General features: G+C 36.2%; 5 protein-coding genes and 1 pseudogene across 5 annotated transcripts in view; 4 read left to right on the forward strand and 2 right to left on the reverse strand.

The window, feature by feature from the left end:
- The first annotated feature begins 2286 nt into the window (after positions 1–2286).
- Positions 2287–9265, forward strand: LOC140164364 (uncharacterized). Its single transcript, XM_072187641.1, has 5 exons — positions 2287–2444; positions 3952–4200; positions 5767–5997; positions 6328–6451; positions 6984–9265. Exons 1-5 carry the CDS (start codon positions 2384–2386, stop codon positions 7246–7248), a joined length of 930 nt encoding a protein of 309 aa, XP_072043742.1. The 5' UTR covers positions 2287–2383; the 3' UTR covers positions 7249–9265.
- Positions 9266–14310: 5045 nt separating this feature from the next.
- On the forward strand, positions 14311–40965 carry LOC140164366 (acyl carrier protein, mitochondrial-like). The gene is made up of 5 exons (XM_072187643.1): positions 14311–14504; positions 30366–30491; positions 35246–35342; positions 36333–36464; positions 38447–40965. Exons 1-4 carry the CDS (start codon positions 14331–14333, stop codon positions 36422–36424), a joined length of 489 nt encoding a protein of 162 aa, XP_072043744.1. The 5' UTR covers positions 14311–14330; the 3' UTR covers positions 36425–36464; positions 38447–40965.
- On the reverse strand, positions 40691–57918 carry LOC140164365 (endoplasmic reticulum chaperone BiP-like). The gene is given in 11 exon segments (XM_072187642.1): positions 40691–44387; positions 44390–44730; positions 45090–45257; positions 45932–46169; positions 47906–48141; positions 49265–49419; positions 51464–51606; positions 54023–54127; positions 55717–55948; positions 56341–56461; positions 57752–57918. Coding segments are annotated over 10 exon segments (1911 nt in total). The 5' UTR covers positions 56457–56461; positions 57752–57918; the 3' UTR covers positions 40691–44210.
- Positions 57919–59780: 1862 nt separating this feature from the next.
- LOC140163487 (SNW domain-containing protein 1 pseudogene) lies at positions 59781–61259 on the forward strand (annotated as a pseudogene).
- An 11986-nt stretch (positions 61260–73245) lies between these two features.
- On the reverse strand, positions 73246–83180 carry LOC140164367 (endoplasmic reticulum chaperone BiP-like). Its single transcript, XM_072187644.1, has 10 exons — positions 83015–83180; positions 80738–80861; positions 80266–80500; positions 80015–80119; positions 79376–79518; positions 78971–79125; positions 78406–78641; positions 77829–78066; positions 77278–77445; positions 73246–75938 (listed from the first exon to the last, which is right to left on the reverse strand). Exons 4-10 carry the CDS (start codon positions 80033–80035, stop codon positions 75433–75435), a joined length of 1467 nt encoding a protein of 488 aa, XP_072043745.1. The 5' UTR covers positions 80036–80119; positions 80266–80500; positions 80738–80861; positions 83015–83180; the 3' UTR covers positions 73246–75432.
- A 10081-nt stretch (positions 83181–93261) lies between these two features.
- LOC140163932 (uncharacterized) overlaps positions 93262–144179 on the forward strand; it is a 51919-nt gene continuing 1001 nt past the window's right edge. Inside the window, exons 1-9 of the mRNA XM_072187235.1 lie at positions 93262–93302; positions 96685–96785; positions 101170–101289; positions 102607–102708; positions 126793–126930; positions 127069–127187; positions 141586–141718; positions 143212–143346; positions 143945–144085. Of these exons, the coding sequence (XP_072043336.1) occupies positions 102646–102708; positions 126793–126930; positions 127069–127187; positions 141586–141718; positions 143212–143346; positions 143945–144085 (729 nt within the window). The 5' untranslated portion in view covers positions 93262–93302; positions 96685–96785; positions 101170–101289; positions 102607–102645. The remainder of the gene's footprint in view (positions 93303–96684; positions 96786–101169; positions 101290–102606; positions 102709–126792; positions 126931–127068; positions 127188–141585; positions 141719–143211; positions 143347–143944; positions 144086–144179) is intronic.

Here is a 144179-nt window from a genome sequence, read left to right on the forward strand (position 1 = left end):
ACTCCCCAGCACCGATATCTTCATGGCAGAAATCGCCATGGTAGGTTGAATCCACCGCCACGCATGGCCATTTTGTTCCGACCTGTTTAATAGTTTTGACGCATAATGGGCCGAAGGACATCTGACTAAGGCTACTGACCATAGCCCGGTGACTGACCTCGAGCATAGATTATCAAAAATATATGGTGTGAGTTAGCATGGTACGCCATAGGTCACTGCTTTTAGACTACCTCCACGATTGACCTATACACTGCGCTATATAATTCTGCACATATAAAATCAGAATTATTGTCAGTTTTTGAGTTCAAGACGCAAGCTTCTTTCTCAAGACGCTAGCTAACGACGATCATATCTGTTCAACATGTATATTCAAGTGCAAGGAACCACATCTGGCTTCTTTATAAGAAATCATTTACGGGAGATATTCATCATTTTCTACCCCGGTATCCAAAGATTTTGGTCTGAAAATCAACATCGTGCATAGCACATTCACGTGTATCGATCCCGTGTACTTATTTTAGTATCTCTGCTGTACCAAGTAATATTAGCCAGGCGATGTCGGTGTGTGTGGTGTCATTTATGATTTGAATATTCTTGCCCATATGACTTTTTCGGTCATTAAGAAAAGGGTTGAAGTTATGGCATTTTATCGTAGAATTAGGGTTTGGAATAATGCTAGGATTAGGGTTACTTAGGCTATACGTTAGAGTTTAGGGTTAGGGTAAGGGTTGTGGTTTATAAATAAGTTATTGGGTTGTGGGACTAATGACCCTTCGGACTATCTACCCGTATAAAACCCATATTGCCATAACGCACGGGTGAAAATACTGTAAAAGTGCTAAAGCAAATGAGGTAATAACCAAATATTACTCTTTAGAAATCCCCGATCTATACTGCGCCTTTTGTTTTTATTTCAGAAAATATTCAAAAACACTCTGGCCCTATTCAGTGTACGAGATTTACACATGTGCCTTTTAAAGGACATCCCATATCGTATATTATGTACGGGTTGTGGGATAGGCTTTTACGACGGGAATTCATAGCAATTAGTGGGTTTTTAGCGGGTTCGTCGTCGGACAAGTTTAGAACTGGCAAGCTTTCGTCAGGAGTAGCTCTAACTTCTTCAGGACAAAGTACCTAAGAATGAGACATGTAGGCCGCCCTTGCCTACTGATGGCTCTAAAAAGAGCCGTTCACTGAAGACTGACCCTTGTCAACAGAAAACAAGCAGACCTCGCTTATCTGCTAATTTTAAAGATTTGGTGGCTCTGAAAAGAGCCGTTAATGTCCGGGGTTCGCTCTTGAGTGACCGTCATGATGGAGCACTTGGCCGGATTGAAACACAAGCCTCAACTTGTCATTGTTCAAACTTGTAGATTGGCCAATAGATCGATAAATGAGAGGAACATCTATGGTCCAAGAACCATCCCTTGTGGTATATTTTCATTTGGAATTGTATTGATTGAATAGTTAAAAAAAAAACAGTGTGTGTGGTTTCACCTCCATTCGTTCGAGTCGCTTGTCATATGACGTTGCATGGCAAGGTTGAACAAAGGGGCACTGTTTATTGACCCCCGCATTGAACCATGTGAGGGACACTCCATATTATTAACACTATTATAAATAAATAAATAAATAAATAAATAAATATATTCTGTTTACGGTCGTTTCTCAAATCCTAACATAACATCTCTAAATCCTACATTTTATACTATTGCCCTAATTACAACCTTAATAAAACCCTAATTCTAATATAGTTTTTTATCCAATTTCGGCACTATAGTTTCAGATCAATGATTGTTTTCGCCGATATTTTGTAAAATTTCACAATAAAAATTATTCAGGATAGTTAACAAAAATAACAAAACAATGACACCAGGAAGAACATATACATGTATACATACTTTCGGTGTGTTATTATTTATATTATTCGACGATCGTATACGTAAAGTAAAGCCGACAGATATCCTTTGTGCTCCCTGTCACTAATCAAATTATGTGAGGTTAATAGCTACGAAAAATGCCGACGATAGAAATGAAGTCAGAAGTCCTACTCTGTATTTTCCCTTAGATCTGCATGAGTAATTCTATGTTATGCTGAATTTGTTCTCAAAATAGCTGCGAGACGAGCGACACATTTTTGGACCAATCAATGTACTAAAAAGACAAAAAGCGCGTTACCTTATTGGGCATACTAATTCACAATCGCTCAGCGATTGAGTATAAACCCAGTTTTTAATACCGTAATAATGATATTGGACGGTGTTTTGGTAAAATAAGATTTTCTAGTGTTTCCTGCTACGCAGTAATATATCTGGGATATGAAGATTTATGATAGAAGTACGTTTTAATATCATACTTTGACACATTGTGATATGCAAGGATGTCAGAACAACTAAGTTTGATGCTATGTTGGATTATTTTCTGCGACTTTGGAATATTTGGTAAGAACAGTATGGAAACTTTGTATAATCTAAATCTGATACATTCATGTTGCTTTTCTGTTGTTATGTATATATTATTTTGTTATTATGTATTATATGTTATAACCAATTACCAATTTTGTTTCATTTCGTGTTTAGAAAATATATATCATAAGCTTTAAAATAGTATAGCATTTGACTTCAAACGATATCCAGAAGCGGAGTTATGGTTTGTTGAACTTTGCTCCTTCAACAAAATGGTATACCTTTTTCGGTTCAACATGACAATGTGTCTCTTTTTCCACATTGCTGGTAATAAATACCAAACAGTCATAATTGGCGGTCATTTCAAATCATCCCCAAGTCAACGAGGCTCAGGAATGTCCTCTCATTTTTAATTGCTGGTTATACATACCTTGACAAAATACAATGCTTTGTAACCCACCACTTGAACAGGATTTAGCCAAAGCAAACAAAGACTAGAGATATTTAAGAATTCTATAGGCATAGGTAGAAGTTATTGATTAGTTTAAAAGCTGTTAAAATGAGATACATGTAACTTGAGGTACCTATGAAATCGACCTTCATGCACATTTTACACTGTAACTCAGAATACAATTTAGGTTATTTATGGCACATTCGTGGTGTACGGTCACATATTATAGACAAAAATATGAAATTTTGAAACAACAACCAAAATCAGAAAGACAGTTCAAAATCAAAAGAATTTATTTCAAAAATTGTCATGATATAATTGAAACATGCCAAACCAGTCAAAATGTTTAAAAAAACTGTTTGGATTTTGTGTATATCTTTATTGCACTTTTGTTTCATTGGATGTATGGTTTGACATTTCTAGTCAAGTTTCTATATACTAAATGTCTGTATATAACAATAGAGGTTATCCACTTTATTCATGCGTGACTTCTAACAAAAGGCGCTGATACCCGTAGTATTCCTCATTCAAACCAATTCAATGCACGACCTCGGAGTTACCTTTATGACTTTGGCGGGTTATTTTGAAGCAGTCATGGTTGCACATGCGGGTACTTCTTTTGAAAGTCCTAAACAAGGTATAGCAGTCGCTGATAGGATATGCAGCTTATAGAGCATGGATAACCTATATTACGCTCACATTTTACAGTGCTATAATAGACCATGCATTATCTAGACCATTTTGAATTTTTTTTTGATGTTCAAACATTTTGGTTCTTGTAAATAGAGAGTGCTGAGAATATTTAGCACGCCAAGAGGGAGGGGTGTAAGCAATTGGGCAGTCCGAAGGGGTGGGGTGGTAAGCAATTTTGGCACGACTTTCGTTAGGTTTAATGACCAATAATTATTGCACAGCCCTATAAACATGATGAATATGGTACTACTCATCACCCGGGGTTATGCACACCTATATTTGTAAATGTGTCGCCATTATATCTCTTTAATTTATGGAGATAAATGGGGACTTAATTGTCTAGGTTAGCAGGTCTCATTTGGTTCTGAAGAATATCATTTCCACTTTCTCAAATTTTAGATGGTTGTGGTCAATCCGGAGAAGTTCTATCCATCAGATGTCCTTCTCACCTTACAACAGAAGCAGACCCTGGCGGTGGCTTTCGTATGTTGACGTTTCCTGACCCTGTTGTCCTCTCAGGAACAAATGTAACATTTACCCGACACCCGGATTTGACATATTTTCCAATAGGTCAGACGAATCTGACGTTCACAGCATCTGATTCCAGTGGTCAGGAGGAGATATGCAGCTTTCATGTTACTGTTACTGGTAAGAATACTGGTTCTGTTTACTGGTAGAAAAACGGGGAGAAGAGAACATCGAGCGGTAATCCATTTGTTATGGTTCTCTCATATGTTCCTATAGTGAGTATAGCTATACACAGCAAAAACACTGTTTAAAATGTCGCTGTTTAAAACGATGTTGTTCAAACTTTGAACAACATTGTTTAAAAGACAGTCCTTGAATGTTAAACAGTGTGTGTTTAATTCATGAATAATACCAAAAAGGAACTTTTAAACAACGTTGTTTAAAAAGATCGAATTTAGCAAAAGAGGGGTTTCCTTCCTTGAAATCAGGGTCAGATTCATCATCATGGCGGATGACTATATGTGATTGACTGAGGCTCCAAAAGTGGGAAATGCCAGACCTAATTGATACATTCAGAGGTAAGTGTTTGGTTTAAATATTGTTTGATGTGATAGAGTATTATATTACACAGTTGTGTAGTTGTACATGCTAAATGATGCAAGCTGTGCAGTAATATGCAGCTGTGACAAGTACAGAGTGAGTGTAAGCTAGTGTAAGCTTAACCACATCAAACAATATTTAAACCAAACACTTACCTCTGAATGTATCACATTCACACTGCTCATGCACAGATGCATGGGGCTGATGTGCATGTTTTACAGTTAATTCTTCTTGCCCATTCTCCCAAGTAAATTGATTTCAACAAACAAAAATGTTTAAAACATTTAAACAACAAGTTTAAACAACTATGTATGTTTTAAACAATTGTTTTAAACAACAGCCATAAACAGCTTTAAACAACTGTTTGTTTTAAACATTTGTTGTTTAAAATACTTTAAACAACTAAAGTTAAACAACCCAGATGTTTAAAACTGTTGTTTAAAAAATTGTTTAAAATTTTAAACAATTGGATGTTTAAAGTTTAAACAACCCAAGGTTGTTTAAACTTTGAACAGAAGTTGTTAGAGTGATCGACGTAAACAGTGTTGTTTAAAAATTTTAAACAGTTGTTTAAAATATTTTTTACTGTGTAGTATACAAAGTCAATTTGGTCTCAATTTTACTTTTATCCTATCTATGATATACCTAAATGAAAAAATATCAACATGTAGGTTCCTGCAGTGGGGTAGCGTGGATCATCATGGGGGAGGGGGGCATGATTGGGGTGGGGCGCACAGGGTCTGATTTGGGGAACAGGCCATTTTTCGGTAATTTTCCTATGAGATTTTCTAAATTTTCTGATCGATTATGCACGTCAGATGAGTGATTCTAAATACTTTTTCGTTATCCCAATTTGAGTGTTTCAGTCTGTGTGTTTCAGTCTCCGTGTCCTCAATGATTCATATTATGGTACCTTCTGAGTGCGTGAGTCTCATTTACAGTAAAAGAAGAAAGATATAAGTAGACATTTTTGCATAGACGGTTAATATTTCCAACTGCAACTGTCTCTGAAACCGTAAACTTGACAATACTGGTCTAATTATACAGGTCCTATTGTTTCCGGGACATGTAGTTAGAAATATTGACCGCCTTTTTTTTTTTTTTTTTTCCTAACACCAACTAAGAGCTTTTCGCTTCCATTTACAGCACGCACAACAGAATCGGCTTCAATTCTGGCAACAACTTCTTCCTCTTCTACAACAGCTTCATACACTTCACGCTCCCTTGTAACTACTTTTACAATGACAAATGTGCCAACGACATCAACAAACCGGCCAACTTCTATATCAAAAGAAGCTGCAATAAGAAGCTCTACATCTTTGGACACTGTGGAGTTAACATCTTCTCCTGACATTTCATCCTCATTAACAACATCCAGTAAGCTCAAAACCTGTTTCCAGAAGAGAATCAACCAAAAAATTACTAGAATGTACATTAACACCAAAAAAAAAAAAAAAAAAAAAACAGTTTTACGGGCCCGACTAACCCAGATTTTGTGTCCGAGGGTTCTCTTTTAGGTGTATGAAGTTAAAATCAGCAGTTGTTTGGCCGAAGTAGATTAATGTTGACTGAAATTTTTGAAAAAGTTAGAAAATTATTATTATCATCATTATTATTATTATTATTATTATTATTATTATTATTATTATTATTATTATTATTATTATTATTATTATTATTATTATTATTATTATTATTATTATGCAGCATCAGATGACATTGGAACTGCTTCACCATATTTACTAATATCAATCCTTTTGAGTGGGGTGGTTGTTGTTCTCTGCATTTTTTTGACATTAAGTTGTTGTTTGATTTACAAGTACCAAAAAAGGTGAGTTTTATTAGGGTGCTTTATGTTGGTTGTTTTGTTTTGTTTGTTTGTTTGTTTGTTTGTTTGTTTGTTTGTTTGTTTGTTTGTTTGTTTGTGTGTGTGTTAGAAAGAAAGAAGGACGGAAGGAAGGAAGAAATTAAGAAAGATATAAAAAGAAATTAAGAAAGAAAGACAGAAAGACAGAAAGAAAGAAAGACAGAAAGAAAGAAAGAAAGAAAGAAAGAAAGAAAGAAAGAAAGAAAGAAAGAAAGAAAGAAAGAAAGAAAGAAAAATGAAATAAATAAATAAAGAAAGAATGAAAGAAAGAATGAATGAAAGAAAGAAAGAACGAAAACAAGAAAGAAAGAAAGAAAGAAGGAAAGATAGAAAGAAAGAAAGAAAGAAAGAAAGAAAGAAAGAAAGAAAGAAAGAAAGAAAGAAAGAAAGAAAGAAAGAAAGAAAGAAAGATTAAACAATGAAAAAGTAAAATAAAAACAATGTTAGAAAAAAACCCAATTTCATTTCTACTCATTATACATTTTTATCTCATCAGAGAAAGGAACAATAATAATGGACAGGAACGTGTTACCAGAAATCCCTACGAAAACGAAAACGAAAACTGGCGGGAGCTAGCTCTGTATCAAGTGAAGGAACATGAAGAGAGAAACAGATCTTCTACAATGGATACAGATGAGGAGGACACATCGCAGCCACAATTCATAAGTGCACTAATAAGAATACCTTCAGTTAAAAGTACAGCTACTCTTCCAAGGATCCGTGAGACAGGAACATATGTGGTGGACTTTTCTGAAACTTGATCAATCAATATTCTATTTTTGTGTGAAATAGTGTGCTGGGTTCCTCAGGGTTCAATCTGCGAGTCTCTGCTATAACCGTTACAAATAACATCAGTGGCACAGTATACAGTTGATGCATATTATTATAAGAAAAGTTTGAAATACTTAGAACTTTCAAAACTTACAGTCTTATACACATAATGAAATATTTTCACTAACTTGCAGTCTTAAGCATACAATTCTATCAATGAATGCCGGGCCCGATACTTTGCGGGTATTTTTGTAAAAGAAAAAGGAATAAAAAAAATGGAGGAAAGAAAATTCATTTAATCAATTTCTCCGAGAGTATTATTAATGTGCACCACAAAACAAACGTGAGAAGAGACATACATGTTATTGAGAGATATCATTTGAGACATAAGCCTTAAGGGTAGACGAAGTATTGTTGGTCGAAGCAACCTAAAAATCGATTTCCATTATCTAGATCAATATATTATTGAAAAATAACACCTTGATGTTTTGCAAAAGTTCATTCTACAAATCGTATACTTTGCAAACTTGCTTAATATATTGTTTTTAATAAGTTATGTACGTTTTACAAAAGTGTTGTTGTTTCAGCCTAAGTTACAACGTAACTCAAGAACCGCAGCACCTATAAAAGTATAATTATCTGTGATATTTTAATTCTTCTACACGCTCGCTATGAATTGAGCAATGCAGTTTTTGCCAAAGCTCACTACCATTCGTGAGATGATGTGAACTACCAAATCACAACAGTTTAAAATAGTTTACCTTAATGTACGATTTCAGTCAAATTTTGATTTTGTTATTCTTTATTCAAAATGTTGAAATAATATTAGTAATAACTGACGGTAAGGGTTCATGTCCATTTTAGGTCGAAATAACAAGGTAAAGTGAAAGAAACCCCACTGGTAATTTTGGCCATTTAACACGCGGTTCTATGGGAGGACATATTATCATAATTTAAAACATATTATCATAATTTTTAAATTATGATAATATGTCGAACTTTGCTCTGTTGACCTACAAAGACAACAAATTTGGCTGGTTCCATTTATGTGCAAGTTGGGACATGTGTAAACATTACAAATATGCAAAAAAATCAGGTTTGAAAAAAAATTAACCAATATCATATTATAAGATCGTACATTATTGGCTTTAACCATAACGCCCGAAGGGCTTTTTGGCGACTGGAAGGGAAAGAAAGCGGAGAAACAAAGAGAGAAAACGAACTAAGAAGTTGTTGGCTCTGGGTGGGATCAAACCCGAGACCCTTCGCATGCCAAGCAATAGGCCGCCGACACTTAGCTAGCTACGGGTCTTACGGTGGCCAGGCCAGCAAATTCGCGGGCATATATCACCGTTAGGGAGATTGCGTCATCACATCCTGTGGGATGCACGCAAGCGCCGTGAAGTTGTTTGTAGTGTTTTGTAGTACTCGGTCTTGTTAGGGTTAACATAAGTTTCATAGTTTGAAATTAACTATAGCATGGCAATGGTGCCCCAATGAAGGGCCAATGTTTGAGTTCAATTGGCCCAACATTGGCTGACAGTATTGGGCCAATCATGTTTTGCTCATGGGCCCAAGGTTGGCTCAATATTGGGTTTGGGCCAATGTTGGCCCCAGCTTGGCCCAAACCTTGTCACAGTTATTGAACCAACATTGGGTCTGTACCTATTTCTCATTGGCAAACAATTGGCTGCCAATGTTTTAACCATATGTAATTTTAGTATTGGGCCAATATTGATGCAATGGATTACTTTAATTATTGGACATTATTGGCTCGGGAAAAGACGATATGTATCATCTCTTGCCCGCTTCGCGGTAAGAGAGGAACACTACGGCTCATTACGTGGTGTTGAATAGCCATCAAGAGTATTTGATAGCATGGTGACACGTACTTTAGAAATTACCTTTAAAAGTATGGTCTTACAATTGAAATTGCCGAAAATTCTTGTGTATTTTCTTTAAAATAAATAATCCGTGGTGTTAAATAGCGTTTGCCCTGCGTTTTATCATCCGTTGTTTTGTTTCCTATTATTTCAACTTAGTATAATATTTAGGATTTAAATAAGGTCTTCCAAACACTAGTACTCATCACAATAATTATTTGTTACCATATTGTTACCCAATTTGTTACCGAAATTGGTGTGATAACCTATATTGGCTGCCAACATGATGCCAATGTAAAATTGCCAATTGAAAGCCAAGATTGGCCCAATATTATATACTGATGTAATGCCAATCAAACGATATATAAAAGCCAACATTAAACCAATGATTGGTTTATAATTGGCCGAGATCAGCTGCCAATGAATGGTGAGCCAATATTGGCCCAATATTATATACTGATGTAATGCCAATGCAACTTTTTGCCAATATTGGCCCAATAAGTATATGTTATCTGGGATTGTGCTGTATTTGATTGCTATTATATATATTGATTGCTTAATATTTATTTCCAAAGAATTAAATTGTGACGGACTCGTCAAAATCGTGCTACGAATAAGGGGGTTGCACCAACCCCCTTAAAGGTTTTTCATCGGCATAAAAACGCGTCATTTACGCCCAAACGACTTGAGCTAGTCGTATAGATCCATTCTTTAAATTGTGTTCCTTTAAGCGTTAACATTTGTACCCCCAGCACCTTACCCGGGAACGGTCGAGCATCAAAAACGGCCTTAGTGGGGGTTGGAGAGGCTCACCATAGGTTTCTACAGTGAATCCACGATTTTCATATTTATCTTGTTAAAGTAGTCAAATGGATAACTTTTTACTTGATAGTTAGGTTGAAATTGTCAGTTCCTTTCATTTTTAGTAGATAATCCGGTGAAAATCTCATGTTCGTAAATTGTTTAGCTGAAAATCCAATTTCACGCATTTCCTACACCTCAATGGCAGCCATTAGATGGGTCCCCGTCGGCTCTATCTCACCTAAAATGTGAAATGATGCGGCCTTGGAGGGTATTTTAAACTGCATTCTATTGCCCGTGTTACACGTACACAAAAGAATGATGACAGTTTACAACACAAAATAATCTAACATCGAATTTTAAGCGGCTTTAATCCACCCAATTGGGCACTCACAACACCTGTGTGGTGCTTAACGAATGACAAATAAAAAGCATGCAAGGGCATGAATATTCATGTGTACGTGTGAGCATGAACAACCCATCAAAAATTCCCAAATTCACAAAAATCCATGCCCGTTGCTAGCGAAAAGAGGGCAAGCCATGTTTTTGGCATGTTCATTGCAAGATCTTGGCATGTTCATGGGCATGACTTAGTTTTTGCCTGGGATACACAGTAAAAAAATTTTGAACAACTGTTTAAATTTTTTAAACAACACTGTTTACGCCGGTCACTCTAACAACTTCTGTTCAAAGTTTAAACAACCTTGGGTTGTTTAAACTTTAAACATCCAATTGTTTAAAATTTTAAACAATTTTTTAAACAACAGTTTTTAAACATCTGGGTTGTTTAACCTTAGTTGTTTAAATGGCCATTTTGGGGCATTTTTGCTAATTTTCCAAGATTTTTCCTGTCATGATGCAGTCATGTCTACAGTAGAATTCATCTCGACCTTTGCAGGACTTAAACCCCATTAAAAGCTATTAAACCAAGATAACACTCATTGAAACAGCTCAACTGATTAAATCGGATCTTCTCTGGTTGTGCACATGTGTCTGTTTTACATGTGCGATATCGCAATAAAGCTGGTATTATAGCTTCAGTTGGGTAACCGATTATAAAGGAAACGGAAGGAAACAATGGTATGTGGACCTTTGTTCACGAAATGAGACAATGGCCTGCTTTTTGTTAACCAGCATTCTTGAAAATGAGCAACATAATGATTGTTGACTTAACACGGTTTGGAAATAATTTCTTCATATTTTTGGTGTTATTTGTCGTTTACATATCCTTCCTAAAACACAAAAGTGCGACCTCTCCAAACACCTAAATTAGCTAAAAATTTAGGACATGTTACAAAACTATATTTTCTAGAATTTCATAGAATACTTTAAATGTAGCTTGTACCGTTTTTTTTGTGGCATCCTTCAGAACGGAGCGGTCCGTTACCAATATAGCTCAATATTTTCGGTCAAATCTCCATTCAATTAACACGGGGAGTTGGCTAGCTATGAGCTAGCTATGCTTTGCCCTCACTCATATTCTACGAAAGTGCGACCCCTTCTGAACATCTAACCTAGCTGTAATTTTAGGTCATGTTAGAGAAATATATTTGCTAGAAGTTTGGAGAATGCTTTAAATATTGGCTGGTTATTTTTCACACAGTGATGTTAACTAGTCAAGTGCCCATTCTTCCAACATACATCATTAACGCGTCAATGGTGAGAGCACTGTGTATTGTGTATAGGAAAACGGACAGTAACTGCAGTATGTTTTTTATTCTCATGTTGATGAAATATGAAAAACCTCTAAGAAATGATATGAAGAGACTTATTGTATAATATGAATAACATTTAACATTACATAAAATTATACAAGACGACTTTTTCAAAAATAAATTTAGATGAAACGGTCTAAATTTTTTATGCGTTCATTGAATATGTAGCCTAAAGAGCAAAAAGGAAACAGACTTTCATTGATAAATGTGCGATTTTATAAATGAAAAGACATCATAATTTCGTTTTCTCTAATTAAAGTTAAATTAACCACGGTTCGCTCTCTTCACATCCCTTAAAGGATGACCCCGGCAATCACAACATTATGCCTTAGGCCTATATGTTAGAAAAATAATTATCAAGCACAAATCACACGGTTTTATTTAAAACAAACTCATATTGACCATAAAAATGAATAAAAAACAGCCGGCTCTCAACACGCGATATTCAAAATTCCCGCGCCGAAATTGTCCAGTGCAATGACGTCGTGGCTATTTGTGCTCAATTGTTGTCAGCCTTCATTGTATTACTGGAACGTCATTGCACTCGACAATCTCGGCGCCCGGGAATTTTGAATATCGCGTGTTGAAAGACAGCTGTTTTAATTCGTTTTTTTATGATCAATGATGGGTTTGTTTAAAATGTGGTTCGTGTTTGATAATTAGTTTTCTAACATATAAGGCATAATGTTGTGATTGCCGGAGTCATCCTTTAAAGACCCTTAAATTTCAAATGAAGGGTTACTCCATTTTGAAATCTACACCTCCCTGAGCGGGATATAAGCCCGGGGGCACTCGAATATGAAAGTGACGTACCGTACCTGTGCCCACCATCGTATAAACTATAGGGGTCTATCGGTGTAGAAAGTTTCTGAAAAAAGGGATCATTTAGTGTTGGCAAAGTCAAAATGGGGTGATTTTGTATGTGAGCGCCCAAAATTTCACATCATTGACAATCATTCAATCAAAAATAGCTTTTTACCCAATTTTACAGTACAAAATAGACAAAACTCGCGCATTTTGCTGAAAATGCACTCGTAGCGCGTTGAAATCTCAATTTTTTTCTTGAGGACTAATTGTTCAAAAAAGGGGGTCATTCAGTGCAGTGTAGGCTGCTGAAAAAACGGGGTCATTGGGTGTAAGATTTGCCAAAAATAACCGTAAAAAAACGGGGTCTTTTCATGGGCACATGACGTATATCAATATATGCCCCCCCCCCGATATAAGGTCGTGTCTCCCATATAAGGGGTGTATGGATTTCAACTTGAATAGTCCATTCCAATCTTGTTTTAATTCGTTGTCAAAGTGAGGTCATAATCGGATTAACTACCATAGCAATAGATAAATACAATTTTTACTATATCGCCCTTCACTACAAGTAGGCTGCACTCATCACCTGTGTATGTCTGCAATCATAGATTCATACAATACCGGGTCTTTTCAAAGATACTAATCTTACAAGTGCGAGTGATTCATCTCATTGCTAAGAATTCAAATATCACAGATAATTGTGTAGGTCCTATGGTCATTATGGTTCTTGAGTTATCTTTTATAGGACTGAAACAACAATACTTTTGTAAAACGTACATAACTCATTAACACAATAAATCAAGCAAGTTTTTTCAAAGTATATGATTTGTAGAATGAACATTTGCAAAACATCAAAGTGTCGTTTTCAATAATAGGCCTATATTGATTTATACAATGAAAATCGATTTTTTTTTTGGTTACTTTTCAGTGATTTGCTCATCCGGACGATCGTAAAAATCATAAAAATTCAGATTTTGGTACCTTTGTCATTGTCATAGACGTGCTAACATAGCCTGCTAGATGGTTCAGCTGAAAGCCGTGTATTTAAAAGGATTTAAGACAAAATAATGCAATCTACACGAATCTGTAATTTATTCATTGACAGTAGGCCTATATAAATTAATTTATTTGAATGGGGCTTCAACTTCAACTTTGTCAATACTGCTGTTTTAAGTGTTTTTCGTTTTGTTTTGGTTTTTGCTGTTTTTTGTTGTTGTTTTTTGCCAAATTTTTCATTTTATTAGTACCAAATGACAATTTGAATGACTTATCCTTTTAAGCAATTTATAAACAATTTGAATTTTTTTAATACTTGTGCTGGGATCACTGAATAGAACTTAGACCCCTACAATACATTCTGATGTGTAAATTTGCATAAAAGCGTTTCCGTACTGTTTTCCTATAAAGAATAAGCCGTTTTATAGCGTTTTATTTAAAAGGCGCCCCATGAATGTTGAAAGTCATGTAAAATCAGTCAGTTTTGGGTGATTTTAGGCTTAACCATTATAAGTCTCCCGCATAAATCTGATAGCCCTGAGCCCCCCCACCGGAGTCGCCCCCATCCTGGACACAGTGTGCATGGTTATAGGGGCGGGGTGATTATTTAATTTTGCGTTTGGTTATGACATTCCAATTTCATCTTCTATTTTTTATATATAATTATATTTTTGTTATTTTTATTTATTTATTTATTTATTTATTTTAGCTATTTTTCATAGCAGCTTGAACATGTTGAAAGTGGACCAGGCAGCTTTCTGGGACTTCGGCACTTTTGGTACACCGTATTTTATGGTTCCTTGTACTCTTCTCTTACGAACAATAAATCAAAGCATGATTAGAAACCAGCAAACTGTCATTTCTTACAAAATGGCCGCCTTCTGCAGATTCGGAACTGTTGCTGCTCTACGAAATATTTGCCGTTTGCAGCCAGCAAAACAAATTGTGAGCAAAGCCACGGCAACATCAATTCTCCAACAAAGTTGTGTTCTCTCAAAGGTGTGTCAGAGGCGAGAATTCTCCTCATTTCAGGATGTTTCAAGGGTAAGAAAAGGTGCAGCGACGGGAAGGTGCAAAATTCTGCAGTTTGTATAAAACACACACGCGCACAAGTTTGCATGCGCTCTCTGCTGGTTTAAGGAGGCACACAGGATCACTAATTATCCATTATTATTCACCTCATAACTCGAAAACTATTTATGTAAAGTATATAAAAGTATACATTCTTTGAACGGAAATGAGCTCATAAATCTATTTAAAATGTCAGTTTTGCCAACTTTGGGTCAAAAAGTACAATTTTCGAGAAAATCCCAAAAAACGGCTTTTTTGACCAAATATTTTTGGTCCGCCATAAAAAAATTATTTGAAAATCAAAAACTGTAAAACATGAATTTTATTTATTTAGACAAATACATCTAGAAAGTGTTTTTTTATGGCTCATTCTTGTATTATGGGGTCCAATGGTGTCCGGTTATGACCGACACATAATTTGCCCTGAATTTTGAAAACTGTAACAGGTATTTGGCCTATTTGTAATTTTTTATACAAAACAAGTGGGTTATTACTAAAAACTTTCAAAAAAGAAATTGTTAACAGCTATTTTTAATTTTTATTACATGTAAGGTCTCGAAAATCATGGACACCACTTGTGACCATGATTGGAGTGAGGGCGCTGTTCAGAGGAGTGGTTGTGCTCGAAAATCGGGAGAAAATATCATCCTAATTTCCCGATATTTGTGCTTGTCATCATCCATCCTACTTGTTATTGCTCGATATATTGTGCATTTGTGACATCTCGTGGCTAGTTATTTGTTCCGTGGAAGGTGTATTTTCTTCAGATTCAGCACTTTTCTACTTGGACTCTGATCAACATTTTCCAAGATGGCTGAACTGTATTTCACCATGGAGTAGGTTACAACGGGGCTAGGACTGGTATGTATTGAACAGGTAACGCTGGTGTGGCTACCGATCTCGTCAGTGTTTCCAGCACTACCAATCCACCATGAAGCTTACCATCACGTCAGCTACAGTGTATATCCTTTTGAAAGTGGTATTTTTGAGACCTAGTAATGACAGTGGTACTTTGTTATCTCGTGAACACTCTGTTAGGCTAGGAAATGTGTCCCCCCATGAATTGTTTATGAGAGATAAATTTTCTGTTTTCAGCATCATACTGGGCACAAATTACGCCCAATATTACCAGTATGCCAAACACATGTACAGATCATGGCACTCTGTTTCCTTTGAGGAAAGTGCAGTCTCAATGATCATTGCAAAGCAATGTATGTTACATGCTGCTCATTTACCACGCAGCCTTAGTGTTGTTAAAAGTTCTCCTCATTATATAAACACCAATGTGAAACTTGTGTCAGCTTACATTCATATATTACTCGTAATAAATGCTCATGACATTGAATCCAACCCTGGTCCATACAAACCGAAATTTCCATGCCATCTTTGCTCGAAAGCGGTTAAGTGGGGTCAACGTGGTGTACGCTGCGACAGCTGTTTTGGCTGGTACCATACAGAATGTATGGGAATGGGGACCCACACTTATGAAGATCTTGATGGAAGTCAGGTTGTATGGATCTGTCATTCATGTGGTATACCAAACCACTCTGATGGCCATCTCTTCAGCAGCTCCAGTTTTGAGTCATCAAATAGCTACAGTAGCCTGTCATCAATAAATGATGACGGTGAACTGCTGCTGGGACCACCCAACGCAACATCATCACCAATTGACAAACGCACTCACAAACCAAAGACAAAAAACTTTATCAAAAAAAGCTAAAACTGACAACCTGAGAATTTTGGTTATTAATTTCCAAAGTGTAAGAGCTAAAAGAGGTAGTTTGCATACTTGTGTGGACTCATACAGACCCCAAGTAATTATTGGTACAGAATCATGGCTCAACGAATCCATCTCCAACAACGAGGTTTTCCCCACGGATTTTACTGCTTATCGTAAGGATAGGAAAGGTGGATCCCTTAGAGGAGGGGTGATCGTCGCACAGCGAAATGACATCATTGGCACCCACCAAATCGAGATGGATACCGACTGTGAGATCATCTGGGTCCAAATCCAGCTCGCAGGATGTAAGAACATATTGATTGGTGCTTTTTATAGGCCCCCTAACCCGGCCGACCCCAACATCCTTGAAAAACTTAGATCGTCTCTTGCACGCATCAACATTAGCCAAGGGACCACAGTTTGCCTGGGAGGCGACTTTAATTTAGGCGGCATAGACTGGGAAAGTAACTCAGTCCCGACTGGTGTTAGAGATGTGGCCTTATGTGAGTTACTGCTTGATATAAAGAATCAATTTAACCTGGAGCAATTACAGAAAGAACCTACTAGAGACGGAAGAATACTTGATCTCTTCTTTACGTCCAACTCCACTCTGGTCAACAGTATTACCACCCTACCTGGAGTAAGTGATCACGATGGAATACCAATGATAGACATGCAAACAAAGCCAAAATACAATAAACAAAAACCAAGAAAACTATACCAATACCAAAAAGCCAACGTCAGTGGACTGATTGGATATGATCATCATGGATTTTTCAAAGGCGTTCGACACTGTCCCTCACAAACGCCTTCTCCATAAGTTAAAAACTTGTGGTATTACAGGTAGTGCACACACATGGATAAAGAACTTTCTAACTAAACGTACTCAGAGGGTTGTTGTCAATGGAGAACATTCCAAGTGGGTCCACGTCAAATCGGGAGTGCCCCAAGGCACCGTTGTGGGACCCTCTTGTTTTTGATCTATCTGAATGATCTCCCTGACAACATCTCCTCTGAAATCAGATTGTTCGCCGATGATTGCGTGTTATATCGGCCAATTAAAAACAACAATGATATCTCAGAATTACAGTCTGATCTTGATGCATTATCCACACTCATGGCAAATGCATTTTAACCCTGATAAGTGCTTTGTGCTTAAAATATCACACGCCAAGACACAATCTACTCATCAGTATAGACTTGGTCAATCAATCCTTAAAGAACTTAAATCCCACTCATATCTGGGTGTCAATATCTCTCATGACTTGAAATGGGGTACCCACATAAATTCTGCCATTTACAAAGCTAATAGAGTGTTAGGTGTTATCCGCAGGAATTTCCACTCCTGCCCCACTGATTTGAAATCTACTGCTTACAAAAGTCTTGTTAGACCGCACCTAGAGTACGCAGGAACGGTTTGGGATCCGTACACCGGTGATCTATGCAATAAACTTGAAGCTGTCCAACGACGGGCAGCGAGAGTCGTATGCAGAGATTATTCACCATACAGTAGCGTAACCAAGATGCTTACCAAACTAGAATGGGATAGTTTACAACTACGCAGGCAAGCATCTAGGCTAACCATGATGCACAAGATCGTGAATGATCGCGTGGCCATACCGGCGGCCGAAGTTCTTGCTGCCAGTCCAACGCCTCTTCTCGCCTCCAACACAGTAAAGCCTTTGTAAGACCACACGCTAAGAAAGACTGCTTCAATAAATCATTCTTCCCACGCACCATTGCAGAATGGAACTACATCCCAGAACATTTGATTAACATAGCCACAACGGACAATTTCAAGCAGCAAGTAACAGCACACTTAAGAGAAACACCACCAAAAGACTACTAGAAAGCTCCTCTGTACGCCCTCACTACCCTCTGCGGGTGACCTCATCAGGAGGAGTTGCAGAGTAACCAGTCAAAGTCAAAGTGACAAAAAAGATCATCTACATCTGGTTGCCTGTTAGTTTCATTTATATATGACCATTGCTTATTTTTTTTGGTCTTATTGAGTGAATAGGATGTATACTAAAATTGTATTATGAAAGAAATGTTAGCGACAAAACATCTGTTAACAAAGACAGCGCTTACGCAAAGTACATATTTTGGTGTCCGCGTTATGCATGACGTTATGACCGACATGTAAAAATGCAAAATGTGCTATATTTTTTGAAAATGGGGTAATTTGTAAACAAAAAATACTTCAAATGATATATTATGACATGTTTAAATATATGATTGACAAATGGAAATTGCAAAATAAGTTGAATTAAAGTTAAAGCTGGATATTGTACGACAAACTGGACACCGAGTTATGACCGACACATGAAAATGAATAATATGTCATAATTTTTAAAAATTGGGTATCTGATAAACAATGAATACTTAAAACAACAGTGTGATATGTTTAGATAAATTTGCAGGTCAAATACACTTTTCAAAGTATGACATAATTACAGATAACTTGTTATTGTCAGTCATAACTGGACACCAAATATTTTGGTGTCCAGTTATGCGCGACACCACTGGGCACCTTAAATTCTCTCATGTGCACAAAATTGATGTTATAGAAAGTCATCCACTTATCTATTATGCCACACTTGTGCTGGCCCCACATAAAATGGCAACTTTTAATCTAAACTGACAGAAATTGTACAAAACAGGCCCAATAATTAACTTTTGGGTCAATTTTTGACCATGTATTTTGACCAAAATGCAAATATGCTGTTTTGAAGGTTACAGCAACTTCTTATAATGTTATTTTATTTTTACATTATGGCCACGCGTTTTGAACTCGCCACCCAAAAATGGTGGTTTTGTTACGCTTTTCCAAATCGAGACTCGTTCAAATTGTTATATCTCTGCTTAAACAAAAGGTATTGTAGTGTGTTTGGTGTCATTTTGTAGCTAAATGAGTGACCAAACAGACCTCCAAAGGAGAATTGTTTATCAGCTAAGATAGTGGAGTTATAATTTTTTGAGTTCAGAATGGCCGAGGTGGTTGTTGTGGCGGTGGCGGTTGTGGTTGTGGTGGTGGCGGTATGTACAAAGTCTATGAGAAATATAGATTTTGTGTGTGCACGTTGAATCAACTGATCATATCTTGGCATCCATAATGGCTACAGGCATGGTTAAGAGCTCTTGTGAAAGGTTATTAATTATGCTAATTGTTTTTAATCATTTTGAACTCTTTATGATTGGTTTAGTCTATAAAATACAAACTTTTACGCACAAAACTACCCGCTTTCATATTAAACACTGTAGTAAGCAATGCGGATGTCTTCAAAATCTAAAGGTTGCTGTAAATATTTAATTACTTATCCTATCATAGTCAAAGTATACATTTTCTGAGAGGAAATTTGATGAGGAATCCAAATATGGACTTACTTTTTCTGTATGGGTTAGGGGTAAAATGTTTCAGTTCAAAATATGTTGAATTGTAAAAAAATGTGAACATATTTTGGGACACCCTGTATTCTGAGATTACCAAACAGCTGTGATTTTTTTTCTTCCCCAGTCAGTAGGATCCCCCTAACCTCTAACCAAATCAATGTTGTTTACTTTCAGTTTATAACTGCAAGTTAGTAATAAGCAATGCATTAAGTGACCCATTTTTTATTTGGAATTTTTTATTCCACCCTGTATAACTTCAAGGTCACCCTGTACAATGAGTTGAAATGTGTATATTTGAATTGCTTATGCCTTCAGCTTTTCAAAAATGTATACTTTTGGTAGTTTAGGGTTGATAGTTGTGTAGATATTCTAATTTGAAACTTGATTGGTGTAAAAATTCATAATATTTGTGATGTAACGCTAAGGGTGGCGAGTTCAAAACACACGGCCTTATAAAAGCTCCTAAACCACATTTAACTTGCAACTTTTTAGCCATTTTGGCATTTATATTTTTTGTTTAGCAGGGGTTAAAACATGTTTGGTGTCCGGTTATGCGCGACATTTTAGAGTGATTTCTCCACAGTTATGTGCTTCAGTACAGATTTCTGGGCAATCATCGCTGAAAATATTTTGCAGATTTTGAAAGAGTATATAATTCCACTCAATTTAAGCTAACTTTTGACATTAATATTCAATTTTGAAAATTTGACTGTATGTCACACCATTGGACCCCATAATACAAGAATGAGCCTTATATTTTCGAAATTTTGCTTAGTTTTTAAAATATAGGCAAAAAATCAGTAAAAACGTGTGACCCGTGTTCAAATTTTTGAATCATGGGTGATAAAAAAGTTCTAGGCCCGAATTAAAAAAATGAAAAAACACTATCTAGATTTTGGCCATATCTAAACATTTGACTTAAAAACTTCATTTAGACGCTATGGCGGACCAAAAATGGTTAAAAGTGGTCAAAAGTGAACTTGCCGAAAATCGCGATTTAGAAAAATACAGCCGATTTTAGGTCCATTTTTGAAGATTATTACATAAATATATAATCCGGTGACTTGTGACGTTTGGTCAAGTTAGAAAATGAGAAGGGGCGTCCAACTGCAGCAGATTAGCATTTTTTTGGTGATTTAGAAGGTAAAATATACAATATGACAAAATTATCCGTGCACATTCGGCAGATGTTTATCCACATGGACTAGCCATTTTATTTACTGCAGTCTTGTTTCCATGGTGCAGCCGAGTTTCCGGTAAGGCCGCGGTGTCGCGTCGGCGTTTGAGGAGCGACAGGGCGCGCGGAAAGACAGACAGGTTACGCGAATAAGTTGCACAGTGCATGGTCGTGTTACCCGCGAACGAAACCGTGATTATTTAAGCACAATTTTGTCCTGTTCCGTATAAAAAAAAGATCAAGCTCTGTATTAAAATTTGCGGACATCGGAACATTAAAAGTTAGAATAACTGACAAGAAATTATTATAGCTAGGCCTACACCACAGGAATCCCAAGTAAAATTTTAAAAGATTCTGATGTGTCGCATTACTCAATATTCCGTTTTTGTTAAGTTGTTTGTTAACTATCATATTTTATTTTTAATTTTTTACGGAATATCAAACACGTACAAAGTTGTAAAATATTTTGTACCGCATAAAAAGTGAATAAAATACAACAACAAAAATAAAAAAGTGTGTCTGTTGTTGTTTTCAATCAAATAAACGTGTAAAAAGTGGGGTAAAAGTTGTAATATGTCTTGAATAAACTTCTTGTAAAACGGACGAAAAGTAGGCCTATATAAATGTTAAACAGGCAAAACACGGAGAGGTCACAAGAAAACTGAAAAACACGGAAATTGACATAGCCTAACAAACCCGAATTTCAAAAGTAGAAAACGGAACACTTATGGCTTTAAATTGGATTGTGGTTTATGCAATAGGCCTACCGTATACACTGTGAAAAAAAAGTAACTCGTATTGGACAAACCACCTCGTTTTTAATTCCCTGTAACAATGAGGAATTATCTTTTGTCTCCCCTTTGTATTGGTTGCACCATCCACTTCAAAACGAGTAGCAATTCAAGACCATCTCTTGACATTCCACTTCAAAATGAGTACTAATATGAGAACTAATTCAAGATCTTTTAATTTGGCCACTATTTGTATGGAGCATTGTCTAGTTTATTGATTTGTTAATGCTGGGTGGCAAAACACTTCACATTGGGTGTATAAGTACTCGTTTTGTACCGGTACCTTGTTTTGCTACTTTGGGTGCAATAAGTACTTGTTTTGTACCTTGTTTTGCTACTTTGGGTGCAATAAGTATTCGTTTTATACCTTGTTTTGCTACTTGTATTGCCAGGATAACAAAGCTAATCCACCATTGTTCATGGGCACTTTAAAACGAGGTGGTTTGTCCAATACGAGTAGTTTCCTTTTTACAGTGATAGGCATAATGCTATAAAGAGCGTTTTAAAACACTGCATGAAAACATTCACGAAAAAAGCAGTGTACCTTTTAAAGTATGCAGAAAACATTATAAACGTGAAAGTTGAAAACCGGGCAAACATTGCAAATAAAAAGGCATTCGGCCAAAACATTCGCAAAAAGTGTTGTAAAACCAAAAGCTTTTATCGCAATCATAATCAATCAGGAGTAGAGAACGTTTGAAAACGAACCTTAAATCCGTGTTTTAATAACACTTTGAAACATTATTCAGGGCCTTAGGTATCTAATATAGGCCTAACAGTAGTAACTGCTTGCCTATTTTTTATGGTCTTCAAAATTAAGACGAGACTGAACGACCGCAGAGGCCCCCGAACCAAGGCTGGGACTGTAAACTAATATAATAGGCCTATATTCTTGTCCAACTACACCAACTTGGTAAATCAAATAATAACAATGAAATGAATGAATGAATGAATGAATGAATGAATGAATGAAATAAAACAAATTTTTAAAATAATAAGCCTAATGATGTACGGGCCAAGTCTAGCCTACTAGCAAAATATTTAGCTTTTTAGGGCCTACGTTTTCTATCGTATCTACCAGATTGCGTCATCATTACAGGGCTTCTTACGGGTAACTACTTCTTACAGATAAATTTCATCTTTTCAAGTTCAGAATGAAACTTGAAAAACAAAACAAAAACAAACAAAAAATTTACTATTATGTTCATATAAAAAAAAACCTATAATTTATACCACTATATCAGCACTTTTTTGGCGAAATTTATCGAGTAGGCCTACTGATTCTAGGATGGGGACGGTGGTGGTCTGTCGGCCCGCAGTTTCGCAATGCAATGGTGCAAGCTTTACGGAAGAGATCAATACAATAAAATATGGTAGTGATATTCAATCGCGATTGGCGACTCCAGCGCCTCAATCAGCAATCACCTCGCCCATCCAGTTTACCATGTGTGCGTGCGTGTCTTTGCTAGCTGTACGCCGCAGTACGCTGTAACGAGAACGCGATCTATTATGGAAAACAATGATTTATTTGCTTTTGCATTTTGACGAATTTTTAATAAAAAAGGGTCTTTAAAATAGCTTTTCTCTTGGTTCAAATGTTAAGATTTCTTTAAAATCTATTAATGACAAGATAAAATACGGTTTGAAGATGACATTAGTGATGAAAACTCAATTTTGGCCATGTAACACTTCAGTGATCCTGTGTGCATCCTTAAGTAGCGTTGTAAAGATAGGACACTGTGCTCTACTGTTTGGCTGAACATTACACGAGAACTCTAGCTTCGAATTTGCACACGATAGTTACGCATTCGATGCTAGAGTGCGTTGCTATCATTTTTCAGCCGGTGCAGCGGTGCAATTTTTTGCACCGGAGGAGGTTATTTTCCCTTAACCGTGTTAACCCAACCCCCATTATTTATTCTGTTAATGTTGAAATTTGGATGAAAGCTAATATTTCGATGAGTCAACTGTATCTTTTGAGCAAGATTTGCCTATTATCATGGACTGTCTAAAATTTTGCTGAAGTGTAATTTTAGCAACATTTTTGATGCAATCCCCTGTCGTGGATCGTGATCAGCTGTGACATGGTGATGTTTACTTCTGAGGGTCAAAACCACAAAAATTTAAAAACGAGAAAATCCTGTCACAACCATTCAAGTAAATATAGGTATGCCAGGTGAATTCAAATTTGCCATCAAACTCAACTGCATCATTTTATATATCAAATTAAAAGCTCTTGAGTAAAGAAAGCCAAAACTGAAGTGAAAACCTTTTTTCATAGCACTTTCCATAGCATCTTGTCAAAGATTGACTTCCATCAAAAAGATTTCAGCTAGCAAAATTCCCCACAAAAAGCATTTCGGTGGTGTTTAGGTCTTAGACCTCATGTTGATAGCAGCTTTTTTTAATGGAACTGCTATCAAAATCCCTCTAAATTTCCATGTGCGCGTGACTTATCACCATAAAAAATCATATATTTGGGTTTTAGTGAAGTATAGACAACATATTTATGTAGGTTTCCTTGACCGGCCAGCTCTTTTATATTTCTATGTTATATGTAGGCCTAATTGTGTTCTAGGCGATTTTTGGCTGACTAGCAAATGTGTTAACTAAGGTTTGCCTGGCATTATATCTACTAAATATATTGTACCAATGTGGATCGTAATATAAGAAAATGATCTTGGAATATCTTTAACACATGAAAATTTGATCATTCAAATCGTATTATTTTGGAAGTATCAATGTTTCGAAATTGGCCACACCACTCCACGCCATACATAAATTCTGCCAGTCACATTTCCCCAATATGAAATTTTTTAAAAGTAAAATTTTAATTTTAATTTTACTTCATTAAAGTTTGGCGGAGGCGGTTTTCGAACTCACGGCGGCGGACTGCTTTGGACACACTATGAACCCAGCGCCTTAGACCACTCGGCCACTTGTCTTGTTGGAATTCATTTGAAACTTATTTGAAGATATAATCGCAACTTCAACATAGGCCTACCACGTGACAAGCAAAGGCAGAAAACGCACCATATTTTGGAATTTTATTTCAAATAAAAACATTTATGTGTATTATTAGCGCTCAATTGTTGTTAACTGCGTGTTTTATACAAAAAAATCCAACGATAAGCATGATAACTGGGCGTCTATATGGACAATACATTATCGATTTTGACACGTGCTTGTGTCTTAGTACATTTCCATGGTCAGTAAAATACTATAGAGAAAAAACTACCATTTTCTTGTATACACGTTCGATGTTTTGATCAAGTATGTGAATATTCGACATTAGACCCAAAAATTTTTTTCAGGAAATAAAAGATTAGATTACCATAAAAACGAAACAGTAATCTTTTGCGGGTCTAATGTTATTTATACATAGAATTTTCAACGTATTTTCTATCCTTATTCTTGCTCAATTAAAAAAATATTTTGGCGTATATATGGCGTTATATATGATGTGCAGTTAATATTCATATTTTCTTTTATACAGAGGATGCTTCAGTTTTGACAGGAAAAATATTTTCTTGAAAACCCTCTCACTCGGTTATTTTTAAAAAGGTAACCACGCTTCCCTAGAATGTGCAATAAATTAGCATTAAAATTTTTCTTATTCTAACAGCAAGCATTTCTAGAATGTATTATGGCGAAATGTGGTGTAGAAATTGGCTGAGTGGTCAAAACCCCTATGACGTCGCAAATCATGAACTTCACATATTTGTGTAATGTGCTTAAATTGAACACAATGAATATGCCTTGAAATAGTATTAAAATGTATTTTTAATTTATAATGTAAACAAGAAAAAAAAGGAAAACACCATCCCTAAATTGTATTTAGGGATTTATTTACAATTGAAATTTGTCGCAATACTCCGTGTAACCTACGTTACATTGACATGTTATCTAACCCTTGATAACCTTTTTATCAATTTAGGTATCATGTTTTGCCTTTATAATATCATATTTAGCGTGGAAATAAAATTCATGACTGAAAACGTAATGTGGGTAATGGGTATCCATTTTAGAGAAAAGCAAGACAAAGTACCGTACCATGATCTATGACCGTATGGTTAAGGAAAGTACCGGTAACCTACGTTACCAATTTTCTGAAAATCAAACGGTAGAATATATACCTGGTAGGTAGTAAACATTAGCATGTGATACCCTGATAAAAGTGAAATAATTTTGTTGCACTGCTATCATTAACAGAACGTGTGGAAATTTTAGAAATGAAAATGAAATATCCGTTACTGAAACATACGTTACCAGTTTGTACGACCATGATTAAATTTAAGAAAATCACAACAGACTCCGCCTGCATGTAATTTTTAGTCCGTCTAACGCCCCCTTGCACAGCTAGTAATGCACCACATTTTTATTTTTTTGAGTTCTACATGTATGAGTATGTAAACGATTTGTAACATACGTTACGTAACATACGTTACCATTCTTAACAGTGACACAATGCAATATGAGGAACCATTATGGAAATTATTTGGTGGTATAATGTCAAACACAAAACAAGAAACTTTTTGATGGATCCAATACTTGCAAAAGATTCTCTCAAGTACCAGATAATAGTCTAAATTATGAAAGATGGATATTAGATTACTTATTCCACATCTCCTGTATTCAAATTCACACTCACTCCAGGATATACCAATGGTAAGGGTGAAAGTCTTTTGGGTTGAAAGAAGCAAGTTCAATCAACCATTTCAAATAGTGAAAACAGATCATTAGCACAGCAGTAAATTTCGCTAGTTTACTTGTAAGTGTCATATGATACCAATGATAAGGGTGAAATAAGTCTTTTGGGTTGAAAGAAGCAAGTTCAAACATCCATTTTAAATAGTGAAAACCGATCATTAGTAATGCGCTTCCATCCCTGACAAAAACAATGCTGAGTCTTACAAACCAAAGTAACATATATATGTTACAGCAGTAAATTTCGCTAGTTTTCTTGTAAGTGCCATAAATAAAAAAAGTTCACAATATTACCGTATATGCTCATATTTGTCTGGGTCAAAATTCGAAGTGTTATCTCTGATTTTATATGTGGCCGTGTGTTTTGAACTCGCCACCCTTAGCGTTACATCACAAATATTATGAATTTTTACACCAATCAAGTTTCAAATTAGAATATCTACACAACTATCAACCCTAAACTAGCAAAAGTATACATTTTTGAAAAGCTGAAGGCATAAGCAATTCAAATATACACATTTCAACTCATTGTACAGGGTGACCTTGAAGTTCTACAGGGTGGAATAAAAAAATTCCAAATAAAAAATGGGTCACTTAATGCATTGCTTATTACTAATTTGCAGTTATAAACTGAAAGTAAACAACATTGATTTGGTTAGAGGTTAGGGGGATCCTACTGACTGGGGAAGAAAAAAATCACAGCTGTTTGGTAATCTCAGAATACAGGGTGTCCCAAAATATGTTCAAATATTTTTACAATTCAACATATTTTGAACTGAAACATTTTACCCCTAACCCATACAGAAAAAGTAAGTCCATATTTAGATTCCTCATCAAATATCCTCTCAGAAAATGTATACTTTGACTATGATAGGATAAGTTATTAAATACATGTATTTACAGCAACTTTTAGATTTTGAAGACATCCGTATTGCTGACTACAGTGTTTAATATGAAAACGGGTAGTTTTGTATGTAAAGGTTTGTATTTTATAGACTAAACCAATCATAAAGAGTTCAAAATGTTTAAAAACAATTAGCATAATTAATAACCTTTCACAAGAGCTCTTAACCATGCCTGTAGCCCATATGGATGCAAAGATATGATCAGTTGATTCAACGTGCACACACAAAATCTATATTTCTCATAGACTATGTACATACCGCCACCACCACAACCGCCACCGCCACAACAACCACCTCGGCCATTCTGAACTCAAAAAATTATAACTCCACTATCTTAGCTGATAAACAATTCTCCTTTGGAGGTCTGTTAGGTCACTCATTTAGCTACAAAATGACACCAAAAACACTACAATACCTTTTGTTTAAGCAGAGATATAACAATTTGAACGAGTCTCGATTTGGAAAAGCGTAACAAAACCACCATTTTTGGGTGGCGAGTTCAAAACGCGTGGCCATGTGTAAACATGATTAGAATAACATTTTATTTTCCCCATTTTTGGAAATCCGAATTGCTCGTTTTTAGTGGTTTTGACCCCTGAACTTTACACTGTGTTATGCTTCAGCGAATCCGACTAGATTTTGAATGCAATGATCTCTAGCCTAGAATGTGAAGCTATCGGTGAGCAAATTCTTGGCTAGACTTCTCGAGCAAGCTGTACATGAACACGATCTTTTGTGAAGCTGAGTGTATGATGGGGTACTCAAAAACTACTCATCATAGACTATAGACTGAATCCTGCTTGTCGCATGCATGATGATGATCAATCAATGAATGATGTGTACGGATATGGTCAACCTCATGACCTACATGTAGTGCTAGTCTGAATAATATTCCCAGACCAACATACATTTACTGACTGTGACATGATCATGTTCTGGGTCTGATCTGTTTCCATTCAAAATCTTGATGACAAATTGGACACAAGAAGCACATGGTCCCAGCCCTGGTCATGAGGGTTGCCATAACTTTTTTAGTCTCCGGTAATAGCCGTGAAATGTCGCCCAAGAAATAGCCAAAATATTGCCCAAAATTTTTAAATTGATTTAGGGGGTTTCTAGTTCTACACCCCCTTTTTATTTTGGAAAATGCCGAAATAAATTACTAAAAAACTAACAAAAACTGAATTAAAAAAAAAAGAAAGTTGAAGATAAATTATATGTCGGCTGGAGGGGGTGTCTACACCCATTTTAATTTTGGTGAAATAGGCCAACTGAAACAGGCCTAGAAATCCATGGCAGTGCGGGCGAATCCATTTGGATTCTTGCAAGAGAATTTTGCAAGAATCCTTGATTCCTGCAAATCCACCTCCGGCTCCCACTGCACAATAATTGAAAAAAATACTGCCCTCATATGGTCTGATTTAGTCATCTAAGATGGCGGCTATTTTTGCTGTTGAAATGCATGCTCAAATCAGTATTATTGTATGAATTATGTGAATTATGGGGGTTCAGTTGCTTAAAAAATGAAGTATAAATAGTCAAACTGGGATTCAAACTTAGTACATATTTTTGTCTTTCTGTAAACTGCATTACGCGAATCCATATGGATTCGCCCGGTTGATGTTTTACGAGAATCTTTGCTCGAATCGATTGGCGGATTCGCGTCGGATTTCTGAGCCTGTGAAATAAAATTGTAGCAAAAAAAGTGGGTATTCGGTGAATCCAACAGACGAGGACACAAATCGCCCAGAGTTTAAGAATTACATCTTTAAATTGTAACAATGACAATAAATTTACAACAATTAGCCATGGATAAGAACATTCAAGATTGTATGTAGGCCTATATGAATATTTTTGTTCTTTTTAAAGTTAGGAGCCAGTCTTCCTTTTATGAACCCAACTGCGATACAAATAAAAAAATTTCTCTAAAAAAGTAATATTGGTACATATTAACACCAACAACTCACATGTAAAATATGAGCATACACAGCGGCCTCGTTCAGCTGAAAAAAATTCTTGAAATTTAGGCCTCTCTGAGCCTATGTATGACAAACTTTGTAGCTGGGCATTATAACATCTTGCGCCATCATCATCCCATTGACCTGCATTTTGCATTTTGCACCAAATGGTTCGGAACTTACGGTGCCACAAAAACCAAGAAAAATGTTGGATTAAGGAATTTCTTGAAACACCATGTTTTATGTCTAAATTTGACTACAACATGTAACTATGCTTCATTTATCAGCTATGGCACTTAGTGTATGGCGATGTATTTGCATTGACAATTATACATGGGTGATTGCTCACATACAATGAGAGAGAAACTGTTCTAGCATCAAATGTGTTGACAGTGGACATCCCTATTAAGAGACAAATTTACCTATGTTATAATAGGGTCCCGAGACATTCTAGCAAGTTTACGCATGACTTCAAATCCTTAAGCTATTTCATTGTATCAAGTCAGCGTCTATCAGTCACTTCAACATTAGTGGTACCCTTTAGAGCAAATTGAAAATACCCTGGGTGGGCGCTTATTGGGGTATGGGCGCTTATTGGAACGAATACTGTAATTTTAATATCTTGGCATGTAAGATATTTATTTATTTATTTCAACTTTCTTTATACAGGGTAGCTCCTTCAGTGTAAAAGCACTGCTATTCTTGGAGGCCCTGTAAATCGAGATGTGATGACGGTAGAACGTTTTAAATGACCCTCATAGCTTGGTTTAGTCAATAAAATACAAACTTTTTCATACTAAACTCCATTTTCATATAAATACTGCACATATAGTAATATGATATAATGGTAAAGAAATGTCTGCATTTTGGTCACTTTTTCATTGAAAAACAAATTATGGGGGCAGGGGGCCTAGAGTTGGGTGTTTATTATCAACAATACAGGATATGAGTATGTACAATGTATATGAACATCAGAATTCAGGATGTGTATTGTAAGTTACAGTACGAGGATGTTATCTGTGGTGCTATATAATACATGAAGAATTTTGAGTGACTTCGACTTGCCTTGTTTCGATACGGAAGTCTATTGAACTGACATGGATTAGCCCTCCCCCTATGTATTTTACAATGTATGCATTGACAGTATAATTAGAGATGTTTTCTTCTTTTTTGCTGTTTGCAGGTTTTCACACCAAGCAGCATAGTAGGAGTACGGCATTATGCAGAGTTACCAGACATGACCTTTGCACAGATACAAGAAAGAGTCCTGCTAGTTTTAAAACTATTTGACAAGGTTGATCCTGAAAAGGTTTGTATACCGATACAGTGTTAATGGGTTTGAAGTGACTGCATAGTGCATACAGGATATTTTGGGTGTAATTAATTTTTTCTGCCCTTAACAGTTTGTATTGTCTAAAATTATTCTAGGTTTCAAATGGTTAATGTGTAAGCTGTTTGAAACCCAGGGCCTTTTTTCACCTAATCCCACAAAGATATCAAACCCTGGGTGCCTCCACTGGGATGGGTGAGAGCAAGTAACATAGCGTACCCCTACTCAACAATCTGTGTGGTTAGGGTTAAAGGATATGGGTCAAAAATATTTTTGTGAGCTACGACGCTGAAATAAACAGTAAAAAGCGGAAACTGAAACATCTCTGTCTGTACATGTACATTTAGTATATTGCTGGGAAGTTTACCACTTGCATAGATTTATTTTTGACATGGGGGTGGGGTGGGGTGAAAAGTATAGTGAATCCAGCACCTTTTGGCAACAGAATAAGTTTATGGAAGAAATGTGTGCGAAGTGCACAAGGTCATGTTTTTTATACTGGGTACCTAAAAAGGGTGGCTCTGTTGCATTCTTACTCATCAAGACATGTTTACATGCATGTCATTTATTTATTTGATGTTTATTATGAGCTTGTTTAGTACTATTTTGTTCCTTAGACATTGGCCTTTCAATTTCTGAAAAATTCATGATTTTCATTTGTACTAATTACTGTAACTCGTTAAGTCTAATTAGTCAGGGGTGGCTCATGTGGCGGAGGATCACAATGCTGTACAATGGTGATTCTTCCGCCACATGATCTTCAATAAACATTATTGATGGATTGCTATTTTCTACTTGTTTCTGTACTTGATCTCGGCTAAATGATATCATGTTTAGCATTCATTGTCTCAGTATTTGTTAATTAGACAATTAAAATTTACTAATTACTTGTTGCTACACTAATAAAGTTCATTGACTTCTATGCATTTGAATAGGGATTTAATGCAGGGAACATTCAAAAGGGTGCTACGGGCAAACAAAACATTTTATTTATAACATTCGGCGAAACGCCAGGCTAAACCCAATATTGACAAGCAATAAATTGAAGGGATGCCTAAACATGAATAACATCAAAAACAAACATAGAGAATAAATAAAAACACAAAAAGGTACCAAAACATGCCAAACAGACAAAAGAAGCAAAAGGAAATAGCTGGGAAAATACACAAAGATACTGGCTAAAAGAGGTGGGATTGGACAGCCAATTTGAAGGCCTGAAGGATGTGGACTTGACGATGGCTTCCGGGAGGTAATTCCAAAGCGAGGGAGCATATGGATAAAATGATCTCTTAGAAAGAGTCAGGCGGCAAAAAGGGGGATCAACAGCACAGGAATTTAAGTGACACAGGGTAGGACGACGATGGGGTCTGAAGGGGTTTGGAGACGAGCACAGACTGTGGAAGATTTTATATAGATGACAAAGGGTGGCTACGTCACGGCGCTTAGAGAGGGTTGGTAAATCAGTCTCCTGGAGAAGCTCATCATGCGATAACTTCCATTGCTGAAGTATAACACGGCAGGCAAACCTCTGCGTGGACTCAACCCGATTTGTCAGTGTTTTGTTGAGAGGATGCCAGGTTGTACAGCCGTATTCGAGGATGGGACGAACTAAAGCAATGAATAAAGTCGGCGAGTATTGATAGGAGCGAGTGGAAGGACCTGTGGATGAAGCCCAAGATTTTGCGAGCCTTTTTACAAATGAGGTCAACATGGATGTTCCAGGAGAGATTATCAGTGAGGTGGATGTCAAGAAATTTAGCAGATGATACCCGCTCAATTATCTGATTGTTGAGAGTGAGGGTCACATCTGGGAATGGATCTTTCTTGGTAGAGATGATCATAAGCTTGGTTTTGGATGCATTTGCAGTGAGATGATTAAGAGTGAACCAGTTATGAATAGAATTAATATCAGACTGGAAGTCAACCAAGTCAGACGTATCGTTGATGGGCTTGAAGAGAGTGGTATCATCTGCATAGAGGACCAGGGAGCTATTTAAGGAAAACGTGGTAAGACACAGATCGTTGACATAAATGAGAAAAAGAAGAGGCCCCAGGACAGAACCCTGGGGAACACCAGAAAGGACAGGGACAGGATGGGAATCAACGCCACGGATGGCAACCAGCTGCGTTCTACAGGAAAGGTAAGACCTAAACCATGACAGCAACAGTCCGGCAACACCGGCGGCTCTAAGTTTGAGAAGCAGAGGGCGATGTGGCACACGGTCAAAAGCCTTGGACAGATCGAAAAGTGCCGTGGCGATGCTTCTGCGTCCTTCCAGGTGGCCATACCATTCATGGAGGGCAGTAGTGAGAGCATCCGTGGTAGAGGACTTAGGCAGAAACCCAAACTGTCTGTCAGTTAAGATATTGTTGGAGCTGAGATGATAGAGGACATGGCCATGGATGACCTTTTCAAGAAGTTTACTGCAGATGGGTTGAAGGGAGATGGGTCTATAATTGGAAGCAGCGTGAGGGTCGCCAGACTTAAAGACTGGAATGACTCTAGAAAGCTTCCAGGCATCTGGTATGCGGCCGGTAGTGATACTTAAACATGATAAAAGGCTCAAATTTCTTAAGCAGACCTTGGTTGTGATCCTCTTTACTTTAGTAAACTAAAAACTAGTAAAACATAGAAGGTTTGCGACAAATCTGAAAGAGCGCCCTCACACTCAATGTTGGTCCAAAAAGTCAATTTTTACAAAAACGCTTTGTCAAAATCTCTTTTAACTTTCAAAACTGGAAGGCCTAGAATGTACTCTTTAATTTGGTACCAAATTTGATGTTCTGAGATTTGAAATAAATAAGATTTAATTAATTAAGTAAGCGAAGATGCGGGTGGTGCAAAATTGGGATACGGCACCATGTAAAGTCTATGGAGAAGCGAGCACTCATCAGTTCATCATGGTTTTCTACATTACAACAATGAATGAAATCTTTAAATCTCTACTTTTATACTAAAGATCTATTTTTTTTGTAATTAATTAATGAATTTTAATTAATTAATTAATTAATTTTAATTAATTAATTAATTTTAATTAATTAATTAATATAATTGATTAATTAATTTTAAATTAACACGGATCTTGGGACACCGAAATCTGAAGACAACCATCTCAGTTTGTTTTTTTAACTGCCATAAATCAATTGTAATTGATTTTAACAGGCCTGTAGCTGTATTAAATAGCCATAAAATTAAATAATTTAATAAATTAATTATTAATTAATTATTTAATTAATTAGGCCTAATTAATAATAAATAATAAATAAATTAATTAATTAATTAATGCTACAGACCAAAATTTAATATTTGCTCAGCCTCGTTCATAATATTGGAATTTAAAAAATGGACATTTAAAATAAATATGCACACATTTATATTTTATAATTGCTCACAGCAGAGACTGTCTTTTGGAATTTGCAGGAGAGTGTTTAATAGCTCTTCTGGAGCCTTCAAGGAGAGAATGATCAACTAAAACAAGGAGAGCTAAAAATGACTCTCCTATATCAGATTTAAGGAGAGCAGAGTGATTGCTCTCGCTCTCCTCAGAAGGCAGCCCTGTCACTGCATGTGAGCTATTAAAGAGTGTCAAGAGTAATAAAAATTCAGGTGAATTTGGATAAAACAACACAGAGCCCTAAACATGCAACCTCTCTGGATAGTATAAAAGCAATAGAGCCTGAAAGTATTGCTAGAAAGAATCTGAAGTGAGTTAAACTTGTGGTTTTACACATGATACCTGTAGTTTTTACATGTTTGAAGTCAACACAAGAGATTAGTTCTTTTAATTTTTTAAACTGAACAAAATTTACGTCTTTTATGTCGGCATGTTTCGGTGTACTGTGTCATCACACCACAGAAAGTACCCTATTTAGGTGTAACCTTATCAAAGTAAACATTTTTAGGATGGTTGTTGCTTGCACTTTACAAATATATTAATGTTTTTAAGAATGCACTATGATTTTAGTATAAAGAGGCTCTTTTAGCAATTCAAGTATTATTTTTGTATTTTCCTCAAATTTTGATGGAAAAGTTTGTAACGTGTCATTCCGTGTATCAAAAAAGTACAAGTAGGGGTAACCCTATCAAAGTATACATTTTTGGGTGGGCTATTGCCTCTACTTTGCACCAATAAGGTTGTTTTTTAGATAGGTGCTAGGGTTTGGATGTTACATGTTTTTGAGGAGGTGCTACTTTTTGACAACTTTTTCATGCATATTTGGATTTTTACCTGATTTAGACTTACCCCTACTGAAAATTGGATGCCATTTTTGGAAAGATTGGACTTTTTCCATTCAGAAAATGTTTACTTTTGCTATGAAAGGATCTATAATTTGGAAGTTATGAATGTTTGAATACAAAATGATGCGCCATCCTAGAAATTTACTAACGAAACGCAAAGGACTACCACTTCAAGACACACGGCCATACATGTATGTTTAAAATGGTGCATTTGCTACACAGATGTCTCATGACATTTAAATGTACCGGTACTGTACTTTTGTCTAGTATTATTTTACATTCATTATAATACAGAACTGCTTTCATAAACGTGTGCTAGTATTACAATTATAGCAGTCAATTATTGTAAACTGTAAATTATACTATCTTGTGATTTATGTATTTGTGTTGTGTACTTACATGTATATTGTTTACATTGAATATACCCAATGTGAGGTGAATATCAATAAAAGATTCTGATTCAAAGAATTTATTTTCTTTTTCTTTTTTACAGCTAAATCCAGAAAATCTGACCATACATTTTAAGAACGATCTAATGTTGGATAGTTTGGACCAGGTGGAGATTATTATGAAAATGGAAGATGAATTTGGTAAGTTTGTTTTTAAACTTGAGTATGAAAAGCAAGTACCATAATCAAACATGCACATTTTTTTGATTTCCTGTTTTAACTAAGAGGTTTCCTGGTGGTTTTCCCATTGATAATGCAAAAAACCATGAACTTTTTATGCCAAGCTATCAAATTTTTTGTGCCAAGCTATTTATGCCAATTCGCCGTAGAATTACTCTTAAGAGTGCTTGATTTCAGGATGAACCCCATGACCTTGTGGTCCGCTAACGCAGTACCATACCATAAACAATGTCAGTATTCAGAGGCTGAGGCATTTTAAGTACTACTTGTAAGGTCAAGAGTGGTCAATCTTTCAGGAATTGAGGGTCATTTTCCAAAAGGATGTTGATGAACACATGCTTTTAAAAAGTCAACAGAATTACAGAAAGCTTTCAAGGTTTCATATAGAAAGCACAGCTGCCAACTGGATTGTCAGTATGCTTCTGTGCGATTTTTGCCCGAAATATGATGAACACATGCTTTTAAAAAAGTCAACAGAATTACAGAAAGCTTTCAAGGTTTCATATAGAAAGCACAGCTGCCAACTGGATTGTCAGTATGCTTCTGTGCGATTTTTGCCCGATATATGCTCCAGGAGCAGATGCTCCAGGAGCAGCTGCTCCAGCATGAAGCTGAATAATCTGGAGTGATATTCTAAGTCCAACATGCTCCAGGAGCATGTTTTGAATGCACACTGCTCCTGGAGTATTGTGCATTAAAATATTACTCCAGATTATTCATGCTCCAGGAGCATACTCCCAGAGCAGCTGAAAATCCAAAAGATGAAGAGCCAAAATCTCACCGAAGCTGTCAGTATTGTGCAATGATTTTCCTAAAATAAAGACATTTCCAATGCTAACACTGTTAGTACATGATTGTCAGTTCTGTTTCGAGGGGTGGTATATCTTTGAATTGTATGCATATTATATGGAGATGTACATGTATTAAATGACACTAACTTCTGTTTTGCAGGTTTTGAAATCCCCGATAACCATGCAGAGAAACTTATGACCCCAAAGGATCTGATAGAATACATAGCAGATGTTACAGAGGCCACTCAATAACTTAAATCCTGTGCTGTGTGATATACTTGTATGTTTTGAGGTAAGGCTGGTACACTCATATTTTAATCCTATCCCATACCAATGCTCACCTTTGTTCCATAACCATTAAGGTATAGGACATTTTTTGTTTTTACAATAGCCCCGGAATGAAATGTATTTTAAATTATGTTTGTACTCACTCAGGTAGCATTGTGTGTGAATTTTACATCCAAACTAAGTGCTATTCTTTTTTTATTGTCATTTTCCAAATTGGCCCAAAATGAGGGTTTTTCAATATTGCCTTCCATTTCTAATCGTCACCCCCATATGTAAAATAAAAAGGCCCATAAAAATTGAATAGCCTCTAGTTCAGATGTAAAATTCACACAAAATGCTTTTTGAGTGATTACAAAGATAATAAAATACTTTTCATTTGGGGGCTATGTGGAATTTTTTTATTGTATTGCTTGTACAATGACATAGTAGGTCCTTTCACAATAAAATGTCCATCTGAAACAAAGGTGTGCTGAACCCAAGACCTATTCAAACTAAGGAGACCCCTCTCCTAATTAGCACCCCCATAGGAAATATTTGAAATGACAACTGACTAAATAAATGTCTAAATAAATTCATTATTCACCTTCTGACTTACTTGGATTATGTCTGAATCAGACTTCCCTTCCGATAAACCAGTTTTGAATGTTTCTGCATGTATATTTTTCCAATTTTCATTTTCATTTCAACATCTCTACCTATACCGTTGTACAAGAGCCAACCATTGGTAATCCATACAGTAGTGTATGTTCGCGAACGCAAGTTATCGGAAGTGTGCTTATGCATTATGCATGAGCGCGTAAATTTTGTCATGCCTGGATATGTTTATTGCTGATATCAACAGAGAAATTGTCAATATTCTTGTAACGAATGTTCAATTTATATGGTGTAACATGATTGAATCCCTAATTTATCTTTTTAATAAGTGCCTGGGGTGCTAATAATTAGGTTGAATACGGAATTTAATTTAAATCATACCACTATTGAAGTCCGATGTATGTACTGTTTCCACCATGTCCATCTGAAACAAAGGTGTGCTGAACCCAAGACCTATTCAAACTAAGGAGACCCTCTCCTAATTAGCACCCCCATAGGAAATATTTGAAATGACAACTGACTAAATAAATGTCTAAATAAATTCATTATTCACCTTCTGACTTACTTGGATTATGTCTGAATCAGACTTCCTTCCGATAAACCAGTTTTGAATGTTTCTGCATGTATATTTTTCCAATTTTCATTTTCATTTCAACATCTCTACCTATACCGTTGTACAAGAGCCAACCATTGGTAATCCATACAGTAGTGTATGTTCGCGAACGCAAGTTATCGGAAGTGTGCTTATGCATTATGCATGAGCGCGTAAATTTTGTCATGCCTGGATATGTTTATTGCTGATATCAACAGAGAAATTGTCAATATTCTTGTAACGAATGTTCAATTTATATGGTGTAACATGATTGAATCCCTAATTTATCTTTTTAATAAGTGCCTGGGGTGCTAATAATTAGGTTGAATACGGAATTTAATTTAAATCATACCACTATTGAAGTCCGATGTATGTACTGTTTCCACCATGGTTGAATGACAGTGACCCTCACTCCCTAACTATAGTTCATGCTGCTTTCATCACATTTTGATTTACGCAATCCAAACTAGAATTCTGTGGTCGAAGACTTACAATTTGTTTAAAAAAGATATATTAGAAAATTAGAGTGCATAACCTGAAGTTAGCCTCAGTAAAAGTTTTTGAGCTTTATTGTCACAGCATACAGAAAACACCTTAAAATGCATGTTTTTGTTCTTATTTCCAAAACTTGGCCAAATATTTGCCAGATATTACAATTTGACTTCTATGTTTGTTCTAACTAAATGATTAAAATTAAGCTATGTTCCATTTCAAAAACGAAAGCGAAGATTTAATGTGATGATAAATATTGATATAAACATTTTTACTAACAAATACATTTTTCCCCTTTTTATTTGCAGATTGACTGTAATTTAGGTTTGTTTGCAAGCAACTATGAAAATGGATACTTGATGTACATATGCTAGCAGAAGTGGATAGGAATACTGATACATCAGTGTAAGTCGCAAGGATTTTGAAGACCTTGTGCATTTGCCCCCAACTTGACATTTACTTCATGTACGCAGTTATGCAAAATATGCACAGCCCTAGTGGACTCATTTCAATTTTTTTCAGTTTTAATAGTAAATATATTGAATACATTTTTGTGCAGCTTAAGAAATAAGGTCATTTGTTTAAATAACAGTTATTCTGTCACAATAATGAGCCGAGCTGAGTCAAGTACATACATCACAATGGACTACTTCATCTTGTGGAAATTAATAAAACGTTCACTAAGCCCAAGATCTCTGATGTATAAAGTGGTGACCACGTAATTCTGTTGTGATGGATGCAGAGGTCAAATGATACATGTTGACTGCAATGTGCACCTTCACGGTTTCTCTACCAGATTTGTACCTTCCTTCCCGAAAGGTAATATTGCATAACCAAGTAGATGGATTAACCTCTGAACTGTATCTATTGTTATGCAATATGCCTGTTACCTTGGGGGAAGGAATTTAGGTACAAATCGACATCTGGTAGAGAAACCCTAAAGGTGCGTATTGCTGCTTGAGCTCCATAAGTTTAACTGCCAAGGTTAAACAAAGTCAGTTAACCTTTTTGTGCTCCAAGCAACCTTAGCAGGTAATTTTGTGTGCTTCAAGCAGTTGATGTAGTACTTTAATTATTCATAACCTCAATATTTTCATATGTCAGTTTGCTCGAGCCCCAAACATGCTATTCATAACCTCCTTACATCATGGCTCGCTGTCATGGATTTCTGGCAACCAGCCAAGACTTTTTTCTTTGAAAATATGTTCAAACACATTAGCGAAAAAAAGTTCTACAGAAATGCAGATGGTTTCATATGAAGCAATAGTGTCAATCATTATAGAGTATATCACTGAATAACTGTATCAGGTTTGAAAATATACATAAATATTAAGATTGTTGAAAACTAAAACAAGATGGTGTGTTTGGTTTCAAGAATCTTCATATTTTAGTATCATAACTCATAAGGTATTATTTTGACGTTGCTGTTAACATTTGGTATCACAATTATGGACTGTATGGTTCTTGTCTCTATCGGCCAAAGACAATAGACTCAAAGAGAGCCAACTTAGAATATTGGTTTATCACACATGGAGACCAGTATCAAATAAAGCTCAATATCAAATAATAATTTGTCTCTTGAGCGTGCCGTTAAGTAAGACTTGTGTGCATAGTATCAGCACAACACACTTTTCGCACAACGTTAACAAGCATACACTTCAAATTAAAGTTTGTCGGGTGCATGGCAAAACAGTCCGTTCTCTTTGGTCTAATGTCTTTGACAGTCTTAAAAATGATCAATATACCTGCTAATATATTCATGCCAGTTTCCATGTTACTGTAACGATTTTGCTAAACCACCGACTGAGCAAGATCAATCATTGCTGTTAAACTTCAGATTGCAAGCACATTGTACTTCCTCATGATATAAATGATTTTGCAATGTCTTTGGAAATGTTAAGGCATGTCCTGGTTTACATTTAGCTTTTCTACTAAAAATTAAAGGTGTACAATGTGTAATAAATTTACCATGTGATTGTAGAATTTGTGGTCAGTTTCCACATTACAAAATGCAATGATAGGCATAAAATGCCTCAAAAGTGCTACAGTTAGTTTGTTAGGTCCATTATTAATAGTCGAAAATCAAACTAATTTTGGTCATACATGTACATTTGACCTGTGTCAATATGATTGAGTACCCGTCAGTTTACAGTGATTATTGTGCAGACAAGCACAAGACCATTGCTTCCAGATGGGAGTGATTCTGAAGGGCTTGAAAAAGTTTTGAAGCAGAAAATGATATGGTCGAAAAATGTGCTTGATTAGTTACTGAATATAGTTACTGAATTGCTTCACATTAATATTATTCAGGTTAATCACAGGTCACTTTGGTAAATAATAGGCATATATCGTGAGTGGTCAAACACATCACATGTTTTGAAAATATTGCATATGTGAGGGATTTGGAGCATAGCAGGGCTCAAATCGGGCATAGGACAGTTGTCCCCCAACTTAAAAGCATAAGCAAAGGAAATATTTGGTATTTGGTAAAAGGCCAAAGGTACTCTACATAAATGTGTGGAAGAAGCCCGGGGGAAGAAGTTCCTTTAAAAATAGCCTTGTAATGTATTTGACTATGAGCCCTGATTAGGAGTGCAGTGCATCATGGACCCAGCTTAGTTACCACATATTATAAATAATATTGAGCTACTGAATCTACACACGTCACACCAGGGTCAAATAAGTTCACCAATTTTAGGACCACTAGATGATATTTTATTTGAAACAGATCTATGTATTGCAAACTACTGAGTGTATTTTATTGCATGGATGATAAAATAGAACTTTTGAAAATAATAAATGATGTTACTTTTCCCAAACGAAAATATATACTTGTGTTTTGTAATATGTTTTGTTTTTTTTAGTTTTTGCATGTGAGACTTAAATTGCAACTAATAGAGGTTGCAATTTTTTTCGCAGAAAGCCCAACTTCTACGCGAACACCAATTAAATTTATAATGAACCCAGACTAACAATAGTTCTTATTATAATTGTGCTTGATCTTTCATTACATCACTTGTTCCCTAAGCTGCAGACAAAATTCACTCATTACCAATATCCGCCATCACCCACATCGTCAGGGGATGGAAGAAAATGGGAGGTCAAAATTTCGATCTTGAAGCCATTTTTCAAACGTCACCACGGTCAACGTCAAGTCATATATTGGGGTGGGTTTGTGTATGTGATGTTTGTTTGGGTATATACATCCTATTTGTGGTTATAAGATGCCCTCAATGTATCCCCGGGGTGGGGAAAGTCATTAATGTAACCGTACAAAAGATGACCAACCGGCACCCTCCTCGTTTCTCTGAGGGTAGGGGTATTAATCGTGATCATTAAATGGTACAGAACATTATATAGAGTATTCTATACTGCGCCAATAAAGAATCCTTACACTTGGAAAAATAATCACAATTTTATAACTGGACAATATTGGGTTAAATTTGTTTTTTTAATAGATGCACTATCTAATCCTGCACATGAAATCACATTGAATCCAATGTGACCTCAAGAAGTAAAGTTACAAGCAATTGAATAGACGAAGGTCCTGTTTTAAAAGTGACAAACTGGCCTATACAAGGCGCAAAATGATTCCAACAAGCGAAACAAAGAGACAACACAGTTTCTTCAATGAAGCGTTATTTAAAGAAGTTTTTATTTCAGTTTTTACTTTTCTGTACTTTTCATAACTTTCGTTTTATATGTCAGTTCTTTTGTTTCAGTTTTCACCACTCAAACCAGATGTCTAATCTGTGGAGTTTGAATAGGCCAGTTTGTCACTTTCAAAACTGGACCTTCGTCCAATCAAATGCTTGTAACTTTGCTTCTTGAAGTCACGTTGGATTCAATGTGGTGTCATAATGTGCAGGATTAGCTAGTGCATCTATTAAAAAACAAATTTACCCCAAATATTGTTCAGTTTGGGAATTGTGATTATTTTTCCAAGTGTAAGGATATTTTATTGGCGCAGTATATACGAGGGGGTATCAAAAAGGTGAAAGAAGTGAAAGAGTTGTATCAATTAAATTTTGTCAGTGCAATCACCTGTCCTTATGTACACTATGGTGCAAAAATGGTCTCATAAGTATGTTTAAGTTTAAGTATAAGTATGCATTACGTTGCACTATTACGGGAGCTCAATTATGACCCCTACTCTCAGATATGTGAGGAGGGGTCCAGGAGATCATCTTTTGTGCGGTTACATTAATGACTTTCCCCACCCCGGGGATACATTGAGGGCATCCTATACCAACTAATGTGACATATAGACCGAAACACACATCATGTACATCTCAACCCATCTCAATATGTGACTTGACCTTGACCTAGGTGACGTTTGAAAAATGGCTTCGAAAATAGGAATTTTAGCCCTGCTTTTCCCCCTCCCCACAAGATGTGGGTGATAGCGGATATTTGTAATGAGTGAATTTTGTCTACATCTTAGAGAACAAGTAATGTAATAAAAGATGAAGCACAATTATGGATTATAATAATTAATATTACCATCATGTCCTATGTTTTCAAAAATGATTATATATTCATCTGATCCTGTAATTCTTTTGAGGAGTGTAGTTGGGTCAGAATTAACACATCCCATTTCACCGTTTTGTAATACAAATCTAGAACCATATTTGTCAAAAATCTTAAAATATTGCACCAATTAGTAATGCTGTGTCAGTTCTGGTCTTGTATAGATGACCGTAGTATTGCCGGAAGCCCTAACCCGTTCCGGCAAATACGGTCACCTCTCTAGTCTCTACTGATCATATAGGCATATTCTCAAGATCGTCGGTTCGACCAGGTGGTGGCCGCATTGCATTCTCTAAATTCAGTAAATTTTCATCGTCAACCGTGTAATTGAATGGGATTATTTTGTAATTTTAAAACGCTTGAAATATCACAAACAAATAGGCCTATGTTGATAAATAATATAAATACAAGCTAAAACCATTGGGATTCGATAATGAACCCCACAAAACTAACCGACTATATTGGAAAATGCCATACGGCCGTGCGGTTTCACAAGTTGCCGGCTCGATCATGTCATCCGCCGCCTGGGTTCGACAACCTATGCATTTCACAGATATGAGATAGGATGCCTAAAGCTCCCAAGCTCCAACTATATTTTATTTTACAAATGTCCCTGATGAGAAAATCCCGACGCTTAAATAATGTTCATTACATTAATATGACGCGTTAAATTACAAAGAAGGGCATACAGAAAACTGGTCAAATTTCTTTGCAAGTCTTTAAATTTATACATGTAATACAAACTACGGTGTGGTCCGAAAACAACATTACCCACTTTCAAATGTTATTTTTTCAAAGTTGAACAGTCAAATTGTTGTTGCATATTCTGAATAGGATTTGGTAAAACAAATACTGAATAAAAAGATTTAAATTAAAAATGTGGCGACAGTTCTTAAGTCGAACGGTCAAAATTAAGTTTGTTCGAGCATAAACATAAATAATATCATTTGTCATCATAGGTGCAATTTTGTCGAATCATTGAATTCGCACAAACTCATCTTGCTAAAATCACGTTGACTGCGTGTGGAATAGGCACGAAGGTGAATATAGGAAAATCAATTTTGATTATCGCAAACTAAATTTAGGAGAATCGTTGTGATCTGAATAAATATATTTAAATGCATGCTTGAACCATATTTTTTCTCGTCCTCAAAATTACAAAGAATGGCTATTATCGTAGCAGGCTGACGATATAAAGTTTCTACTCCATTTTATTTTCATACTTTGAGATATTAAATGCCCGATTAAATTAAATTGGTTAACATTGTTTTTGGACCACAATGAATGTTTATGAAGTTCGCTTGGTTAACTGGAATTTAGATCCCAGAATATTGAAATGAGCAAAATGAGTTTCCATTTCTAAATGTTTTATTTCATTAACAATGTCGGAATAAAATCTGCTTATTGCCACTTATTTCTTTGTTAAAGACACATTTTACAACTTCAATATTTTTTTCATGTTTTTCAAGATTTATAATAAATAAGAAAAGTATAAAACACATTAATTTGATAACAAACAAACTATAGATCCATCCCCTCGTGTTAAAGTTCTTCTTTGCGCATATAGTTACTAAGGATAGGCAAGACAAGTTCTTTCAGTTCTAGATGACGTTCCTCATATACTTCTCTCAGCTCATCGGGATGTTCTAATATCCATTCAATTTCCTTTGTCGCAGCTTTGTTAACCTTCTTACGATCTGATTTTGAAATTCTTCCACCGTTATTTTCTCCTCTTCGACTTGTGTTTTTATCGAATACGCAAACTTCTCTAGTTCATTCTTGGCGAGCACGCGATGCTTCACCTTCTGGTCGTCCTCAGCAAATTTTTCCGCGTCATTTATCATGCGCTCAATCTCTTCCACAGTAAGACTACTTTGCTCGCTTGTTATGGTGATTCCAGCGGTATTTCCTGAGGCTTTGTCAACAGCTGCAACCTTTACGATACCATTGGCATCAATTTCAAAAGAGACATCCAGTTGTGGTGCTCCTGCTGGGGCTGGTGGGACTCCACGTAACGTAAAGTTGCCTAAATTGTGGTTTTCAGTCGTCATTGGACGCTCGCCTATAAGTATGTGTATAAGAAAATAATAATAAAAAAAACTTGGTAATATTAGAATTGCAATACGCTAAAATTTGTACGAAAAAGGGAAGTATTTGGACTTTCCCTTCAAATTATTATTGAATTGCGCAGAGGCTGTTTAGGCTTGGCGTGGTGCATTAGCATTACAAATCAGCAATCTTTTTTGATATCTATACTTTTTCCGGACAATTTAAAATTATTTTCGTTACTGTATTCGTGCATTTGTCTCCAGATCAAACATGTCCAAGACAAAAGAAGGAGAAAGCAATAGGAAGATATGAGCACAAGCCAGACGAAGTTAACTCAATATAAATTTCTGCAAATTAAATCACTTATATTACCTTCGAATACTGGAAAGAGAACTTCAGTTTGGCCATCTTTGATCGTTGTAAATGTGGATATATTTTTGCAGGGTATTTCTGTGTTACGAGTGATGACTGGGGCCATAACGTCACCATGCATAGAAATGCCCAACGTCAGTGGGGTGACATCTTGAAGAACTAACAATGCTACGAATTAACAAAACAAAATACATTTTAATTAAATGGTTTGTGAATCGCTTAGTAGAAATTAACGCCTTATTCATCACTATCATGAATATTTTCAAACGTTCTAAATAATGAATGTTTATAAATCTTTGACTGCATAATCGATTGCATTTATGATGTGTTCCAAAAATTAAAAAAAAGTAAACAAGTCAAAAAGTAGTAGTTTCGTAATATAGTGCCATGTGGTACAACACATCTTTCATTTTCATTGCAAATGATAAATGTTTAAACCATTTATGGGACGTTGAATTAAAGTTTTAACTTCAACACTACACTATTTTTCGCTCACCTGGAACGTTTTCACTAGTCCGACTAGCGTCTTCAGCAGATGGTGATGCTGTGATGATATCTTGTCTACGATCGGGATATCATCACAGCATCACCATCTGCTGAAGACGCTAGTCGGACTAGTGAAAACGTTCCAGGTGAGTGAAAAAATAGTGTAGTGTTGAAGTTAAAACTTTAATTCATTTATCTACCACTACGTATGAATATCCACTCGTACATTTATGGGACGTTGTTCGGAAAAATCAAACAACATTTTGTGCGACAAGAATACTTTCTGATCTTTTAACAATACTCATCATATATAAGCACAATTAAAAATCATTACTATACTTATTGAGCAAACTTACCAAATTTATCTTCGCCACTTAGGATCCCTCCTTGTACAGCAGCACCATAAGCAACAGCTTCATCCGGGTTGATACCTTTGGATGGTTCTTTGCCATTGAAAAAGTTTTTAACAAGTTGTTGTATTTTTGGAATTCTGGTTGATCCACCAACTAACACAATTTCTTCAATGTCTTCTTTTGCAATACCAGAATCTTTCATTACTTGTTCAAGAGGTTTCAAAGTTAAGCGGAACAAATCCTGAAAAAGATAATACAAGATTTATACAATATTTTAATTGTGAAAAATGTCTGTTAAACTTTCTGCTGAACAAAAATAATAACAGTTGGGTTTTCAGGAATCATATCGATGACAAATTCACTGATTATAATAAAGTCTTTAGGTAGTTCTTTACTTTTGATTTTTATCTAATATGATAAAGGGTTAAAAAAAGTAACCCCCCCAAAAAAAAAAAAAAAAAAAAAAAAGGAAAAAAGAAATACAAAACCTTGCAGATGACATTTCGTTAATTAGAAAAATTTCAAAACCCGTGAAGAGAAGAATCGTTTTGCTACCCACCCAAAGTTCTCTCTTTTCAAAATTATTTTTCTTTGGTCAAGAATAACCACATTTGTCAAAAATAATGCTTTCAGAAATGTTGCATTTTTCAACATCATAATACGTGTAATGTACAGAATCGTTCTCGATATCAACGTGATCAATATAATCAGGGCGATGGCAAAGATGGTGGTTGTTCATAATCACTTAAAGAATTCCTAATTCTTTAAAGGATTTCATACCTATGCCAGGTAATTAAGTCATGAGAACCAACGTTGACTGACCATCGTGATTTAAAATACTCATCCATCATCAAGGTGGCAAACATAGAAAACATATACCTTTCTAAAACATGTTAATTACTATGCAAAATAAGAAAATAAGTAATCATTATCATAACCAACTAATAAAACAATAGCAAAAGTAATAACCGACAGTTTCTTTGGCCTATGATAGTGCATTAGTAGTAAAAAATTCAAACCCTAGTAACAAAGGTTTTCCTTTGGCTCAGAATAAAAGGATTAGTAAGAAACTTTCGTTTGATATAAATTTTACATTTTGATTGGATGACCAAAAAACCAATCAGAGGCCCATTTTCAGCAAGAAGCTCCACAGCTCTTACATTGCTATGCACTCAACCGTGTAGTGTAATCAAAGACTGTGCGGAGACAATTCACTGCTTGCTTAAGAGCTCTTGGACGAAAATGTGTGCTCAGGTGTATCGAGGTGGAAACTGTGCGCATGATGGTTTATAAGAAACCTTTCCATATGCTTCGATGTATTTATATCGTTATGTATAATATTAATTCTAGGGGTCCAAAAATTTACACCCTTGTGGCACACCTCAACTTATATTTTAAAACCTAAATAATATTTTTATTTACAATTTTTCCAAATTTTGACGTACTAGGTTCATGGTAGGTTTCATATGAAATGTCAATCCCTTTATTGAAAGTACACGTACGCCTGGTTCAAACATGTTTGGTTAACGGCATGTTTTATAAAATGTTAATCAGAGAACTAATTGCTTTAACTTGTTTAGAAGGGTAAATGTATAATTCATTTAATTGATTTGTCATTATTTTAATTACCAGCAACTTCATGAAAGTACACACCAGGTTCGCTAATGTCATTAAGTTTACAGTATTATGTTTAAACAATGTTATTAATCAGAATGCAAAAATGAATACAAAATCTGCAAAAATGCACACAGGTGCCTAAAATTGCACGAAATTAATTAATGATAATAAAAATATGCTGAAAGTACAGACGTAGTTTTCTGATATTAAGTTATCACGGTATTATGTTTAAAAAATGTTAATCATGATATTTTGTGCGCAGTATTACCAGGACTATACCGCCACCGCCTCTGTATCATTATTATAAAAATAATATATTAAGTCTCTACTTTTATGTCAAATTTAATAATAGAACCTTACCATATTCAAGTCTTCAAACTTTGCTCTAGTGAGTGTTTCTGAGAAGTCATCTCCGCCGTACAGATAGTCGAGTTCTATCCTAGCTTGTAGTTGGTAGCTTACAACTCGCTTGGCTTTCTCAACTTCATGTCTTAGTCGCTGTATTGCACGGTTATCCTTTCTTATATCATGTCCGGTTTTTGTTTTAAAAAGTTTGATGAAGTAGTCCATTATGCGATGGTCAAAATCCTCACCACCTGATTATGAAAAAATATATAGCAAATCTATTGTAAACTTATCCATGGTATCCTGATTTCACAAAACAAGGTTTGTATTTGCATTTTAAACAACACAACACTGAGCGAAATGAATGTGGGGGGGGTCTTCTTGGTTGAAGGTATGGAATTTGACACGGTTTTGGGGCACCTTTTTAGCGATTTCAGTATATCGATTTGTGGGGTTTTTAGTGGACACCATGCGCCCAATTGGTTACATTTCAAAAGAGCCTCTAAAAGCGCCCAATTATGGCAAATTTGGGTGAAATTTGGGTATTTGTTTAGTGAAAAATTGCACATCCAAAATTCACGTGAATGTAATTAACCAGGGCTCAGGGCAACAATTATCTTCAATTTCGGCAAAAATGTGATTTTGGTGTGAAAATGTATCTAGCAACGCCGTCCATTTGACAGCCACAAAATCTTAACTCCGTCATGATATGTTCACACAATAAAAAATTGAAATACCAGGTTGCTGAATGTGTCAGAGCCACAACATCTTAACTCCATGGAGCTCCATCATGTCCGTATAGAGTTTGCATTTGCTCTGTAGAAGGTCTTTTGCATATTGCACCACAAAATCTTATCTCCATGGAGTTATAATAATGTGTTTTTCTCAAAATGTCAATTTAAGAGTTACGATACTCTTGCCCCGAACCCTAGAAAAATCCATCTTAAGACCATTCTATAAACGCAATCGAGTTTCTTTCAAATTGTCTCCCAATATCTTCTTCATATTTATTTAGCACGTTTTCTAAAGACCTTATTTTGATTATTTTCTGTTGCTTCATTTAATTTCTAATGCTGTTAATCGTTTTTTATCTATATACATCAGTGTATTATATCTTTTATAATCATTGATGCATGCACATATTTTCCTGGTTGGTATTGAACCCCATTCTGCATAAAGTTTCTGAGGAGTTACGAAACAGTTCTGTAAAACTAATGTAGCAGGGTCATCTAAGTTTTATCATGTACATTATGTATATTTCATTTGTTTCTTTCGTTCAATTCTGTTGTCCATTCTCTTTTTTCCCTTCCTCCATTTCGTTTTTGTCCATTAGCCTATTAAGAGGGCGCTTGAAAAGTAATAAAGGTGCCTTACCTAAGTGAGTGTCGCCATCAATTGCTCGCACTTTAAAGATTCCGTTATTGATTGTCATAAGAGATACATCAAATGTTCCCCCGCCAAGATCAAAAATTAAAATATTTTTCACTTCATCTTGTTTGTCTAGTCCGTAGGCTATCGCAGCAGCTGTTCTGTAGATAAATATGAAAGAAGAAAAATGAACTCGGCTCAGTTTTACAATTTAATTTCTAATAGCGATAATAGTTATTTGTACTACTCGTTATAACTCTGTGATATTCAATATTAATATTAATTTATGTTGCACATTATTATGTTTGGACAATTTTCATATTCTTTCTGGCAGATTATATCGGTCATGTTTTATTCTTCATAATTTTACCAATACGATATAAAAGTCATAACATTATATTTAATAAAAAGGGTAGAAAAGAAATTTAGGCTGAAAAGGAATTTGAACGGCCCCAGGAATGCGAGTCCAGTTAAAATGTTAATCATAATCTGGCTCAGTTTTACAATTTAATTTCTAATAGCGATAAAAGTTATTTGTACTACTCGTTATAACTCTGTGATATTCAATATTAATATTAATTTATGATGCACATTATTATGTTTGGACAATTTTCACATTTTTTTCTGGCAGATTAGGGACCGTTCATAAATACTTTGGTGGGGGGGCTGGGCACTTGGAAATTTTTGAGTCAAACTTTTTGACCCCCTCCAGAGAACCTAAAACTTTTTGACCCCCTCTTTCGACATACAAAACTTTTTGCCCCCCCCCCTTTCCAAGAGGTTAAAAACAGGCTGGGGAGGGGGGCTACTCCATTTGTGCAAATTATAGGCCTACATGTTTGTTCATACATTTATTTATAATAGCCTGTTTCCTAAAAACATGAAAATTTAAGGTGTTTTTCACATGCTGTGACTTGTATGAAGTTTAATTTCAATTTATGCATTCTAATTTTTATAACCAATAATTCTTATAACCAATAATTAAATAAATAAAAGTTACACAAGAAAGGGAAAACAATGGCGTAGCTAGGGCTTGTGGCGCACAGGGCTAAGGATAGGTGTCGATCACGCTTGTTGAAATAATTATTGCGCGCGGAGCATATAATTTATAATAAAGTTGAATATCGGTCTTAAATTGTTCTTTCAAATGACTTTGTCATGATATTCGCGCGAAGCGCTTGAAAAATTTTGACTTTCATCGCTTAGAGGGGCGCAGAATCGATGCTAAATTGGCAAATTCAGCGCCCCCTAAAAGTGGCTCCCAGGGCACATGCCCCCACCTGCCCCGCCCTGTCTTTATGCCACTGAAAATTGAGAGCAACATCCGGACACATACTCAAGATTTTTAATACGTAAGACTTGTTTATCAGGGGCGTAGCCAGCTTTCTTGGTCAGGGGGGCAAAATATAAATTTCGTGGCAAAGACAAAAAAAAAATGGTTGCATCATTTTGACCCGGTATTATCAGTGGGATACATACATATACCCTTTTTTGTAGCGACTGTAGAATACATGTAAAGTCTTTGATATTCTAAAAAGGCTTTTATGGGATATCGGTAATGAGCAAAAAATGTATTTTACACTATTTTTTGCCATAATCGGGGTAAAAAGAGGCTTTATTGGTACATATGCGCGCGTAGCGCGCAAAAAAATTGTATGCTCTTGTTCTTTTGGTATTTTCTTGTTTAAAACTTTTTGACCCCCTCCTTTAGTAACCAAAACTTTTTGGTCCCCCCTTTGTGCAACTCAAAACTTTTGTGTCCCCCACACTTTGCCCAGTCCCCCACCAAAGTATTTATGAACGGTCCCTTATATCGGTCAGGTTTTATTCTTCATAATTTTACCAATACGATATAAAAGTCATAACATTATATTTAATAAAAAGGGAAGAAAAGAAATTTAGGCTGAAACGGAATTTGAACGGCCCCTGGAATGCGAGTCCAGTTGAAATGTTAATCATAATCTGGTCTTTTAAAAAAACATTTCTGTAATGTTATGCCTTAATATACGTACAATAAAGATTTTAAAAGTATACCCATAAATGTTAGGAAGTAGCTTTATCTTCTTAAAAAAAGAACGAATATGACCTAATAGCGATACTGCATTGGTTAAGTTAATTAAAACAATAATTATAAGAGCAAGATTTTAACAAAGTGAATTTTTAATTAGAAGAGCAAATTAATAAGTTTTAAAATTAATATCTTACGGTTCATTGATAATTCTCATGACCGTGAGACCAGCAATAGTGCCGGCATCTTTGGTCGCTCTACGTTGGGCATCGTTGAAATATGCAGGGACAGTAACGACAGCGTGTGTCACTTTCTTCCCCAAGTAACTTTCTGCTGTATCCTGTGAACAAGCATAGTTAAATAAACATATTATTTTGTTAGATTTTACATATGCCAAACTTGTTATAATTTTGTAAAATTGTCCTACCCTTTTAGCTCTTTTTCACCGGCAACGAAAGTTTTATTACTAATACATGTAGCTAATAAATGCTTTGTGAGCAACCTTTCATTTTTTGTGTGTATTTAATTTTAAAAATTGTTCTTGAAATTTATTACGGTTCTATAGCAACTTTTTCTTTTATATTCTTCATGACATTGAACGATATCGCGCTTTGTCCAGTAGAGATATATTGAAATACAATATCCTGAATGATTTGAATTTGGTACAGTAGCTTGGGCTATCCCTTGAACTTTATAATTGACAAAATGATAATATGTTTTGCTTAAATGAAGCATCTGTCCAATTCAGTGCAGGAACTTCGACAACTGTCATCTATGGGTTACCATATCAAATGTCTTATAATGGTATTAGGACAATCTGTGATTTACTTGACCAAAAGGATGTATGGGATAAACCTACTACGGTATTCTTTGTAAAACGACTCTTACTGATATAGTCAGAACAAAGTTATATGAGGTTTATAATAATGATTGGTATTCTTGTATTACTGAATATAATTCAAAATTACGAACATATTGTAAATTTAAATTAACTTTTGAGCATGAGCAAGATCTGTATTTTGTAAACTATGGATTAGTGCCCATCAATTATTGATTGAAAAAGGGTAGATATCCAATTCCTAAAACAACACCAGAAAATAGGAAATCTAAATTCTGTTGATTTGATTTGATTTGTTCGGGTTTTTTTGACAACCCTGGATAACCCAAGAAAGATTCTATTGAAGCTTATTTCCATTGGGGTCCATTTGAACACCGGGCGGGTTGGGAACAGTCAGGGGTTAACACTCTACTCTTTTCGAAACTGGCTGCAAGATATATGTATAGGTATGGCTCTCTGCACACGGGACCGACGGCTTAACGTCCCCTCCGAAGGACGGGTAACTTTCATGATTCATTTACTCAATGAACCATGGGGAGAGCGGAAGTCTGAACTTAATCTACAGATCTTCCCAATTAATTTCAAACTTTTTTTTTCCAAGTCAATATCCCAGCAAATCGCCACCGCCGGGAATTGAACCCGGGACCTCATGTACTAAAGGCAAGTACCCTAATCATTGCACCACGCTCTCACCCATGTTATTTAAATGAAATTGAGAATAAGTTTCATTTTGTTATGAGGTGTAAACTTTACATCCAAAATGTCGAGATAATCTGATATATCTAATATTTTCAATATTACACACTTTTCTGATCATGATTTGTTTCAAACCATTATGGGTGCTAAAGATTATAATGTTGTTAAATGTCCATGTAAGTAAATATATTTTTTGCAGCTAATGTACTTCGAACACCTTGACATATTGTTAAAAACTATCAAATACTTAAGATTATTTGTATATTTACATGGATTTTGTATCAAGTTATAAGGTTATTTTTTGTTTGGTTATGTTATTGTATCTTGTTTTTATGTTTGGTATTTGCCAATTTGAATGATTATACACTAAGCCAAAAGAGAAACTTATACGTTTTCACAAGGTCATATTTTAAAATTCTGTCCATCAAAATTAACCAAAATTACACACAAGATTGCCTCAATACTCTACTCTAAACACATGACAGTTATTAAGCAGTTGTCCAACTGACACAACAGCAAAATGCACTGGCATGGAACAGCTTCCTGGACCACATTCACAGCTCAATAATAATGGCACCCAGCACAAGAAATCTGTGAGAATCGTTGAATAGATGAAAAAACGGTGCTGTTTTCTGCGTTTCACGCACTTTCTTTAATAAACAGACCTTGTTCCACACTATTCCTCTTACTCTTTGGGAATTATCATCTGTGCAAGGACCTTGTTTACATGATTACATCTCACAGATTTCTTGTGATTGGTACCAATTATTAGACAGTGAATGTGGTCCAGGAACCTGTTCCATGTCAGTGCATTTTGCTATTGTGTCAGTTGGACAACTGCTTGGCTACTGACATGTGTTTAGAGTAGAGTATTGAATTAATCCTGTGTGTAATTTTGGTTCATTTTGATGTACAGGATTTAAAGATATGACCTCGTGAAAAATTATAAGTTTCTTTTTTGGCTTAGTTCGTTGATGTAATAAGGTCGTAGTGGTATATTATTACTCACACTATGCAAATGCGACCTTATTGCATTCATAACTTATTTTCTACATGTGTATTACCATAAAAACGTATGTCCCCTGGTCATGTATGGAACCAAATGCTTCTGTATTATTTATGATTAGCATTAGAGGTAAAGGGTTAGTTTTATGATAAGGGCACATATGTATGGGTATGTAAGATAGTGTTATAAATATTCAAATTTATTCATTTTAAATACCTTCATTTTCATTAGGACCATTGAGCTAACCTCCTCTGGAGCAAATCGCTTCAGTTTATCACCGACATTCACTTCAATGTGTGGCTTATTGTGTTCTTCCACTACCTGAAAAAACAATGCAGAGTCGTCATTCATTTCAGGTTTACTGAAATAATGTTAATAGCACGGAGGCTAAATTGCTACAAAGTTGATTAAAAAAAATACACAGACATAGGAATAACAACAAAATGATATAAAAGCAGGGGCGTAGCATGCGGGTGGACAGGGTGGCGAAGTCCATGGGCCCCGAGTGTTCAGGGGCCCCGAGCAAAAACGAAAATTAAATAAGGGGAAAATATAAAAGTGATAGGGCTAATGTAGGAGATGTTAAAAGGACCCGCACTGCTCCTCGTTCATGGACCAGAGGCTAGGAACATCGTTGATGTATGCATTATCGTTTGTATAAAATACTAGCGGGTGCGCTCCTAGCGGGCCCCCGCTAGCTGATCTGAGTAAACAGGAGCAATCACTAAAACGGGAGTGACCTAATCTGGCGATTTATATCGTACAATTTTTCCACTTCTTCCTCTTTTTATCTTTTTCTGCTGTCAAGTTTTTTCCCCGTATATGAACATTTTTTATACATGTAAAATGTTAATCAGAAAGAGATTGGTTTGAACTTTATTTAATTGACTTGACATTAATTTTAATTACCCACAGCTCCATGAAGTACAACCAGGTTCACTAATGTCATTAAGTTTATGGTATTATGTTTAAACAATGTAAACCAGAATGCAAAAACGAATGCAAACTTTGCCAAATTGCATAAAATGCACACAGCTGCCTACAATTTAATGAAATTACAGTCTCTGTAAAATGTAATAATTAGAAAAACAAATTGGAAGCTACAATCCAGGAAAAAAAGGTTGGCACACTTTGCCTGTCTTTTGGTATATCTCTACCCCGCTCCCCCCAATTCAATGTTGGACCAAGCCATGTTGTCAACAGGTCCGTGAGACCCTCCAACATTGAAAGATGGGGAGTGGGGAAGGGTGAGATATTGGGGGGAGTCTGTACTTCACATAATTGCATGCATGTTTCACTCGCCTCCCCCAATTTTAATAGGCCTAGGGCACGCATTTCCATTGTTTAGTGCAAGTGTGCCAACTATTTTTTTCATTTTTCCTTGATTGTAGGTTTTCATTTAGAATATCAATCTATTTAATTGAATTATCATTTTTTTTACAACTCGATGAAAGTACACAGCTGATTTACTGACATCAAGTTAAACAGTATTATTTAAAAAAATGTTAATCATAAAAATTGAAAAACGCATACAAACATTGCATTAAATGTTGAATAAAATGCACACATGTCCCTACAATCCGTAAATTTCTGTAAAATTATTTTACATGAGCCGAAACTAACGCTATTTTAACAATAACAGTTTCATATGTTAAATTGAGCAAGGTAAAATATTGTCCTGATATATTAAATTCTGAATTATGCTTGTAAGTGAAGATTAACAAAGCATAACAAGTTTACTACGCGTCTGGATCGAGTTTGAAGATAATAATAATTTAATTGCGAAGTCCTTAGTATGCAAATTAGGTTAGGCATGATAGGACTACTGAAACAATTTGTAAAGAAGTTAGCATACTCCCATATGAAGCACCTAACGACACACATATGCTGGAACTCCATACAAAATTTACCTTAAAAGGAAAATACTTGATATCATTCTGGAGAGACTGATCGTCCCATGTGCGTCCAATAAGGCGTTTGACATCGAAGATCGTGTTTGCTGGATTTCTTATGACCTGATTCTTCGCACCATCACCTATCAAGCGTTCCCCGGTTTCTTTGAAAGCAACATATGACGGCGTGATCCGATTCCCTTGATCATTGGCTATGATCTCAACTCTGCCATTCTTGTAAATTCCGACGCTAAAACGTGAAGCAGATGATATTATAAAACAATAAATTTGGGCATTAAAAGGTTAAAAATTTATTCCTTTCTTAATGTTCATTATATAAAACGGTAAGAATTTCTGTACAGACTTAAAAAGTTTGGTTGTTATCATTGTAAAGTATTATTCAGATTTCCTTTTACAAATTAACCATCGCGTATACGTGCGCGACGTCAAGCGTGTGTATTGGACCATGTGCAAAATAATACACGCTGGACGGCTAGCAGTACGCTTAATTTGTAAAAGGAAATCTGAATAATACTTTAATCATTTACCGCTATTCGGACTAGCGTCTTTTCGATTGCAGTTCACGATGCATGTAAATTGGAGTAAGAATTGAATCAAGTTTGAAGTTAAATTGATACCTACCATGAATATGTGGTGCCCAAGTCAATACCAATAACTGTACCGACATCTTCTTCACCTAAGCACAACGCCACTAATGCCAATACTATAAGCATGGGCCACAGATACACAGTAGTCATGATTGCTGAAATAAAACAGAATGAACGAATGAATAATAATAATAATAATAATAATAATAATAATAATAATAATAATAATAATAATAATAATAATAATAATAATAAGGCCGAGTAAAAAAAATACATGTTTCTCGTCCGCGCCCTCCTCCTTTTTGAAGATTTTTCAAATTTCTTTTATTTTGTAAACTTTCAGTTATAACTTGTTGAAAAAGATGTTTCAGAAGTTGAAACTTATTTTACAGCTTTGTAAATGCATAATACATCATTTAAGAAGAGTTTTGTGATCACTAGAGGGGCCTACCTCTCAATACAATAAAATAAAAAGGGCCTCCTCCTTTTTGTCAGATATTAATCTGTATGTCGAATGCCCAAAATATGGTGCCAAATACAGGTATTTAGTGTCGTTTTCCAATAAAAATAGAAAATAAAAAGCCCCTCATCCTCCTAATTTTCAAAAACCGTATGAGAAACATATTTTTATTTTTACTTGGCCTAATAATAATTAATAGTAATAATAATAATAATAATATTTATAATAATAATAACACTAATAATAATAAAAATAATAATAATAATAATAATAATAATAATAATAATAATAATAATAATAATAATAATAATAATAATAATAATAATAATAACCCTGTTTTCGTCTGGAAAATAGAAACTATAAACTAATAATAACATCAACATTAACTTGCCTTAAAAATTAAATAATATCATTTTATTTTTCAGGCTGTTATGATACATGTAACAATAATCTAACAATAATAGATAATTGCGAAAACATGACCAAGGCAGCAAATGAAAAATGTTAGGAACCTAATTCATGACTTGCGTTGTGCTATTTTTGTAGAAAGAATGCGTTTCCTATACAGCTCCGGCATGCTATAAGTTTACTCTGATTTACTACATGAAATTGTTTCACGTCGTGTAGACACCAATACCGCATACAGCACGTCCTTTTAAATGTCAGAGTTCGATCAGCCATATGCATTCATATAGGCGATCTACATTTTATGGTCTCGAGATCAATTTCATACTGTCGATGGATTTTGACAATACTATTTTTCTGACATCGTGCCATGTTTAAACTATTTGGAAAATTGTTTAAAAACTATAGGGTTTGCGTTTAGCCGCATTAGCTAATGGCATTTATACGGCTACCACATCAAAATACAATGTAGCTGTAGCCTTACTGTATTTTATACACGATACACAAGCACTATAATTAAAAGCTACTAAATGGTAACTTAAGAAACATAATGATAGCTTTTGGAGTAATATTTCCTTACCTTTAATGCAGTCTGCTCTATTAACTTCGAGTCAGAGTATTGAGACAGCAATTTGACCTGAATTTGTATCTTTTTCTGGCACAAACATAATACACAAGCAGACTGCAGAAGCAATGTCAACATGCCCTGATACCCGATGACTGGCAGGGAATTCCCAAATAATGAATCCGAGCTATATCCAACCGCTGACGTCATGCAGGTCGGTATAGACTCGTTCACAATGATCATAATTCAGTTCACAATACTTCGATAATGCTAACCGTATCCCATTAATATTAATTTCCCTTTAATAAAAGATTACGGTACGTCAAGTTACGCTACCGGTACTGAAAACAAATATATGGTTTTTTTTGTGAAAGTATTAATTTTTGAAAATATTGAAAAAATAATATCAGAGTTTAGAGTTTATTTGTTCAGCACTCGTTGATCGACTTGAAATTTCCCAAACGTTGTGACAACACCATTAAAAACGTTTCAAAATCGTAGTGCACAATATAGGGCCTATAGTGAGCAAAAACATACGATCACAAAACGTAGTCAGCCAATGTAGTGTGTAACATATATATATAGCTATACAGGGTGTCCCATAAAAAATTACCGAGCGAATATACTTGATCGTAAGTCGAGATATCGACATCAGAATCACAAAATTTAAAATGTAGCGCATAACTTAGTTTGTTGTGCACTACATACGAAAATTTTATTTGATTCAGTTGACTGGTTGCGAAGAAATGAACGATTACATTAGGCGTGCATTTTAGGGTAGACGAGGTATATTATTGGTCGAAGCAACCTAAAAATCGATTTTCATTATATAGATCAATATCTTATTGAAAATTAACATCTTGATGTTTTGCAAAAATTCATTCTACAAATCGTATACTCTGCAAACTTGCTTAATTTATTGTTGCTAATGAGTTATGTACGTTTTACAAAAGTGTTGTTGTTTCAGCCTTCTTTACAACGTAACTCAAGAACCGCAGCACCTATAAAAGTATATCTGTGATATTTTAATTCTTCTACACGCTCGCTATGAATTGAGCAATGCATTTTTTGCCAAAGCTCACTACCATGATCGTAAGATGCTGTGAACTACCAAATCACAACAATTTAAAATGATTAATAACCGTAAGTTTGATCAACAAGCACTTTTTTCATACTCGCTCACCGCTTCCTAAAGTTTGTGTATATCATTAAATTTAGTCCATATTATCTATTTTATAATCCGACGGTGTTATGTCATTCATGCTTTCACTGAAGATGAATAACAGTTTGTCCGGGAAAACTTTGGTTTCTGCAATTGGAAGCTTTCCAACTTCAATTCTTTATATTCTGCAAATATGTTATATTTTAACTTTCCAAAGAACATTTTGACCCAAGAATAACAATGATCAAGTGCTTACAGCTTTACGTATGATTTTTGATACCATGCAATATTAATGTTGAAGTTTTAAAAGATTTAAACTTTGCATTACAATTTCTTGGAAATATTCCAAAAACATTAATATGTGTGAGAATTTTTTGAAAATTGGCGTATAAGATGCAGAATAAGATGGGCTATACGTTGATTTTTGGATTCTGATGTCTATTTCTCGACTTACGTCCAAATTTATTCGCCCGGTAATTTTTTGTGGGACACCCTGTATATAACCAAAATCGTTTTGAAAACGTAGCTTACCAATAATATTATAAAACGTATGTTTGACCATGTTGTTGTTCACTTTCCGTTACCAAAAGTAAGAACAGTACTTACTCACATAGCTAAGATATTAAGGTTATCTTAATATAGATTCTTGACTGCAAGACAGAATTCTGTTGATGTATATTTGCTGTTTAACTTTTGATTTTGATCGCCAAAAGTTTTCTTCTTTTAAGTTATTCTTTACGACTTGGTATCTTCTAATATTAATTAAATCATCAGCGTATTAAAATCATTGTAGGATGGCTTCACCGGCAGATACTTTACTTGCACTCAGGCAATGGAACCTAAATGATCTGGAGGCACAGAAGCCAGATGCAAGTAGTTTGAATGGTTACAGTATCAAGTAATTTGACACCACCTTATGGCCCGCCTTATGGTCCCCACGCACCCATTGACTTGGGTCTGTGTTGTGGAGATGGTGCTGCCTGCCCAGAGTTACAGGTGAACCAATTTCCATTGGATAGGTGTCGTACTGAAGTAGACACCGGCGAAGAATCCAAAGTGGTTGCTAAGGCAGGGAAATATGATGCTCTGGCTGGAGTTGGACATGAAAAAGACAAAGTCGTTCATTCCCAGCCTCAAGATTTGATACCAAGTCAGATAATTAATGAAGACGACCCTGAAATGCGAAGACCTGATGCGGAGGATACAGACGAGACCACTGAAAAGACTCGCTTTGCTTTGGAGAAACTCATGCAGGGTAAGATATCTGCTGCTATAAGACATGGCGAGAAGACAACCCCAGCGCAATACATCATATATATGACATCCCAGCAAGGGGTGGTCTTCAACGCACGTGCTAAGCAGAGCGTGGTTCATATGGTAGAAGTACAGAAAGATCACATGGAACCTTCAAGAATAAAAACAAACAGGATCATTTCTCGTGGTCCACCATCACCTCCCGCACCAGTCATGCACTCACCAACCAGAAAGGTGACAGGTAAAGAACAACAGGAATGGAAGATCCCACCTTGCATCTCCAACTGGAAGAATTCTAAGGGTTACACCCTACCCTTTAACACACGTCTTGCAACAAATGTACGCCTCCATAACCCACAGATCAATGAGAATATTACCACTCTTGCTGAGGTATTATACATTGCTGAGAGAAAGGCTCGTGAAGCCGTTGGAATGCGTGCAGCCATGGAGAGAAGAGTGGCCCAGAAGGAGAAAGATAAGAGAGAGGACCAACTACTAGAGTTGGCGCAGAAGGCCAGAAAAGACGGAGTAGGAATCAGACAACAAGCAGGGACAGACGACGCAGCAAGAGAACGTGATAAGCGTAGGGATAAAAGGCAGCGCGAAAGAAATATCAAAAGGACAGCACCAGTCAGGAGATCCAAACTCAAGAAGCACAGGGAGCGTGATGTCAGTCAACATATTGCACTTGGTGTGCCTCGTAGAGTTGGTCAGGGTGGAGATGATACACAGTTTGATCAAAGACGCTTCAATACATCAAATGGCTTGGATAGCGGTACTGGTGCAGGAGAAAACGAATCCTACAATATATACAGTGAGCTATGGAGGAAAGACTAAAATATAGCAAATGCTGAGTACAGGCCAAGCAAGAATGCAGACAAGGATATATACGGAGATGACTTGAATAATCTTGCTAGACAAAAACGGTTTGACCCAGACAAGAACTGTACTGGAACAGGTCGGAGCATAAGACGTGGCGAACCAGTCCAGTTTGAAAGAGAAGATAATGAAGATGATTTCGGTTTAGACGAATTCTTGAAGACTGTAAAGAAAGCTGATAAGTTAGGACGGAAGTGGCAAGAGAAGAAAACACAACTAAAACAATGAGTTGAAAGTAGTTGGGACATCGACAACGCGGGGTTGTTGTATGAGTTTACACCCCGGTTTACACCAAGGAAGACTGAAACTCCTCTTCCATGTCTTCAGGCAGTGATGGCCGTAAAGTTCATAATCAAAGTAAAGATTGTGGACAGTAATTGTTCTTTGTGTAAAAAACATATTTTAGTTGATTGTGAACGGTGAATGAGTAAACTATAGTTTGTTTCCAAAAGGCACTAAATCCAATAATTGCTGCCTTATGTCGCAAATTGAACATTAAGTTTAAATGCCATTAATTGGAATCCCAAATGGGTATGTTTGTAACTCTAGCTTACTTTCTAACTGCTTTTAACATCATTTTGTCCCCTAAAATTTCTCTCAATTGAAAGTTTTAAAATGACTGTCATTGGATTTAGTTCCTTTGGAACAAAGAAAATAATTTCCCATTATACAGGGTTCAAAAGAAACACACCTCCCCCCTAAAATTACAAAATATTTCTTTGCATAACTTGACGTACATTTCGATGATTTGAAAAAGTCAAATAGCTGTGAATAGAAGAATCTATTTGTTGCCCTCCCAAAGTTGTCCCATTACCAAACACATTTTTTTTGGTCAAAAATAATCACATTTTCCAAGAAAAGTTGCATCTTTCAACATCCTATACATAAAATGTACTAGAATGCAGTTTAATTTGTACATATCAAATGAAACAAAAAATTGTCCCTGCTGCTGAAATGGAATCGCCCTCGTGATGTCACGCGATGTTTCCATGGGAGGCCAATTGGGTGCCTTGTTTGGTATCAGGCGGGCCAATCACAGGCAGCCTTGCTTGGAGCCGTCGGTGGCCATTTTGTTAGCTAAGGCCATTCTCTGTCAGTTTTTCAGCAAGAACGGATGCAGAAATTTTTATTCAACTATAAGACAATGAATAGGCCGTCACAGCTTATAAAAAATGGGTAGTGGTGAATCCAACGGATGTGGACACAAAACACATCAAGGATACCTCGAATATGAACAACTGGAAAAAAAAAAAAGCAAGTAAGCTTACAGTTTACAGCACATCACATCACATGAAATGAATTGTGACGGTACAATGAACAGTCCGGAGTTGTTTGTATAACTCGATAAAACTTTCGTGGGCGATTGTCTAAACAGTGATTTGAGGAAGTCATGCATGTACGAGTACTATTGATTGGGATTGCCGGACTGGTGGTATGGAATAATTCTAATGTGTTGAAATATTGTAAGAGAGACTACATTTATCCTATGCTTGTAAGCGGTGACAACAGCAATGACAGCCGATGGCCAAATAGAGTATTTGTATTTTGCGTCAACAGTGAATAACACGGTGAGAAATTTGCTTTCAAAATTGTCAAACGTGGTCGTCTACATGTATACATACTGTATGTACATTATTAATGGTAACATAGACCACTGAATCACGGTAGTATATAACCGGGGGGGGTCACTGGGTTATCAGGGTTTTTTGACCTCATAAATATTTATAAATCATGCAGGTAGGAGAATGGAAAACGCTTGAAATTAAGGGAAAGCAAAGTTTTGAACCATTTCTATGTTCATCATAATTATATTGGGCAGTAACGGTTCAAAAATTTTTGTTCTGAATTTGAAAAACTCTCTTGGTATTTAATAGCCATATGAGTGAATTTAGCACATGTTATCATCATGGGGTGGACACGTGATGCTTTGTCTTGGTAAAATTATAATAGGTCTTGTCATCTGAGTGAATTTAATCGTCATTTTCAAAATTTGTATCGCAATCATCATGGCATTGGACACGTGATGCTCACTCTTGGTATATAAAAAGCCATATGAGTGAATTTAATTGTCAATTTCAATCTTTTGGCAACATGGTTCAAACATTTGTTCTGAATTGGAAAATCTGTCTTTGTACATAATAACCATATGAGTGATTTTAATTTCAATACGTTTAGCGCAATCATGATGGGCGTAGACACGTGATGCTCTCTCTGGGTAAAATTATAATAATAGTCATAATATGAGTGAATTTCATGGTCAATTTATCGCAATCATCATCATGGCCGTAGACGCGTGATTCTCTCTCTTGGTATATAAAAGCCATGTGAGTGAATTTAATTGTCAACTCTATTTAGATAAAACGAATCACAACAAAAAGAGTAACAACGCTGTCGTCTATGTCATTTATGAACAACAAAACGGCCTTTAAAAATAAATAGATAAATAAATAAATTTTAAAAAATGAATAAAAAATGGGTTTAATTATGTGTTTTTTGATATTTATTACAAGTTCAATCCAAGGTTGTCGGAGTTCAAATAGATTAATAAAGGAGTTGAATTGTCGAATATATTGGATGTCATTTATAGACAGGCATGAATTATACACAAAGTAAAAGGGCTTTGCTGGCAGAATTTGCTTCTCTTTCTGTCTTTTAATTCACTGCAGGTCATGTGGTTACTTCGAGACAGGTGGTAGAAGGGAGGACATCTTGCGGGATCTGCAACAGAAAGCTCGTAATTACCATGCCTATGACAGTGGATGTCGTATATTTTGAATCGTAACCTGGCTCTATGGGGAGGAACTATCGTTGTTAGAGCACAAGCATGATGGAAACGGTAACTTCTCTAATGGTGAAAATTTTTATTGTGTATAACAGCTAACTATATTGAGAGCATTGTACAGATAACGAAGAATCTTCACTTACATTAGATACAGTGTATCCTTCAAATGGAGTATTGTTGCACCTTAATATGGCGAGGAGGCGAAACAAAATGCTAGTGGTGAACGGGAAGATTATATATTATACAGTTCTTCATGCGAGTAAAAACAGCATAAGCAATTATGGAAGCTGTATGCTAACAAGTCCATGTCAAAAATGCTTCTACGAATGGAGCTGCAATAAAGAGGAAGATCATTCCATAGCTTGATGGAAATGTCAAATTTATTTTGTACCACTGATTGGGCTTATATTATTCTTGGGCAATATGTCCATGTCAAATAATACAAGAAACAGATGAAGGAAGCGGTTGCAGGAAACTGCAGAATTATCTTGGTGTCATCAATGGATCATTTTAGTGATAAAATGTCAAAAATGCTTCTACGAATGGAGCTGCAATAAAGAGGAAGATCATTCCATAGCTTGATGGAAATGTCAAAATTTATTTTGTACCACTGATTGGGCTTATATTATTCTTGGGCAATATGTCCATGTCAAATAATACAAGAAACAGATGAAGGAAGCGGTTGCAGGAAACTGCAGAATTATCTTGGTGTCATCAATGGATCATTTTAGTGATAAAATGTCATACATTAAATGCTGAAGCGATCTGAAGGCAATTGAAGTGAGTGGATTTATCTCGGAGTAGCTAATTAACCAAACTCGTTGCTGCATGAATTATCTTTTAGGTGTCATAGCACATCCGACAACTTGACTTTTGCTAGTTGGAGAAATAACGGCAAACTTTTGCTAGTTGGAGAAATAACCCCAAATTCTATGGGGTAGAATTCAAAGTGAAGTGAAATATCGGTCATCATATCAAACTTTTATAGATGTTCATTATTAATAAATCAAGGGAAATTTGTGTATTTGCAGATAGGGGTGCGCAGGTCCAGAGTCCGAATAAAATTTATTTACTGGGGAAAAATTATTCATCAATTAAATTATTGCAAATTGGCAATGTTTTCAATCAAATTACCTTTTACACTATACGTTTTGTCACCTAACTATTCTCCGACACAGGTTGGGGGTAGTCTGTTAATATAGGCAGAAGGAAATGCATATAATATATTACCTATTGTTAATGGCTAGTCGAGCGGTTATTACCAAATTTGGTAAAACAAACCTGCATTGTATAAGGCAAATATTTTTTTTTTATTTATCAAACAAAGACTGGATCTTCATTATCATCAAGTTAAACATGTGTGTGTGATTAAATGTTGTAATAATTGTATCTATCAAACAAAGAGAATAATTTGTCATTAATTGAAATACAGTATCATCTATTATGGCATACTTATAATTTCACCGCCTCGTAAGTTTCGCTTATAGACTGTAGGTAGTTACTAACAGAGGCATAAGGATATGCATATAACATATTACATATAGTTAATGGCTACATTGAGTAGAGTGATTATTATGAAATTATCAAAACAAATTCATGGTAAATGATTTCTTATTCGTATCTATCAAACGAAGTCCAGAACTCTTGTACATTATTATTATGTTTTCATGGTTTTAGTATATTAAGGTGTGTATATGAGTTCTATCATGCGTATTTTTTATGTATACTATTTTGTTCAGCATGTAGGCCCTATTTTTAATTTTTTATTTTTTATTTTAGTGGGTGTAAATTTAAGATTCTGTGCAGCGCGCGCCTTGAGGATGTTTTTACATCGTGGGGCGCTTTATAAATCCCATGTATTATTATTATTATTATTATGTCTTCGTGCTAATTACGGCAAATTAACCTTTAAAATTGCAGTTAAATTAAGCACATTTTGTCCCAGTAGATATTCACTGATAGACCAGGGGGAGTCATTTAAAGAAGCAAAAAGAATTTCATATAACATAATTAATGTACATTGCTATAAGAGTGTTATCAAGTTTGGTAAAACAAATTATTTTTTTTGTACCTATCAAACAAAGAACAATTCTTCATTAGTATTAAGTTTGGTAAATCAAAGTTATGAATTTAAACGTCCTGTAGGACAGATTCGTTCACCATGTATGGCAAATTGACCTTATATAGTTTCATTTATCGGTAAATTGGTCACTAAAACATTTGTCCTAGTTGGTATGTACAATTTACAAATAGGCTATGTGTAGTCCGAAACAGACGGAAATTCATAGATTACATGTATAGTAATGTTTTTCGGTATGTCAGTGTTTTAAATAGGTTATCACCTAGTTGTTACTCCTGAAGCAGAAGGAAATTCACAATTTTACAATGGTAACTCGTTAATAAGTAATAGTAGGCCTATTAAGCTACTAAAACACTCATTCATGATAATTGACAGTGGTCAAAATATGAGAAGTAGACACTCACTCGACAGTAGCATAATTATCTCATCTCACATGTTCAGAAGGAAGGAAATTCAAATAATTCAAAACAATCCTTTTGAAGTTATAATAGTCAGTGGGTTTTGTTGTTTTCTTTTCGGGGTTTTCTCGTACGTGAATGTACCAGATGGCCAAAACAAAGCATTGGCAGGCATTCTTTTCCACTAGTACTGCATAAGAATGCTCACTAGGTAGGACTGTTGATCCAATCAGTCAAGTTAAATCCTAAACTTTTTAGCACCAACATTCGTCACCACCAACAATGGCAGGTTTATAAGTTGGGACAAACTATTTTAAGAACACTATAATGGAGATCATAAACAAGGAAGGGAACGACAGCCAAGAGCTCGCCTTATTTGTAAAGCATAAAAATCTCGAGGGGGGGGGGGGGGTGGGTGGTTTGGCAATTTCCTTGCATGTGATGACAAGGAACTTGGGTGGCAGTTTTTGGATCATTTTTCTAAAATGATCGATTTAATGTACAGAATTATACATGTACTACATTAATAAATTCGATTTAGTAGTTCCAATATCCGGAGGTATCTACCTACTGGGTATTTGGCATGGGTATATTTACCGATGTCCACTATGTAATCTGAATATGAATATAATAGGAAAATGAGAAAGGTATCAGCCATTTAATTTCTTTTGACGCGCTAGATGACTGCCTAGCGAATTCATGTAAGTCCGCGGCATTTTATATTCTCTCCATTGGTATTATGGAGCTTTTTATTTCCTCCTCCGAGGAGATATCGTGTAGAGGATTGCCTAGCGAAATATTTGTCCATTGGTATATGGAGCTTTTCCTCCTCGATAAGGAGTTGATCGCTAGATGAGTGCCTAGCAAAATAGTTCCCAGTGTGTTAAGGGGAACTCTTGGGTTATAGGCGCAACAAGCTTCCCAGTAATTGTTGGGAGGCTCGGTCGGGTATTTACTCCGTTCGAAAAAGTTGTCCAGAAATCATTATTATTTGGCTGATTCCAGGGACTCTTCTAAAAACATTGCTTGAATAAATTATGCGTTCTTTCTGAATGGCTGACCAGAGGCCCAAATTTTGGCGTATGTGTTTTCATCATTTCAGTGTCTCGGGATAATGCAGTTTAATTTGTACATATCAAATGAAACAAAAAATTGTCCCTGCTGCTGAAATGGAATCGCCCTCGTGATGTCACGCGATGTTTCCATGGGAGGCCAATTGGGTGCCTTGTTTGGTATCAGGCGGGCCAATCACAGGCAGCCTTGCTTGGAGCCGTCGGTGGCCATTTTGTTAGCTAAGGCCATTCTCTGTCAGTTTTTCAGCAAGAACGGATGCAGAAATTTTTATCCCACCCACCACTCCCAATATGTCAATTGATATCTGTTTAAAATTGATTTCAAGAGTTTGATAGTGTGTCATAAAATTTGAGTCTCGCAGTAGTGAGACAAGTACATATAAAGTGTCGGTCTTCAAATTAAAAGGTAATGAGGAATGAGATGAAATACGAAAGAGAAAGGAAAATATATTCGATTGAGAGTTCTTTGAATTTGAATAATATTCTAATTACATTGAGGTTTTTGAGTTACATAGGAGTATGACTATTGTATACGGGTGTGAGAGTGTGCGTGGGTAGATCACTTTAGGTTCAATTTCTATCTCAGCAACACATTCTATTCTGTTGCGCAGTTGTATTTTCTGAAATTCTATTTGTATAGGTGTGTTCACTCTAGTGTGTCTTCAGAAGCATTAACAAAATCGATACAATTGGTACCACTTTCAGTCTTAGGTGGTAATGCCCTTCAGTCTTAGGTCGAGTAATTTTATTTATAGCAGGAAGGAAGGAATTAACACCAGGTTGGCATGGGATAGCTAGACAGGGGCCAAGTACTATGCCCTCAGATTTTTCTTGTTCATCAAAGTATAAATAAAAATGAAATATTGGGTTCAAGTTTTAATGAGGTTGCGCAGCCGGCTGGTTATCGCGTTAATTTCTGTTAAAGGCTGCCTTTTGTATTAGACATGATATCCTAGTTATGTATTCGAATTCATAAATGTGCAGAGCATGGCACTGTGTTTGCTTGGCGTTGGCAGCGAAAAATAATGGGTTTTGCAATTAACTCCTTCAACATGTTCAAACAAAAAATCGGGTTAATGGTCCACTGTGGTGAAGAGGCCTCGACCGTAAAATTCAGAGGCTCTTCAAATAATCGCAAACGTGGATCTTGCGGTATTTATTATGTATGTATGTATTATTCACTGAGCGTGTTTGTAGAGAGCCAGCTTATCAGTTAGGCGCTTATCACCGTAGAAGTACTTCAAGATCATTTGCCAGTGCAGTGTGGTATTTCCGTGATAAAACCACTACAAGCACGCTCGTAATATCATTATGCATTTAAAGTGCATTTTGGTCAATCATACATAGTAATGTTATTCTAATTTAATTATATTGATTTAATTGTTACTGCCTAAATGTATTGAGATTTATTTATATACCAATCACTCTTGTTTACATTTAATTTTATTACTTTGTTGAGCTATTAGTATCACTTGTATATTGATGTTGATGATTGATGAAAATGAAATATGAATGAATGAATTTACTAGCAAAGGAAATGAGGGGATCAGAAATAGCTTATTCCATGGTACAGGGTACGGATGTTAACAAGTAGTCCTTGTGGCAGTTTTTGGATCATTTTTCTAAAATGATCGATTTAATGTACAGAATTATACATGTACTACATTAATAAATTCGATTTAGTAGTTCCAATATCCGGAGGTATCTACCTACTGGGTATTTGGCATGGGTATATTTACCGATGTCCACTATGTAATCTGAATATGAATATAATAGGAAAATGAGAAAGGTATCAGCCATTTAATTTCTTTTGACGCGCTAGATGACTGCCTAGCGAATTCATGTAAGTCCGCGGCATTTTATATTCTCTCCATTGGTAGTATGGAGCTTTTTATTTCATCCTCCGAGGAGATATCGTGTAGAGGATTGCCTAGCGAAATATTTGTCCATTGGTATATGGAGCTTTTCCTCCTCGATAAGGAGTTGATCGCTAGATGAGTGCCTAGCAAAATAGTTCCCAGTGTGTTAAGGGGAACTCTTGGGTTATAGGCGCAACAAGCTTCCCAGTAATTGTTGGGAGGCTCGGTCGGGTATTTACTCCGTTCGAAAAAGTTGTCCAGAAATCATTATTATTTGGCTGATTCCAGGGAATTTTCTAAAAACATTGCTTGAATAAATTATGCGTTCTTTCTGAATGGCTGACCAGAGGCCCAAATTTTGGCGTATGTGTTTTCATCATTTCAGTGTCTCGGGATAATTGATTTAATGGTGTTTTGTTTTCTTTAATTTTCTTGTATACAACAACCCAGTCACTCATGCAACCATCTTGCAGTATAAAACAATGATTCATTGACATGCACGGGGTTTTTCTTGAAGGTTTTATTGAGCGGTGTTTCAAAAAATGTTAAGAATCGATCTAGGAGTTACAAAACATTTCTTTGCATAACTTGACATTCGTTTTGTTGATTTGAAAATTCAAAAAGCTGTGAATAAAATAATCATTTTGCTACCATCCCAAAGTAGTTCCTAGTCATTTAGAAACAACTGCTGATTAAAACCTTCAATGAAAACCTCATTTATGTCAAAATTAGCATCAACGAATCATTATTTTGCACTACATGATGGTTCAGGGTGACTAAGGCATCAGAGACAGAAAGGTGAAGGAAAACAAAACAATTGATATCAATCATAACATTGATATCGAGAATATTTTGTACATTACATGTATGGGATGTTGAAAAGTTTTTGAAATCATCATTTTTGAAAAATGTGAATATTTCTGACCAAAACAAAACAATTTTGAGAAGGGATAACTTTCGTTGGGTAGCAAAATGATTCCTATATTCACAGCTTTTTGAATTTTTCAAATCAACAAAGTGAATGTCAAGTTATGCAAAGAAATGGTTTGTAAGTCCTACATTGATTTTACCATTTTTGAAACACAGGCTCAATGAAACCTTCTAGAAACCCCGTACATGTCAATGAATCATTATTTTATACTGTAAGATGATTGCATGGGTGACTGTGTTATCGGATACATAAAAATTAAAGAAAACAAACACACCATTAAACCAATCAAAACATTAATATCGAGAATGTTTTTTTAAATTACATGTATATGATGTTGAAAAGTACAACTTTTTCTGAAAACGTCATTTTTAGAAAATGTGATTATTTTTTGCCGAAACAAAAACAAATGAGAAGAAAAAACTTTGGGAGGGTAGAAAAACGATTCCTTTACTCACAAGTGTTTACATTTTTCAAATCAACGAAATGTATGTCAAGTTATGCAAAGAAATGTTTTGTAATTTTAGGGGAGTTATGTTTTTTAACCCGTTATTTATTATTTTCTTCTTTGCACGTGAGATGTTAAAGAGATTTGTAATCTTTTTTAAAGATGACCAAAGAATTTTCAATTCTAGTGGTCCAATTGGCACAATTTCTGCTGCTCTTGGGAATATCTTTAAATGAATTTTACACATAGCAGCCTTTGGTGCCTTAGCGCATTTTGGAACCAAAGCCGATGAGGAATGATTAATTTAGCTAAAAAAGTGCAGTATAAACGCATTCATCCAACACTATTTTTTATATACCTTGTGCAATGATTTTAAAGTGTAGAGAGTAGTCACTAAATAGAGGTAAAAGTTTTCTCAAAATGGTCCCTATATACATGGGCGTCAATCCTAGGGGGGGGCAGAGGGGCGTTTCCCCCACCTTTCGGCAAAATGACCCATTTGTTGTTCCTTTCAGCCACTTTTTAACAATTTGGCCGGTTGTCCCTCCACATTTCAAGCCGGATTGGCGCTAATGTCTTATCAATTGTAGTCATTTTAATAACTCTTATTCTTAAAATTTTCAGAACGATCACAGGACCTATACATTTTCTGAAGATCTTAAATCCTCTTTTTCTCGAAGTAAGTTATGGTACCGATCATGAAAGAGAGTTACACATTTTAAAATTTGTTCCACATCTATAGCATGTTCGGGGCTAAAATTACAGCACTCGATATTTTCCGTAAATATTAATATAGTCCATTATTTTTAAGCCAAAATTGTCGCAATTATGTTTTGTACAGAATATGAAAGAATGTTACACATATTTTTTAACCTTTGTTCCACATCTGTAGCATGTTCGGATCTGAAATTATAGCCCTCGGTATTTTCCGTAAATATTAATTTAATCCAGTATATTTTAAACCAAAATGGTGGAAATGTGGTTCGTTTATCGTTGTAAACATTGATAGGAATGTTCTTAAGCAAATGAAATCAAGAAAAACATAAAAGCAATTGGATTTTGCACATAACCGAAATTGGTATTGTTACCAGAAATGTGCAAAATTGTCTCACAAAAAACAAAAAATTATAATTCAAAACTTTCAAAGGTATTTCTAAAATACGGTTTTCTGTTTTTAGTGTGATTTAATATTGCCTTTCAGGTGCGTCATATTTTGAAATAAAGATTTTCTGATAAAGTGGTTTTCTGGAAATTGGTCAAAATATTTGTTTCCAAAAAGGGATTAAATCCACTTGTCACATGTTGGGGGAAATTAAATTACTTCTTTTGATGTTTAATAAATGATTTCAATTGATGACATGACACTGTAATAACATGCTTCAATCAACCATCATCATATTAAAGTTATTTGTTTATTTTCATGATTCCAATCTTACAGTATCTCCGGCCGGCACTAGCTCGTGGTGATTGTCTATGAGCTTCACGAGTAACATCTGAAATGGGACCCTCATATCAAAAGTTATCAAACATGCATGTACCTCGAAAACCTTTACCCGTCTACATGCTTAATATGAATACAATGTCAATTTAGCAAGTAGAATACTTAACCTGCATAGACCACTAAATCATACACCATCCTAATCATCGACTAAATATTAAAAGTTGACAGTTTTTTACCGTGAAGTTAATCTAACAGCAAATGCTTGACTTTACATCAAAGGCTACAGTAAAATTAGAATCAACGAAGATTCTGTAAATTTTATTTTGACCATCTACATACAACATACAAAATACTAATTGTTACTACATTGTATTATATATAGGCCTAGTCTGGTTAAAAAAACTAAGCACATACTGGAACATACTCAAAAGTACGCATACTCGTATTCATCATGTACAAACCCAGCCAACTTACAGTATAGAGGCTACGCATCCCCCTATTTATAAAAGCACATACCATAGACCCTAACACACACCCTACATTAATACCAATAACATTTCACACTAATACATCCACCACCCAAAGCTACCACAGTACAAAACCCGAAAAAAACCCCGCTTACTTTGAACAAGTTCATTAGGAATGTTAATTTCAACTTTGATTTGTGTTCATTTTGAACAATACCAAATCGTCATATTTCAACAATGAACAAATTCACAACAACAACACTGACGAACACTAACATAACAGCAACACCACAACAATATTACATTACCGGACACAGTGGCCGCAACAAAAAGACCATTATCATAAACAACATCAGTACTAGTTCTCTTTATGTTTGATTCTATTACCTCCATGACCCATTAATCAAAATCGCGCACTGTGATTTGTTGAAACGCGTCACGTGAGAGCCCATTATTCTGCAATAATGGGTCAAGCGCCGTAACACATTCTACGCACAGCATTACGCTACGCGTGCAATATTTCAGCGATACGCGCTGTCACTTTGAAGTGAAGTAAACAACTTTTGTGCCAAAAAATGACATTTTCTCTTTAAATTGCACTATTTTCTGGTAATATAATAGAAATAAAGGGTGCAGCATTATCCTTTACAGCAAATAATGTGTCCTCGGCAGTAAAACGTTTAAATAATGGGTTCGGCTGCGCCTCACCCATTATTTACGTTTTACTGCCTCGACACATTATTTGGGTGTAAAGGATAATGCATTACCCTTTATTTCTTAAGTATACACCAATCCGAGAAGCGTTTGTATTTGGCCCTCTATTGACGGAACAACAGATGTACCAGTGCGGGGGATTTAATTTGTTTAATCAATTCATGGATTGATGGACCCCCCGACCTTGGGACACCTCAGTTTTACGTCGGGGACACCGCAGTAATGGCCTAGTCGGATTGGTGTATAGACAGAAGGTCGCTATCACACACGTATGACTGTGCCAAATTTTTATTTACAAATTACACCTAAAGTGATTTCCAAGTTTGTGCCTTCTCAATTAAGAGATTAATCAAATTGTTCTGTTCATTTCTGCAGTATCACATTATAATAAACTACAATTAAACCTTCACAGTTTCATTTCTATGATTACATACTTATTACAGTAAGCAAAATAATTAAGGTACCAGTTATGTTCAGCCCTGTATATCTTACGAAAAGACAGATCATAATTGGAACCAATAGCTGCATCTTTTAGGTTGAATTTAAGACATCATTCGTTGAAATCGTTCACGAAATGAAGACACGACGATCCAAAAACCCAATCATACTGCAGTTACTGTCCGTTTTCCTATACACAATACACAGTGCTCTCCCCATTGACGCGTGACCTCTACAAATGATGTATGTTGGAAGAATGGGCACTTGACTAGTTAACATCACTGTGTGAAAAATAACCAGCCAATATTTAAAGTATTCTCCAAACTTCTAGCAAATATATTTCTCTAACATGACCTAAAATTACAGCTAGGTTAGATGTTCAGAAGGGGTCGCACTTTCGTAGAATATGAGTGAGGGCAAAGCATAGCTAGCTCATAGCTAGGCAACTCCCCGTGTTAATTGAATGGAGATTTGACCGAAAATATTGAGCTATATTGGTAACGGACCGCTCCGTTCTGAAGGATGCCACCAAAAAACGGTACAAGCTACATTTAAAGTATTCTATGAAATTCTAGAAAATATAGTTTTGTAACATGTCCTAAATTTTTAGCTAATTTAGGTGTTTGGAGAGGGTCGCACTTTTGTGTTTTAGGAAGGATATGTAAACGACAAATAACACCAAAAATATGAAGAAATTATTTCCAAACCGTGTTAAGTCAACAATCATTATGTTGCTCATTTTCAAGAATGCTGGTTAACAAAAAGCAGGCCATTGTCTCATTTCGTGAACAAAAGTACACATACCATTGTTTCCTTCCGTTTCCTTTATAATCGGTTACCCAACTGAAGCTATAATACCAGCTTTATTGCGATATCGCACATGTAAAACAGACACATGTGCACCACCAGAGAAGATCCGATTTAATCAGTTGAGCTGTTTCAATGAGTGTTATCTTGGTTTAATAGCTTTTAATGGGGTTTAAGTCCTGAAAAGGTCGAGATGAATTCTACTGTAGACATGACTGCATCATGGGGACATGTAAATTCAAAAGTTGCAGTTTGCTCCATTGCATGCCCTATTGATTTGTACACAAGGCGTTCTCGAAGAAGAGAACTAGCGCCGTGCGTCCATTGATTAACTTTTTAAAGGTTTTTCTCAACCAATTTCAACAAAACCATAGCTAAGAGTACATATAATAACTGTTTGTTTTAATTTTGACATATTTTTCTTTGTTCAAGCTATACGATATACAGGGTGAACATAAATGTTATGTATATAACAGTAAAAATGGAGAAACAAAAGTGAAAACGTCCAATGATCATAATTATAAGACAATTGGGTGCCAAACTTCAAAAGAGGAAGTTCAGAAATTGGTTCTTGGATATAAATATTTAAATTATTATTGTTCAGCCACATGATAAGGCAAAATAATGTCCCAAAGCTGCCACACGCGTGTGTTTTACGATGCGCATTGTTTTGGGATTTTTTCCTTCCAATACTTGTTTTTTACAATTGTTTTTAAATTGGTGTAATAAGTTTTGTGTTATTCGAGACTTCCAGTGATTAGAGACTTTAATCCACGTACGTTTACAGCATATGTTTGACATCTTTACATTTCTTAAACAAACATGAAGAAAATATTAAGTTACTTTCCTTTTAAGTCGGGATTTTTACCAATGTATTCTTATATTCCTGTTTCAGTTCAAATAAATCTGGTAAGAACTAAAAACAATTAGCCAAAATACTTGATATACCCATCAAGAATCATCAAGTTATAGCTCACTTCTGAACATGTTAAGGACAGGCAACACAAGACTTTCCAGTTGCAAATGACGTTTTTCATACATCTGCCTCTCCTCAGTTGGATGGTCCAGTATCCACTCAAGTTCAGCTGCCGCAGCTTTGCTAATCTTCCCATGATTGGATTTTGAAACCGAGCTTCTTTCCTCTTCGATTTGGATTTTTATGGTATACGCGAACTTCTCTAGCTCGTTCCTGGCGAGCACGCGTTGCTTTTCCTTCTGGTCTTCTTCAGCGAACCTCTCCGCGTCATTTATCATACGCTGAATCTCGTTCACATCAAGACTACTTTGCTCGCTTGTAATTGTAATACCAGCTTTGTTACCCGAAGCTTTGTCAACAGCTTCCACCTTAAGAATGCCATCGGCATCAATCTCAAATGAGACATCTATGTTTGGTACTCGTGCCGGGGCTGGCGGTACACCAGTTAACAGAAAGTTGCCTAAATAGTGGTTATCTCTCGTTATTGGGCGCTCTCCTATAGCAAGTGTAAACATGAGGTTCAAAAGTGTAAGAAAATTAGAAAACACATTTCTCCAATGATCAGAGTGCAATTAATATAATATAAAGTTTCTGGTAAGTTTGTCAAATAGTGAACTTAATAATTTGATTTGATTTGATTTGATTTATTGATAATCCAGGCAAACATACATACAATAGCAGAAAAAAACCAAAAAACAATATTAATACACAAACATAATAGTCAACGGGGTCCCTGGCGGATTCCCTAATAGCGAACTAAATCACTTTCAAGTGGGTCTCCGATAACCCCGTTGACGGAAAAGAAAAATGGTAATGCCGGAAATCTATGTTGACTGCTTGTCTGGAGGAAAGAGTATTCAGCTTGATATAGTCAGCCCAGCTAATATTGTATTTATTCCACAGACATCCAACAGCAAACATAATGCGAAGATAATCAAAGCGAGAAAGAATGGTGGGGATCTCAAGGGTCTGGAGCCTTGTACTGTAAGAAGGCCTAGACTGCCAGGGACCAGGAAAACAGTATCTGGTGAACCTTCTCTGGACCCCTTCCAGCTTATTTTGTGACCCTCCCTGTTAGGAGCCCAAACTGGAGCACAGTACTCCAGGATAGGTCTCACCAGAGCAAAGAAAAGCTTCTTCATGGTATCCGGATCATTGGATCCAACCGTTCTTTGGATGAAGCCAAGCAAACGTTGGGCCTTACTAGTGATAGTATCAACATGGGGACCCCACTCAAGGTTAGAAGACAAGACAACGCTGAGGTGCTTATGTGTAGAAACGGTTTCAAGAGGGATATCACCCATCTGATATCTAACGGAAAGAGGACGATGGGATCTGGTAATGTGCATTACCACACATTTAGCAGCATTAAGGGGAAGCATTTGATGGTCATTTAAATTCTGATCATTTAAATGAGTCCAGTATTTTAGGTACTTCAAGAATTGTAAGTTGACGTTGAATACGATTGTTGTTGTTCTGAATACGATTGTTGTTGTTTTGGACGCATGTTCACATCTCCAGAACCTTATAAAGCATGACAAGGAACCAGATTACTTATATGGCCCTATACCATTCTTTAATTCTAGGATTTGATAAAAAAATGTTTAGGGTACGATCGAAATGAGTTATTTACTCTTAAGAATGGCTGAAAGAATATATCTCCTATTTATTTTTTAATGGAAAATACGTAATTGATTCAGTGGCGTAGCGTCATACATGTATGGGCAGGGTGGGCACGTGCCCCCCAATCGATTGCAAAATCCAATAGAAAAATGGTCAATCATGGTCGGTGTTGACCCACGCTACGCCACTGAATTGATTCGAAATGTTGATACCTTCAAATACTGGAAAAAGAACTTCAGTCTGGTCATCATGCACTGTGGTAAATCGGGATGTATTTTTGCACGGTATTTCTGTGTTGCGTTTAATAACAGGTGTCATGATATCGCCAAGAGACGAAATACCCAACGTCAGCGGTGTTACGTCTTGAACAACCAACAATGCTACAAAAATGATAAAATTGTATTATAAACTATTATGTATCGTTTAGCAGAATGGTTAAATAGGGCTTCTTTAGTCAAATTAAGGAATTCATTCTTAAAAATGTCTTAGCAATGTTTTTACAATCTGTGATTTCAAATATCACATGCTTATTGCTCACAAGTAAACAAAAATCAGTGGCCCTAATATAGAACCCTGTGGTAGGCCTAAACTACATCTTACATTTTCATAAAGATAAAACAAGGCTGCTGTATTAATTTTAAACCAATTTTACTGTGTTTAAATATCGCTTGATTAATATTCAAACTGGTGCACTACTTTTCATTACGAATATTTCTGTTTTTGTATATTATAACCGTGCCATACTCTTTGTGAGCAAACCTACCAAATTCGTCTTCTCCACTTAAGATTCCCCCTTGTACAGCAGCACCATAAGCAACAGCTTCATCCGGGTTGATACCTTTGGACGGTTCTTTGCCATTGAAAAAGTCTCGTACAAGTTGTTGTATTTTTGGAATTCTTGTTGATCCACCAACTAACACAATTTCATCAATATCTTCTTTTGCAATACCAGAATCCTTCAAAACTTGTTCAAGAGGTTGCAAAGTCAAGCGAAACAGATCCTTCAAAGAGTAATGATGATCATTAAAATATACAACACAAAATAACATATGATTTACTGTTTTATAATATTAGGGTATGAATATTATACTCAGTGAAAATTAGTGGTGATTTCCGTTCCCCCCTATCCATGCCAATGCGTTCCTTTTATCATAATGAATCAGACAAAGTGGATTTTGACCTATATCTGATCAAATTATAGTTCTTGAGAGCCGGTCAAAAGGTGAAAGGTGAAAGGTGAATGGTCAAATGTAAAATTTGCAGGCAAGCCAATAGGCTTTCATACATTAACTAGACTACGGGGTCGTCATACAATTAAATCAAATTTAATAGAGCCTCACCATGTTCAAGTCTTCAAACTTTGCCCTGGTGAGTGTTTCTGAGAAGTCCCGTCCTCCATACAAAGAGTCGATTTCGATCCTAGCTTGTAACTGATAGCTTACAACTCGCTTGGCTTTCTCAACTTCCTGTCGTAGTCTCTGTTTTGCACGATTATCGTTTCCTATATCCTGTCCGGTTTTAGTTTTAAACCGTTTGATAAAGTGGTCCATTACTCGATGGTCAAAATCCTCACCACCTGGTTGGATAGTTAATAAGTATTAGGTATCGTAAATAAGTAAGTATAAAGTAAAAGTAAGTAAAGTAAGTAAGTAAGTAAGTAAGTAAGTAAGTAAGTAAGTAAGTAAGTAAGTAAGCAAGTAAGTAAGTAAGTAAGTAAAAAGTAAGTAGGTAAAGTAAGTAAGTAAGCAAGTAAGTAGGTAGTAGGTAAGTAGTAAGTAAGTAAGTAAGTAAGTAAGTAAGTAAGTAAGTAAGTAAGTAAGTAAGTAAGTAAGTAAGTAAGTAAGTAAGTGAGTAAGTGTATCTTAGTAAGTAGAAAGAACAACAAAATATTTAAAATTCCCTTACCTAAGTGTGTATTGCCGTCAATCGCTCTCACTTTAAAGATTCCGTTGTTAATTGTCATAAGTGAAACATCAAATGTTCCCCCGCCAAGATCAAATATCAGAATGTTCTTCATTCCCTTTTGTTTGTCTAGTCCATAGGCTATCGCAGCTGCAGTGCTATGGAGAAAAATGGTGGAATGTCCGTTTACATGGTTTAAAATTTAGATTATTGCAAATTAACAACACAGCAAAATAGATTAACGTCAAGATAACAAATAAATAAACAAATAGATAGATAAATAAACAAATGCATCAACAAATAAGAAAGAAAGAAAGAAAGAAAGAAAGAAAGACAGAAAGAAAATAATAATGATAATAATATAATAATAATAATATTAGAGAATATACAAGTAAATTAATATCTTACGGTTCATTGATAATTCTCATGACCGTGAGACCAGCAATAATGCCGGCATCTTTGGTCGCTCTACGTTGGGCATCGTTGAAATATGCAGGGACAGTAACGACAGCGTGTGTCACTTTCTTCCCCAAGTAACTTTCCGCGGTTTCCTTTCAAAAATAGAATAATCAACAATGTTAGTGCTTATAAGAGCAAAGTCTGCACCGTGGACTTTCCATGGACCCAAACGTGCGTTTGTTGACCAACATAGATAAACAAATCGTCGGTTGCAACACATAGTGGCGTATGTGAAGGACAAAATACGTTTCCGAGCAAACCGTTTTTGAAGGATATGCTACTAGTAACGGGGTCTATACTTCTCCACTGTTATCTCTCAGTGGCCAGATTCCATTTGAAATTGAAGTTTAAGGTTCAAAAATTAAACTGTGTCTTTAATAGTTAACAAGGAATAACTGTTATAGGATAATAGATAGCTCTAAAGCTATACGCCACTATGTGAAACGGAAAATTTGGAAAATCACTCTACGCCACTATGTGTTGCGACCGACGAAATGTAGCCAATGAATTACTAAATATACACTACCGACTTGAAATAAAATGTTGCTGCCATGATGATAAAGTTTTCAATGACAGCCATATGATTACCTTCATTTTCATAAGCACCATCGCGCTAACCTCCTCCGGGGCAAATCGTTTTCTTTTGTCACCAACATCTACTTAGATGTGTGGCTTCTTGTTTTCCTCCACTACCTAAAACAACATAGTGACAGAAGAACATAGTAATGTTGTAGCATAAATAATTCAGCTTAAAATAATTTTTGACTATTAAGGCCAATGCCCCCCCCCCCACACACACACATTTCCGGACGACTGACTCTAATGATCTTTAAATTCACCTGAAAAGGAAAATACTTGATGTCATCCTGGAGAGACGCATCATCCCACGTGCGTCCAATAAGGCGTTTGACATCATAGATCGTATTTTCTGGATTCCTCTTGACCTGGTTCTTCGCTCCTTCACCTATTAAGCGCTCCCCAGTTTCTTCTTTGAATGCGACATATGACGGCGTGATCCGATTCCCTTGATCATTAGCTATAATCTCAACTCTGCCATGTTTGTAAATTCCGACACTGGAAGTTGAATAATATAAAACAAATGCTATAATTATAAATTGATATAAATCTATGTATAAATATCAAAATACTAATTTTCTTTCTGTAGAAAAGCTATTCTCCTTCTTAAACTACCGTTACGTTGACCGTCGACATTAGCGTCGATACACGTCCCACTGTCCTCCAGCATTGACGCCAATGACCATCGATATGATTATTAAAAACTATAGAGAAAATGTACAATAGATTTCGTACCATGAATATGTGGTCCCTAGGTCTATACCAATTACTGTGCCGACATCTTCACCGAAACACGATGTCACTGATGCCAATATAAGCAACACCAACTTTAACACAGCAAACATGGTTGGTAACAAATCTGAAACAATTAATGTTGAATAAGGATCGTCAATGCAAGAAATGTTATGTTTTTATTTTACATTGCCACCCAAAATATGAATAATACAGACGCGGGGAGGTCGACAAATAAAACACAAATTTAACTCTGAAATTTCCAATCGATTTGTGTGCTTCCCCGCATTCAAGTAACTTTGAGACGTCTGCTTAACCAGTTCTGATTTAAAACTGTGACGGCGACACTTAAATAATATTAAATTATGAATGAAGTTTTGATTGTACTTAATTCATTTGAAGACAAGTTAAGTGGGGTCACCGTGAACCGAAACTGTTTTAGTGTTTTAGGTTGCAATAATATTACTCAATTCCCAGGTGTGATGTTCCGTATTTTACACGGTCTATTAATGGGAAACCCCCATATATGGCAACATAACCCAAATTCGTTGCGCACATCATCTGAAATGCCTCTACTCCACCCCCCACCCCCAATGTCGACAACTTGAAAAATCATTTCGGAAAAATATCAGTCACAGTTAAATTGAATCCATTTTAGCCAAAAACGGTGTACATCTAAATTAATAAATAAACGTGAATCCCCAGAACGCAAAAATTGGGTTGGTCGTGCCCGTAGATCAGGGTTTCATTTTTGAAAACAGCCATTAGCAGACTTTTCCATTGTCTTTCGAGACTTTGTGGTTTAACCTTTTGATGATTTCGAATTTCAGAATTAAGGGGTTTTCCCACAACCATGCACCGTTCCACTGATGGTGAAAGTGTCTGGTTAGTGGCTAGCGCCATTATGTACATGTCAGTAAATTGACTTGTGTTAACTTTCTTAATTATAATGCCATTAAAACTGCATTTATAATATCATACACTTATATTCAAAGGATTATTTCGTGATCCTGGCATCCTCTTTATGACATTTTTCAGTAGATATCCACGAAAAAGCTTATTGCCACAATTTCAGTTGATTCCGATTTTGCGTTTGGGAGTTATGCATGATTCTGTGTATCACACTGCTTCATAGGCCACTTTTGTAATTTCGTTCTAGTACACCAGAACCATGAGAACGTGTCGTCAAATTTGACGATATATTTTCTAAACAAAGTAATCTGCAAGATTTTGTTTTTGTATATAAACATTATCATGATTATGTAGCCAGAGGTTTCCAGTGGTATAAAAATCTTTTTTTGTTGAGAAAAGTTGGGGATGAGATTGTGGATCCCGAAATGCCCTTTTATGCACCAACACCTGTTACGGCATACATGTTTATAACCAACACTGTGTATATAGTTGTACCCCTATTAATAATATGCATTATTATTTACCAAGAATCAAAACAGGGCACATTAAGGGACAACAAGTGCATGTTTGACCCCTGTGTTTGACCTCACTTGGTTTGGAAAAAAGGTCGGTCTGCCGATTATTTCTATTTATTTCCTTTTTTTTTTTTTTTTTTCTCCAACGGGATATTACCTAAATATGTGTAACTTGCAATATTATGCTATTAAAGCAGGTTTTAAATGACACATTTTGTTTTGTTTTGTAACAGTATAGACCGGAAAAATGTGTTTCTGGATTTTCAGAAATTAGGGTCAGTATTCCTTTGTAGAGTAACAACTTTTCCCCCGTTTTTCAAAATTAGGGTCGGTCAATTGAGGCCAAACATACACTTTTTTATTTTTAGCCTAATTACCAATCAATATACAGTTTTCACAGCAAGGCACAAAAAAAGGGACCGTTCAAAATTTAAGATACAATAGGCAATCGTTTCTCATAGAATACTGAAATACAGCGATATGAATGACATTTTGGTAAAAGATCGGGGTTACTTCAACGCATAAAACCTGGTCAAATTGTGTTCAACTGCTCGTAATATGTGATATGGATTTGTACGAATTTAACACTGAAAATTATCTAAACACTAAAACTATCTCATTAAATGTTGAAAATCAACTGAATGGGTATTTATTTGTTACTCAAGATCTACCCATTACGGATTCGCACGAACTCAACACTGAAGATACCCAAGTTTAACCCAACATACCCTGCCAACATACCATTTTACAACTGCGATTTTGAATTGGTAAAATCAGTTGAAAATGTATTGATTTACCAGTGTGCTAAAAAGTTGACGCTAATAGTAGCATAGTGGTACATAATGTTACTTACCTGATCTTGAGTGCAATTTCCCAGTCTTGTCCGTAAGTTATTAAATCAGTAAATAATTCTGGTCGAGTGAAGCTAAGAATCAGATCCTATGTGTATGGTAATGATGACTATATAAAGCATAAAACCTGCAAATTAGCTACCGACACGTCAACACTTTACTACTTTGTGGTGGTCATGATGTGCCAATCCATTGCGAAAAGTCCCAAATAATGCAACTCCGGGAATTCCCCCAATGATACTCTTATTATTGGTGCCTTAGCTAAGGGACGCACCATTAGATATTATCGGGGGGGCTAGGGAGTTTGGGTCAGGCAGAATTTTTTTTTTTTTGCCGCCGAAGGAGGCAAAATTTTTTTTTTTCGCTGCCTTTGGAGGCAAATTTTTTTTTTTGTCTTTTTTCAATTTTAATGTATACCTTTATACAGAGCTGGGTAGGGGAACATTTTTTTTTTTTGGTCATCAGTGAGGCAAAATTTTTTTTTCTTATCAGTGAGGCAAATTTTTTTTTTACTCATCAGTGAGGCAAAACTCAAAAAACTCCCTAGCCCCCCCCCCCCCCCTCCGATAATATCTAATGGTGCGTCCCTAACGATCTTAGGCATAAATGAAATACCATATAGGGAACTGGGTAAATGGTGAGTTATGGAATGGGCGAGTTACTGACAGTTATGGTCAAGGGCGAAAGGCGAGTTGTGGTTAAGGGCAAAAGACGAGTTGTGGTCAAGGGCCAAAGGCGAGTTGTGGTCAAGGGCAAAAGGTGAGTTGTGGTTAAGGGCAAAAGACGAGTTGTGGTCAAGGGCCAAAGGCGAGTTGTGGTCAAGGGCAAAAGACGAGTTGTGGTCAAGGGCGAAAGGCGAGTTGTTGTCAAGGGCAAAAGGTGAGTTGCGGCCAAGGGTGAAAGGCGAGTTGTTGTCAAGGGAAAAAGGCGAGTTGTGGTCAAGGGCGAAAGGCGAGTTGTGGTCAAGGGCGAAAGGCGAGTTGTGGTTAAGGGCGAAAGGGAGTTGTGGATAAGGGCAAAAGACGAGTTGTGATCAAGGGCGAAAGGCGAGTTGTGGTCAAGGGCGAAAGGCGAGTTGTGGTTAAGGGCAAAAGACGAGTTGTGGTCAAGGGCCAAAGGCGAGTTGTGTTCAAGGGCGAAAGGCGAGTTGTGGTTAAGGGCAATAGACGAGTTGTGGTCAAGGGCAAAAGACGAGTTGTGGTCAAGGGCAAAAGGCGAGTTGTGGTCAAGGGCGAAAGGCGAGTTGTGGTTAAGGGCAAAAGACGAGTTGTGGTCAAGGGCGAAAGGCGAGTTGTGGTTAAGGGCAAAAGACGTGGTGTGGTCAAGGGCCAAAGGCGAGTTGTGTTCAAGGGCGAAAGGCGAGTTGTGGTTAAGGGCAAAAGACGAGTTATGGTCAAGGGCGAAAGGCGAGTTGTGGTTAAGGGCAAAAGACGAGTTGTGGTCAAGAGCCAAAGGCGAGATGTGGTCAAGGGCGAAAGGCGAGTTGTGGTTAAGGGCAAAAGGCGAGTTGTGGTCAAGGGGCGAAAGGCGAGATGTGTTTAAGGGCAAAAGACGAGTTGTGGTCAAGGGCAAAAGGCGAGTTGTGGTCAAGGGCGAAAGTGGAGTTGTGGTTAAGGGAAAAAGACGAGTTGTGGTCAAGGGCAAAAGGCGAGTCGTGGTCAAGGGCGAAAGGCGAGTTGTGGTCAAGCGAAAAAGGCGAGTTGTGGTCAAGGGCGAAAGGGAGTTGTGGTTAAGGGCAAAAGACGAGTTGTGGTCAATGGCAAAAGGCGAGTTGTGGTCAAGGGCGAAAGGCGAGTTGTGGTCAAGGGAAAAAGGCGAGTTGTGGTCAAGGGGGAAAGGGGAGTTGTGGTTAAGGGCAAAAGACGAGTTGTGGTCAAGGGCAAAAGGCGAGTTGTGGTCAAGGGCGAAAGGCGAGTTGTGACAACTGGGATGATCAACACCGGAGGCTTGTAATGAGAGGGATGATTCCTTGAGTTTAAGAACAATGGCTTTATTCTCAGGAAATGGGTTTAAGTGTCTTTCAGTTGGTGTGTATCTCCCCCAGGCTTCATAATTATGTCACAGCCCCTTCACACGGGCGTTCTTTTTTGGCCTGTTTCAGTATAGACTACTTTGCATTCCTTTTTGATAAACAATTCACACCAGATATACCATTCCATAAAACACAACCCCGGGGGGGGGGGCACTTCAATATGAAATGGATATGTATAGGTTTAGGGCTGGCACTGTCGCAGTAAGGGGCATTTGGTGAAAGCAAGATGTAAAAAATATGGGGTCAATGGGTGAGAGCATGATTTTTGGCATTCGGTGAGAGCAAAATGTAAAAAATATGGGGCATTGGGTGAGAACATGACCTTTTTTTTAAATGGACCCTTCGGGTGAGAGCCGAAACAGCACCGCAGAAACCTCGAACATCGACTTTCTAGCACTAAATAGCTTGAAATTTCTTTTTCAAAATAAGTAACAAAATCAGCGATAAATGAAATTTGCTGTTCAAATTGAAAAATAAGGGTCTTTACAATAGGCCTATGCTAAGAGCAAAATTAAACATTTACACTTCTGTTTAATGTGTTCACGTGTCCCAGAAGTGAACATAGAAGATAGAAGACTAGCAGATGGCATGAAGAAAGTTAAGTCTGAGACTACTGGGATGTACATATAAGTAGGGATGACCAATGAACCATCAACTTGATTAGAACACTCCCATAGACATGCAGGGAGCTCAACTGTGCACTGCTTGCACAGACATTTCTAAATTGATCTCATTCTTTTATTTTTCAATATTTTTCTGTAAAAATTAGGGAAGTTATTGCCAATTATATTTTGTAACTTGCAAATTACAGCAACATAACTTATTTAATTTTCCTGTAAGTGCGAATCAAAATTGGTCCATCACCACAGTGCGCTTAATTGCCAGTGGCTGAGTTCAGCACTGCTCAAGAATGGCACAAAATATTCATGTCAATAATTTCAGGTGAAAAACGTGGCCTACTGAGCTGAAATTTGGCAGAGTTGCCACTAATACCTCTATCATACCCTCTGTACAAAGGTTAAAATATTGAACAAGTAGATCTCGAGTTAAAAATTAAATCACCAGCTTCCCTTTGGAATTTCCATATTCCTTTCGAATCATGCTAAGAAGACACCTTTCTGAACATAAATGTGAAGTTTCGTGCTCATTTGATGTATTTTTCACCTGATTTCAACCCTAAACATTTTCTTATATTTATACCATCTGCACTGACTTGCTGCTATACACGCACAGGAGCTGTACTTTTAAAATACGCGCCTAATCAATAATGAGTCTTTCACTCCATTGTTAAAGTATTGTGCTCCCTGTAACATATGGAGTGACCAGGCCCTGGAGTGTGATGGTTTTGTAGCACATGACAGTATTCATTCAAGCCTATCAAGGTCAGTTATTAGCCACTTGCTGAATGGCTGGGCATTATCAGCTATCAAAGAGATACCTTATGCTGCTGCCAATCACAATAGAGGTTAAACATTTTGTTAAAACCCCAGAAGTGATATCAGAACAAAGCTGTGCATGTTGGTACTTGATTGTTTGTATTCCTATGTTGAAAATCCCTTGTAGTACATTAGTATTTTTCTTATGTGTAGTGTATATTGTTGTGGAAAAAAAGTTCACCTGGACTTTTGATTTTGTGCCACTTTGGCCATTATGGATGATTTTTGGCAAATGTTTTCTAAAAGCATGATTTCAGTGCCTCGGGTTTGAAGAAATACTTAATGCTATTGACTAGTAAAGTGCCATTTCAAAAGAAACCCCTTTGATACTTTCACAATATGCTTGTTTCATGTTTGCATATATATTAAAATGAAGAAATATAAAAAGGTAAATATATGCTTATACCTAATTTTGCTCACATTGCTATATTTAGACTTTGTCAATTTATTTCGTTCCAATGACCGGTCAGAATGGGAAACTTTGAAAATTCATAATTCGAAAAGTTTTTGACCGATTTTGACCATTTAACCACCAAAATACTTCTGTTGATGAGTTCTTTCCAGAAAACAATCTTTTGTAGCAATAGGGGCAACATGAAATTATGATGGTCATCCCTAATATAACGTAAAAACACAGTCTGGAAAACGCTGGTATAAATTTTGAATCAAGGACTCAGACTCGATCACTGAGGACACAAACTCAGACTCAGATATTAAAACGTGGCAAGGACTCTGACTCGGCCACCAAGGACTCAGACTCAGACTTGGATGGGGAGGACTGGACTACAACACTGCTTAACAGTTCGTTTGTGATCCACAGTCTCATCCCCAAACTCACCTTCCGCCCTTGACCACAACTCGCCTTTCACCCTTGACCACAACTCTCAGTAACTCACTATCCCGTAATTCGCATTTTATCCATCCTCCCAAATATTCCCAATTAATATACTAAGTATTACTCAGACAGGGAATTCCCAAAAAAAGTAGGTCGTGCCTATCAAACATAATTGTATGCACGTGTTGTTAGTAAACAAGTGCACAGTACCATAACAACGTAAATCGTGCATTTGTGTATTGACACTCCACATTGTACTGAAACCTACGCTGTACTGAAACCTACGCTGTACTGTTTGTTTGTTTTTGACAATAAGAAAACAGTAAATCTGTTGGTTTAGAATAAATGTACATAATATTATAAACACAATATTTCCGATGAAATTCTTTTTATTGGTGTGTTTTACGCAAATGACGTTAGTATATTGTTTAGGGTCACAATATGAGACTAAAAAAAACTGCTGGCAGACAAAAGGTTAAGGCATAGCAGGTGTCCCTTAAATTCCCTTTATTGCCGCGGGCTTTCAATCGATTCCACGTTGACTCTAGCAGCCAATGGTTATTCGACACGCTTTTTTATTCAAGGTCTTACTATGGGAAATCCTAGACCTTGCACAATTTTTGGTAGAAATTCCCCGGTGCTCCAATAACACGTATTTCATTTATATCAATAAGATCAATCACAATAGGAGCGATTAAAAAATCTCAAAATTAATATCTATATATTCCTGCGCCGTAACATGTAACTTTCCTGGCTTCTTATCTTACCTGATTACGTCACAGATGCCTTAGACAGTTTCTCATATTCACCAGCATTTAAGCTGATAAGGGGTAGTATGAACGCATTCACTCATATGCCTCTTCTGCATGGCTATAAAAGTGCAGCACGACACATAGACTATGCTATAGTCGATTTTTGATAAATAAAAATATGTTATTAATCATGGTGACCGCATTCAGTTAAACTCGATACTGATATTTATTACATCAAAATACTAGTAAATGGTTTTAAAAAAGTTTATATAATTATATTAGTAACAGTAAAAGTAAAGTTTACGTAGGCTATTATTATTGAATGCAACATTATTATAATGGCATAATTATAATGCTCACTTAAAACTGAACAATTTTAGAATCTACCAGTTTATTAATCGCGAAAGCCCATAAAATCACTTGGGAAGCTAACACACAGTGGGAGTACAGTGACTGAAAAGATCAGATGTGAAAATCTATCAATTGTGCACAAATTATACAAATCAGTGTGTTAAGCTTAAATGCTATATGCACAATGGGCAAGTGGACTACGGAGATGTCTATGGAAGTTGGCAAACAGAGGGAGTACGGTGACTGAAAAGATCAGATGTGAAAATCTATCAATTGTGCACAAATTATACAAATCAAAGTTCTAAGCTTAAATGCAATAGCCAGAGTATGCACAAGTGGACTACGGTGAAGTCTATTGGACTTACTTGGACTTATTGCTTTCCTCCCTCGGATCCTGGGAACCTTGGAGCTAGCAGCCGTTTCACCATGGAAGTCCATATGCCTCTGTTTGTGACCATACTCCTTGCATTGTAGATTGATGTAATCCCAGGTTCTTGGCAGCTGCTTTTTATGTTGTCAAGCCAGCGCTTTGGGGGGTCTACCTATAGGCCTGTGTCCAGGTATTCTACCTTCAAGGGCACGTTTAGGGTATCTGTCCTTTGGCATCCGTACAATGTGTCCAAAGTATATAGAACAGTTGTTTGGGTTTGATTTTGTCTAGTATTGTGACCTGGCTGCTTGTTGCCTCTCTTATTATTGGTGTTCGAGATGTCTTGTTTAAGATGGATAATGGGAGTCTCCAGAAGAGATAGGTAGAGTCTATGGAAGCCAACAAACATAGGGAGTACGGTAACTGAAAAGATCAGATGTGAAAATCTATCAATTGTGCAAGAATTATACAAATCAGAGTTTTATACACAATGGGCAAGTGTACTACGGAGAAGTCTATGGAAGCAAACAAACAGAGGGAGTACGGTGACCGAAAAGATCAGATGTGAAAATCTATCAATTATGCACAAATTATACAAATCAGTGTGTTAAGCTTAAATGCTATATGCACAATGGGCAAGTGGACTACGGAGATGTCTATGGAAGCTGACAAACAGAGGGAGTACGGTGACTGAAAAGATCAGATGTGAAAATCTATCAATTGTGCACAAATTATACAAATCAAAGTTCTAAGCTTAAATGCAATAGCCAGAGTATGCACAAGTGGACTACGGTGAAGTCTATTGGACTTACTTGGACTTATTGCTTTCCTCCCTCGGATCCTGGGAACCTTGGAGCTAGCAGCCGTTTCACCATGGAAGTCCATATGCCTCTGTTTGTGACCATACTCCTTGCATTGTAGATTGATGTAATCCCAGGTTCTTGGTAGCTGCTTTTTATGTTGTCCAGCCAGCGCTTTGGGGGGTCTACCTCTAGGCCTGTGTCCAGGTATTCTACCTTCAAGGGCACGTTTAGGGTATCTGTCCTTTGGCATCCGTACAATGTGTCCAAAGTATATTGAACAGTTGTTTGGGTTTGATTTTGTCTAGTATTGTGACCTGGCTGCTTGTTGCCTCTCTTATTATTGGTGTTCGAGATGTCTTGTTTAAGATGGATAATGGGAGTCTCCAGAAGAGATAGGTGAAGTCTATGGAAGCCAACAAACATAGGGAGTACGGTAACTGAAAAGATCAGATGTGAAAATCTATCAATTGTGCAAGAATTATACAATTCAGAGTTTTATACACAATGGGCAAGTGTACTACGGAGAAGTCTATGGAATCAAACAAACAGAGGGAGTACGGTGACCGAACAGATCAGATGTGAAAATCTATCAATTGTGCACAAATTATACAAATCAGTGTGTTAAGCTTAAATGCTATATGCACAATGGGCAAGTGGACTACGGAGATGTCTATGGAAGCTGACAAACAGAGGGAGTACGGTGACTGAAAAGATCAGATATGAAAATCTATCAATTGTGCACAAATTATACAAATCAAAGTTCTAAGCTTAAATGCAATAGCCAGAGTATGCACAAGTGGACTACGGTGAAGTCTATTGGACTTACTTGGACTTATTGCTTTCCTCCCTCGGATCCTGGGAACCTTGGAGCTAGCAGCCGTTTCACCATGGAAGTCCATATGCCTCTGTTTGTGACCATACTCCTTGCATTGTAGATTGATGTAATCCCAGGTTCTTGGTAGCTGCTTTTTATGTTGTCAAGCCAGCGCTTTGGGGGGTCTACCTCTAGGCCTGTGTCCAGGAAGTCTATGGAAGCAAACAAACAGAGGGAGTACGGTGACCGAAAAGATCAGATGTGAAAATCTATACAATTATGCACAAATTATACAAATTATACAGAGTATGTACAATGGGCAAGTGGACTACGGATATGGCTGGAGAAGTCTACAGAACACATGAATAATTATACTTTTTATTAAATCCCCTCCCCATTGACTGCCTCTAGATCTCTCCGCTAACACTTTCTCATCAAAAGTATAAAAATCACGGGGTGGGTGTTCTTTGAAGAATTCTGTACGGGGATGTGCCATGCAAACTTTTTCTATACCTTCTTTTCTCAATCTGTTTTTTTTTCAAACCATTCAGTACACCAATTTTGCACAAAAAACACATAGATTTACCGTAATTGAGCACAAGACAACCAGACTATAAGTTATCATATAGCGGAATTTGTATAGTTTGGTTCCGAAAAATCCCGTTATGTGATAACTTATAGTCTTTTTTTTTCAGTATTTGGCGGTCATTTTATGCGTCATTTTGAAAATATACTGACTGTTGGGAATTATTTTTCTTTATATCAACTTGAGTTTATGCTGGGCTCTTTAATTAAGCTAAAAAGGTTAGTTTGATTCAGAAATAGTATTCATATATGGTCATTTATAGTGATTACCTGCATTTGGCGGCCATTTTGGTCGCCATTTTGAAAATACACTTACTTTTGGGACGTTTTATCCATTATATCAACTTGAGTTTATGTTGGGCTCTTTAATTAAGCTACAAAAACGTTTGATTCAGAAAAAGTATTCATTAATGGTCATTTATAGTGATTACCTGCATTTGGGGGCAATTTTGGATGCCATCTTGGAAAAACCCACTTGGGGCCAGTTTATATTTTTGGGAACATCCTGAATATGTTTTGGGGTCATCTCAGGAACCTAAAAAAGTTGGTTTGGTTTAGTCCTGGGGGGGGGGGGGGGGGGGGATGCACAGGACGTGTCTCTAGCTCCCCGAGTATGTAGTATTGTGACTGTAATTGATATTTCCGCGAGAGCTTGGTGACCCCAAACCAGCTTGCTACAAGATATAATATCAGGAAAGTACACGCAGTATAGTGGCACTTCCCTGTTAAGGCGAGTGTTATAATTTTCCTGCTGTAGCCATTTAATTTTCATTTAACTTCTGTACATTTGCATTGTAATATTGATTTTAATAAAAATTGCATTTATATTTCCATAGGTCTTGCTGTTTTTGAGGTAAGGCCAAATGTATATCAAAACAATAGGGGTTTGCCCCCTTCCGTGATTAATTTTGTCTATGGGGTGGAAATGACACCATTTCTATGAAGCTTTGGTATCTCCATTATGAAACACACACAATTCTTCGTGTGTGTCAACTTTACTTGTCTCAATATTTGGGTGTTAACACTGATGTCATGATGCCCTCAAACCCGCCTTAATACATTTTGTGTATTACTCATAATCACATGTGTAAGCTCACAAACTAGCATAATTCACGTTATGTTCCAAAGCAAATGGGAATATAATGCGTCTTTATTATGTCGTGGTTACTTTACTTTGCCTTCCTCTTTCTCTAGTCCACAACTCACGGTTTGGGTAAGTGTGAACTTGAACTGTTCAGAGCTGTTCAGTTAGGCCTACATAGGACTCTTTACCTAGCTGGGGGTTTACAACCCCCCGAGCTAGGTACTGTTTTGCTATCGGATCTTTCTTCTTCTTCTTCTTTCTGGCAATAAATTTCAAAATGCTTCTCCTCCTACATGTTACAACCTACAGTTACGTAACTTGCACATATGTATCGGCTATATCCAGTGCCCATAGTGTCTTAACAGAATTGGGGTCAAAGGTCATTAAGGGGGAATTTCCGGTATTTAACTAAATACCTTCAAAATGCTTCTTCTGCCACATATTATATAGTACAATGATGTCATTTGCATATGCATCCTTTATACCACACGTCTATAACTTGCCTACATAATTGGGGTCATAGGTCATTAAGGGGGTTAAATCTTACAATTGTATTATCTGGACATCTGTAATGGGTATGGGACTCAAACTCGGTGACAACAAATCTCATGACCAGGGGCACAGTTCGCAGGGGTCAGGTCAAAGGTCATGCAGAGGTCAAACTTTAGAAATGCATTTCCTGGACATCTGTAAGGGGTACGGGGCTCAAACTTGGTGACAACAAACTTAATGATCTGGGGAACATTTTGCAGGAGTCAGGTCAAAGGTTATCTGAGGTCAAATCTTATAATTCTATTTTCTGGATATATGTAAGGGGTATGGGGCTGAAACTCAGTGACAACAAATCTCATGGCCAGGGGAACATTTTGCAGGGGTCATGTCAAAGGTCATGCAGAGGTCAAATTTTAGAAATGCATTTCCTGGACATCTGTTACATTTTGGAACATTTTGCAGGGGTCAGGTCAAAGGTCATCTTGGGTCAAATCTTAAAATTGCATATTCTGGACATATGTAAGGAGTATGGGCTCAAACTCGTTGACAACAAACCTCATGACCAGGGGAACATTTTTGGAACATTTTGCAGGGGTCAGATACCTCCACAACACCAACACGCCCCAGCAAGGTTTGTGGTCTATGACCACCATTTGCCACTAGTTGAACTTGTTTAAACACGGAAGTTGACAACACTATAACATTAACACTCTACATGTCTACAGGAAATCTGAGGGTAAGATTATTAAGTTGTTCTTGTCTAACCTGCATGATATATGTTCTAACTGTGCACGATACAATAGCAAAATGTCTTCTTTAAACATGCATGCAAGGGGTGGAGTGGGGGTGGGGTGCGTGTGTATGAGGTGCTATGAGGTGGGGGTGCATGCATGCAGTAGCGTGAAGTGTACATGTGGGGATATAATTCGTCGTTTTACAACTCTTTGCATTGCGCAAACGCGATTCGTCGCCGGGTGGGGGGGGTAGGGTGGCGGTTGGGGTGACACTTAACACGAACGACTATACAGGCATGCTCCCCCAGAATGATCCCCCTTTTTGTATATCAGCGCCGAAACACTTCCTCCCCCTAAAATTCAGAGCTCCGAAAGACTCGTGATTTTAAAGTTATAGCTCTTAAAGACCCCTAAATTGCTCATTCCTCACATTTCTCACAAGGTATCTGCCTTTGGTGTGAGAGGTCCCGGGTTTAATTCCCCGCAGTACCCCTCAAAATAAATTATATAATAATCCATTCTCCCCGTGGCTCATCTGGTAAAGCAGGGCAGATGACCCATGATAAAAGACCTCGTTACAGTCGGTTCCGATCAGGGTAACGCCCGATTGTCGGTACACTTGCCTGTCCTGTAAAACAATGCCCCGACCAGCTGTCTATGGTGACCCCTTCACCAGGTTCCTTGTGCCTGGCCGAAGTTTCGTCAGCGTTTGATATCTCCAAGATTTCAGCTGTAAATGCCTAGATATGCTTGACATAAAAAAGCTCCAGAAGACCCTACTTAGTAAATGTCATTATCATTAATACCATTAATACTGTTATTAGGCTCTACTTGTTACTTTCAAAATGGTAAAAAAAGCAGCTGAGGCACGATTTAGGTTAAAAATGAGAAAAAAATCCTCACTTTTTTCCTCACTTTGCAAATTTTTCATGTTTCATATTATTTTGTGATGGAAAAAGTGAAAAAGTTTTTTTTAACACTTTAGAAATTTTTCCCTTCGTTTATATGTTTCTTATTACTTTGTGAGGAAAAAAAGTGAGAATTTTTCATCACTTTAAATTCATTTGATTTCTTATGTTTTTTTATTATAAATTTTTTCATCACTTTAAATTTGTTTGATTTCTTATGTTGTTTTTATTATTTTATGAGGATAAAAGCAAGTTTTTTTAAAATCATTTCGCCAAGTCTTCATTTGTTATGTTTCTTATTATTTTGTGAGGAAAAAAGTGAGGATTTTTCATCACTTTGGAATTTTCTCATTTGTTATGTTTCTTATTATTTTGTGATGAAAAAAAGTGAGAATTTTTCATTTCTTATGTTTTTATAAAACAAAATAATAAAAAGCATAAGAAATCAAAAATTTCAAAGTGATAAAAAATTCTCACTTTTTTCCTCATTTTTGATTTCTTATGTTTCTTATTATTTTGTGTGGAAAAAAGTGAGAATTTTTTTATCACTTTAGAGAATTTTGTCATCACTTTGGAAATTTTTCATTTGTTATGTTCCTTATTATTTTGTGATGAAAAAAGTGAGAATTTGTCATTTCTTATGTTTTTATAAAACAAAATAATAAAAAGCATAAGAAATCTTAAAATTTCAAAGTGATAAAAAATTCCCACTTTTTTCCTCATTTTTGATTTCTTATGTTTCTTATTATTTTGTGAGGAAAAAAGTGAGAATTTTTTATCACTTTAGAAATTTTTCATTTATTATGTTTCTTATTATTTTGTGATGAAAAAAGTGAGAATATTTAATTTCCTATGTTTTTTTATAAAACAAAATAATAAAAAGCATAAGAAATCAAAAAAATGTCAAAGTGATAAAAAAAATCTCACTTTTTTTCCTCACTTTTGATTTCTTATGTTTCTTATTATTTTGTGAGGAAAAAAGTGAGAATTTTTTATCACTTTAGAAATTTTTCATTTGTTATGTTTCTTATTATTTTGTGAGAAAAAAAGTGAGGATTTTTTCTTAACTTTGGAATCTTTTCATTTGTTATATTTCTTATTATTTTGTGAGGCAAAAAGTGAGGATTTTTTATAACGTCACCAATTTTTCATTTGTTATGTTTCTTATTATTTTATGAGGCAAAAAGTGAGAATTTTGTCATTACTTTGAAAGTTTTTCATTTTGTTATGTTTCTTATTATTTTGTGAGGAAAAAAGTGAGAATTTTTTTATCACTTTAGAAATGTTTCATTTGTTATCTTTCTTATTATTTTGTGAGGAAAAAAGTGAGATTTTTTTCTTAACTTTGGAATCTTTTCATTTGTTATATTTCTTATTATTTTGTGAGGCAAAAAGTGAGGATTTTTTTATAACTTCACCAATTTTTCATTTGTTATGTTTCTTATTATTTTATGAGGCAAAAAGTGAGAATTTTGTCATCACTTTGGAAGTTTTTCATTTGTTATGTTTCTTATTATTTTGTGATAAGAAAAGTGACAATTTGTCATTTCTTATGTTTTTATAAAACAAAATAATAAAAAGCATAAGAAATCAAAAAATGTCAAAGTGATAAAAAATTCTCACCTTTTTCCTCATTTTTGATTTCTTATGTTTCATAATATTTTGTGAGGAAAAAAGTGAGAATTTTGTCATCAATTTGGAAGTTTTTCATCTATTATGTTCCTTAATATTTTGTGAGGAAAACAGTTAGAATATTTCATTTCTATGTTTTTTATAAAACAAAATAATAAAAAGCATAAGAAATCAAAAAATTACAAAGTGATAAAAAAATTCTCACTTTTTGTTTGTTTGTTATGTTTCTTATTATTTTGTGAGGCAAAAAGTGAGGATTTTTTTTATCACTTCACCAATTTTCCATTTGTTATGTTTCTTATTATTTTGTGAGGAAAAAAGTGAGAATTTTTTCATCACTTTGCAAATTTTTTATTTGTTAATTATGTTTCTTATTATTTTGTGGTGAAAAAAGTGAGGATTTTTTAAAATTTCTTTTATATTTTTTTTTATTTCTAATGTTTTCTATCATTTTGTGATGAAAAAAGTGAGGTTTTTTTTTATCAGTTCGCAAATTTTTCATTTGTTATGTTTCACATTATTTTGTATGAAAAAAAGAAGCTTTTGTAATTACTTCGGATTTTTTTCTGCATAATGTACAATGTTGCTTTAGCGCATGGACCGGGAAATTTATTATTATTATTCCATGCCCTTATATTTTTTGATTGCATTTCAGAATTTGGTTTTTCAAAGTGATGAAAAAGTGATGAATTAAGATGATGTCCAAAAAAAAAGGTGCCAAATTTTTTCCCTAAATCGTGCCATATCTAAAAAAAAAGGGCGTAGTATTCAGTTTATATTTTAACGCATGTAGATCGTATATGCTGCAAACATATTTCGATATTTATATATGGCCCTTTTTCAGAGTAACTGTCATTTCGGATATGCTTCATGTCTGACATCCGAGTCATCAGCTAACAGGAGAAAAATAATAACAACCCAAAATGGCAACAGTAACTGAAAAAGGTAGGTATGAACAAGGGAAGAGGCTTACGCATCATACACTGGAACATGGGAACATTCAAACATTTCAAACTAGCGCACGAGATCAAACGAGAGGTCTGGGGTCCAAGTCCCCGCACAGGCAGATATGCCCTGAGTGTGTACTCTGGTATATCTGCCTATGCATGTCATGTTTCCATTTGTAAATTCATGTTTAGGCTAATTGTGCTAGTGTGCGACGCGTAATTCTCCTTTCAATTATATGTAGGTATGAACTTTAGGATGATAACATGTCTTCGGTTTATTGAGATTAAAAGCAAGGTAAAATCATAAATAATGACGGAAGGCTTCGTATGAGAATTAGAACAACGATCACTTTGATTATTGTTCTTTCTTTAATCAAATCAGCAGTCCTAAATTAGCACTCAAATAAATGATTCACCTATTTCAGACTAATTTCGTTGACCCGTAGGACACGAAATTCGACCTTTTGCTTATAACTTGAGAACAGTCTTCACAGGTAGGTCAAACTATACTACAGGGTGTAACAATAAAATTTGTACAACTTTGAAAATAGAATGACACAAGTATGGCGCCTAATTTTTGGTTTGATATTAATATGTCTATCAAGATAATTTCTTTAGCCACCACATAAACTTTATTCCAATAAAATCATAGGTATGCAAGTGAAGATATGGTCAATTATGTAACCTAGTCTTAAAACCGCTTGGGCCACTTTTGCCTAAGTGTTACAAAAGTGACTGAATAGAGTTGAATGGACCAGTTGGACGGTGCTCTTATGATAGGTCGATTTAAACAATGGGGTATTCGAAGTTGTAGAAATGATTACATAATAGAATATCTCTTGAGCTTTTGTAAGTCACAACTAAGCACTGGTATAACAACCTCATTTACTAGAAATCGTCACTGCAGCTCAACACCTTCAACCCCAATTCACACTGGAAAAGCGTATTTTTATGGTTGTGACATTTGGTAGCACATGGAGTCAAGCAGAAACCATAAGATTGTTTATAGCTCATTTTCCAAACTCACGTCTTCCGTCAAGGCATACAATTACATATAGCTATGAGAAGTATGTAAAATTTGTTAACAGAAATGCTAGCAATAGTGGTTGCCCCAGAACAGCTAGAAGCCCACATAAACTTTATGTCAGAATTTTATTGCTTTGTACTTATGGGTGCAAAAACTGTTCTCAGTTTTACCAATGATATCTCAGGGATATGAGAAATTACTTTATTTATAAGATAATCTGAAAGAAATTTCATGACTTCATTTATATATTTTAAAGAAATATCATATTATTATTAAGTTCATGTTAATTATAATGAAAAAAAAAACACCACTTATAATTCTTTTGCGTCAGTTCTTTGATGTTCAATGCACGACAAGCACAATCTACGCGGTTCAAACTTGATATACGCTAACATGGTAAAAGTGGCCCAACACGTTTTCTGGACGATTTAATTAATCGGACATAACTTTTGAACCATAGGCAGTAAAGAAACCAACTAAACGTCTTCTTTTAGCCAAGATATTACTGATTCTATTGAATATAACATTTGTGCCCTAACTCTTTTAGTTTTTTCCTGAGAAGACAAAATGCAATTGTACAAATTTTATTGTTACACCCTGTATTTGTTGTCCGTAGGATGAAGCAAATGCTATGTATACTTTGGCGTGGTTCAGATTAACACACACCGTTTGAATCACAAAAAGACACCTAGAAGACACCCCTTGTAAAATATGCACAAACAGTATTTGGTGCCAAGATTGTACCCAAACAAAATGAAGCACTGGTGACACTTCTAAGTGTACTATTTGCTGTTCCATTTCGCTATTACAAAGTTATTGTGCCAGTAGACAAATACTCCCGGTAAAGATCCTTGTTACTTGACACCACAGAGCATCACTGTGCTTGACACGCAGACCACCCATGCCCATTGTGCAGCCCTTGGAAACAGACATAGTCCTTGGCAACAGGCATCGAGCAGGTTGACTATTGATGTGTCAGATCTTTGGAACTGTCGGGATTCTAGCAGAGGATGATTTAAGGAAGCCCCATCATGCACTGTAAAAGTGTTATCACTAGAGTTTCAACTGCCACTTTACTTTTCAAATCCCATTGAATTCTGTGCAAAAGATGTTGTTTTAGAATTGCCCGTGTGTCATTATTACGTGGTCGATTTCAGATCTAAAGTGATGTATGCATGAAGGATAATTCACACCTTCTGTAGATAACATAAAATGTGAAATCGACCAACCCTTTCAAGGTGTTTTTATTGTAAATTTATCTGTCAAAATTCAAATTTCACCATGCACGTGTGTATGCAGTGGGCGGGCAGTGGTGTCATGTTCACTCACACAGCTGTGCTAACCGCAAGACTTGCTGGGAAGTGCTTAAATCATCCTCTGGGATTCTAGCTGACGGGTGTCAGAATTCTGGAATTCCGACAGCTGTCAAAAAGTTGGAATTATTTTCTTAATCAATGTTTAAAGTGATATTCTGAAGGGGGAAAACCCCGATTTAGTTGCATAATGTTAGCTAATGTTGTCGGCGCAGCTGTCCGTTTGGGTTCGGGCAGCCCTGTTAGCATGATTAGTAGCTAGGGTTACAGGATGGTGGGGTGGGAGAGGGGCGGCCTTCCCAGCAATCAGGACGTGTCCCCTAGTGCCGTATTGAAACGGATATGAGAACCATAGGCCTAGGCCTAAAAGTAAATGACTGTTTAATAATGTAGAGGGGAGGGGAAGTATACTGGAATTTAGTAAATTTCTTTTGTATGTTGTTAATATAATTTTAACAATGTTGATGAACTTGAATAAAGAAACAATATGAAAAGCAAAATAAAACAAGAACCGATTTCCATTGTTTTAAACGTATGTTGAAATGTTTTACAATAAATAGATAAATAAATGAATAAATAAAACAAATTAATATATAAATCCCTTTCTTTTTAAATTCCGTTGCTTATAAATAAATACCTAGTACAATACAAGTACTTTACTCATAATTGTATTTATTTATTTATTTAGGTATTCTATTTATTTGATCAATTATTTCTTTATTTATTTGGGTGTTTTCAATTTAAAGTTCCTAATGTTTGACACTGAGAATATCCCCGGAGAATATAGTCACAATTCTGGGAATTTTAATAAAATTCCCAATATTTGACAGTAAGAACATCGTCAAAATTCTGGAATGTTAAAATTCCTAATATTTGACAGTGAGAATATTGTCACAATCCCGGAATTGTGTTAATTTCTAATATTTGACAGTGAGCATATTGTCACAATTCTGGAATCTTCAGAAGATTCCTAATATTTGACAATGGAGCATTGACACAATTCTGGAAATTTTTAAGTTCCTTATTTTTGACAGTGAGAATACTGTCAGATTTCTGGAATTTTGATAGAATTAGATAAGAAACACAAAATGCGTGAATGAAAGAAGGAAAGTGATAGTAGGCCCATTCTTTTTTGTCGCTTACTTTAATAATAGTAGGCCTATTTAGAAATTGTTCCCAAATTTTGACAAATTTTCAAAGTTCCTTACATCTGGCTTTGCAAGATTTTATTTGCGTACTTCTACAATTAGAAGAACTTATCCTACATCATTTTTATATTATTGACAAGCACGGTCTGGCAGCATGGACCAATCAGCGTCCTTCTACCGGGCATTTACACAAACAGCACGGAGGTCATTCCGTTCCTATTTCGTGTCAAATGACACGAATAGGCACCATCCCAAGATTTTGACAGCGCCCCCTGTCGAAATTCCAGAATTCCGACAATTCCAGGTTTCTGACTTGGAATTGTCGAAATTCCAGAATTACGACAGGGGGCGCTGTCGCAATTCTAGAAATCTGACAATTCCAAGTTTTTGACAGGCTGCGTCAGAAACATGAACTGTCGTAATTCTAGAATTCTGACAATTCCAAGTTTTTGATGGGCTGCGTCAGAATCTTGGAATTGTCAAAATTCCAGAATTTCGACAATTCCAAGAATCTGATGCAACACTATGTCCGTCACCCAGGGCAAATCCCCTTTTGGGGAAATATGCGCACTTTGGTTTACTCCAAATCTTCTTCGTTCTAAATGGATAGTGGCACCTTGGATACGCGTTCACACTTGGATAAAACATGCCAAGATTTGATGTTTTCATTCAGCTTACATGATACATCTAAACTCACTCCTACTGCTAGATAGATCCTGTTTAAACATTTCCAGAATACATTGCACCCGGGTGACATTGCAACATACTGGGTGATTTCCCAGACCAAATGTAGATCTGGCTGGGGGGGTCACAACAACCCCCCCTCTTCTTAGTACGTGTTACAAAATATGGCTCAGTAGAGCTAGGGTTAAATCATTATTATTGTACTTTCAGATACAGCATTACCATATATAATGCTAAGCTATCAATGGGACTCGAAAGAAAGAGTACGCAAACTTAACAAAAAACTTACAGCGTCGGGATACAGAGTGTGGATTGACGACGAACAGATGAGTGAGTGCCATATAACCATAAATTAAAGTCCTCACAAAGAGTAACACAGCCGTAACAAATACGTCCATAGCTTCAGCAATATTAATCGTAATTACAACATTTTAATATTCGCCCAATTTCGTTCAATATCAATATCACATCAGTGTTTTATTTGAAAAAGCAAAAAGCAAACAAACAAACAAACAAACAAAAACAAATAAACAAATAAATAAAAAAAACATGAATTTAAAAGCAGTTGTAAATTGTATTGATCTGAATTCAGCGCGAAGATAATGGTAGGTTTTACTGTGCCACAATGCTTGTAGTTTGTAAGCACTGATCTCTGTAAGTGCAACTTTTAAACTCGTTTTTCCTTTGAAAATACCGATGTGGTGTTAATATTAAACGAACTTAGGCGAATTGGGTCTTATTTTTTTAAATAAAATGCTAGAGTGAACAATAGCCCACGAGGAGTGACACAGGTCAAGAACTTATATAGGCACCAAGGCACTATAAAAGACAACCACATGGGCCAATCAGTGGTTCACATCAGCTTGGGAACAACAGGAGTGAAAAGGGTACAGTACAACATCAGACTCTGCTCTAGAAGGATGATGCGCCATTGTCAGATATGTCTCCGACTACTCCATCTGGTAGGCTATTCTAAACGTGAACCGCAGTGTGGAAGAAGGTCCTGCCAGTAGATATGGTTCTAGAAACTGGTACCGTGAGAGTATGGCAAGGCATGAACAAGCCTTGGGGGTCAAGCCGGAGCGGGTAGCTCTTCTGACTACAAAATGCTTTGGTAGCAGTGCCTTCAGATCTGGTGAGCACAAACTGGTGTGCATTTTGTAGAGGACTGTTGCTGCAGCCACTTGAGGTCTTTGATGGAGAGATGTTATGTTCAGCTCTGTGCTTGCTTCCTCTTCGCTCACGCCTATGATTCGAAGGACCTTCCTCTGGATACTGCGCGAACATAAATTACGCCGTTCTTTCTATGTTAAAATATTGTGAATAGTTCTAAAGCTATAAAGGTATTTCTAACGGCTGCGTTTTTGTTAGATCTTTATTCTCTGAGAAGACTATGTAGTCAGTCGATTAACTATTCCTGACGTAACATGTTGTATTTCTATTAAAGAAGTATAAGATGCTTCAAAAAAATCATATCGTAAACACCGCATAATAATTATATACCAGCAGTTCCCGACAATTAACTTATTATGCACTCATATGGGCTATCTGAATGATTGATTTTATAGGTGCTCCTTCCCGAGGGTGATGCACCAAATAAGGATGTTAAACTAATCATGATAATAATATTGGGTTTTATTCTTACAGAAGGTGATTTGTTGGGATCCATGGCAAAAGCTGTAGAGAATGCTGCTACTGTGCTTATATGCGTATCGGCAAAATACCAAAAAAGCCAGAACTGTCAATCAGGTATGCCTATATGCAATAGTTTATTAATAGGCATGTCCACTAAAAATTGAAGTACTTTTAAATTGATTCAGACCTAACTTATTGGCTGGGAATTGATGAAAGAAACATTTTGGCGTTTAAATAATCTTAATCGCACGTTTCATTCCAGAGATATGGCCTTTTGAGTGTTACGGTTTTATATAGGGCTGCTAGAACATGTTAAAAGTTAAAGTCCAAAAGGATTACTAACAGAAAGTGCAATTTTAAGGTACTTTTTCTTAATGTATTTATTAACTAGCGTTATCTGGAACATTATATTTGCTTATAACAACATGAAAATAAGATCAACCTGAAAATTTAATCGATTTTGTTGACATACAACAAAAATATAAGACCTCAAAACCGATGGTTTGTTTGGTGAAACCTCAAGCATGATCATAGATGGCCGCCATGGAAAATATCTCCATAGAGGAGATGAACAATAAGTGCATTATTTCAAATGAATAGCGGTAGTCTTAAACATTGTTCAATCTTTTAAGGTCAGCACATTTTATCTTCAAAAATTATTATATTTCATCATGGCATAAGTTTGGTGACATTAATCACTACCAATTTTGAGAAATTTGCTCCAACTCAAAGGTTATCTTTACTACATTGAGCAATACACTGTGTGTGCATGGAAGCCATGATGGATAGCATATGAAATGGACATGGTAGTGAGAAGTGCACGGGGAAGTAAAAGATTTGAGACGGGCCGTGGTAGCCTTAAACATTCTTAAATTTCTTAACATCCTGCACATTTTGTCTTCAAAAATAGTTAAATTTTATGAGTATGTAAGTTTGCTTGTCTGATTCACTCCAAATTCGGAGATAATTGCGTTTGAACACCTGATGCACGGAATGGTGTCACTTCAACCTGTTGTAGTTCTCATCTCATTAAATTTTTCATTAAAAAAGTTGATCTCTTCATGAAGGAAGGTCCTCTCTATTTACTGACCAAACAGGAAAAAGTTTGGTTAATGTTTTCTGGTGGAATCAGGAATTTCTTGAAACACCCTGATATAGGCCTACATTTGGATCAAAACAAGTATGTACGCCATTTAACAGGCCTGGGATTTCTTGTATCGATCATTTTCTCCATAGACAATACGTGTGTGAGTGCACGCACACAGTAAATGAAAAATCGTTCTAGTGGAAACTGTATTGACAGTGGTCATCCCTAGTATTAGGGTATGATGTAGGGAGGGGGTAGCATGACCCTCCAACACTGTGGGTAATACGGGGAAATTGTCTGCCACGAAGGTGTCAAATTTTGTGTTTTCAATGTTGCACACATTATGAAAATCCTTGGGTATGTGATCCTAAACAAATTTTTACATTGGTATTGAAAAGACATATCATCAGCCTGCTACGCTAATTGCCCAAGTCATTTTTACAGGTTTCTCATTTGCAATTATGATTTTCTGAGTAATAAACCCATAATTAATAAAAATTTCTAGCCGCATTTTTCATTAACTTGTGGAATACATCTATTTTGATGTATTCGACAAGTTAATGTAGAATGCGGCTGCAAATTTGATTATTTATGGGTTTATTACTCAGAAAATCAAAATTGCAAATGAGAAACATGTAAAAATGACTTAGGCAATTAACGTAGCACGCTGACGATATTCTTTCTTATGGATGGCACACACCCTGATTCTAGTAATTAACATTAAAATGGACCAAGTTACACATTAACCTATAAGGGTTATGGGAACAAACTTCAGGGCTGACAATTTCCGACCAGAAGGCACCATATTACCCAAATTGCACATCTTATTATTGATACGTACCCTATGGGGTTATGGGAACAAACTTAACAGCTAACAATATTACCCACAATGCTCAGCAAACATGCTACCCCCAGGTATGATGTAAAAACCCTTTTATATGGTATATTTATTTAATGAATGTAAATATATGTATAACATAATATTGTACAGGTGAAAAATGTAAAGGCCATTTAGTTATATTTAGAGTGCACACTGCATAGATTAAGCATATCATGTGAGGAATGTCACACATTTTATAAAAATAATAAATCTTGGTGATTGGTCTGTCGTTTTTTATGGTGCTACCATACTTCTTATCAAATCTGTTCAAAATAACCGTGGCAATGAAGAGTATTTTGTACCCTGCAATGACATTGTTGACTATTCCAGTTGGTTGTAACCAGAGCAGTGTTAACCCTATCCCAGTGTACAATGCGATGGCACTTGCCACCAAGTGAATACATTGCTATACCCTATGGTCGTACACAGGTCCATTTCAAAGTATCACATTTTGATACTCATTAGGCATATGGTAAACCTGGGACATTGGTGAATTACGATACACTGTGTTTTAAATTAACATTGCAAAGAAGCATTTCAGGCACCCATGGTTAATTGGTTATAGAGTGTAAAATTTGACATAAGCGACAAAAAAAACCCCTGTTCTACGGGCGGACGGACCTTTTTAAGTAGGGTTGAGCTTTTGTTTTATTTCTTTGCAAATGACCTTAAAAATCACCAAAATCTCAATATATTGCAATATTTCAAAATTTGGGTCAGTATTTAATTCTCGCGATTCCTAATACGATGCACCACCAGCAGTTGCTTTTTCAGTCCAATTTTTTACCTCCAGGGTCAACATCGCAGCAAGTGTGATAATAATGATGCTGAAAACAGCTCCATGGAATACGGTACTTTAATTGTAAATTGCTATTTTAATGTGCTTTCATGTGTAACATCATTATATTGCCCTTTAAACACACAATGGACGTAGTGTTCCTGTTGTATTCGTATTACATGGGCTTTGGATGTTGACTATTTCCCATCATGCACTGCATATTTTGGCTTCTCTTCTGCAACCGCGGGAGGCGCATCAAAGTTTTCCTAAGTTTGTTAAGGATGACCCCGTTTACAATTCCAGGTCACCAACGCTAACGCAAAAGACACGGTCAAGCGTTGGGTATGGCTTGTGCAAGAGATTGATACTTATATTGCGAAGACCAAATCAAATGTGCTGCAGACGACAAACATCTGCATTTGTCTTTCTTTTACTGTCACATTGTAAAGTGCCAAATAGTGAAAGTGCTATTTCAATACCTTTAGAAAATATTTCTCTGTGATGACTCATGTTGATTTTGGCTAAATACATTGTATTTTCACTCAAAAGGGTATGCGATTCCGCTTGATTCATTGTGCACCAATTTGACCCCCTAGCTTACTGAATAAATACTGCGGTTTTCTGATCTTGATTTGAAAAGGTCTATTGTGAATCGATCAGATTGTACAGGAAAAATTTGCGACGCCTAATATTGTACAAAATGTATATATTGTATAGCTAATTGTATAAAACAAAATAAATCATGAACAAACATTGGATTGCATTGCACAGTGTAATAAACACATTTGCCATTGTGATTTTATTGCTTTACATGTATCGACTGCTCAGTGCCAGAAGTGGGTAAGTGCATTAGCTTCCCTGTGAACATTTTGACAGTTTATTGTACTGATCTACACATGGCAGCTATTGCACTTACACTTCTGTCAGATATTGTGGACCAAGTTGCCGAGAAAACATTTTGATCAATCTCCCAAAGCTTGAATTTGCCTTTTGGAACTGGCAGATGCAATAGGATAGAGTTGTCAGTATTAAGTATCAGTGGCCGCATACAGGGCCGGATTTACCTTTTGCTGGCACGTCAGCATGATTGGCCTCCCAGGCTCTTAGGATGGTACAAATGCGCATGAAGCACAAAAAAAATGTTACCATATTGAAGCTAAAATGGTTGAAATGGGAACAAATTCATGTGAAGTATGCAAAATTGGCACATTAAGCTGAAATGGTCAAATATGAGATTACACACACATGCATTAAATTTCGCCCCTGAAGATTGTGACCCCTGGGCCCGGGCTCACTTGGCCCTAAATCCGACCCTGCCCTGGGGAGGGTAATTCCACCAGAAAAACTTGAGGTTTTTACATCTTTTTCTATCTAGTTTGGATTCAGTGGGTGTTAGTCTGGGGGCCTTGGCCCTTCAAATAGTCTTAATTAAACTCAACCCAGAAAGTATCGAAATGATTATAGATGGTCAGATACATCGGGAACTGAAATATATAGCAAAAACTTAATTAATGTATATAAAGCGCAGCTTTCTCCTGCGCATTTTGATACCACTTTTGTTGCCTTACGATATCATGTGGTCGAGTTATGGGCGCTTGAGTGGCTTCAAGTCGGATCTTTAAAGTTGCACTTAGCTCCTATTCAAGCCAAATGCGTTCATTGTGTACATACACAAAAAAAGAGTAAGACAAAGGACACCAATGTGCTCTGTTCACTTAACCATGAACTTTACTTTATTTTACTCCTTCGACTTCCAGCTTCAATACTTGCTACCCTCTACTTATCTCTGACTTATCGCATGAACTCTTTCTGCTGACATCTCAATACTTGGTGTGCCCACCATCACTGTCTATCACTGCCTGGATTTGTCATCGCATGCTCTAAACAATGCATTTGGCTTGAATAGGAGCTAAATGCAACTTTCAAATTCCGACTTGAAGCCACTTAAGCGCCCATAACTCGACCAAATGATATTGTAGACTGTAGAGCAACAAAAGAGGTATCAAAATGCACAGGAGAAAGCTGCGCTTTATATACATTAAATAAGTTTTTGCTATATATTTCAGTTCCCGATATATCTGACCATCTATAATCGTTTCGATACTTTCTGGGTTGAGTTTATTACTTGAAATGCTGCCTCCTATTGCAAACATCACACATCAAAGTATTTTAACAATTGAATGAAACTTACAGATCAAAAAGTTGCAAAACAGGCTTTTGGGGTGAGTTTTGGCTATTCCAGTTGAAATCAAACATTTATCAGCAGTGGGCCCTATTGTCCGAACTGCACGTTTTGTGTATTAAAGGTTTAATTATTGTACGCCTGATGTGTGTTGAAAGCAATGGGGTCTGATACGGGAAACAATGACAGAAGCAAAAATAGCAACTTTGGAATCTGTACCTTCCATCCCTTTGTGTTTCATAACTGGCTGATTTCTGCACTGATATCATCAATGGGCACATTACTGTCAATAAATCTCCTCACTTTTACTGTAAAATAGGTGCTTGATTACTTGCTTGCAAGCTTATGTCCACTTGTCTAGTCGGACTCCGCTGATGGCTCTCCACACAACTCTGTTCTGCATGCAGTTCCTAATGTCTTGTCTCTCTAGTCCAGTATCCTCGATTAGTTGCTTCATGTAGTCCTTCTGTGGTTGTCCTCTTGATCTTTTACCATGCGTAGGCTGCCACAGCAAACTCTGGAAGCTGCCTCTGTTTCACTTCTGGCACAGTGTCCAGCAAATCTCAGCCTTTTTGTTTTCAGCCTTTCGGAGATTGGGGAGAGATTGTTGTACAGCCCCTTATTGGTGGTGTGCGACTGCCAGGTAACATTAAGTGCTTTTCTCAGTAGTCTTGTATAACAACCATCAAGCGCCTTCCTAAACTTTGATGTAATTGTCCAGGCTTCTGCACCATACATCAGAACTGATTTGACTGTGGTGGTGAAAAGCTTGGTTTTCAGATTTCTAGGCAGGTTGCTCTTCCATATCCTGTTCATGCTGTTGCAGGCCCTCCATGCCTGGGCTTTCCTGATGTTAAAATCCTTTTCACTGCTGCCAATCCAAGCCCCAAGGTATTTGAAATCGTCTACTACTTCAAGATCGCTTCCATCAAGTGTTCGGATTGATAATAAGGTATGATTCATAAAATGCTACCTTGAAACTATTTGTTGTCAGTGGTGGTGCCAGAAATTTTTTTTTTTTTTTTTGGTGGCATGGGGGCAAACTGAAATTTTGCAAGCGGTAATAATACAGGAGATGTTAAGAGGGCCCACACTGCCCCTTGTCCATGGGCCCGGAAGGCTCTTGCTGCACCCTTTCAGGGATTCAAAATCAACAAATTTTGCGTAACATTGCCACAAAAAGTGGATATTTTCGTACTTTTAGGATAATTTTGGGTGTTTACTGGGAGGCAAGAGTTCTGACTGGGGGAATTTTAAGCGGTTTTTGAACCACAAATCTTGCCTGCTTTTACAATTACTTTAGGTAACAGATGTAAAGCAAGAGCGGTACACAAACCAGAAAGCTGGATCCTTTTTTTTTTTTTTGAACCAACAAAAACAAAGCGAAAACAAAACACCCCTACCCTACCCAACCACATACCACCCACCCCTAACCCACCACTATCCCACCTCATCCATCTCTAATCACACCCCTACCATTACCACACCCTGGCCTTATCCACCCTACCCAGTTCGAGAACCTCTAGCTTTGCTACTTGAAAGTTTTGTTACTCTATGGGTCTAACCCATATACAGCATGATTAAGAGAAAATTATCATGTGCCAAATAAGAGATGTGCAAATTATCAACTTTATAATAATATCATTTTTTGGGGGCTTGAAAAATCTAATCAGGTGTACAGCTGATGCATATCCTTCCTCCCACCAAGTGGCATCCCCATAGGTCTTACAGATTCCCAGATATACCATACAGCTCTGGTTGAACACACAGACAGAAAAGTATTTACTAAACTTGATCTTGAACATATCCTCATGCGACTGCTTTACTGTGCAGCTATTATTTGAAGGCACCATGCCCTGTGCACTGTTTAGCTATAGTACAGTGCTTGATCAATTCAAGCACCCTGATTGGTTGAAAGTTTCCAATACATATTCAATGGCTTTCAAATATTACTGCTCCTCAAATCTTGTTATCACAATAGTTGCGGTGTTTAGAGTGTTGACATTTGTATCAAAGGCATCTCATATAGGTGAGATGACAGAGGAGAGCCTTTGCAACAAGTAATGCTGGACAATAAGATATTTTATAAATATTTGGTGCTATTCAGCGCATTGTTGGAAGCTGTTGGACAAGGTGACCTTCAACATCTTTCCAAGAATAAGAGGCTGTCAATTAAGTCCTGGGAATTAAGTCTTCACAATGCAGTATTGTTGCTACTTTATTCTTTTATTCGTCTATTTATTAATATCTTAATGAAAACCAAAACTTAAATATATAATATAACACACGGAAGTAGCATCAACATTTCGTATTAACACGTAATATGCGCTGGACAATAAGATTTTCAAAAAATATTTGGTGCTATTCAGCTGATTGTTGGACAAGGTGACCCTCAACATCTTGATGCCAATTAAGTCTTCACAATACAGTATTGTTGCTACTTTATTCATCCATTTATTAATATCTTAGTGAAAACCACAACTTTTAATATAACACACAGAAGTAACATCAACAATTTTTGTATTTCATGACACCTTTAATTTGCACCACGTAATGCTGGACAATAAGATATTCTATAAATATTTGGTGCTATTCAGCTGATTGTTGGACAAGGTGACCCCCAACATCTTGATCCCAATTAAGTCTTCACAATACAGTATTGTTGCTACTTTATTCATCCATTTATTAGAGAAAATCACCCCTTTAATATAACATGCAGAAGTAACATCAACAATTTTTGTATTCCATGATATTTTGATAAAAAAGAAAATTCTTCAGTACGACCAGTACACCTTTTAATATAACACACAGAAGTAGCATCAAAAAAAAAATTGTATTCCATGGCATTTGATAAAAAAGGACATTCTTCAGTATGACCAGGTCAGGGTGTTATTGGAAACTTTATCTATTATTCACATCTTGAGCCCAAAAAGTTTTAATAAAAGAGGCCATCCTATACTGCATTGTCAGTAATAAACGCTCCCCCTCTAATAAATGCCCCCGCCATATTTCAAAGAAAAAATGACCATATTGTGCGAGTAGTCAGTAACTTCCATTTCACTAAGTTTTCACTGAGTAAGTCAAATTCTTGTTTAAAATGCACTTACAGATGTAATTTCGTAGCATTACAATTTTTTCTGAAATTTAGGCTTTTTCATAATTTTTGGCAAAATTGAGCATTTTTCAACCATTTTGGGTGAAAATTTCTCAAAGTTGGTCAAATTTTTTTTTTAAATGGGTCCTAGATATTTATATCGAGTTTTTTAAATTAATGACAAGATTTTTTGTTACGTTGCCTGAAAAAAATTGTGGGAAAAACAGTTTTGGGGTATTTTCTCTAAAACTAAGCATTTTTGTCCAAATTTGACCTCACAGATGGAGTCATAAAGCCTTTGCCATTTTGAATATGTATAATGTTTATATAGTTTAGACCAAAAATTTAGCAGTTATGAGGCCAAAAAGTTTTCATAATTCCAGGGTTAAGACCAAAAACCAAGCTTTAAAATTGGGGAGGGGGATGTAATGTAAGTCAGTGGTGTTCAATGAACTTAGATACCAAGTTCAATGTTTATTTGAAAATGTAATAAAAAATAATCATGTAATTTTTTTAGATACCATGAAACAAAATGAATGTCTTTTCAACTTACTAGACCTTACAATTTTTTCCATTAAAGCCTTAATGTACGATTTCCTCTGTTCAAATTTGTTATTAATATTATTCACTCAAAATGCTGAAATAACGCTAGTAATAATTATCCATTTTGAGCTGAAATAACAAGGTAAAGTGAAAGAAACACTGCTGGTTATTTTGGCCGTTTAACACACAGTTCTATAGGAGGACATAATGTCATAATTCTTGAATTATGACATTATGTCGAACTTTGCTCTGTTGACCTAGCTACAAGCACAACAAATTTGGCTGATTCCATTTAGGTGCAAGTTGGGACATGTGTAAACATTACAAATATGCCAAAAATCAGGTTTGAAAAAATTAACCAATTTCATATTATAAGATCGTACATTATGGCTTTAAGAATTCTAAATTTGAATCCTGTATAAAACACATGTGGGTATTATGATAAGCCCACCGTTTGCTATAAGCCCATTCCTTTTTTTTCCCAAAACATTCTAGTCTTGTTTGTACATGTACATCTCAGCTGCATGACACACTGCCAACAATCATGATAATATTCTGATTGGCGAGCTAATACACACATTGTAGGCACTGGAATGAAATGATCATTTTCTTCGTTTTACCTCATTTGTTTGGCTTGAAATGTAAAATTTTCTTCGGAAGGGAGTCCCATATTTACAAAAAGTCGGTGTCAATAAAATTGAGACCCAGGCTATTTCGGTAACAATATTTTTTGCCCCCCCCCCCCCCCCCACCACTGATACACCTTACCCCCTTAGGCTAAAATTGTATTGAAATCAGTCTTTTTGAATAAAATAAACACACTATCTGTGGTCATCTTGTGAATCCCTACATTTTGGTCATCAAAACTTTTATGACCCCTATTTTTCTTTCCAAAATTTATGACCCCCAGTATATTTGGGACCCCCCCTTCCGAAGAAAATGATAGCCCGAAAGCACGATGAGGATTTGAGAATACTACCAATGCAAAGAGCACTTGCGAATTACCTAAAATGTGGATAATCTCAAAAAGTCCAAATTTTGAGTTAGATCATCACATGTTGCAGAGCTTTGAAATTACTCTAACCATTCATCTGCATTTTGTTGCTTTTAATTAACTGTGCTCAAGTTATGACTACCCAATCAAATGGAAACTTTTTGGTGATGTTTTCACATGCCTTATGTCAAGTATATAATGCGACATTTTAACAAGTTTTTCAGTTCTGCTGCAATTTTCAGTTATCCGCTGCCATTTTCTGATTGAAGTTATCATCAGATGGTAACTATGAACTTGAGATTATAATCAGATCTACTGGACTTACATTTTGATGAGTGGCTATATTTTGCCAGGGGGGATAGTCCATACAATCATCCCCCAATGTTGACGTCTGAATATGGGTTTCTGACCAAATTAACCTAATATTTGCCCATTTTAGCCCCAAAAGTGCAAATTTTCGTGCACATTTATTCCACTTTTGCATGCACCATATGTCATCAATTTAGCTTCAAAATAGCATTTGTACCATAAACTTATTCTGTTGTCAAAAGGTGCTGGATTAACTATACTTCAAGAATTTTTTCCAACCCCATCCCCCCAATGTCAAAAAGAAATCTACGGCACTGCATCAGGCCCACTGATGTTAGCCACTCATAAAAATGTAAGTCCAGTAGATCTGATTATAATCTCAAGTTCATAGTTGTTATTACCTGGATGAATGAAAATCTTCATAATCGTATCAGATGGTAACATTCTGGTAAGCACCATATAACAACTAAAGCATTTATAGGGCGCCATCTATCTAGGCAGCCTAATCCGAGGTGCTACACAAAATAGAAACAAAAATGACACAAGAAAATATACACATACCTGAAACTGATAAGAAGCATATTTAGCAAAATTGTACTTTGAATTGGAACATTATATGAAATCAAAAAGCATATGGAAAAGTAACTTAAAGACACATTAAATATTATATGCAGATTGGAACAAAAATGTTTTTAAATGATTCTTAAAAACATCAAGTGATACACAACAATGAATGTCCATAAGGGGAGTGTTCCGAAGTTTTAGTGCACATGAAGAAAACGCTCTATCACCATACAAGGAAAAAGTTTTTGTGTTAAAAGAAGAAGTTTATCTGGCGATCTCAGAGTCTGTGTTGGCACATACAGAGTAAGAAGTTGGTTTACAGAAGGTGCAAGTCCATGTAGGGATTTCCATGTGAGCAGAAGAATTTGGAATTGAATCCTTGGACGAATGGGTAACCAGTGAAGCTGTATAAGAGTAAGGGTTATGTGATCAAATTTGAGAGTACACGAGCAGCTGCATTTTGGGTTCGCTGAAGCTTATCAAGGAGAGTGTTTGAAATTCCATATAAAAGTACATTTCCATTATCAAGTCGGGAGGTGACGAGAGCATGAACAAGAATAGAGGCAGTGTCATCAGAAAGAATTTTTCTGATTGAGCTAATATAACGAATTTGAAAGTATGCAGACTGACATATTTTCTTCACTTCAGCCATTATGTTTTCATCAAGGAAAATCCCTAAGTTTCATGCAGAATGTGTAGATTTAATGTTAGCATCAGCAATTTGAATCAGTATTTTGAATTTTATTGTGCATTCGCAGTGTATGATAAGTTCAGTGTTTTCGTCATTTAATTTTAACTTGTTTACAGATATCAATCAATTTAACTAGTCAATCAACTGTATTTGCAATTATTTAGTGTCACTTGTTTATCTTGTAAACTGTTTGCAAAAAAGTCACCGTGATTTGCACAGAACACGTTTGTAAAACTTACGTATCTTGATCATGGTAGCTGCATACAGAAATGGATTAATGCAGGAGTTGAGGTAAATCACATAAGAGAGTTGGTCACGATGGTATGCAGTATTACATTGGGGACAAAAGGTGGCAACAAGAGCATACAATACAAATGGTAGTGTGCAGATGTTGACAACCAATACGATAGCACCAAGTACTATGGCTGCCTTCTTGTAGCGCTTGTTGGGATCAGCGTCAGCCCTAGGTATACCTGCTCCATGAGCCATTGGTACTGAAGAGCTACCACTTGGTCCTGCAGCAGAACTACTTGAACTTGGATTCGCATTCTGAGATGCCATACTGGTATTGCTCCTAGGATGTACCATTCGTTGTCGCAATTTTCGTATCAGCTGAACAAAAAAGGCAATACTGAATGATTCAATCGCAAGGAGTGGACCAAATATTTCTACAATGAACTTCGCAAGTGCAAAAACCATGTTATGATTTGGCGGTGAGCGGCAATCTTGGCTGAAGTCGTAGTAATCATGTAAACCAGGAGGTATCAGCATATCAAACAACAGCGTTTCGATGGTTCCCAGTAGAATCCCATGGAGCCAAATCCCACCGATAATACACATTATGCGCTTTCTAGATTGGATCCTCAGATACTTGGGATACTCTCTGGACAGCAGCAGAAATCGATCCATACTTATTGCTACAGTTGTTACCAATCCAGCACTGATAAACAGATTAACCAGAAAATTGACCAGCATACATCCGTACTTGCCATATGGCCAAATTTTCAAGGCAAGTTGAGGGAAATGGAAAATTTGAACCAGGCCTACCCCAAGGTCAGCGCATGAGAGGTTCAAAATCAATAAATTACCCGGTTTCTGTCGCAGAGGTGTTACTTTGAGGAAAGCAGCAATTGTAGCCATGTTGCCAATGAGAGTCATGATGATTATAATGCTGATAGCAACTATATAGAGAATGTGTAGGCTACTACCCTGCAGTTCCATTTCAACTTTGGTTTGTTCTGAATGGTACTAAATATAGTCTTTGATGAGATTGATTAAGACAGGCTTAATCTAAAACAATCTGTGTTGCTGTTATGACCAATAGAAGAAGTAGCTGTGTGTGCAAGGCTTATATAGGTTTGCTGTGTTCAGGAGCTGAGGACGTACTTGCACATGCGTATAAATAGGGAGCTATATAGCTGTTTCACAAAGATCCAAGAACTCGCATCAATCTCAAAAATTGCAGGCCTCATCAAAGTTAACAGACTGTGATGTTTCACAGAAAATTTGTGTTATTCTCTTAAAATGGAAGACGTCATCAAAGTTAATGAACCGCAATGTTTCTGCAAGTGTCACTCTCAAAATTCCACATCAACGTTCACAGACATTTGTCGCTTAACTGGAGACTAACAAAATGAGCGAAATCCTTTACCACCCACCACACGAACTGTACCACAAAATAGAAGTGCTACATGTAGGCGAGTTGGTCTTACCAATGCCATGCAGATCAACGTAATGAGACAGATAATTTAAGTTTTCACATGCATCCTCCCAAGAATGTTGATTGATGATTAGCTTTAAAAAACCCTGAGCAAATTATACATGCTTAATAGCTGCAAACATCAAGGGAACTTACTGTCATGAAAAATATACAGCATGCAGATTAGATCATCTGCATCGGCGACTTTCAATATTAGATTTGCTAATATTCTTTAACACTTGGCCCAAACAAAATGTGACCATAATCTTGAAAAGAATTACAAAACAGCCAATAGGAAGTTACTTTCTTACTTTTACTTTCAATGAAAATATTTGTATGATTTACGTATTAATGCATCTTGTTCACAATGTATCTTTGTAAATGTAGGGCCCCCTTGGAAATCAGTGTTTTGACCAAGCCTCAAAATAAGCAGATCTGGATTTGAAAAAAAAAACAGCTCCTGGTCTTGTGATTATCTAGTGAACTAGGAGCCATTTTTAAAGAGCTAAGAGTCATTTAAATTTAAATTGTACACATTAAATACAAAACCTGCTTAAACTACCAGGCTCTATTTGAAAAAAAAATGTAGAGCCTGGTTCATATGATTTGTGTGAGTGCCAAAAATCATAATGAGTTAATTGTTGATTATAAGCAGAATCTGACTTGCAAACCAGTACCTATTTAAATGCAGCAGTTAAGTTCCCATAATTTCATGTAGATCATTATTATTTAATAACTGTCAGATATTGTGGACCAAGTTGCCAAGAAAACATTTTATCAATCTCCCAAAGCTTGAATTTGCCTTTTTGAGCTGGCAAATGCAATAGGATGGAGCTGTCAGTATTAGGGCCCATTAAAAAACACTTGTAGGGGGGGGGGGGCAAAAAGAAAAATTCACATATTTTTTTCAGGGCCCCCCTTTCAGACGTTAAATTAAAAATGTATGTCAACCCCCATAGAAAATAGTGTTAACTCATGTTCTATGAGATAAATTATGGTGTAAGGGCCCCCTCCCAAGGGGTAAAAATGTTCAGGGCCCCCCTTTTTGCATCAGGCCCCCTTTATAAGTGTTTGTGAACGGATCCTTATGCAGTGGATCAGTGGCCGCATGCAGGGCCGGATTTACCTTTTGCTGGGCACATCAACATGATTGGCCTGCCTGGCTCTTAGGATGGTACAAATGCGCATGAAGCACACACAAAATTGGCATATTGAAGCTAAAATGGGCAAATGGTTGAAATGCATGTGAACAAATTTGTGTGAAGCATGAAAAAATTGGGACTTTTTAAGCTGAAATGGTCAAATATGAGATTATAATTTGATGAAAATCACACAGACATGCATCAAATTTCAACCACTCTAGATTGTGACAAATAAGAGAATTAGAGATTTTATAATAATATCAAATTTTGGGCTTGTAAAATCTAATCATGTGTACAGCTGGATATCCTTCCTCCCAACAAGTGGCATTTACTAAATCTGATCTTGAATATAATTTAGCCTCATGCAACTGCTTTACTGTGCAGCTATTGGTTGAAGGCACCATGCCCTGTGCACTGTTTAGCTATAATAGTACAGTGCTCGATCAATTCAAGCACCCTGATTGGTTGAAAGTTTTCAAATACATATTCAATGGCTTTCAAATATCACCGCCCCTCAAATTTTGTTATCACAATAGTTGCGATGTACAGAGTGTTGACATTTGTATCAAAGACATCTCACAAGATGACAGGAAGAGCCTTTGCAACACGTAATGCTGGACAATAAGATATTCTAAAAATATTTGGTGCTATTCAGCTGATTGTTGGACAAGGTGACCTTCAACATCTTTCCAAGAATAAGAGGCTGGGAATTAAGTCTTCACAATGCAGTATTGTTACTACTTTATTCATCTATTTATTAATATCTTAGTACATGTAGTGAAAACCACAACCTTAATATATAATACAACACACAGAAGTAGCATCAACATTTCGTATTTACACGTAATATGCGCTGGACAATAAGATATTCTGAAATTATTTGTTGCTATTCAGCTGATTGTTGGACAAGGTGGCCCTCAACATCTTGATACCAATTAATTTTTCACAAAGTCTTCACAATGCAGTATTGTTGCTACTTTATTCATCCATTTATTAATATCTTATTGAAAACCACAACTTTTAATATAACACACAGAAGTAGCATCAACAATTTTTGTATTCCATGACATTTGATAAACAAGGCGGTTCTCGAACCACGAGTCTCGCCTGCTTTCGCGACCACCTGCTTTCGCAATTACTTTTGGTAGAAGTAAATCAACCTGCAACAAGCCATGGTGATTTGACTGTTCAATTGAAGCTTGATTGGATCAATATTGAAATCTGACCTTTGACCCCTAAATTTTGGTGGTTCTCGGTTGGGCACGATTACCTGGCCGATGGTGACTGTACCCACCAAGTCTCATGCCCATCCGACAGTTTTTACTAATTTGACCTCAGATAACCCTGGTGACCCTGAAATGACTATAAATGTTGACTTTACCCAGCAAGTTTCATGGCCATACAAGAGTTTTTAGTAATTTAACCTCAGATGACCCCTGAGTGACCTCAGATGACCTTGAAATGACCGTCCAAATTTGACTCTAAATGTTGACTGTACCCACCAAGTTTCATGCCCATATGACAGTTTTAGTAATTTGACCTCAGATGACCCCTGGGTGACCTCAATTTACTCTAATATGACCTTCCGAAAATTTGACTCTAAATGTTGACTGTACCCACCAAGTTTCATGCCCATACAACAGTTTTCAGTAATTTGACCTCAGATGACCCCTGGGTTACCTTGGATGACCCTGACATGACCTTCCAAAAATTTGACTCTAAATGTTGACTGTACCCACCAAGTTTCATGCCCATATGACAGTTTTTAGTAATTTGACCTCAGATGACCCCTGTGTGACCTTGGATGACCCTGAAATGACCTTCCAAAATTTAGCTCAAAATGTTGACTGTACCCACCAAGTTTCATGCCCATACGACAGTTTTTAGTAATTTGACCTCAGATGACCCCTGTGTGACCTTGGATGACCCCGAAATTACCTTCCCAAACTTTGACTCGAAATGTTGACTGTACCCACCCAGTTTCATGCCCATACGCCAGTTTTTGGTAATTTGACCTCAGATGACCCCTGGGTGACCTCGAATGATCCCGAAATGACCTTCCAAAAATTTGGCTCTAAATGTTGACTGTACCCACCAAGTTTCATGCCCATACGAGTTTTTAGTAATTTGACCTCAGATGACCCCTTGGTGACCTCGGATGACCCCGAAATTACCTTCCGAAACATTGACTCTAAATGTTGACTGTACCCACCAAGTTTCATGCCCATACGACAGTTTTTGGTAATTTGACCTCAGATGACCCCTGGGTGACCTTGGATGACCCCGAAATTACCTTCCAAAAATTTGGCTCTAAATGTTCACTGTACCCACCAAGTTTCATGCCCATCCGACAGTTTTAGTAATGTGACCGCAGATGACCCCTTGGTGACCTCGGATGGCCTCGAAATGACCGTCCGAAAATTTGACTCTAAATGTTAAGTACCTACCATGTTTCATGCCCATACGACAGTTTTTAGTAATTTGACCTCAGATGACCCCTTGGTGACCTCGGATGACCCCGAAATTACCTTCCGAAACTTTGACTCTAAATGTTGACTGTACCCACCAAGTTTCATGCCCATACGACAGTTTTAGTAATTTGACCTCAGATGACCCCTGGGTGACCTTGGATGACCCCTGAAATTACCTTCCGAAACTTTGACTCTAAATGTTGACTGTACCCACCAAGTTTCATGCCCACTTGACAGTTTTTAGTAATTTGACCTCAGATGACCCCTGAGCGACCTCAGATGACCTTGAAATGACCGTCCAATTTTGACTCTAAATGTTGACTGTACCCACCAAGTTTCATGCCCATATGACAGTTTTTAGTAATCTGACCTCAGATGACCCTTGGGTGACCTCGATTTACTCTAAAATGACCTTCCGAAAATTTGACTCTAAATGTTGACTGTACCCACCAAGTTTCATGCTCATACAACAGTTTTCAGTAATTTGACCTCAGATGACCCCTGTGTGACCTTGGATGACCCCGAAATGACCTTCCAAAAATTTAGCTCTAAATGTTGACTGTACCCACCAAGTTTCATGCCCATACGACAGTTTTTAGTAATTTGACTTCAGATGACCCCTGTGTGACCTTGGATGACCCCGAAATTACCTTCCGAAACTTTGACTCGAAATGTTGACTGTACCCACCAAGTTTCATGCCCATACGACAGTTTTTGGTAATTTGACCTCAGATGACCCCTGGGTGACCTCGAATGACCCTGAAATGACCTTCCAAACATTTGGCTCTAAATGTTGACTGTACCCACCAAGTTTCATGCTCATACGACAGTTTTTGGTAATTTGACCTCAGATGACCCCTGGGTGACCTCGGATGACCCCGAAATGACCGTCCGATAATTTGACTCTAAATGTTAACTACCTACCATGTTTCATGCCCATACGAGTTTTTAGTAATTTGACCTCAGATGACCCCTTGGTGACCTCGGATGACCCCGAAATTACCTTCCAAAACTTTGACTCTAAATGTTCACTGTACCCACCAAATTTCATGCCCATACGACAGTTTTTAGTAATTTGACCTCAGATGACCCCTTGGTGACCTCGGATGGCCTCGAAATGACCGTCCGATAATTTGACTCTAAATGTTAACTACCTACCAAGTTTCATGCCCATACGACAGTTTTTAGTAATTTGACCTCAGATGACCCCTTGGTGACCTCGGATGACCCCGAAATTACCTTCCGAAACTTTGACTCTAAATGTTGACTGTACCCACCAAGTTTCATGCCCATACGACAGTTTTGAGTAATTTGACCTCAGATGACCCCTGGGTGACCTTGGATGACCCCGAAATTACCTTCCGAAACTTTGACTGTAAATGTTGACTGTACCCGTCAAGTTTCATGCCCACTTGACAGTTTTTAGTAATTTGACCTCAGATGACCTCTGAGTGACCTTGGATGACCTCACAATTACCTTCCAAAAATTTGGCTCTAAATGTTAACTACCTACCATGTTTCATGCCCATACGAGTTTTTAGTAATTTGACCTCAGATGACCCCTTGGTGACCTCGGATGACCCCGAAATTACCTTCCAAAACTTTGACTCTAAATGTTCACTGTACCCACCAAGTTTCATGCCCATACGAGTTTTTAGTAATTTGACCTCAGATGACCCCTTGGTGACCTCAGATGACCCCAAAATGACCGTCCGATAATTTGACTCTAAATGTTAACTGTACCCACCAAGTTTCATGCCCATACGACAGTTTTTAGTAATTTGACCTCAGATGACCCCTTGGTGACCTCAGATGACCCTGAAATGACCGTCTGAAAATTTGACTCCAAGTGTTAACTGTATCCACTAAGTTTCATCCCCATACAACAGTTTTTAGTAATTTGACCTCAGATGACCCTTGGATGACCTCGGGTGACCTTGACCCACTAACCAATACAAACTTATTCTGTCTGGGGTCAAGATGCACCCACCCACCAAGTTAGAACTTGAAGAATGTGCGACCCCTGTCGTCTCTGAGAAAAAAGGTTTTTTGCATATTATGCATAAATTATGCAAATTAGGTAGTTAATTACCATATTTTGCGCTGAAAATCGAATCAGTTTGAGATCCTCTGGTCATGCTACCCCCTACCACGTTTCATCATCATAGGGCTTAGCGTTCGTACGGATCACCAGATACAGCTCCACAAGGCGGATTTCTTCAGATTTCCAACCATATTTGTAGAAGCGTTCCGCATAAATTATGCAAATTAACAACTAAATGCGCATACTTTTCGCCGAAAAACTAATCAGGTGATCAGCAGGTGTGTGTCATTCCTGTCACTAGGTTTCGTTACCATGCGCCCGACGGATCTTGAGATAGTCTGTCCACAAACTCCGCTATCAATTTGCGCTGATTTTCGCATAAATTATGCAAATTAGCTATGTTAAACATACGATTACGGAGCAAACTTGGATACCTTCCTCCCACCAAGTAGCGTCCCCGTAGGTCTTACGGTTCCCCAGATACAGCTCCGGACGGACACACATACATCCATCCACCCCACATACATCCACCCCCCCCCCACACACACACACACACGGACAGACAGAAATATATCCTGAAACAAAGTTCAGGCGAGACAAAAATGAATTAATTCTTCAGTACGACCAGGTCAGGTTGTTCTTAGAAAGCTTATTCACATTTGAGCGCAAAAAGTTTAATAAAAACGGCCATCCTATACTGCATTGTCAGTAATAAATGCTCCCCCTCTAATAAACACCCCCGTCATATTTCAAAGAAAAAGTGACCATATTGTGCGAGTAGTCAGTAACTTACATATCACAAAGTTTTCACTGAGTAAATCACATTCTTGTTTAAGGAGGCTGTGTACTCTCAGACATGCATGTAGTAAAAGTGCAATAACTTTGTAATTATTCGCGCAAGACATATAAAAGTATACATTTTTATGAAGGCAAGACATCAATAAATCTTAATATAAATACAGATTTGGGGTAAAGACAACAATTATGAAGAAAATCACAAAAAGTGAGTTTTTGGCAATATTTGTTAGGTACATCATAACAAAAAACACTCTTTCCAAAATATTTTATTTTGTTTTTAGCTCAATCTTGAGGCTCCATTCCAAAAACAGTTTTTTTATTTTTTTGATATTGGCCTTTTTTTTTCCGATTTTCTATTAGGCATCAAATTGAACTTTTTAAAATTCACAAACGCCTATTTGCACAAAATGATGCCTAAAATCGGAAATAGACCAAAATATAAAAAAAATGAGAAAACCTGTTTCTTGAGTCGATCATGCTTTTTACGATGATCATATTTGCTTACCTATAGATGCTGTATTTATTGAGTTATCGTGTACCTAAATCGTCATTTTACCGAGAAAATGAACATCGAAATAATGGCCGTTGAAGTTTAAAGTGGTCACATTTTGCACTTTCATCGAATCTCGCAGGAGAATGCGGCAGTTTTTATTTTTCTACCTTACATTACATAAACATCGGGTAAATCCACGGCCCCTTGAGAAGTTTGAGCGAAATCCATTCATAACTTGATATTTAAATCGGGGAAAGAACTTGAAAAACCCACATTTTATCAGCTAAAACGGAGCCATTTGACCACTAGGTTTTTGTGCTTCCGTGGTGTTTCCATAAGATGCGCCGCGCATGTAGATAAGCGTCGCGTATGCATAGCGTATTTGTGCGTTAACAAATTGCGCGATACGCAACGCGATGCGTTGAGCGCGTGTACCCTGCTGGTACAACAAAGATTTTCTTTCCTTTTCAATTTCAAACACGAGTGGAATAGTGAAATAAAATCCTTAAAATATTGCAGTTGGAGTTTACAAATCTGGATTTTCATTCCTTGTATTTATAAAAACATAACAAAGTACAAACATATCAAAAAAACTCAATTTTGCGAAAGAAACAATGTCTAGAGTACACAGCTGCCTTAAAATGCACTTACAGTTACAGATGTAATTTCATAGCATTACATTTTTCTTTTAAATTTGGCCAAAAATCAGGATTTTTCATGATTTTTGGCTAAATTTAGCAGTTTTTAACCATTTTGGGTGAAACTTTCTCAAAGTTGGTCATAAATAAATAAATTAACCATTTTAAATATATATATATGGTCAATTCCAGCCAAAGCGGGACAAAATTCTCTCTATGTTAACTTTCCACTTTAAAATGTCATTAATAAAGGAAATCACGTTATTGATGGAGCATATCATGTCACGTCCAATGTGGTCTCTTTGAGCATATAGACCTTTACTAGCAAGTCATACCAGGGGACTAGTTATGATGGCTTAAATGAATTGGCGTTACCCACGAATTCAAAGATAAAGCACCATATATGTCATTGAATGTCCTTCAATCAAAATGAAATTATTTCCGTTAGAAAGACGTTTGCATGATCTCTCATCATATGTAAAAAATTAAATGATCGTTCTGAAAATGTTAAGTGAACATGCCATAAATGACTATATCATGAAACGAAGTTTCGTTGTATAATTCTGAGGTCCAAGTGATTATTTTATGCAAATACATTTTACCCATAAAATTCCATAAAATCAAATTTGACGTTACCCACGTATCAACTGTTACCCACGAGTCCAGCAAATATAATTGCCATAACTTAAATTAACATTTAATGACTTTGGATACTGAATTTAGTTTGACAAGCGCTTAAAATTGTAAATCGTAAAAATACGTTCAGCGCTTTCAAAAAGAATCTTCGACGGTTTAAACTTTTGATACCCACGAATCCCGAATAGATGCTAACCTTGAAAAACAAGGAGATTGTATATTTTAAGTTTAAATCAGCACATATTCAAGCCATGGGTATGCTAAAAATTTTACAGTACTTACAGTTTATGCACCTAAGAAACGCAAACCCCAAACGGTACTATAGTACTTATAGCTTTACCCACGAATTCGGCGTTACCCACGAATCCAAGGATTTACTCGTAAATTATATGTTTCTTATGCATCTTAACATTTTGAAAACATGCGCAATAGGTTCCAAAACAGTCCTGTTTAATAGCGTCCTCTTGAATGTATACTGAAGCTGTTTCATGAAGTTTTGATTGATTATCCTAAATTACCATATTTTGGGTAAATGCAATTGGTTAGAGAAACGGGAATCATTGAAACACAATGGAGGAATAACCGCATGATGGTTTCCAACCTTCTGTAATATTTTCTATTTTGCCGCTTACCAATACATACCTTCAAATATGTGTTACCCACGAACATTTTGGTTACCCACGAATCCCTACTTAAATTATAGTTAACAATGTATTGATAGTGTTTTAGTTCATAGGAACTGTCAAACACGAGTTAATAGAATATTGCTGCATGAAAATATGGAATGATTTTACTAAAATAATAATATAAAACTGTTTGTTCTGTCTATTTGAATTTGGCAACTTCATTATTCTCAAATTTTTTATACCCAAAATGCCATAATGATCAATTCTAAATATTCTATGTAGTTTGTATTTTTATTAAAATTCATTTTAGTGCCATTGCAGCCTGAATTATTGACATACGGAAAAGTAGTTTTTTTTTTTTTAAAAAAAAATTAATAGGAATTGCTATTTTTCAGACGCTGTTATTTATGAATCCATCCGAGATCCTCATTCTGCGACGAGATACAAAATCTTACTTTATATTTCTATGAAGCATTTATTCTAATCTTTCGAAATAATACAGTAATGTTAAATGACAGCCACTTTGAAAAGAGTTCGAAGAATTGACACAATCTTAACTGCACACCTGGTTCTTTCTTAAAATTTGTAATAACCAAAATATTTCTTTGTAGATATATGTAATAAAATTCTATTTTACGTTCAAAGTCTTCACCGATTTCTAGTATATATGAGTCACACATAAAATATTGAAAGATATTACAGAAGGTGAAATTTTATGGCGTACAACAGGTGAAAAAGGCTTGAATTCGTGGGTAACATGCATATGCGCATTTAACACTTTATTTGGTCTAGCAAGAAAAGTTATTTTTCAATCCGATGGCACTTCCACCTGATGATTCACAAGATATGATCGTCTCATTTGAAAAGTCTAGAATTGAAAAGGAAAACATTTTTAAAATGGCCCCCAGAGAGAATTTTGTCCCGCTTTGGCTGGAATTGACCATATATACATTTATATAGAAACATTACTTTAGACCAAAAATTTAGCATAATTCCAGGGTTAAGACCAAAGACCAACCTCAATATGGGGAAAAATGTAAGTGGTGTTCAATGAACTTAGGACACGGTTTCAGATTTGAAGCAGGTTTGACTGCCAAAAATGGCAAAATATAAAGTTTCAAAACATATTGTTTTAAATATGTTTTCTAGACTGAAATTTTGTGCAGAATTCATTTCTGAAGTCAGAAATGCACAATCTGTCAAATTTTCCTGATATGAGCATTACAGTAGAGGCATATGCTTTTGACGGAAATAAAAATATGAGATCCATAAGTGACAACATCATCACAACATATTTGAACTCTATTGGCATTCTTATAAAGGCTCTGCAAGGCTCACATCATGTTGTAGTGCAAGTCTGACATCTGATTGGTGCACACACATTGAATATAGGTCACATGACTGCGCAATATTACAAGTACTAATTGTTCCCGATTTTGCTCAAAAATGGGGTGGCGAGTCAATTTGATAAAAAAATTAGAACTAAAAAAATATGCATTTTAACACAAGTTTGATACTATATCCCTGTAGTACTGTATCATGGGAATAACTGATTAGTTTTTCTGAAGTCAGAAATGCAAAATCTGTCATTGTTTTCCTGATATGAGCATTACAGTAGAGGCATATGCTTTTAACTGAAATAAAAATATGAGATCCATAAGTGACAACATCATCACAACATATTTGAACTCCATTGGCACACTTATAAAGGCTCTGCAAGGCTCACATCATGTTGTAGTGCAAGTCTGACATCTGATTGGTGCTGATTGGTTGTGATATTAAACACCTTGACTCCCGATGACGTCACCTTGTGACGTCATTTGGCGCGGTAGAGTTCTGATGGTTCTGTCTCAGGCGTGTGAGAGATTGTTCCCGAGTCCTCCACCACGGTTGAGGGATGGATTAGATTTTTTAGGATATATGTCCACATTGAGAAAAATAAGGTTTCCTGCCCTCCCGCTTCCACCGCCTATGATCACTGGCTGCTTAACACTTATAACAGAAACCTCCGCCTCAAGGGGTGTTATGGTGGGTCATGAGGTGTCATAGGGGGTCAGTGTAAGTCAAGGGGTGTCATGGTAGGCACGTTATCTCAAGATGTGCAAGGAATAGCGTGGTCCTTGAAAATAAGCATTTTGATGGGACCACGGGGATGGGACAAGGGGTGTCAGCGTGGGTCAAGTGGTGCTATAGTAGTTCAATGAGTGTTATTGTGGATTAGGGTTGTCGGGGTCGTGTGTCAGCGTGTGTCAAAGGGAATCATTGTGTAAAGGGTTGTCAGGGTGGGTCAAGTTGTGTCAAGGTGGATGAAATGGGGAATGCAAGGGGTGTCAAGGTTGAGTCTAGCGGTGTCAGGGTGCGGCAAGGTATCTAGGGTGTTTCATTACCTAAATAATGCTTCAAAATAGGTCAAGATCAATAAACCTTGATGGGAATTGACCTATTTCGCTTCGTTGCCTAAGTTGAAGATATGATTGACATCAATAGAAAAATCGGATTGCTAAGAATTCTTGTATCTGTGTAATTTAGAGTATTCAACAAAAGTCAGAGGCCAAGCCCGTACCCAGAAGTAAACCACAACTGGAACTCATAACTAGCGATTGGGCAATATTTGACGCACTCTACGACGAGGAGCATAGTATAAATCTTTTTGGATTCTGGATGAAAGTAAGTTTAGTCTATCATAAGCCCTAACCTTGATAATATTCATGCACTGTTATTGTTTGTTAACGGTCGTAAATCGTGTTGTAAATCGTAAAGTTAAAAAAAAAACCCGAACGTTTTTATATTGTTTTTATCTAAAAGCTGAAAGGTGAGAATAGTTGGTGCGAGTCAATGGTGAGCCATTACATGACCTGCCTTCAAGAAGGTGCGCTAAGTGAAGATGAAGTTGTTCCAAGATACATCAAAGTGGCGCATGTCTTGTGAGTATTAGCTATTCACATGTAGTGTTCAAGACAAGTTAATATTACAAAAATCAAGTACTTATACAATAGATATGGAAGTATTAAATCAAATTATCCATTTTGAAATCGTTTTGCATCCAACTAGAAACATTTAAGTGACCACAAGAGGAGGACATTTTCTTTTTCTTTTTTTGTATCGCCTATATATAAACTATCCTATGTGCCAATTCCGCAAAGCTGCCTGTAAATGAATATTTCTTTATTTTATGTGATCAAAAATCACACACGACTAAATCTTCAATATTTTTTTTTATCTTTTATTTTATTTGCTTCGTTGATTTCATCACATTATATATTTACATGACTCATTTGTTCTCACTTAACTATTTTCTGACTTTACTAATTTCTACAATTTTTACTCAATAAGCTTTCTGATTCTTAATTCAGAATGTAATAGACTGATCAAATCGGGATATTTCCCGTAACGATATTTACTAATTACTAACACTTATTATTTTATTGATAGGTCGGTTCATAGTGAATATTCGAAGGCGAATATTCGTTGTCGAATACTTTTTGTGACGTCAAAATATATACGGCAACGAATAAAATATGATGACACGCCGAGTTGAGTCGGATTAAATATCGCGCAACTGATAGTGAGATGCTATTGATTTATATGAGAGGCTCGAGGTCACCTGAATATCGTTCGACGAACGATGATTACAAAAATCCCCAATGAAAATTAACCTGCACAGTTATGCAAAATACGCCTGGATAGTTCCAAAATGGCTGATAACGAACTGAAAGAAAACGTTATTAGTGCGGTACAAGCGTACCCATTTTATATGACATAAAAGTAAGGGACTATATAAAGACGTCCAGAAAAAGGAAAATGCCTGGCAGGCAATAGCATTCCAATGCTGTAGTGATGGTAAGTTATGTTTTATGCAAATAATATGATATTTATGCTTACAAACATAACCTACAAATGTACAAGTGAACGGTTCATTGTTTGCTAAATCCAAGCGAGATCACCCGAAAATCTATGCAAGAAAAATTTCTACTGCTGCTGATGAAAAATCCTAGAGTTTTTTTCTGCACTTTACCAATAGACCTAATAAATTCATAAAAAAATCAAAATCAAATAAACATTTAGAGTGAATGTTTTTACTCACTGCTCATCTGATCCACTTTCTCAGGAAATATCGATACTCCTTTTTTTTCCTGACTTTCCAGACATAATTATGAGTAAACATCTAAATTAATGTTTACAAAACAATCAAATATATATATAGGCCTATATATATATGCACGAATGGAAATACCCATCCGATCGTCTACCCAGGGTAACTTTACCCAGGGTAACCTTACCCTGGGTAGACAATCGGATGGGTATTTCATTCGTGCATATATATATATATATGGTCAATTCCAGCGAAAGCGGGACAAAATTCTCTCTATGTTAACTTTCCACTTTAAAATGTCATTAATAAAGGAAATCACGTTATTGATGGAGCATATCATGTCACGTCCAATGTGCTCTCTTTGTGCATATAGGCCTTTACTAGCAAGTCATACCAGGGGACAAGTTATGATAGCTTAAATGATTTGGCGTTACCCACGAATTCAAAGATAAAGCACCATATATGTCATTGAATGTCCTTCAATCAAAATGAAATTATTACCGTTAGAAAGACGTTTGCATGATCTCTCATCATATGTAAAACGATTGAATTCCACCAAAGTTTGTGGACTCTAGAGGCCATTAAGTCAATTTGGCTAATAATTTTGTTACCCGCGTATCAAAAATAAAATGATCGTTCTGAAAATGTTAAGTGAATATGCCATAAATGACTATATCATGAAACGAAGTTTCGTTCTATAATTCTGAGGTCCAAGTGATTATTTTATGCAAATACGTTTTACCCATAAAATTCCATAAAATCAAATTTGACGTTACCCACGTATCAACTGTTACCCACGAGTCCAGCAAATATAATCGCCATAACTTAAATTAACATTTAATGACTTTGGACACTGAATTTAGTTTGACAAGCGCTTAAAATTGTAAATCGTAAAAATACGTTCACCGCTTTAAAAAAGAATCTACGACGGTTTAAACTTTTGTTACCCACGAATCCCGAATAGATGCTAACCTGGAAAAATAAGGAGATTGTTTATTTTAAGTTTAAATCAGCACATATTCAAGCCATGGGTATGCTATAATTTTGACAGTACTTACAGTTTATACACCTAAGAAACGCAAACCCCAAACGGTACTATATAGTACTTATAGCTTTACCCACGAATTCGGCGTTACCCACGAATCCAAGGATTTACTCGTAAATTATATGTTTCTTATGCATCTTAACATTTTGAAAACATGCGAAATAGGTTCCAAAACAGTCCTGTTTAATAGCGTCCTCTTGAAGGTATACTGAAGCTGCATCATGAAGTTTTGATTGATTATCCTAAATTACCATTTTTGGGTAAATGCAATTAGTTAGAGAAACGGGAATCATTGAAACACAATGGAGGAATAACCGCATGGTGGTTTCCAACCTTCTGTAATAGTTTCTATTTTGCCGCTTACCAATACATACCTTCAAATATGTGTTACCCACGAACATTTTGGTTACCCACGAATCCCTACTTAAATTATAGCTAACAATGTATTGATAGTGTTTTAGTTCATAGGAACTGTCAAACACGAGTTAATAGAATATTGCTGCATGAAAATATGGAATGATTTTACTAAAATAATAATATAAAACTGTTTGCTCTGTCTATTTGAATTTGGCAACTTCATTATTCTCAAAACTTTTATACCCAAAATGCCATAATGATCCATTCTAAATATTCCATGTAGTCTGTATTTTGATTAAAATTCATTTTAGTGCCATTGCAGCCTGAATTATTGACATACGGAAAAGTATTTTTTATTTTTATTAAAAAAAATTAATAGGAATTGCTATTTTCCAGACGCTGTTACCCACGAATGCATCCGAGATCCTCATCCTGCGACAAGATACAAAATCTAACTTTATATTTATATGAAGCATTTATTCTAATCTTTCGAAATAATACAGTAATGTTAAATGACAGCCACTTTGGAAAGAGTTCTAAGAATTGACACAATCTTAACTGTACACCTGGTTCTTTCTTAAAATTTGTAATAACCAAAATATTTCTTTGTAAATATATGTAATAAAATTCTATTTTACGTTCAAAGTCTTCACCGGTTTCTAGTGTATATGAGTCACACATAAAATATTGAAAGATATTAAAGAAAGTGAAATTTTATGGCGTTCAACAGGTGAAAAATGCTTGAATTCGTGGGTAACATGCATATGCGCATTTAACACTTTATTTGGTCTAGCAAGAAAAGTTATTTTTCAATCCGATGGCACTTCCACCTGATGATTCACTAGACATGATCGTCTCATTTGATAAGTCTAGAATTGAAAAGGAAAACATTTTCAAAATGGCCCCCAGAGAGAATTTTGGCCCGCTTTGGCTGGAATTGACCATATACATTCGTATGCATTTTGTACATTAATATTAATATTAATAATGTACAAACATTAAAAAAGGGGGCCTAAGAGTATGTCTATTTTTAATCATAAATTATATTAATATTAAAAACTGACCCCTTGTAAATTTATGGAACCCCAAATTCCAATCAAAAATAAAAACAACTTTGTTATCAAATACACTAGGACTAACATTGTATTACAGGAATTTAATAGATGGTGCATTTTAATAAATAAATAGATTAACACGGGTAATGGACGAGAAATATTTGGCAGTACCGGATTGACCACATAGGCAGTGAATAAAGAAATTAATAAAAATAAAAATAAATTAAATGAGAAAATGAAAGCAAGGACGTTTGGTGAAGTATTGTTTTAGAGTGCGAAGGAGTCCTACATGTTATCCTGGCCCAGGACACTGATTAATGTAAATTCGACCCATAGTTGTTTTGTCTACTTTTGCCAGCATTTAACCTGTTCAAGGTAATTTATGCCTATTTTAAATAAAATTCCGAAGTATCAACGTTGTATCGTGCACAAATTATGATCCGAGACTATTTCATTTGACACGGTTGTATGGATTTCAAAAGATCGGTCTTAATAGATATCGATTAGAGAATTACAGCAAGAGACTTTGAGGATGCCGGAATCCTCTTGACCATCAACCAATCAGATAGACATATTTCAGAAATATATTCGTAGAGTTGAAACTTGATCAACTCTTGAAATATATATTTCAAGTAATCTCGTTTCACAATTAGCAGCACTTTGGCTTGCAATAAAGTCACGAAGGGGCGGTAATGCTAATACGATTTCAGTCAAATATTGGTGCAAATATACGATTTCGGTCAACTATTTGGCTATTCTTTGCCCAAAATTATGAAATGTATATCAGTAACAACTCTTAGGAGGGTTTTCGAGTAATTTTAACGAAATAATGAGGTAAAATAAAAGAAAACCCACTTACAATTTTGGACTTGACGCTTAACTGTGGTGTTCTAGGGGAATTAAAATATCACAATTAATATGTTTAATTCAAAATCGTTGTCCTACAAGCACATGTTAAATGGCTCGATTCACATTAGGTGTAAGTTGGGACATTGTCAGATTGTGTGAACATTACAAATACAAACAATAAGGTTGAAAAAAAAAAAGCCATTTAAAAATGAATTTAAAAGATCGTCTATTTGTAGCATGATGACACTGAATAGACCAAATATCTGCCTCTGACGAAAAAAATGTTTTCCATGCTGATTTGTTTTTGTAACGAGTATGTCATTTCAAAAAGAAAGAAAAAAAGGAGGATATTACTTGTTAAAAACTCAACGCATTACTATTAATAGGCCTATAATTATAATTCTAATGTTATTAATGATTAGATAACAATTAGCCACGTCTTTGATAATTACAGAAAATAAAATATGCAAAATTGCTTCTCAAAGCAAATTAATTTACCTGGAATATGATTGTATGGTGTTAAAGTATGCAGTTTAAAGTGAATTGTAAACAAAATGTGAAAAAGAAATGGCCCTCTTGCATTATATGACCACTGGGGTCACTTATATTCAATTTGCTCCTCCTGATCATCATCAACCCCGCAAATTATGCAAATGTTAATAATGTTTACAACATTTATTATGCCTACTGTACTGGTCTCATCACAAGCTTTAGTTTGACACCAAATTTAACTACATAGGCTGTAGGCCTCCCCGGGGAAGGCCTATATTATGAACCCCAAAATGTTACATCTCCACTTAAAACGCATGGTCACTTATTGACTTATTTATTTCTTTATTAACTTTTTAATTAATTTATTCATTTTTATTTTACAGACATTAAATCATAACAACGGTAGTTCAATATTGAGTTTACCTATTATTGTATTGACTACGTTAAAAAAAAATCTTTTATATGTTTCTTATGCATCTTAACATTTTGAAAACATGCGAAATAGGTTCCAAAAAATTTTTGCTTACCTAGGTCAACGGGCAATACTTGTTAACAGTCGGGCAACGCTGTGAATTGTAGAAATATATCTTTCTCCGGTTCATAGTTTTATATTCGAAGCCGCATATATTTTGACGACCAAAAAGTATTCGAAGCCGAATATTCGCCTTCGAATATACACTTTGAACCAGCCTTAATAGTAGTATTACATTTTCCTGCATGGTAGTAACCAAAGATAACATCTGCTTGTGTGGTTTTAATTTTAACATTGTAGTGTTGCAAAATTATTTTGTCCACTTCGCTCCATATCTTTTTATTTTTTTGCAACCAAAAAAAAGGGTTCAATATAATAATACATTACTTTGTTCTTTTCCTATTTTGTTAAGAAAGACTTTTGTTGCATAAATATTACTGGTTATTTTCCAATTCAATGTCATTAGCCTAGGTTCTTTTGTTGCCAGAATATTTTGCCAGAATATTTTTCCAAATTTTGCTCGAATTGAATTTCATATTTTTGAATTTATTTTCCCAAAAGGTTTGACATATTGGTTTAGTCGAAATCTTTATTTTATTTATTTTTTTATTTTACAAATTCGGTAAAATTACGCAATACATGCAAAAGGAAACAAAAGTAAAAATAGACCCAATGGGCTAGCCAGGAAGAGTCAGAAGCATCAAGACACTGTCACCAAAAGGTGTGACTCCTCCAACCCATTGGGGCAATTACATAAAAAGATATACTATTGCACTGTTTAAACACATTGTGTGTACATCCACATCACAAGGATGCACCCACCAGCCACCACACATGTCTCCCCCACCCACCAGCCAGGAACAAAAACCAGACCCATGCCACGTGGAGGTCACTCCAAATCATCCCCAAGCCACATTGCCTACATGAAGGAATACAGAAAACATTCCCAAACCAGGCAACCCGGTGACGACCCCAAGCGACCGGGACCCGGGACGAGTCCGGCATCCACCCAAGGCCAACAAATGGAAAGAGACACATGCAGCAGCCGACAAGCCCACCCGCCCGATATGGATGTACACATTATTACATTATTACAAGATGGAAATCTGCTCAGTGACCCCTACATGTACCTATCAGACACATGGATTTACCCCACCCCTCCTCCCCGACCCACCTGAACCCTACCAACCCACCCAGCAACACCCACTCCCACCCACCAGACCAACACAGGCCATGAAGACGGATAAAGTAGGTCACTGAGCAGAAAACCAAGACAACAAAATTTAAGAGTCCTGCTCTTCAGTACTATTATTTACTAAATAAGTTTTCAAATGTTTTTTAAAAGACTTTGTGCCCATGTACAAGATAAAATGATCCTTTACAGAATTTGGCAAACCAGCCCACAGGCGAGGGAAATTTACAGCAATGGTAAATTTGAAACTGTCAGTTTTGGGTGTGATATTATGATTAAAAACTAAGTTTTCTGAGTGACGTGTGTTTACAGACCAATTGCTGAAACCAAAAGTGTTACAATTTAATATACAAGTACAGGCAAAACATATAGACAAATATTTCCTTCTGTTGTTAAGATCCATGATGTTGAGTTGTTTGAGACGCTCCCCATATGATTGATCCCCCCGCCGTTGACCCAATATGAACCTGGTGGCACGACGTTGAATAGTTTCCAGGGTGCTAATGTGATTTTTGCGATAAACAAACCAAACTGGGGAACAGAAATCAATAATAGGTAAAACAAGGAAACGATACAGTGTAAGGAGAATATTTTGTTTTTTGATTTCCAACAACAGTTCTAAGAAAACCTAACAATCTATTGCACTTTTTGGTTACATAAGATACATGTACATTCCATGTGAGGTCAGAAGAAATCTGAACCCCAAGAAGACGAAGACTGTTCGCTTGAGAAAGCTTAGTATTAGACACAAGATAAATTGGAGAAGGCTTATTTTTACGACGGGTAATGCACATAACCTGACACTTTTGGGGATTTAGTTGGAGAGCATTATTCTCTGACCACCAGTGAAGCGTAGTAAGATCATTCTGAAGAATTTCAATATCAGAATCATTGGTAATTGTGCGAAATAAAAAGGTATCATCAGCGTATTGAAAAATCTTGGAACAGAGGTGAAGATGGAGGTCATTGACATAAATATTATTTGATAACATAGCTATCATCATAAAAGTATATGTCCTTGTTAATAACATTCTGATGTTTATTTTTGCATGTCTTTAAAATAGCTTGTTTTAGAGCTAAATATTGTATACAAACACTGGCTGGCTGTGGAAACCTACTTTAGATTTCGTCTAGTGAATGAAAGACACCGTTTTGATCATACAAGTCTGAAATACATATAATACCTCTTTTAGCCCACTCCTTGTAATACAATGTCTTACCCCTGCTAATTATACAAATATTGTTCCAAATAACTTCATCTCCCCAGTTTTGCACTTGGTTTTTGTCTTGAGTACTTTTTGTTGACAACCATACCTTGATTAGATTTCGGTAAAACATGGGCATCTCATTTATTATATATCTTACCACTGCATTGATATTTTCAAAATTACAGTTGCACTTAAAAATATGTACGCCTAACTGGGTTTTATTAATAATATATAAAGGAACATTTTTCCACGTGCTGATTTCTGGCGATGCCAACTTTTTTATCCATAACAACTTTAATGAGTCCAGAAATATTTTAAAATTGAACATTTTTAGGCCACCGTTGTCGTACTCGTTTACTAGTGTTGTTCTTTTAACCTTTTCCGAACCTCCCCATACAAACTTAAAAAACATACTATTTACTTTATTTACAAAACATTGTGGTAAGTCTATTATTGAACCTATGTATGAACATTTTGATGCCATCAAATTTTTTACTATGAGTATTTAACCAACCATTGATAGGTTTCTCATTGTCCAAGCTCTTATGGACTTTTCTATTGAGACCATTTTCGGTTCCCAATTTGCAGACAACTCTTCAATATTAATTGATGGGTTAACTACTACTCCTAATAATTTGACACTGTTGTTTGGTTCGAATTTCCAATTGATGTCACCGACGTTCTTTTTCAAACTTTTGCTTGCGCCAATCCAAACTGCGTCACTTTTTGTTTTATTAAGATGTAGACCTGAAACTTCTGTAAAACGGTCAAGGATTTCTATAACTCTATGTATTGACTTTTCATCCCTCACAAAGATTGTAGTGTCGTCGGCAAATTGAGTTATTTTAACTTCACCTTCCCCATAGTCTTTAAGGGGCAATTCAATACCCCGTATATCATTTGTTTGTCTTATCTTACTAGACATAATTTCTGACGCTATAAGAAATAATAAAGGAGATAAATTACAACCTTGTCTTAAACCTTCTTCTTGAAAGAAGAAATTTGACAAATGACCATTGTGTAATATACAACTTACAGTATTCTTAAACATAGTGGTTATCCATTTTTTCAATTGCATACCAAAATTTAATTTCTCAAGTGCAAATCAAATCAAATCTCTGTTTATCGTATTGAATGCTTCGAAAATCAATGCAAATCATAGCCCTTTCTACATTTTCCTTTTCTGTATATCTCAAAACATCTTCAACAAGGCGTATGTTTAAAGCTGCACCACGTTTTCTTAAAAAGCCATTTTGGTCTGTGTTAATTACGTTGGGTAAAACCTGATTTATTCTTGAGGCGAGCACTTTTGCTGCAATCTTGTAATCTATATTCAGTAATGTTATCGGTCTCAAATTATCCAATTTGTGTCTATTAAGTCCCTTCCCTTTGTGAATTAATATAATAATACCTCTTTTATGCGATGCTACGAGTTCTTCATTAAACGAATTTACAATCAATTGTCCTACCACTCTCCAATGACATTAAAAAAAATTCTGAAGTTAATCCATCAATCCCGTTTTCACATTCATCATTAGTAAGTAAACTCTCACATGACTCTTTATCTTCCTCAGATAACTGTTCAGAGTTCATATTTTCAACGAAATTATCAAACATAAGTTTTGTCGTTTGACCCCTTTTTCTGTACAATTCTTTGTAATAATCAACTTGCACTTTAATAATGTCTTCTTGATTACTTACATCATTTCCACTTGTATCAGTCGGATAAGTGATAGTTTTATTACTTACATTTCTTTTTTCAAGATTCATAAAATATTTTGTACATCTTTCCCCTTCTTCTGTCCATTTTGCTTTGCTTCTTATGATAAGTCCCTTCATGTGATGGTGATACAGTAATTCATATTCTAGTTTTACCTTGTCATATTCATGTACAAAACAATCATTATTTGGATCATCAGTTATCTTTTCAAATAACAGTTTCATTTTCTTCTCCAAATTTCTCATTTTAACTTCTTTATCTTTTTTACTACCTTTTGCAAAGTTAATAGAAAAAGTTCTTATTCTATTTTTGCAAAGATCCCACAATTGTCTGGCATTCAATATATTTTGACATTCCTGTGTAGTACCATTAACAAGTTTTTCTATACGCTCATTATATTCTTGGTCTTGCAATAGGCTATTATTTAGCTTCCAGTAACCAAGCCCTCTTTCTTGTTTTTGTAAAAGTAATTCCATTTCTACCGCCATATGGTCCGACCCAAAGCCCGGTATAATATCAATTTTTTCTGCATAGCTTTCAAAAGTACACGGTATCAACCAATAATCTAAAGTTGATTTTACCTTTGATGATTTTCTGCTCCATGTAAACCTTTTTTTATTTCCGTTTTTTCTTCTCCATATATCGATGAGATTTAAAGTTTCAAAAATCTCTTTAATTTTGTTTACACACTCGGATTTATAATATGAGTTGCTTCCAGTACCTAACATATCAAGATCTGGGTCAAATACAGTATTAAAATCCCCGCCTAATACATTGTGCTCGTTTAGGCCCACTCCATGCTTCAAAATACTTTGCTTAAGAAACTCAAAGAACCTCTTTCTGTCTTGCAGCTCATTTGGAGCATATAAACTGAGCTCAAAAAGAAACTTATAATTTTTCACAAGGTCATATCTTGAAATCCTGTCCATCAAATTGAACCAAAATTACACACAGGTTTACTTCAATACTCTACTCTTAACACATGTTAGTAACAAAGCAGTTATCCAACTGACACAACAGCAAAATGCACTGACATGGAACAGCTTCCTGGACCACATTCACACCCCAGCCCTGTGTCATGAAAAAAGTGTATGAAAAGCAGAAAGCAGCACCGTTTTATCATCTGTGCAAGGATCTTGTGTGCATTCTCACACATTTTTTGTGCTGGGTGCAAAATGTTGGGCTGTGAAAGTGGAGGAAGTCCAGGAAGCTGTCCCATGACAGTGCATTTTGCTGTTGTGTCAGTTGGATAACTGCTTGGTTACTGACATGTGGTTTGAGTAGAGTATTAAGGTAATCCTGTGTGTAATTTTGGTTCATTTTGATTGACAGTATTTTAAGATATGACCTTGTGATTCACAAGTTGTACAAAATTATAAGTTTCTTTTTGAGCTCAGTGTATATTCCATATATTAAGATTAACATTATCCATTTCAACTTTGACTCCGAGAAGTCTTCCTCATTATCTGCAAAAAACTGATTTGCCTCAATATTACTTTGTGGATTTATGAGAGTAAGTACACCTTTACTTCTATTAGTTCCATAGTTACCAAATATTTGACCTTCCCACTCTTTTGACCATTCAGAAATTTCATTTGTATTACAGTATACTTCTTGTAATATGGCAATATCATATTTATTACGCTTTAACCAGTCAAAGACAAGAGCACGCTTTTTTTTTTGTTCCGAAGTCCAGATACATTAAAGCTAATTAAGAAAAGACGCTCCATGATCATTGTTGGTTAATCGTTTCGCACATAATGTCTTCATTTGAAGATAGGACACATAATACATAATACAATTCTTTTTTCAATTTTTTTTACATCAGTCTAACTGTTTTATGGAGGGTCCTCATATGGTGTTTCATCCGAGGATGCCGACTTCATGGATTCATACTCTGACATACTGGCATACGGCGATGCATGTTCTGTTACATTTGGTGACGCTTGGCGTCCTTTCTTCTTTTCTTTTTGATCTCTGGGTGAAGTTGATATTTTCCCCTTCTTCTTGTCTTTCTTCTTTTGGCTGCTTCTGCTTTCCACGTGACTAGTATCTTGGGCGAGATTGGAGCCGGCTCCTTGCAAATGCGACCTAATGTCCGTTTGTTTTGTCAGCGTTTTGCTTTGTTTCTCAGTCTCAGGTACAGGGTCTCTCTGATCAGTTTTTTCTTCATTGCGATTTTGTCTAGGTTCGGATTGACTTTTCTGCGGTGATGCGGCTGATATTAACAAATCTTCTACTTTTTTTAGAATCTCTGGTGATGTGGGGCCTGATGCTGGTTGAATGCATTTGTCCAACAGTTCATGCAGGATTACAATCGATGGGTTTGGCGGCGGAGATTGAGGTGCCATATGTTGTGTCTTCTGATCAGGTGTTTGGTGAACTGCAACTGGATGGATTAAAAGTGCAGCTTGATCTACAACAGGACGGGCAGATGCAAGAGGTACTAGAGGCGCAGGAGCTTGGTCACAGTTGCTCTTGGTGTGCCCTCGTTCATTACATCTGAAACATGTCGGGCCAAGGTCCGCTGTTGGGCAGTTGTGCTTAGGGTCTTTTTATCTTTTCAGTTTCCGTAAGTCTTTTGTTCAGATACGAAAACGCAAGGGATTCAGTAAGTTACTGTAATCTGACTTCATTGTTAACTCTGAAGTACCAATCAGCTTATTTCAATAGAGGTGATTGCTTATGTCAATAAAATCGGGAGAGAACAGATTATGTTAACACCAGTGTTTTTAATGGCCTAGCGCCCTCTCGTCTTTAACATTGGTAAATCTATATTAATTTGACAAAATGCATGCCAATCCGAATGACAAAGTCCACTTTTTTCTGTAAAAACGTTGCAAATAAGCCCTAAAATCACAAAAGGTCCGCTTATGAGCCTGTCGAACCCCAAAGCACGTGTTCATGGCCACAGTGTCGCCCTTCCATCAATGTATATCTCCCTATTTTGCTTCCTCTTGAATGAATAGAATACATTATCTTTGCTCCAATGCAATTCTTTTGTTGTATTTCAATATAAATCATGATTACCAAATCACCACTTGTACGCGCCTCATTAGGAGATAATTGACTATTTTAGACGCTCGTTTCATCGCCAATATGAAAAACTTTTGCTTATAACTTGGCAAATGGTTAGTATATATTTCAATGCAAGACAATTTTTACGAGCCACTTACGTCTAGGCGTAAGTGCATATACACCAAACACAAGTCAATTGAAGCCGTACAATTTACCGCGAATTTAGGACCGTAAAATTTAGACTCTTCTTTTGTCTAGATTAGCACCCAACCGCACATCTCAAGGTTTTATGTAAAAATCTATATAACTTACCAAAACGAAAACTGAAATTGACGAGCTTCAAATTTTCAGTAACTAACAAAAGGCTAGAATAAAAGATTGGCCACACCTGGGAGACTACCACTTCAGAATAGCAATGACTTACAAAAACTATTACGGTTACGGAAACAGAAACTGAAAAGATAAAACGACGATGGTATGTCCATTGTTATTACAAAGAAAGCATTTTAGTTGCGGTTTGTCTGGGCATTCTCTTGCAGGGTGGTTCAAATAGCAGTGATGGCAATTTATAGGTGGCTGTCCGTTGTAGTAGACAACTACCTGCGCATCAATTAGTTTGTTCTGGTTTCTTGGGTCGGGGATTTGTATGTCCGAGTAACGTAACTTATGTTCATATATCTCCGACACCATACAGACTCTATGACCTGTATATAGGTGTTTAAAGCGCTTTGTAATGTCGTTTTCTTCTCTTCTACTCCGATCCTCTTCCTTATGTCTAGATACCATGGTTTCACGCTTGGCCCATGTATCGACCCACTGCTCAACGTATTCGTCCGATATGGACTGTGGAAGTTCATGAATACTCAGTCTTATTCCTCTTTTTTGCGCATTCCGTATATCAAACTGTAATCTTCAAGTGGACAGGTTTTGTCCTTTAACGTGATCACATCATTTGCCAATACACGAACCTTTGCTTGTAGAGTTGATACTGTGACAGTCCATATACTGTAATCAGAATGGTATTGGGCTGATAATATATCGTTCGGTGTAATGGCGTCTTTATCATTTGTAACTGTATTCTCGTATATCGCCTGTGCCATCTCTATATTTGTTAGTCTGATATTACGCGGTACCTTTACTCTGATCCACAGATCCGGATCTTTCAATTGCTTTACTGCTAGTTCCTCCTCATTTGTAATCGTGTTTTCTGCATTATCCAATCTTACCGTTTCGTCCTTGTCCGCCATGACTACACACCGCGGTAGGTTTGAATGGTGATCAGTGAAGTGTGGATGTGCATATAGCATACAGTGAACACGACACGTACAGCTATGCACAAGCTACGCTGTTATAGCAAGTGCACGATGACTGTTTTAAAGTTGTTACAGTTGTAATTTCTCTTCAATTTTGCGACAGTTTTTATCAGAATTTACCTCAAGTGGATCCTGGTGCTACAAGGAAAGGACAGATATATTGTAGTCCTTATATCTCAACCAAATTTCGTGAAAAAAATTAGGTTTTACTCGCACACGATGTGAACCACGTCCGACGTTGATGACTGCATCAACACTTTTTTCTTCAATATTATAATTATGGTCACAGCAAATACTCTTTAAATTCTTCCTTTTTTTATGTCGTCAAAAGGTGTGTGGTCTAGTTGTTCTTTATCATGCATGTGGATATAAAAATGCGACATTTCTTACGAGAACATGATTTATCATTATATCATAACATAATAATTTTGGTTTGTGTTATATTGGTAAAGCTGCCGTGATTTTCCTACAAGGTAATTGTGAGGCCCATGTTTATCCTTGTTTACAGCAAGCAAGCTGGACAGTACAGCAAAGCTCTAGAATTAGTTGAGAAGATACTCCATGATGAGAAAGAAAAGCATCACGCAGATCCTGCAACTTTAGCAAACCTGTACTATCTCGGTGCTGATATACACAGGGAGGTAAAAGTATTATTCTCTTGTTGCATTGAAAGCCTCAATTCAGGAACCAACTGATATACACGTGGTCCACTTTTCCTGTTTAAAGGGATTTTTTATGCTGTTTGAATGACTTTGGATCGCCATACGGGCTGACATACTAATTTGAATTAAATCCTTTGCACTGTATGCATAACCACAATTTTAGCCCTCCGCTAGGCATAGTTACGCCTCCGTGTCAACATCATGCTTTGATGATTTTCTCCAAAACTGAGCATTTGTACATAAGTCTGATGTCACAGTTAGATTTGTCAAGTTTTTTTCTGTCCAAAATATGTATACTTTCACAACCAATTTAGCAAGAATGAGGCCCAATAGTTTCCATTATTCAATGTTGATAACAACTTAAAGGGTTCTGTGATGTGCCCTCAGTAATTTAATTTGAAGATTTATCTCTGTTTACAAAGTTACATGAGTGATGACATTTTGGGGGAATTCCCCTCTCAAATTGAGCAAAACAAGTTGAATCATATTTAATTTGGAATATTTGGAAACCCCCCGAGGTTGTTAAGTGAAAGTGATGTAATGAAATTCCTCTAAGGAAGTGATGTAATGAGAAAGGTTAATGTTATAAGTAAGACTTGGGAATTTCCCAGATTGAGCATAGTGTGAAGTAAATGGCCCATAATAGAATGGGGTTTTTCCAATGCTTGATATATAAGAAAATGTAAACACAATTATTGTCACAGTTGATAGCCTGTTGATCTGGGCTAGCTAGCTAATATGCTTACAGTCCAATTCCTTCAAAGAAAGGAAATTGCAAACCAGAAATATTTTATGTAGTCAAAGTACTACTATTTGCCAGTGTTGTCGGAGAAGATCTAGAATACGTCAAAGAACGTACTTCTTCCAAGAAAAGAATATATATTCTTCTGTCGACTTGCTGAAGTCTGGTGTTTAGATTCAACGCAACTGTCAAAATAAGTGGGGACAACTGCATCGCAGTCCTGCTTCCTGAAGATATTGTGTGAAAGGTGGAAATAGCACAAAGTTTGGAGAAAGCAGCGCAAGGAGTTAAGTTTAGAGAAAGCAGCGCCAGGAGATAACGGCAAGGAGAAAGCAACACCATTTTTGTGTGAGGATTTTATACACAAGGATATTTATAAACTGTACAATGGACGCTGATTTTCATAGGACAAGTGAATAAGGATATATTACATCAGTCGTCCAGAACATTGCAAGAACTTTATGATCACCAAGAAGAAGAATGCTGGCTAAGTACTTAATAGATAAAGAGTGATTATATTTGATTATTGTGTATGTGCATTTGTTGTCATATATTGTACCAATCATAACGTGCTTTCAAATAAAGACTTAGATTTTGTTAGCTTAATCAAACAGTGTATTTGTGTTGTGCATTCGTGTGAGTTCGGGTAAAAGGTGATTTTGGCCTTGAGTCAAGTACGACTCGTAACAGTTCTCATCTTTTAATGATCTTGTCTTACACTTTTGACTAGATGCTGAATGCTGTCACATACACCAAGGATTGTGACCCAGATTTCATAAAGAAACAAATTGACTACGCCAGGAAAGGACTTGAAATACGTCGTGATGTGATGGTGAAGGGTGGCATTAATCAAGATGACAACAAAGTAGGTACAACAATATCACACTAGGTTACTTCGTTATATTCTTCGTTGTTGATATTCGGTTTTACCAATTATAAAGTAGCATGGTATTTTGTGGATCAAGCCTCATCTTACAAAATCAATTGGGCGAAACTGACGTGAATCTACATGCATGTTTCCAAAATAATGTAATTTTAATTAGACTTCAGTTTTGTTACGTATTGGGTGATTATTTTTTTGTTGCCATTTATTTCTTGGTAGAAGAAGCTTAATCCAATACGTATCAAATTGTTACACATTGGGCTTATGTGTTGGGCTCTTACAACATCTTCTTACACTGCGCACGTAAAGATTTAACCTAGTATAGGTGCAGCGCGAATTCTGTTCTGTGGGCATTTGACACATAGTTATTACAAACTGTTCACAAAAAGTATCAATATTTGTAACGATATTTCTTGTGAGCAGTTTATTATGCGTATTGTATTTTCATTTGCATCACTAAACTATATCGAGATGCTATTGTAAACTAATAAATGAGTTGCTACCGCCGGGATTGTGGTTTGATAATCAAATGAATAAAAAAATATTTGCTCTATACATTTATGCTTTTAAATCCCACTAGTTTAAAATCGGACGACTTTTGCGGGTTTTAACAGCTGGACTAAGCGATTGGTCGGAATCAATGAAAGGTGAGAAGCCTGGTGAGGAGGCTCGAGGTGAAGCAAAACGATGTATCAATGAAGCGGTGGAGATATTTACACAGGTCGCCATTATGTCAGTGACTAGAGACGAGACACATAAATAAATTGACAGGACATTAATACAATTTAGCGTGATTTGGTCGAGGTGTTCTGGAG

This window comes from Amphiura filiformis, chromosome 11 (assembly GCF_039555335.1).
Source record: "Amphiura filiformis chromosome 11, Afil_fr2py, whole genome shotgun sequence".
Taxonomy (NCBI): domain Eukaryota; kingdom Metazoa; phylum Echinodermata; class Ophiuroidea; order Amphilepidida; family Amphiuridae; genus Amphiura; species Amphiura filiformis.

Bases quoted from the DNA above. Each gene is read 5' to 3' on its own strand.
- LOC140164364 (XM_072187641.1), top strand. From the start codon at position 2,384: ATGTCAGAACAACTAAGTTTGATGCTATGTTGGATTATTTTCTGCGAC. The intron at 4,201-5,766 runs GTAAGAATACTG...TTCCATTTACAG, and splicing joins CTTTCATGTTACTGTTACTG to CACGCACAACAGAATCGGCT. The intron at 5,998-6,327 runs GTAAGCTCAAAA...ATTATTATGCAG, and splicing joins ATCCTCATTAACAACATCCA to CATCAGATGACATTGGAACT.
- LOC140164366 (XM_072187643.1), top strand. From the start codon at position 14,331: ATGGCCGCCTTCTGCAGATTCGGAACTGTTGCTGCTCTACGAAATATT. The intron at 14,505-30,365 runs GTAAGAAAAGGT...TGCTGTTTGCAG, and splicing joins CATTTCAGGATGTTTCAAGG to GTTTTCACACCAAGCAGCAT. The intron at 35,343-36,332 runs GTAAGTTTGTTT...TCTGTTTTGCAG, and splicing joins GAAAATGGAAGATGAATTTG to GTTTTGAAATCCCCGATAAC.
- LOC140164367 (XM_072187644.1), bottom strand. From the start codon at position 80,035: ATGGTGCTTATGAAAATGAAG. The intron at 78,642-78,970 runs GTAAGGGAATTT...CTATCCAACCAG, and splicing joins TGACGGCAATACACACTTAG to GTGGTGAGGATTTTGACCAT. The intron at 77,446-77,828 runs GTAGGTTTGCTC...TCATTTTTGTAG, and splicing joins AAGTGGAGAAGACGAATTTG to CATTGTTGGTTGTTCAAGAC.